Consider the following 125,721-nt stretch of genomic DNA (forward strand, 5'->3'; position numbering starts at 1 on the left):
ATTTTTACCAATGCTAGCAGTTCACTGGATTGTATTACAGTGATTCTTCAAGGACTACACAGCAATTCACAGGAAAAACATCAGTCCGACATTTCAACCAAAGCCTCTAATAGAAACCCCAACATTATACTAAGAAAAAGAAATCAGCAGAAGTCCCACCTGAACAAATAACCAAAATCCAAAGAACTACTGAATGGATAAAAGGCCTGTATCCATTTGCCAAGTGATGAAATATAATAAAAATGTGAAATTAAGTACTCAAAACTACTAAATAGTCAGAATTGTTGTAGACCGAGGCCATTTTTCAGTCTAAATACTGTATGGGTGGATATGTTTTTCTTTCATTTACTGGAAACAAAAGTCATGCTATGTCAGCATACAGACTGCTAAATAAATCAAGGAGGTTAAATACATGTTAAAATGTTAGAGAGAAAAAGGACATTCCTTAACATATTTAATCTTCCTGCAAAGTTGCTGGGAAAAAAGCAACTAGTTTACAGAAAAACAATTAAAGGAAATTAGAAGATCTGACGAAATCATGAACTCAAACAGTCAAACTGTAAAAAGACAATATGAAAAATAAAAGCAAACACTGAAATAAGAGGGAGAATTCAGAAAAAGAATGAAGAAAAAAATGGTAACTATCCTTGTATAAGTCTCCCTCAGTAAAGCATACAAAGATTAACAAAGATTATCATACAAAGAAAAATACTGAAAATATTAATTCTGCAGCTATCTCAATCAAGGGTGATTTTTAAGTCACCAGACAGTGACAGATGTGATAGATGCCACACTGTCTTATCAAGAACTCAAGAAGTCTTCTAGAAGAAATATACGTTACTTCTGAAAAACAAGTTGGGGCTACATTGTAAAACTAGAGAACTGCAAACTTGGCAAATGTAAAAGATTGTAAAAATAACTCTCAAAGCAGAATTTACTGGCATTAAATCTGATGTTAGGCTGCCCTCTTCAACAATGAATTTGAAGGATTCATGTCCTTTCTTGAATAAATGCTTCAGTATTTGTAAACCATCATGAAGTGAAACTACAGAAGTATGAAGTGATCTATCAATAATTAGTGTTCATTCAAGTGTAATGGTATCAGACGAACCCATTTCTGAGTGAATGCTCATCGCAGCCCATTCTTAGTGTGGATGTTCCTATTCAATGAGAAATACGCACAGCTGATGTGCAAGTCTGAACTATTTCAAAAGCAGTTTGACAAACTGCCATACTTGGTCCATAAGATTACCTTCTTTCTTTCCTCCCATACCTCAAAATATAAAAGATAAACAAAATGCTACCTCTGCTCACTTCCCCTGTAGATATTACAACGGTATTATAGTGGTAAAAATTTTTAAAGAACTCTGTCGCCTCCTGAGCTCTGTCCTTCATTAAAGGTGAAAGACTTTCCCAAAGCCTGGGCTTTGGAACTTTTTTCCCCACAGATCATACTCATTCAACTGGCTTGTGAAATGTGGTATTTTATTTTAAACTCGATTCTGTACCTTCTTACCCGGCTACAACTCATGAGTCAGAAATAAACAGCAGCTCAGAGACAGAGGATTAACTTCCTTGGAGCAATATTAGATTAAGTGGCAGCATATAATCAGACCAGAGGATAAGTAAAGAACTTCAATACACCCAGTAATACAGAAATGCCTAAAGCTCACAAAATATGTGCACATTTCACAAACAAATCTGGACAAGCTTGGTTGACACTGCTGTGTAGCTGTAGTGACTGTGCAGTATACCGAGCAACCTGCGTATCAGATGGCTCTCTTGTAGCCATACCCCTCTCCTCCCTAGAAAGCCAATTTATGCAAAATTGAAAAACCACAAAACTACTGAAAACTACAAAATTAGAATTGTAGCACTCAGATGCCGCATTGGTACAATTGATCTTGCATCACAAAGCCTGTGGGGACATAGTGTGTCTCAATGCAAAAAAAAAAAAAAAAAAAAAGAAAAAATTTGAAAGTCTGACTCCTGCAGAACTCTGACCTGTATTATTTTCAAACAGATCAAATTCTACGATATTTCAGGAAAGCATTACTCATTCAGCAATGTAGCAACTTTTTTGCTAAGATCTGGCAGGGCAAGGAAGGAATAAAACAAGTAACTCCCAAAAGGCAAGTGATTCTACTAGAAGACGTAAACAAAGGTAGACCATAGGTTTTTCTGTATATCTGAATCACTCTGGTTTTGAACAGCATGTGTAGCTTGAAGGTTTCCTTCTTTTGGCTTCAGACCTACACTATAATTTGATTAAGTCAGTTCTCTAAGGCTTTCCTGGTTTTCAGAAGAAACAAATTTGTACTCTGAAGTAGCATATCAACAAAATCATAATACATTACCCTAGCAATTGGAAGGGTATCAACATAATAATCCGAACTGTGACTTCAGTTATCACTGTAAAGTATTTAATCTTGTAAACTATCAAATGAATGTAGTAACTGATAGAAAAATTGAGGACAACATGGTAAGAAAATGCCTTCCCAGTACCCCTGTGTAAATTAGAGCAATTTGCTTTACATTTCACACTTCAGCCATGGAAACAGGAAATACAGCACATTTCCTTACGTAATAAGGAATTCCGAACCTTCAGACCACTGTCTGTCTCAGTGTAGGCCCCCAAAAGTAAATGGCCAGACCAAGAAACAGCCCTCTGCTTCACTTTAAAAGCATTCATAAATCTCTCCTTGCCTTGAAGATAGCACTTAGTGCTCCTAAAGCTCAGGCCATTACATCATTAGTTCTCTCTCGCCCTCCTTAACAAGTATTTCTGGAGCAATAGGTGGTAATTAAGAAGCACACACCCCAAAGCCTTTACCACGGGCAGAAGTGACAAATTCAGTTTTACCTTTTAACAGGCAAACAATAATGCAATAGACAAATATATAGTCAACCACAGCAGAAAAAGTAAATATCCGCTTCATTCCCTGAAAACTAACTTTAGTGAAAGTAGGCAGTAGAAACTTGGGTCAAAGCACTGCACTGCAAATAAGTCACAATTCACTTCAAAATCTTTTGTCTCTCTTACCCTTTATAATAATTCAGGGAAGGACTTGGCTTAATTAGCTAATTTCCCCTTTGTATGGTCTTTTTCCAATAGAAGTAATTTCAGATTTCCTTTGTCTGAGGTTCCAGTTTTATGGCCTTGGGATATTAAAGTAAATGCAGCCATTTTAGATAAGCCACTGTAGCCCTGTCCTGTCACCGTGTAATAATCATAACACTTAAATCATGGGCGAAAGTTTAGTGCAGTTTTACAAGATGCACCATGTTACACTGCAGTGAAAGGCTGTAAAAGACTGCTTACCAGAAATCAGTGTTCTTCAATAGATACAGTCTCCATATTTACAGCTGTGCCTTGCCATGCAAGGCTGAAATCATCTCTCCTTTGCAGACTCCAGAGCGGACACATTTGCCCCTTTCTTCTCCTGCTTTGTATACATTACCAGGACAAAATCATTCTACTGCTCCATTTCAAATCCAAAAAGTGTAGATTTATATTTTAAATTCTCCTTCCTCCTCCCCTCCCACCAAAAATAAAAAGCCTGGGTACAAGTGTAACTGTAGACTACACATCCCAAATAACATCTAACTTCTCTTCAAGTCAGATACTATAGTCCAGCAAACGCGCTTTCCCAATGCCTAATAAAATGTCACAGGCTTTGTATTTACCTGAAATTGCAGGGTCTCAGCACTTCTCCTGGCCTGAGCTAATTTTAGTTGTGATAACTACTACCTAGAAGTTAGGCGACAATTCCCTAGCCTGTTTTAGCTTCGTTCTATCGTTATCATATATGCAAAGGTCTGACAAACTTACATAGTCACTGCTTAACAAACAGTCTATATGTTAACTGGGGCCAGAGGAGGCTAACTATGAACTTCGACTAATGGATGAAAACAATAAAACTTTACCTGGGAACCAAGAGACCAACTAAGCAGACTGTTAGAAAATAGAAAAGTGCTGTAACCATGTTAGAAAAGGAAAACGTCACAGCAGTGACAGTACCCCACTGCAAACCAGTATCAGCAAAAAGACAGGGAGAACTTGCTTCACTTCCAAGGAAAAGCCATGCAGCCATGCCATGAGTTTCTGAGATCTCATCAGATAGCACAGAAGAGTAGAGGGGAAAAGAAGCGTGACTGAAAACCTCCCTTGCCATCTCACTATAAATTAAATGAGGTCTAATCAGATTTAACCAAGCTAGCGAGACCAACTAGCTCTGGAATCAGAGTCTTCATGACACACTGAAGTACACAACTCTCACCCATACCTTATCCAAGGTTTGAGCACACAGAAGTGGTGACACTTCACTGCTAAGGAGGTGACTTTTGAAACCCTTCCTAAATCAGAGAGGTTAGGAAAAATCACAATCATTTGCAAAGGCTTATACCAATAAGTGTGCAGTAAGAGCACATTTCTGCAGTTTTGTCTTCACATAACAAATTAAATAAAAATACATTAATACAATCAAGGGCTGCACTTGTGTTAATGAATAAGCAACTTGTTATATTTGCTTGTTGTGTCATATTCAGCTTTAAAAAGCACACATTCGAGGCCGAGGTGTAAAACATCGGTATCGTCATCATACTCAGTTTGATGTATGCAGCATTATGCCTACTTGGCACACATAATGAAGACATTCGGGAACCAGGCTCATTTGAGAAGCCACTTGCACACCACTTCCAACACCAATAACAAATGCTATGTAGGCTCAGAAAGAGTGCACATATTAAGTTCGCCAATTTGAGCATTTTAACTTACACATCTGTTCCCCTTAACAGTAGGGAACTGTGTTTTATCCCATTTTCCATATTAAAGTTTTCTGCTTCTATAAAACTTTCTCATAATTTTTACTAACTACATTAAGCCATTTAACTACACCTTTCACTAACCTTTGTGTGCTTTCAGATAACCAGTGTACTTCAGTTATTTTAGTGAATACATATCTCCATATCCTGGGGCTCTATTCACATTAATCTTATCTTTAACAGGTGAAGTCAAAGCCAAAAGTTCCAGTACAAGAACAAATTAGATGTTTAGGATTCTGTCTCTGGTGTAATTTCCAAGCTTTTTGTTTCACATCCTCTAGAATGTTTCAAGTCATAGGCCCACACAGTGTCTATTCCCTCTCCAGTAGTATGATCTGGGATCCAGCAAGGGAAAGGAAAACGACAGGCAATGACTCTGGCATTACATTCAAGTTCTTCTTCCAGCTTCTTCTCCAACTGTGGCATCTGTTGAGCAACAATAAAAAGTTTTCAGAAGCAGTAAAAAACAGAAGCATTTGCTTTAGAATCTAATTCAAGTGTTCAACAAAAGTCCAAGGTTTGAGGAATTTCTGGAAAAAAATTTAGGAAAGTATTCATGATATACATTTTGGCTTTGATGGATTGACAAAGAATATCTAAAATTACAAAATGGTTATTACACCCTGGTTGGCAAGGTCAAGAAAATCATAACTAAGTTCTAAAAATTCAATGAAAAACTGTAGATAATCCCTCAGATAAAAAACTCCACAAATTAAGAAAAGACTTTGCATTTTCCAATTCATGATTCTCTTCAGTGGGATTCTTCTCTGTAGAGAATGAAAGTTCAGCCCCCTGAATTTATGTGATTTATGACACCAAGTCGCATGAACTATTATGTGATACTCAAAGACCAACGCCTCTCCTAATTTCCAGTCTAACCCCAAGACAGATCCTTGGACACTCAAAACATCATACAGTCAACAACCCAAAGCAAACATTCTGCTGTCACTGTATGGTAAAGTATTGGTATGTTAAATACTATTGAAATTGAGCTTTGTTGGCTCCAGCCGGTTAAGATACCCATGTAAGTCCCTGCAGCAGTACTGTATGAAACAGCATATAGATTCAGAGAATCATAGAATGGTTTGGGTTGGAAGGGACTTTTAAAGTTCATCTAGTCCAACCCCCCTGCAGTGAGCAGGGACATCTTCAACTAGATCAGGTTGCTCAGAGTCCCATTCAACCCGATGTTGAGTGTTTCCAGGGATGGGGCATCTACCATCCTCTGGGCAACCTGTTCCAGTGTTTCACCACCCTCATCGTAAAAAATTTCTTCCTTATATCTAGTCTGAATCTACCCTCTTTGAGTTTAAAACCCCTTGTCCTATCACTACAGGCCCTACTAAAAAGTCTGTCCCCATCTTTCTTATAAGCCCCCTTTAAGCACTGAAAGGCCGCAATAAGGTCTCCTTGGAGCCTTCTCTTTTCCAGGCTGAACAACCCCAACTCTCTCAGCCTTTCCTCATAGGAGAGGTGCTCCAGCCCTCTGATCATTTTTGTGGCCCTCCTCTGGACCCGCTCCAACAGGTCTATGTCTTTCCTGTGCTGAGGCCTCCAGAGCTGGACAGTACTCCAGGTGGGGTCTCAGAACCACCTCCCTCAACCTGCTGGCCACGCTTCTTTTGATGCGGCCCAGGATATGGTTGGCTTTCTGGGCTGCAAGTGCACATTGTTGGCTGATGTACAGCTTTTCATCCACCAGTACCCCCAAGTCCTTCTCCACAGAGTTGCTCTCAGTCTCTTCATCCCCCAGCCTGTATTGAAACCAGGGGTTGCCCCGACTCAGGTGCAGGACCTTGCACTTGGCCTTGTTGAACCTCATGAGGTTCACATGGGCCCACTTCTCGAGCTCATCCAGGTCCCTCTGGATGGCATCCTGTCCCTCCAGCACGTTGACCACACCACACAGCTTGGTGTCATCTGCAAATGTGCTGACAGTGCACTTGATCCCACTATGTCATTGATGAAGATATTAAACAGTACTGGTCCTAATACAGACTCCTGAGGGACACACTTATCACTGATCTCCATCTGGACATTGAGCCATTGACACTACTCTCTGGATGCAACCATCCAGCCAATTCCTCATCCACCGAACAGTGCATCCGTCAAATCTATCTCTCCAATTTAGAGAGAAGGAAGTTGTGGGGGACCATGTCAAACACCACTATGCAACTCTCCTTGGTTGAAGCCCTACAGTTTACCTTTCCTCCATTCGCAAAAATTGAGCAGATATGAAAGTCAATGGAAATATCACTACTCTTCCAGAAAAGAGCAACACCATACCCAGTCAGATACGCTATCGCCAATAAGTACTTTGCAAATTCTGCTATGGATTAAGTGAGAAATTAACACATCTAGACTTCAAAGACATTTCCTTCCCATCCCAGATAGTGATTATGTTCTGAAAAAAAAAAAAAAAACAACTTGATAGATTTAGCCATTTTTGTCCTTTGGAAAAGTTTGATGTTATGCTTAAGCAGATCAGTGCACATCCATTTGGAATTCCTTTTATTCTTACATACTGCATCTACCTCAGGGAGTAATTATAACAGCAAGCTCCACAGGTTACTTCTATTACATGTAAAAATCTATTTACTTTGATATCATGACATAACATTTAGATGTCAAAAGGACAGTAATTATTTACGAATACAGCTCAATTTAAGTCACAAAGGACACAACATAAATAAAAAATTCACAAAACAAGAAAAAAACCACAACAGAACATTATAAGAAAACAAGAGTGACTGAAGAAAATGTATTTCCAAATGCTGCAGATAGCTTCCACTATCACATGCACGCAGGGTGTGCCTTTGATGTAACATCCTATTATAGCTACATTTAAGCTCACAATGGAATATTTTAGGAAAATTATAGTCATAGATCTAATACATCAAAGAGTTACCTCTGAATATTTTTAAGCATTCTATGCTCTGATTTCATCCATACAGCAAATGCTTTTAAACATTTTTTGCTACTGCACCTTAAATAAACTAGAAAAATAAGCCGACTTTGGTATTTCAAACTGAGCTGAGACATCAGAAAAGACTAAGTTGTTACAGAAATTACAAATATAGACATAGCCTAATTTTTAATGAGCAATTATGAAAATTAGTGACATCTCATGTCTATATTAGCTCAAATTAGAAAAATTCATTAATAGTTCAGCCAAAAAGAATTGTATCCTTGAACCAAACAGTCAAACTAGTTTTTAAACTAAATGTCTCAGTAGCATTAGGTGTTATAATCACACTGTATTTTATATCAAGCCAGGGTTGGGTTTCTTTGATATGTCTACATAGACATACAGTTTAGTAAACCTTTTGTACAGTATATAATCAGTTAAAATACACAGAAGCTGTGAACAGGAACACCTGGTAAGAATTCTGTCATCTCACCCTGAACAAGTAAAAGTCCCTCTGCAATGACTCACAGACAAACACACCTTCCCTCAGATGCTTGCAAGAACAGAGGTCTTAGTCTTCCCTGAAGATCAATAAATCCAAGTTCTGTAAGCTAATCTTGGATATGAAATAAAAGCACTGTGTGACAGCATCAAATCAGACCAGTATTATTAAAAAAGCTGAAGAGATCTATTGCCCTCAGTAAAAAAAGAGAAAATGCATTTGTCATGGTTTAACCCCAGCCAGCAACTAAGCACCACGCAGCCGCTTCCCCCTCCCTCCTCCCAGTGGGGTGGGGAGGAGGAGGGGGAAAAAAAAAAAGTAAAACTCGTGGGCTGAGATAAGAACTGTTTAATAACTAAAGTAAAATAAAATACACTACTAACTAAGAATAATAATATAATAATAGTAATGAAAAGGAATATAACAAAAAAAAGGAAATAACACCCAAGAAAAAACAAGCGATGCACAATGCAATTGCTCACCACCCGCTGACCAATGCCCAAGCAGCAATCCCCCCTCCCGGCCAACTTCCCCCGTTTATATACTGGGCATGACGTTCCATGGTATGGAATACCCCTCTGGCTAGTTCGGGTCAGCTGCCCCGGCTCTGCTCCCTCCCAGCTTCTTGCACACCTGCTTGCTGGCAGAGCACGGGGAACTGAAGAGTCCTTGGCTTAAGATAAGCGCTACTTAGCAACAACTAAACCATCAGCGTGGTATCAACATTATTCTCACACTAAATCCAAGACACAGCACTGTACCAGCTACTAGGAAGAAAATTAGCTCTATCCCAGCCAAAACGAGGACAGCATTAAAGTTTCTGAAAAATCAATTTAGTTATTCAGGAGGCTAAGCATTCACAATTTGCGAAGTAAATTTAAAGGGGATCATGAGCAAACTAATGCTCAAGAAACACAGCAGTTCATAGGTTTAGATCTGTTACATTTATGACAGTATTTTTATTGGAAGAATTTAGCCTAGTATTTACTGAATTTACTGAAGTTATTCTGAGCCCTATAGCTACTCTTTCTATCATAGCTGTTACTAATTTATCCCACTTTATACTATACATTGAAAGTTAAGCCAGTATTTCTACTAGGTTTACTCACATTTTCCCAGGGCATTTGTTCATTTCTAGTTTACTGAAATATCTTTCTTCACCTGCACTTTTCCCCTCAGTGCAACTGCAGAATTTCTGACTGCAAATTCAAATATTTATACTGCCCCCTCCCGGAACTCGAGCTAGAGAGCACATAACATCCAAACCTGGCAACATCTGTAGCACAAGTAACATCACAGTTCTCACTAATATGCCACCCACAAAAGGGGGGGGGAATAAAATGCATTTTCACTTCAGTTTCCAACATGAGTTACAATTTGAATCTGAAGTAGGTATTTAATTCCAATGCTGTTAAAGAAAAAGCAGAGAATATGGAAGCTTTATTATGCTTCTTGTTGCATCTTCCTGTTACTACTACAGAAATATTATCAGCGTATGTTGTATGGTATAGCATCACATAAAGCTCTTCACTCATTTCATCCCACATCTGCCTTAGCAGAGGAAGAAGCAATACAGAAGCATTTATAGGATATTTCTGTTTCACTCCTCCATATACATTCAACCTATACAGAAGATTCTAATAATAAATCAAAATATCAAGAATATTTAAAATATTTAAGATTTTTTTCTCTTTTTTAGGAAAAAGAGAAAAAGAAAGCTAGATCAAGCCAAAAGCCAAAGTGAATGTAAAGTCTGACTGAATTTATTAAATATATCACTAAAGCAGTCACTATGCAACTCAATTGCTACACCAATTTTGAAGAACGCATTTTCCCCAGGGACACGATGAGCATAGGCTACAAAGCCTTCTTAAACGCAAAGAATTCATGGACTTGTACTCTAGCAATTATACTTGAAGTATTTGTCTCCCTTCCTAAACCCTCACAGTCTAACATGGGCAAGGGATTATTTCAATATACCAGCTGCTGGCCTATTTGAGGTGATCCGGTTTTTGGAGAAGAACATGAGGAAGGTTCAATACTCTCCTCTAACAAGTTTCCCAAAAATCAGCTGGAGCCAATTTCCTACTCCATCCTCTCCCTGCAAACTCCTCGTTTTTTCAGTATGAAAAACTGAAATTTTCGAGAACCAATCTATCACCTTTTCCCCAAGCAACTTGAGCACAGCAGTTTTCATTTTGGTTCTGAAGTAATGAACAGAAAATACTTCTCAAAAAAACGTGTATTTTCAGAGCTCCAGTCTGCATACTGTCACAAGTTCTACCAGGTTTTATCGTGGACATTAATAAGCGACACTGAAATATCAAAATATTAGTATTAACTACCTTTGACATTCTGCAGGTTGGTTCATTTTGCAGATGAATGTACTAACACCGAATGCCTTGGTATTAAAATAATTAAACAATGCAAAAACAGTAAACTTACCATTTGAGGTACCCCAAAAACAACAACATTTGTATAATGGGAAAAAGAAACCTAAAACAAAATTTAAGAACAAGTCTTAATGAAAATTGCATTTATATTTGCAGAAGTTCTCACCATTCTTTTCCCCTAATCCCTCTAGCTGCACTCCTTTCAACAGGGATTTAGACCAAAAATAAGAAAGGAGATCCCATATCAACTTTTCATCACACAAATTTCCACATAAAGACAACTTTATATTGCTGGACACCAAAAAACTTCTACTGCCTGGCCAAGAATATGGCACCAATTCTAGTAGCACAGAAAGTATTAATTTAGAAAATGCCTACATGATTTTACTCATGGCTAACTTTTTCCACAACTCATGTATATGTTAAAATGACGTACATTTTAAGTTTGCCCCCACTTTTGTTAAGTGTTAGCTAGCTATAAAAACTTGCCAGGCATTCCAATGCCTGGGTTTTTCCAGTCAGTGCCATGAAGTTTTCCTATGCTCCTCTCTGAACAAAGATAAAAACAGTACATTCACACTTTTCCCCAAAATACCTGGTATCCACTTTACCCATTACAAAATGCCATTCTTAAAAAACAAAAACAACCAACCAAACAACCCAAAACACAACCAACAATGACAACAACAACAACAAAAAAACACAAAAAAGCAAAAACCAAACAAAAAAACCCCACAACTTTGACAGGAATAGCAGGGGAGAGGCCCACATAAATATGACCCAAAAAAGCACGCCTCATTAAAGAAGCAATTATGACTCAAATGATTGAAAATTGTGAAAAAAAAAAAAAAAGACTCATTCACATGTAAGTTACCTTAAAGCAACACTAAAAACCAGGTAATGCATTGCACAGCTAGAAAAGAACACGTCTAATGAAATGTCAGATGAGATTCTGATCTTGCACATTAGGTGAATAAGTGTCTTGTTACTGACTCCACAGAATCAGCTCTCAGTGAAGCCTGACATTACAGTACCCCACACCATTCATCAGGCACAAGCATGACATAGTATGCTCAAGGAGCCTGTACTGAACAAGGACAGCACTTCACCAAAGCACAAAACCATCAGAGCAGTGTATTGTGCTGTGAGTCTAGTTTCTGTGGGCTCAAATACTTTTCTCAAAGCCCAACACAGCACCTTGCATCAGTCAGAATGCCAGTCAGCATTCTGGTTCTTTCAAAAAGGTATTCCCAAATTATGTAAATCTCTCAAACATCCCAGATTCATTCTTACATACTTCACCACCTACCTTCCATAAGTCCGAAATATAAAATTTGGTGTTCTGATGTACCCCATCTCTCCAGGCACGGTATCTGGAGTACCAGACTAGCCAGGGATTTAATTCATAACCAACAGCTTCGAATCCCCTTTTTGCAGCTGCTATCACCTACAAGGAAGAAAATAAATCTTTACTTAGAAACAGAGAAAGTATATTCATCTAAAAAGGAGCACAGTTTTATTTACAATATAAATCAAAGCAATGTACTTTTGTAAGTCACTCAGGTTTTAATCCCCAACAGATTAGTAGTATAGTGAACCAAAAAAAAAAAAAAAAAAAAAAAATCAAACTACATTTTACTATTATGACTAGTGCCATTGAAATTAATATACTCAGACGAACAAAATGAACCACTTAAACATTCACAGGGCAAACCTGTAAGCTTGTAGTATGTCTATGCTTTACATAAAAGTTTAATTTAACATATTCATGACACTACCTTGGAATTAGAGAGTACCAAAATTGAACATGGAGAGAACAGTGAACTACACAAGCAGAAATGCTCAAAATTAGAGCACTTAACTTATTTGAAAAGCAGTGATGGGTAGGCACTTGAGAAACCCCTGAATCACAGCCAAAATGACCTACCAGTAGAAAGATTATCAAAGTAATCTGTTGACCTACATTTAAAAAAATGTAGGTCAAAAATTTAAATGTAGGTTAAAAAAATTGAAAAAAACCCTACACCTAAAGCTCACAGTATAGCTTTCATCCAACGCTAAGCTTCATGTGTCATTTTAAAAGGCAAAAGGTAATTCAGATAACAAATAGACTTTCAAAGACATTCCTCTAAATTAGACCCTAAGATTTAGAATTGTAATTCTAAACTGTATTACAATTATCTTCAAACAGGATCAAAGCCTACTGATTTTTAGACAAATAAAAAAAAATTAAGGAAAATAGAAAAAGGCATCAGTTTCTAGAGTGAATACTTAAGTCATAATTTAAAAGGTTACTGCCAAGTTTTAATCAGGAAAAGCCTGATGAACTATGAATTACAGAACAGGCAAGGTGAAATCAGGAAGAAGTACACATTTCTTAATAGAACTTCTCAAACAGCATTACCTGGACAGTATGTTTCACACTATTAAAACAATGCATCTTCCATCATGCACACAGCATTTGCAGATATACTAAAAGAATCTGACATTTTTACCATGCTTGGAAATAAAAATATGGTCACATTTATCCACCAATTACACCTAAGTCAGTGCTAAATATTTAAAAGCATCTGAACAGAAGCTCAACTTTTTTCAGGACAGATGCATTAAGGCAACACCAAGCATTCAATTTTAGGCACCTGGCTCTCCAAGTAGTCTTCAGTCTCCATTTAGGCACATATATATAAAAAATGAGGATTAAACATGCAGTACCTAGTCAAATTAAATGCCTCTGATGAGGGTCAACAGTCGGACTGCTGAGCAGAGAGGGCATCAGAAACTGCAGTTCTCTCATACCTATGTGCTTTTCTCTGTTTCCTACTCGAGTACAATTCCTTCTAAGCCACCTTCACAGATTTGGATTTCCAAATCAAATTTTTTAGCGTGGACAAATGGTTGACTCATTCACATGAAATATGGACAAAGGTAGCGTTCAAGAACTTACTTGTTTCCATCAAAAACCCACTTAATGCGCCATCCTGTTGCTAAAACTGACCTGAAGCAGACAGTTATGAAATGGTACACAAGACATCGCAACTACAAAAACCCCACACCATTCTCCACTATACCCTCACCACCACATTTCACAAATTGGGGTTCAGACAATGTCCTGGAAACACAGTATCACTTTGGCTTTGGTGATTCTCACCACGTCTCTTGGTAATTATTCTAGTTTCACCACATGGATTTTTAAGTGGGGTAGCCAGCACTGCACAAAGGTGCTAAAACTACAGTTCTAACAATACCAGGATTTTTATTTTTGTAATCCATCACTCATTCTCTTTTGTTCTTCTGTCACCTTCATACAATACGCATAGAGCTGCAGCTCCAAAAGCACAGTGCTATTTAATCTCACAGCCTCACGTGCTGCAGCTAGAAACCTATATGGAATCACAACTCTCTGACAATCACAATACCAATACATCGATTGCATCTTTTCACATGAATGCAGTGTAATTCCCTCCAGCCAACAGGGTGACGTTATCATTTTGTGTACTACCTTGTCAAGGTGCAGGTAAGACTGGAGCAAAAAATGTTAATTACTCACCTAAACTGAATGTAAACCTTTCTCAGCTTTGAGCCTTTCCATACCGCTCAAACAAAAACACTGGATGCCAAAGACAAGACAGACATAAATATAAGAAAACAGCAGCAGCCACAGCTAGAGCATCTAGCACTTTTTTGAGAGGTGGTATAAAAGGAAGGCAATCTCCATAACTTACAATACGGCCATCCCCGCTACCAATGTCAACTAGGGAGCCGTTTCTGTTTTCTAACATTTTCAGCACATTCTGGATCTGAGTGGAAGTTGCAGGAACGAAGGGCAGGCACACTTTCCTCAGAGCCGGGGTCACGAAGGGGGTAACCACAGCATAGAGTGCCACCAAGGTCCCACCAACACCAGCAGTGACCAACAGCCCCCAGCTCCTCCTTCTGGAGCCACCCTCACAATCCTCTTGCAGGCCTGCTGCATGGCTCTCGTTTGCCTTGGACATCACACCTAGAGATAGACATTGAAGAGTATTTTCTCTAACAGTTTTATGAAGTGCTCACTTAAGACAACGCAGTGTATTATATCAAAGAGATAGGACATCAGGAAAAAAACTTATATCCCTTTAGCCGATTCCTAAACCCTAGGGAAATGTAACTATTACCACTTTTGAGAAGCTGAAGCGCTAGGTTAATTTTTCAGGGCAGGAAAGCAGTTTCCATTCAAGCCCATAGCTCTTCCCACCCGGCCGGGCAGCAGCGCGCCCCGGAACAGCTCCAGGGCGGCGCAGGCAGAGGTCTCCCCGCCACGGACCGCCCGGGAGCCCGCACCCAGGGACATTTCCCTGAGCGGTTACTCTTCTTCCCGTCAGGAAGAACTCTTCTCCAGAGCACAACGCCCCGAGCTGCAAGGCCGCCTGTCAGCCACAGGCTCACCAACGCCCGCCCAGCCATCCCGCCACAGCCACCAGCGAGGCCTCCCCTCCCCGCCCGCCAACAGGCGGCCGTTCTCTGCCGGCTGTACTTGTAGAGGAGGGCAATACCACCTCGCTATGCGGGGGGGGGGGGGAGCCCGAAACCTTTCTGAAGGCGCTTCGGAGAGGAGCGGCGTGCACCCTTCCGCCGTGTGCCTGTCCTTACTCCTTCACGTCGCCCGGTGCAGCCCGCTGCTGCCGCCGCGCCTGGCGCCCGTATCCTGCCCCATATAGTATCCTCCCTTCCCGCCCCCCCCTCCGCCCCGCAGCTGGGGGACGGGGCCGTGAGCGCCGCGCAACTCCCACCGTGCCGGATGCTTCCAGAAAGGTCCGCTGGAGGCGCCATATAGGTCCCGCCCGCGAAATGTGTCGCGCGGCTGCCGGCTGCGCAGGCGCGGTGCCGGGCGCGGGCGAGCGTGCTGCGTCACGGCGCGGCAGGCGCGGCTGCATCCGGCTCGTGGTTGCCCGGTGCGTGGGAGCAGCGGCAGCTATGTCGGCCATGGGGACTCTGGCGTTTGACGAGTATGGGCGCCCCTTCCTCATCCTCAAGGACCAGGAGCGCAAGACGCGCCTCATGGGGCTCGAGGCGCTCAAGGTGAGCGGGGGGCCGCCGATCCGTCCGTGGGCCCTCGCCGGGCGGGGCGGGCCGCGCCGCGCCATGCTGCCGCTCGGGGCGGGGAGCGGGCGCCGTTAGGCCTCGGCGGGAGGCTGGGGCCTGTTGGGACGAGGCGGTCCTGCGCTTGTCTTCTGCCCCGTGTCAGGCGCAGGGCGCCTGAAGTCTGGTCTAGGCCCGCAGGTGTGGGAGGGAGGGAGGGAGGGAGAGAGAAGGCATCGCCCCCGGGGCTGGGAATCCGCCATCCGCGGCGTAGCGTCTGTGGGGTCTCCACGGCGTGAGTCCGCTCCTGAGTCGCGTGGCTTCGGGGTCGTCTCCCCTGTAGGTGCGGCGCGCCCCTCCCGGTGGCTCCTGGTGGCCGCGGGCAGGGAGGCTCCCCGCAGTCCCCTCCCTGAGACCCCCGCACCCCCCCGCCCCCGTCTGAAGCTCGGTCGTTGTTCCCGAGAAAGGCCGTGGGTCAGCGAGCCGGCAGCCTTGTGTGAATGTGTGTGATTTAAATACTGACGGAAGAGTGGACCAAAATTATACTGGCTTCTCCTTTTAGCGTTGCTTGCTTCTGTTGCTTCCTTGCTTTAAACCTCGGGGCTGTCATTTTAGCTATTCTGGTTTTGCATGCTTTAGCGGTGCAAGTGCAAGCTGTGCAAGAAAAGACACGGGAAATGTTTCTGACATAAAAACAATATGCATATATTGATTTTTTAGATTTTTTTTTTTAGTCATCATTGGCTGTTGTCAGTTAAATTACGATATTTGCGTTAGCTTTTTTTACCTGTGTTTTTCTTAGCTTAATATTATGATTTTGAGATGCATGATAATGATTTACCTTATTTCTGCTTTGTTTTATAGTCTCACATAATGGCAGCAAAGGCTGTAGCAAGTACTCTGAGAACATCGCTTGGGCCCAATGGTAATAATGAAATAATTTTAATGGTTCTTTCTCAGTAATTGTTTGGGGGGGCGGGTTCTAGATTTTCCTTCATGCTTTGAATATATTTTTTTAGGCTTGGATAAAATGATGGTGGACAAAGATGGTGAGGTGACTGTGACAAATGATGGTGCTACCATCCTGAATATGATGGATGTGGATCACCAGATAGCCAAACTTATGGTGGAGCTGTCTAAATCTCAAGATGATGAGATTGGGGATGGAACTACTGGAGTCGTTGGTAAGAAAAGATTTTAAATTTAACTTATCTTTTTCAGCTCTAAAATCAACCTTCTTCAGCTATTTTAAGAAATTTTGTGTGAAGTAACAGTAGCTTTTCTGTAGCACGTTTTTAGAGTATTTACTGCTTCAGTATTCTTGTCAGTTCTTGTATTAGAAATCTTCTAATCAGAAAGACGCTTTTGTGTCTTTTTGAAGTATGGTTACATTTTAAGTTAGTGTTGAGAGTCCTCTTTGTACTTTCAAAATTTTTCTGCGTAATTTTCTTCCATAATCTACCTGTCCAGCCTTGGTGCCCATGCTTCTTTTTGGTCTAACATAAAGCAGTTTTCTTTCCAAGCATAGCAAGTAGGGAGTTGTTTAGGGTTATTTTGTCATTTAAGAAACCTTGAACTGTTAAAATATTACAGAAAAAAATCAGAAGGCATACTTTCTAATCTTTCGATAACATATTAAAAATGATGCTTCAATCTGTGGAAGAGTAAACATTATTTTAAAATTTTGTTTTATAGTTCTGGCTGGAGCGTTATTGGAACAGGCTGAGCAATTACTAGATCGTGGTATTCACCCTATCAGAATAGCAGACGGTTATGAGCAGGCAGCCCGCATTGCTATTGAGCATCTAGACAAAATCAGTGACAGCTTTCCAGTTGATCCACAGAACATTGAACCTCTGATCCAGACAGCAAAGACAACGCTAGGCTCTAAAGTGTAAGTCACAAAAACTTCAGAAGAATTAAGTTTACCTTAAAAACACTTTGAGTTGAAAGGAGAAATCCTGGTGTCTTGATGGATTATTAAATTGTTTGTGTTATTGGAGTGGCGGCTGAAGGCTCTTTTATGTTTGATTTTGGCTAATTTCTAAATGGACTCATGTCTCAGGATAAGAAATTGTGAATCCTTTTTCTCTAAAGGGTCAATTCCATGAGGTTAAACAGCTGCAAAATCAGTTTCATTCTGACCTGTTAGTTCTAGATTTTGGCATCGTGGCAAATTCCAAGATTAATGCAAACCTTTTAAAAATAGTTACGTGGAATATTTCAAAGGTTTGTTTTGGTGGGCCTTGTTTTCCCCCTAAAAAAAATTTTTGTAGGATAGTTCCATAAGTGCATTTTTCATTGTGGGTTCTATGTGTAGTATATAAATTAAGATACTGTAAGGGCTTCCTTTACAGAGCTGTCTTAACAGTGGTTTCTGTGACTTGAATGTTTCTTAGTGGTTAATTGTCCTCACTTGTTTCAAACCTGTATCTTGAGACTATGTCCACAAAGACTACTTAGACAAACTGTATTGCGTGTTCTGTTTTCTGCTATATTTAGCATCTTTTATTTCTGTGAACAAACAAGCAGGACCCCCTCTTTTAATGTAGCATACTAAAGTTGTTAGCTATAGTGATACTTTTTTCTGTTTGAGATTGATAGAATCACTTTTTTCCTTCCGAATTGTGGAAATGTAATGCAACTTTATTGTATTGTTTTTAAACCTAGAGTTAACCGTTGTCACAGACAAATGGCAGAAATTGCTGTAAATGCTGTACTGACAGTAGCAGATATGGAACGTAAAGATGTTGATTTTGAGCTGATCAAAGTACAAGGCAAAGTGGGAGGTAGACTGGAAGACACACAGTTGGTTAAAGGAGTGATTGTGGATAAAGATTTCAGTCATCCACAGATGCCTAAAGTAAGTGATGTCCCTGTGTGTGTCTCTCATCTGTAATGGCTTAAATAAGATTGTCTAGCCCATTTCATATGCTGCCCTAGCATTTCTTAAGTATTTAAACAGTGTTGTGGTTTGGCTTGGTTTTTCACCCATATATCAACGGAGAAAGGGGAGAGGAGCATTGAATTCTTCATGCTGGAAGAGACCACGTTAGAATGTACAACAGTCTTGGGAAATTGAGAAATGATGGGGGGGGTGTGGGGGGGTGTTAGGGGAGGAATTACTGTACAACTAAGTGAGGAGAGGTGCAGAGTTCTATGTGGAAGCAGAAATAATCATCCATAGTGTGTAATATGCTTAAGATGCTTAATGCAACTCAGTATCAAGAAATGCTTCTTAAGCTTTATGAGTTGCCATGTTGTCCTGTTTGGAACACCCCAGAAGCTGTCCTTTTATTATATTTGGTGTAGGTAAGGTCTCCAAGTCTTTGTGCAGTGTACTTCAAGAAAGAGGGAGGCAATTGAAAAATATTTTAGAATAGTAGAAATTTTATAGTAGGTGACACTGTTGATTCTGTAAAAAGGAAGACTGGCGGAAAATGTCAGTCATGTAGTACATAAAAGGTGGCTATGAAGATGGGTGTGTAGTATTCTCAATGGTCACAGTGGATAGGGCAAATAATGGTTTCATTGAAGTGTTTTTTCTGTCTTTTTAAACATTAAACTATAAAAAGACATCACTGGTAAAGATTGTTAAGGGCTTAAACAGTGTCTTGAAGCTGTGGAATTTGTTCTAGGTGGGTTATAGAAACTTTTGATGGAATTATTTGGATATAGTTAGTTCACTTTAGAAATGGTCTTCAAGTTTCCTCCTATCCCTGTGTTTTTAAAGATATGTCTGTATGTTTTGCAAATATAAGAAAGAGGTGTTACTGAGGTCAAAACTCAACTTTTTTTTTTTTTTTTTAATTGTACAGGAGCTTAAAGATGCTAAAATTGCAATCCTTACTTGTCCGTTCGAACCACCTAAGCCTAAAACCAAGCATAAGCTTGATGTCACATCTGTGGAAGATTACAAGGCACTGCAGAAATACGAAAAGGAGAAGTTTGAAGAGATGGTGAAACAGGTAGTCTTTAAGATTATTTCTTTGTTTTCTACGTTTTTCATAGCCTTTACACAAAATAGCATAGTGCCTTGATTTGTTTCTGGAAATGAGCTAATAATCCTGATAGGAGGCAACATACAAGCAATTGTAAGGCTATGAATAAAAGTTAAGTTTATGTAAAAAAGAGATACCACCCTGGTTTGAAATTTACTTTGATCTCTATGTATGCCAGATGGTTCTTTTTCAGACTTGTGTTTTGAGAAAATTAGGAGAATTAAAGCCATGAAGAGATTGTTTTTCATTCCTGTGTTAGTTCTGAACAGTAAGATTGATGTTGTGTGTTGCTTTCAGATAAAAGACACTGGTGCAAACCTTGCGATTTGCCAGTGGGGTTTTGATGACGAGGCAAATCACTTGCTGCTCCAGAATGAGCTGCCTGCTGTTCGTTGGGTTGGTGGACCTGAAATAGAAGTAAGTAAAATCTTCTAAAATTGGGCTTTCTACGAGTTCTCAAACATTTGTTAAGTAATATGCTGTACCAATTAAAAGTTCAGGCTTTCTGGGTAGAACTGCATAATCATGTGTATGGATAGGTATTGGAGAAAAATCATTGGGGATCTGTGGGAAGAACCTACAATTAATGGGATTATGATTTATAATTGGAGTGTATGCATATTACTTGTTAAAAGTTTTACATGGCTAGGAATGTTTCTGCTCTAGTCTTGCTGTTTGCATAAACAAGGCATCGCCTGAAGTACTTTGAAGGGATGGGAAGATAACCTTTTGGAGTAGCCATTTGACAGATTCTCTTCCACTGGTTTTATGTTATGAAAAACATAATGGAAAAGTCTTCTCAAAATAATTGATGGTTGTTTAACTTCAGTTAATTGCCATTGCAACTGGAGGACGCATTGTTCCTCGCTTCTGTGAACTCACGGCAGAGAAACTGGGTTTTGCGGGTATTGTCCGAGAGATCTCCTTTGGAACAACGAAGGACAGAATGCTTGTCATTGAACAGTGTCAGAATTCCAGAGCTGTGACCATTTTCATTAGAGGAGGAAATAAAATGGTGAGATGCTTAGTTTGTTACGAATGTTTGATACATAAGTTGCAGAATGTGTAGTTTCTTTCAAAAGCATATTAACTCTTCTTGGTTTTGTCTAAATTTTCCTTTCAGTGTGGACAAATAGAAAGGGGGAGGGTTGTAGGCAGTCGTGACTATGTGTTAGAAGTCACTTGTTAGATTCACATCCTATGTTTTTGAATGAAAACTTTGTTTCCTCACTATTAGACCATATAGTCCATAAATATAGAAGTAATTTTACCTGTGGATGCTCTAATTTGTTTTGTCTCATGGGAGGGTCACTTTTATGAATAAAGACATACTGGCATTTTTTAAAAATTTGGTTTTATTATAGACCTAGGTATGTCACTTCTGATTTAGTCCAGTTAAAAAAAAATTTAAAAATTAAAAAACCCAAACCACCCCACCCCCCAAAATGAGACTATTTTAAATGCTTATATACTTAACCTGGTTCTTGATTGTACTGTTAGTGTTAAATTATATTTAGTATAGGTCAAGTCCTACTTTGAGTGAAAAACCTTAGGAAGAAAAGAACATAACCCCTAGTCTGAAGAGTTCTTTAAGAAAGAAAAAATACTGCTTTAAAGGTTAGCATAACTTGTTAGATCCTTCTACATCTGTTGAAGTTGGGAGTTGACACAAATTGCAGTCTGAAAATAATGTTGGCGTTTGAATTTAAGTGTTTTGTGTCTTGGAAATATGCAAGATTGAAAACCTTATCATGTAAGTTTTTGTTGTTTCAATTTATGGATTTAACAAATAACATTGAAAAGGTGTGTATTTTTTTTTTATTCCTTCGCTGCCACTGGATGTCTAACATTTCATATTTTGAAACAGTATAAATAGCAGCAGTAGAGCTGCATTAGAGCCATGAAAAGGTCTTACAGTTTATTTGCAGTTTCTATTTCTGTACTAGGAAATACATCTTCATAGCCTTCAGTTGTGTATATTGTAAAATACATGCTATTTTGTAATTCCAGATTATTGAAGAAGCAAAGCGATCTCTTCATGATGCACTGTGTGTAATCCGGAATCTTGTTCGTGATAATCGTATTGTATATGGTGGTGGTGCAGCTGAAATTTCTTGTGCCTTGGCAGTCAGTGAAGCAGCAGATAAGGTAAGAAAGGAACAGTTACAGCTTTCTTTAATTTATGAAGGGAAAATAAGGAGTAAGTCCATCTTAAGAGATTCCAAAAAAACTTCAAAGAGCTTCCAGAAAGTGCATATTATGGAATTTCCTGACATTCACTGATAACCAGGGTTAAAAGTTTTCCTTCCCCTCTCTGTAAAAAGTAGTTACCAGTACCTTTTTCCTTTTATGATAAGAGCAGTTTAAAATTGTTTTAATTTGCAAGTAGTTATCATCCAGAGGTATTTGTTCAGTTATTGAGATGCATATTCCCAAGAAAATCTGCATGTCATGTATACATTTTATAGCTGGTGTGAAAATCTGCTTTTGCTAACATTGGAGTTAATAGCTGTATGAATTTAAATTTCTTTTCCCCCAGTGCCCATCTTTGGAACAGTATGCTATGAGAGCTTTTGCAGATGCCCTGGAGGTCATTCCCATGGCACTTTCGGAGAACAGTGGTATGAATCCAATACAGACTATGACCGAAGTGCGGGCTAGGCAGGTGAAAGAAAATAATCCTGCCCTCGGCATTGATTGCTTGCAGAAAGGAACAAATGGTAAGAACTGCAGTGGGGAGAAGGAGGAGCATAACAGGGTTTTCTTTCTCAGAAGATCAAAACGCTTACTATTTTGCCTCTCAGCCCCTTTTTTTTTTTTTTTTTTTTTTTTAACCTGTGCATCACTTCAGTTATGAACTCTTGCCCCGTGCCATAATAAATGGGAATGCAGGTGGAGAGATACATGCGTGTCTACCGGGTAGAAAATGTATAATTGCTTGAAAAACCTTTATTTGGTGGCAGGATTAGTTGAAGATGTTGGCTGACCTTGTGGCACAGCGATAAAAGCTACTCACTATGAGGCAAGAGCAGGCTGTGTTTTAAATATTGTGGTTTTAGTGATCCAGTTTACAGTGCAGCCCTACAAACAGTTGTTTTGAGAAACAGCTTGTGAAGAAGTAAACAAAAGGTTGGAAATGTCTCTAGGTAGTGTTGTTCACACCAGTATGTATGCATACATAGACCTGTAACAAGCATGTGAAGACTAAGAAACCAATGTACGAAAACTTATTTTCATCTGGACATACACTTTCCACACTCTTATTCTGTTCCTTTTTTCAGGAAAGAAGGTGGTAAATTTTGGAACACAATGTAAGACATTGTGTTTATGTAAATTAATAACCCTTCTTTGCTTAGGTGTTTCTGCTTTACGGCATTTGAACTTTCACTTCTTTAGTGGTTGCTCAGCCCTTAGCATGCTTCTAATATTTGTGTATAGACAAAGTGAGAAAAGGTGAAAAGCTACTTTGGGAATTGGGGAAGACTTAATTGGGAAAAGAGTTTGGATCTTAATGTTCCAAGATCTTTGGTAAGAACCCAGACATAAATATCTAGTTTGTACAGACTGTCAACCATGGTGGCCAAGAGTAATAATTCTAAAACATTCTTTAAAATTACGTGGAAATTACTATCTCAGGTTAAGTGTTACATCTAGATTTGAGGAGAGTATCTAATTCTTCTGCTTCTTTTTGGCAGATATGAAGCAGCAGCATGTTATAGAAACCTTGATTGGTAAGAAACAGCAGATTTCTCTGGCGACTCAGGTTGTTAGAATGATTCTGAAGATTGATGATATCCGTAGGCCTGGAGAATCTGAAGAGTGAAGGTTGAAAAGCAAGAAACATTAAGGGGGCCACAGCAGTAGCGAAGACGGTAGTATTCTGATGCTTCATCTTCAGCTATTTATTTTGGACACTTTTTGTTTCAGATACTGTAATGGCTAATTGTTGGAAATAAAACACAGTTTAGCACTGGTGGTTTCAAGACTTGTTTCAGAAGTATCGTTGCATCTTCTCTTAGACAGATGTGAATATTCATTGAAAACACTTCTTGAATGTATAGGAAAAAAACATTGATAATGCAGTAATAAAATTCCATGGGTCTTTTTCCATTGCTCCTGCAGCTAACTTGGTTAGCTGCTTGTGAGCAAAGCCCCCAGATTTTCATTTTAAGAGGTCTGTCGCTCTTCAGTGAAGCAAGCGAAAAATTATTGTAGCCTCCAGTAATTCTCATGTGTTTAAAATATATCAAGTATGAAGTTTCAATCTGAAGATTTAAAGGACCTGTATTTCATGCTTCCAGTTGCTTCCATTTTTTCTCTTGTGGTATCCTTAAATGTGTTCCTGATTTATGTGCAAGGAGGAGTTTTTTCAGGGCTATACACATTCAGCCAAGTGGGTTTTTTTCCCCAAAACTTTTGTCTATACTACCACAATTGACTGCACTTACTTTGTAAGTCCCAAGTGTGATCTTAGAATGGTAGAGTAAAATTTACTAGTAAGGTGCCTTGCTTGTGAAATTATTAGCAAGATACAAGTGGTAGACCAGAACTAATGTGCAACTTTTTTGCAGATTTCAAAAGATAGGGAAGTATTGAAAATACCAACTCAACATTACTTGCGTTACATTTCATGTGCATAGTTTTAAAGTTTCAGAGCATAGTAGTACACAGGAAACTTTTTTACTGACCGCTGTTAGCTAGCAGGTCTTGTTCTAGTCATTATTTGCTGTGATTATACATCACTTGAGTCAAACAAAATCCTTCAGTGAGTGTTGGTAGAGGAAGAAGGGTAGAAATAACAAGTTTGACTTTCGTGGTGGGAGAGTTCCAGGACTGGTTATAATAAAGTATATTTCCAGAACTGTTTGAGGAAGAATCCTGCAAAGCTTTATTTTCATTGTTAGAAAATGAGTACTGGGTGTTTCATTGTTACTCTTTTGCCTTTTCCCAAATTAGTTTCATTTACATGCAGTTTAGTGGATGACAACAGTTAATCACTTTTACTGCTGCTGAAGTCTGGCATTCTGAATAGATTCATGGTTGTAATTGTGAATCTAAAATCCGATAAATACATTGGCTCACGAGAGCCATCTCTTACTTTGTTCAGTAACACAAAAAGAAAACGGGTGTGGCTAGAACTTGAAAGGGAGTAATTTAATTGTACTAACATAGCCCTTCCACCTCATACCGAAGTTGTACATGTGATAGGAAGTAAGAAAACAGTTACTCACATTTTACTAGTTTTTCCCTTCAACTCCTGTCCCCTGTTGTGGGCTAACTCCAGTAGGCAGCTCAGCAACACGCAGCTGCGTGCTCACACTCCCAGAGGGGACAGGGGAGAGAATCAGCAGAGTAAAAGTGAGAGAACTCGTGGGTTGAGATAAAGACAGTTTAATAGGTAAAGCAAAAGCCATGCATGCAAGGAAAATAAAACAAGGAATTCATTCACCACTTCCCATCGGCAGGCAGGTGCTCAGCCATCTCCAGGAAAGCAGGGCTCCATCACGCGTAGCCATTACTTGGGAAGACAAACGCCAAAACTCTGAACGTTTCCCCCCTCCTCCTTTCCCTCAGCCCTTTATTGCAGAGCGCGGTGTTACATGGCATGGGCTATCGCTTTGGTTAGTTCCAGTCATCTGCCTGGTCGTGCCCCCTCCCAACCTCTTGCACACCCCTAGCCTACTTGTTGGGGCGCGGGGACAGAGTGAGAAGCAGAGGCGGCCTTGATGCTGTGCAAGCACTGTTCAGCAATAGCTAAAACACTAGTTCGTTTTCAGCATTGTTTTGGTGACAAGTCTAAAGCACAGCACCATACCAGCTGCTATGAAGAAAATTAACTCCATCCCAGCAGAGCCAGTGTACCTGTCCTGTCCATATCGGTGAATCCCATTACCAAATTGTTTCAAAGCTTCACCTATCAACTCTTCTTCAGTTACATTTTCTTTTGGCATGGCTTGGAAACCGTGACTCCTTTAAAACGTGAGATGCCGAGAAGAAACGGGTAGTACTGCACGCTGCTTCTACTGCTCTGCTTTTGGATGTCCTGGCCAGGAGATGTGGAGGAGGCAGAGGAGGGAGGGCTCTGTGTGGGCAGCACTGCAGCTGGTGGGGAGGGGGGGGGAAGCTGTGATGGTGCTCCGCAGATGGTAGTGTGGGGTGGGTGGGTTCACAGCAGCTTGGAGCTTACAGTCAGTAACGTTGGACAGATCTTCAGCATGACGTGCTGGTAGTTTCTAAGGATGTGTGAGCTGAGACCTGGTCGGAATTAGGTGGTGGTGTGTTGGTTTGGGGTGGTTGGTTTTTTTCTTCCACAGGCAGGTTTTGACTGTAAACTGCTGCCCAATTCAGAAGCCTCTAGGAACACGGGACAATTTATTTTAAAAATTGTGAAATTGTGGTTTTGCTGATCTGACTTACGGAAATAAAGGTTTTATGCTCTGTATATAAATATTTTTTAATGTTCAGCTAGATCCTAGTATGGAAAGTCTGAAGCTTGGTGATGGAACTTTGACAAAAATTGTAAGCAAAGGAAGTTTTTTTTTTTAGAGGCTTGTACTTGTATGCTCTTCAACGTAACAAATGTATAGCATTAGCATTGTCAATAATTGTTGCATAGAGGCAACTGGAGGACAAACGACTTTCATCACAGCATGCAACATGCAGCTGAAAGTATTAAACCAAATTAATGGAACCAGCGCAGCTCAAACTGGTACACTTTCACAGCAGGAGTAATTGAATTTGTGCTTTGACAGAACAGTGGGAATACCAGTATTGTGATTTTGTGCTGTGGTCTGCCTCTGGTCAAATAAAACAGAGCAAATGTATCTGAATAATGATAAGGTTGTGGGAGACAAACACTGATATTCAAATTAATCATGGTGTGTTTGTAACCGTCAGGAAATAAAAGCCTTGCCTAGTCGTGTGTTTGGGGCTGAGGGCCACAGGGCCCACGGGCCCTTCAAGTACTACTCCGTTACTCTAGGGAAATGCGAGGTTCACCACTGGAGGGCAACACATGCGTATCACTGCCGTAGCAGACTGCATCCAGATTTTTTAAAAGCGAGCTGAAGCAGCCCGGCAGGTCTTTCCCAGCATCACTGACATGGCACACATATGTCATCAGCAAGACCTGAGTCTTTCCGAATTCCCCTCAAAGGGCTCAGTTACTTGAGCTAGTTTCATGACTGGCCCCGTGTGCCCTCTTAAATCCAAATTTTCACATCTTCCTAGGACCCTTACCCTGGCCCTGCCTTTGTCCCGCTACTTCTAGTTCCCCTCTTACCAGCCAGCTTTTTGCAGCCTCGTTTTTTAGTCTCTCCTGCTGTGTTCCTGGGCCTGGGCTCCTTTCCTTCTCCGATCTCTCACACCTCCATGCTGACACAACACTCGTCTTAGCAGGCGCACGAGGCGAGGCTGCCAGGAGCACAGCACGCAGATTCCTCTCCGTCCCTCCCGGATACACCCAGCCCGCAGCAGCTGTGGGGTGCCGTGCACCCAGGGCTGGTCTTCTGACTTTGGGTGCGCCGCAGTGATTCAGAGAAATCAGGTCTGAGTGGATTTTTTTCAGGAGTAGGGTTAAGCAGAGCTGTGAAACAACATTCTTGTTTCTCTACAAGCTGACAGGTTTTAATGAAAATGTATTTTTCCTATGCTTAGGAAAAAAAACCTGCTGTTTGATCATTTCTGACTGTGTTCTGCGTGGGGAAAGATGCATCATAACATGAGCAGTTCCTGTCCGAACGATCCGATAAGCTTACAGGCAACGACAGATAGGGTCTTAAGTGGAGCAAGTCAAGGAGCCTTGCTAACATGCAGGTCTGCTAGCTCTCTCTGTAACATCAAGACACCTGGATATTAGGATACCTAGACCCAGACCTATCTAAACTAAGCTGACTCGCTCCAGAGCCTGCCCAGGCTGTATGTCTTTATGCTAAGGCTGTACAGAAAAGAGGGCACTGTGGGAGCTGCTCTCCTCTGTGGCAGAATGGCATGACCGTCCCTTGCATTGTTAAAAATTACTGTTATATTGGCCGTGGGGATGGTTATTACACTGCCCCGGACTCTTACTGTCATCCAAGGAGGGATGATTCAGTTGTGAGGTTTGGGTCTGGGACACTAGCCTTGTGTGTCCTCCCTGCGTAGAAGTACCTCTCCATTTCACATCTTGGAGGGTTTCCCAGGAGCTCTCTGCCAGGGAACATTTCTCACCGTGTTAAAGAGCCAATTAAATGGACTGACAGTGTTTGCTTTGTAAACAGCTCATCTCCGTGATACAAGAGAGACAGTTTGCTGAACTCAGATGACTGAGGGGTAAAGCTTTAGTGCGTTCTCTGCAAGATGTGGACCCTGCTGTACCTGCCTGGTGTACATGCACTAGAATCCACATCCTTGTGAGATTCCTCCCTGAGCTATTTTGGACCAGTAATTGTGTTATGGTGAGGCTCCTGCCCCACAGTGCTGAACGGTAGCAGCATGGGCACTGAGAGAAACAGGTCTCTGCCAGCTCTCTGGTGTCTGGGTGCTCACTGAACATGGGACGCTGCTGTCAGGGCCCTGAGTGTGCTCCCCTTGCTCCCCCCCAGGGGTTTGGCTGCTTGTGCTCAAGGCCAGCTCTGGCATGGCACACCTGTGTCACCTTGAATCAGACTGCTGGGGAAAATGCTGGGGGTGAGAAAGAGCTGGGAGAAACCCTCCCGCTTTTGCTCCAGAGCTGCATTTAAGCTCAGGCCCATGCCCTTGCTCCTTGCCTGAGCTGTGTTTCTGCTATGCCTGTGCCTTGCTGATGCTGGTGCTGGTTTGACTTCCTGGCTTGTCCTTAGCCTTGCCTTGTCAAGTTGGACTTCCCTGGTGATCTTGACTCTTCACTGACCCTGGTCACCGTGGCTGGACCTGCTCTGCTTTTCTTGCTTGGGTACAGTGATGTCAAGGAGCTCTGAAGGAGAGCAGTGGCCAGAAGTTGTCTGGAAGGAGCACCTCAGAAGGCCATTGAAGGAGTCCTTACTCTTCGGGATGGGCAGTGGGATGACAGCTCTCCTGCAGTGTATGAGCAAGAAGGGCTGTGCAAGCAAAGGTGGAGTGAGCAAAGGAAAGGTGGGGAACCTCAAGGAAATCAGCACAATCTGATCACTTGCTTACAGTGAATGATGGGCACTTGGGACTTTAGTCAGGGAAAGAAGAATAAAATATTAGAATTAAGAAAACAGATGTGAGTGTGACTAATGTTACCAAGGATCGCTGAAGGCATCAGCTCTGTGGGATGGGATACTACCATAAGCCCTCTCTCCCTCTCAGAAAAGTTGAGCAGCTGAGTAACACAGCATTATAAATGCTTGATGTGGGTTCCAGCTCTTTTTCTGTTTGCTGTAGGGCCCATAATGGGATACAGTGTTTTCTGCCAGCAGGAAAAGATCATGGCTCCATCAGCTTCATCTTCAAAGTATCTCAATGCAGTGGCTAAAGAGAGAGCAGCAACGAGGAACTTCAAAATGCTAAGAGTGAACTAAGATGCTGGACTTGGTTACTCATCTGTACTGTGCTCATATCTCAGGGATTCCCATTCTACTTGGCTGGAGCTTCACTTCTTCTCTGCCCCTGTCAAAATCAAGGGAGATTTCTTTCTTCCTTCTCTGCACCAACTGGCTGTGCTGCCAAGGACTATATATTCCCTTCCCTGAACTCCAATGTGTAGTTTGATTCTCAAATCCATGGGTGTCGTGGTTTAATCCCAGCCGGCAGCTAAGCACCACGCAGCCGCTTGCTCACTCCCCCTCCACCCCTGGGATGGGGGAGAGAATCAGGAAAAAAAACTCGTGAGTTGAGATAAAGACAGTTTAATAGGAGAGAAAGGAATGAAAAACAATTATAATGATAATAATAATATGACAATAGTAATACTAAAAGAATTAAACTATACAAAGCAAGTGTTGCACAATGCAATTGCTCACCACTCGTTGACCGATGCCCAGTTAGTTCCCGAGCCGCGATCCGCCCCTCCCAGCTAGCTCCCCCAGTTTATATACTGGGCATGGTGTCATATGGTATGGAATAGCTCTTTGGCCAGTTTGGGTCAGCTGTCCTGGCGGTGTCCCCTCCCAGCTTCTTGTGCCCCTCCAGCCTTCTTGCTGGCTGGGCACGAGAAGCTGAAAAATCCTTGATTTAGTATAAACATTACTTAGCAACAACTAAAACCATCAGAGTGTTATCAACATTCTTTTCCTACTAAATCCAAAACACAGCACTATACCAGCTACTAGGAAGAAAATTAACTCTGTCCTGGCTGAAACCAGGACAATGGGGAAAAAAAACTATAAAGGACCACTAAATTTAAAGTTTCCCACTATCTGCAGGCTCCTCTTAAGTCAAAATCTGCTGAAAGCTGGAAAGTGTCTTTGAGGAATTATCACCATATACTTGCCCTGTTCTTATCTTTATTTTTTTAAGAGGCAGGATGTCGGATTATATTAGACCTTCGGTCTGATGTGGTACAGGCATTCTTCTTACCTAAGTACAACTACGTTGAGACAAGCTTTTCAAACTTTGTGTTGTAGATGAAACTAGCTGATTTAAAGAACAAGGAATAGCTGGCTAACACTGGTGAACTGGCAGATCATTTCTGATTCTCATAAGGCAATTGTCAAAATTATGTAGCTGCCTAAGACTTTTAAAGAGGCCTTTAAATGTACCTCTTTTCCTGGAACATAGTCCAAAGTTACAGGAAGAGTACATTCTTCCCATACCCTAATTTCTGGCAAAAAACAAATAAAATTGTTTTATATTTGGGTCAATATTGTCCCACTTCAATAAGCAAAAAAGGTTTAACTCATTAAAATTTACAGAGATGTCACTGAAACAGCATTGCTTTCCCACTTTAAATCTCTATTAGTTGGATATTAAATGAATGGATATTAAATGAACAATCTTGAAAAGATTTTCTTGAATTCACATTTAATTTGAAATGGTTTGGTTTTAAAAGAAAAATAAATATAACCCAAATATTTAAAAGTCTGGTTTGAATTTAAAGATTTTGTGATTTCTGATACGGTACAGTGCCTTTTTACACCATGTGAAGAAAACCATCTGTTTCTCTAAAACTCGTAAGTAACCAAGCTGATTCCTCAAAAACGTCGTTTATTTTTTCACTCCAGATCAGGAGGGAGTGGTTTCCCTGCTGGCACAAGCAGAGCCCATGTACACAGGGGACTATCCAGTGTCACCTCAGCTGCTCTGATCTCAGGGCATCAGGGCCTCAGACTATCTCGGTTTCGAGACGCTGCTTTGATTTATGTGCCTTATGGCACCTAGTTCTCAGAGTATCGTAAAAAACCTGTCCAACATTAAAATTGCTGAGTTCCCACTCTCTAACTGGACTGTCTCGTGGTGAACTTCTCTGCCAGCTGCTCATATTCATCACTCACTGACCGTTCCCATCACCCAGCTCGCAAGTGAAAAGCCCTCTGCAATCTCCTGACCTTTCTCCCACGCGTACACCACTGACTCCTCTGCTGCCTGCTGCAAGGTACGTGTCCCCATAACCCACTGGCAGGAGCTGATGGTCCTCACACTCAGCTGGGTTTTCCAGTGAACATAACGCTTCTCCAAGGACCCTTGAACCATCTCTTGATGTGCTCGCCCCAGGTGGTCGCCGGTCCTCCCTGCTCTCTGCTGCTGTTTAAATTTGAGTCTTGGTCTGAGCTGACGTTAGCTGGTTTCCTGTTTTTCACATCCAGCTACTGTGCTGGCTGGCATTTTGCAAGTGCCTTGACTAGACGGTTAGATATGAGGTCTTCTCATTAACACGTCTCTTGTAATTGGAAGAAGGCCAAAGGCTGGGAAAGGCAAGTTTCCAGCACTGCCTTTGATTTAAGGGCAGCACTAATAGTTAAGGTTAAGTGAGTGAGAGTGCTAGTAACTGGGAATGAGCTCAGAGGGACAGAAGGTGATGTGTGGAGAGCACTGGGGAAGCAAGAGTGACTGAAATGACTGAAAACCCACCTAGGAAAGATCCTTTGCTGAGTAACTTCGGCACAAGGTTGCAATGGCACATCCTCTTAATACTTGTTGCACGGCCTCGCTTTTCAGCTATGTTGACTCACTCCCTAAGAAAAGCTACTGCTACAAATCCCATGGGAGCTCCATTTCTGACTCCTCAGGATCTGGGTCAGGCTCTCTCTCTTGCTCCTTCATGCTGGGACCATGCGAGTGCCCAGGAGATGGACAGATCAGCACAGCCTTGTCTTCTCTTCCTTGACAGAGAAAGTTTGCAGCAGTTTCTTCTCTTTTGCTAATACAAAAAGTATGTACCCTCCAGCTCCTGCTTGTGTAGGAAGAGCAGACAACATAAGCAGAGATGTGCCTTTTTCAAAACTGAGCACTGAGTATTATTGCTTTTGAGTAGAAGTGCAGAAGCTAACAGGGCCAACAAAATTCAATGGATGTTTAGCAGTGATTTCATTTCTTGGCTGAAACTAAGCATGGGAGAAGATGAAACTCAGTTCTGGAGGGAGCAGTTTAGAGCTGGTGGAAAACAGGTCATGTTACTAAGTCCCAGGCAAACCTGGATTCCTGAGGCAGGGGTTAGTGGGTATGGGTGTTTGAATCCTTGGCGCGCTGCCAGCACTGGAAGCTTCAGCTACTGCAACGCAGCAGTGCGAGCATCCAAGGGACTGAGATGTGGTAATGAGAATCCCTGTAGTGAAACAGTCCCTTTAAGGTAATGCAAAAACCAGATCCCACTTTGCTTCAAGAAATTGCTCTGTGGATCAGGCAGAATGGCGACAGGACCTTTGCACACCAGTGGTAGTGCAGTGTGGGATTATAATCCTTACCTCCAAGCCTGAGCTGTAGGCTCCGCTCCAGGTCATTAAAGGAAGACAGGCTAGCTCCTATGAGGGTTTAAATAGTGCCACAGATGAGATAGCAGAGGTCTTGCTGAGCACACAGAGAGGGTAATTCAGCAGATCTGGTGTCCTGATAGTCCAAATCAGAGACCTGGTCCTGTTGACTTCTAGTCTATGTGCCAGGATTTCTGTGGAAGACAGGACCTGTGCAACCAGTAGCAGTGCACGCCCAGGCTGTGCTCCATCGTGGAGGAGGGATACAGAAAGGGTGTGCAGGAAATCATTTACACGTATCCCAGTTTATGTGCTGCCAGAGTTTACCAGCCCCTAATCCGGGCATGTTGAATTTATCTTGTGTACAATTTACTCACCGACAGAAAATGTGTACATTTATCCTCTCTGTGTACTAATATAACTGAATATCATGGCAAAGCTGCAGGCCTGAAAAAGTGGATTTGAGAAGGCTATAAAGCTCTTTCTCAGGAACTATTCATAGCTATTCCCTAAACAGCCTATCAACAGCACTACAAGGAAAGAAAATGTGGGGATGTGAAGATAATCCAATTAATTCCTCAGCTCTGAGGCTGTGAAGTCTGTCTCAAGACATGTATTGGCTGATTTTCTGTTCTTAAATGCTTCTTTTCAGCCCCAGGACACACGCAAGAAATTATCTTCTTTAGTGACTGCCCAGACATGACTGGTGTTTAGTGCTTGCCTGACAAGCTACACCGAAGGGTGACTTTTAGTCTTTTAATCTAAGAAATATGTGTCTACATAAGCTCTTCCCTTGTCTGCAGGCTGACAGGTAGTAGCCCTTGGTTCCTAATTGCGACAAAATGATCTGGCAATGAAATGGTGAGCAGATTTATCACTGAAGTAAATACATGTTTGAATCACAAAGACAATGAAGCTAAGGCTAATGAGGGAGATTTGCAAAGCAACAGCTTTGTGAATCAGCATGGAAATCTCTGCCAGCATCCCATGAGACCCTGGAATAAAGGGAAGAGCCAGAAAAGGGAGCTGAACACTATCCATCCTAAAGTGAGCCTGCCTTGCAAATGGTCTGGTTTTGCTCTTGGTAAGGAAAGGTTCCTCACCTCTAGCAAAGTTTCTCTTTCTTTTTCTTTACCATCATCGGATTAGGATTGCCTATGGGAAAATAGCAATTTCCCGATGCCATTGTCCTCAGACCTTAAGAACAAGCTGAAAGTTTAGAAGCAGGGATGTGAAATCCAACCTAATCCAACCTGAGCATTGGTCCTGACCTGCTACTCTCCCCTGCATAATTCTAACGCGTGGATGCTACCCAGCCATCCTCCGCTAGCAAGCTGAAAACAGTCCCAAGAACCACTGAAGAACAACAAAGTCTGTATCAGAGCTTGGCAAATGAGTCGCCGTGCCAAAACCTGGGAACACAGGAAACAGGACCTGCGTGCATACGGGCATAATTGCCCCTGCTTTCCCCAACATTAGGAATTTAGACCCTGTATAGATTGTGGTGAGGTATACGCTTAACATCATTGCTGATATAAGATCCAAACTGCATGACTATAGACTGGTCTATTTTAATCAAGACAGGAGAAATGAGTCATTAAGTAAGTGACCTGGAAAGGAACTACCAGAGCTGCTCAGAGGAAATTGTTTTGACTAACAGAGAGGTATTGGTTGTGGTGCCTTTCTTTCCTTGGGAATGCAACTCCAGCAACAGAAATGCCCCAAATATTTTGCTTCTGTGGAAATACTGTGTGGGGTTGTGCAGATAGATATCTTTGTTAGATTTCATGAATTATCAGCCAACCAGCCCAGCAAAAATGATTGCAACTACAGTACAATGCTAATGTCTTTGAATGAGACCAACCTAAACTTTCATGTCATTCTTTCTATAGTGATTTGGTCTGTGGCAAGAGACATGGAATTTAAGTTGCAAGTATGATTCAGGTTTGTCCTAGAGTTGTAACTGTTGTGTAGCTGGGTGGCAGGGCTCCATCTGTATCCACACCTAGCATACTTAAACCATTAATTCCCCTGGTGGTCCAGGAACTCCCTGACTATTCAGCTGTATATACGAGGCAATGGACTGACCTGAAACAGTGGGCCGACTTGAGACCAAGAGATTGACTGAACTCCTAGCCACCTTCACAATTAATTGTTCGACTAATTGCTGCAGGAGTCTCAGATGGGAATTTTGGGCCACCCTGGAGATCTCCCCAGGCAGCTCCTGCTGTGCCCAGACCAACTGATAATGTTTCAGTGTGTAGATTAACATTATGGATGGAGAATATGGCCATCCCAGATACTCCCAGGGGGGTTCTGATGTAGCATTGATCAAACTGTACATAAGTCCTACTTAGGGACTAAAGTAATTCTCTTCCAGAGCTGTGAGGCTCATTATAGCCCTCTATGAGAAGAGGCTAATGCCAGGTCTCTTATGGATGAGCTCTGAGGAGGGCTATAGTCTGCTGATGGACTGAGGTGGTGAAACACGGAAAGCCCTATTGAAATTCTTCACATGTTGGCTGAAATCACATAGTAGTGAGAGCAAAACAAGAAATATTGGTTCTAACCTCTGGAGGCAGTGGGGTGTTGGCACACACAATGGGAAAGCGATGGCGACCGCAATGCAGGCAGAGCTAGGAGTCCAGTGAATTGTAAACTGAAGACAAGGTGGAAGGAAGTCAAGGCTCTTGTTTCAAAGAATACAGTCCCAAGCTGAAGTTCAAGGGCTGGGAGCTAATGGTAAGAAGGGAAGGGGTGGAAAGGAAAATGAGAACTCAGGGTCAGGACTTCCAATTCTTTGCATAACTCTGGGAGAACAGTGACATGCCTACTGGTTGAGGAGACCTGAAGTCAGGATTACTGAATACTGTTCCCAGCCCCAGCCTTCTGGGTGACCTGAGTTACAGCTCAGGACTTTGCTCTGTGTCCAAATTTCTCATCAGTGAGGTTTCCACCCATTGAACCAAACTGATTCTTGGTGGTGGGTGGCCAGTTACCTTCCCCCCTTGAGGTCCCATCATTCCTTTGGACAGTGCCACCTGGCAGCCCCCACATACCACATGCCATAAACTCATCTCTCTCCCGCAGTGACGGAAGGAAAGGAAAGGACAGGGGCATCCTGTTACAGCCAGGTCTCTGCCAGCCCTATCCAATTCCTGACATGCCCTTGTGCAGCCAGGAACCAGTGGGAGGGTGGCAGGCTGCGCAGGGGCAGGGCAGAATCACTGCCTATTGTGGCTCCCACTTAATCCTCAGATTTCCATTATGGAGCAGTACAGCAGAGACCAACCAGTTCAGTAGTTCCTGGGGTAGCCCAGCAACAGTAAACTCAAACAGAGATTGGCAATGGCTACCTTCAAAGACATGCAGAGAGTCACCAGGAGGTCCAGCTACCCTCTGCCCTAACCTCCTCCAGCGCTGGGAATAGAAGCCGCCCAACCTGCCTGCTGAAGTCCACTCCTGCCCTGCTACCAGCAGTACCCAAACAGCAGCTGCTCTTTGTGCAAGTGTTTTCTTATGTTTCTAGCTGAGTGATAAACAGTCCTGGTGGGATAAAGGTGCTGCAATCTTCTCTGAAGTACTATGAGCAGTATGGGTATGAGGGAGGGGAACCTGAGGACACAAGTGCATGCTGCTTCTTGCTACAGCTCCCCAGATCAGTGGTGCAAGGAAATGAACTGATTCAAATGAGTCATGAGTGAAAGAGAGTAGCACCTCTCCCAGCTGAGTGAAAGGAGCCATTGAGTTCTACACTGAGCACCTTGTATTGCTTCTTGAAAGCGTAAAGTCTTCCAGGGTTTTTTATCAAGGGATACTTCTTTTGCAGCAGGATGACCCCCATGAAGGTGAAATAGTGGATGGGCAAGTAATACAGAAACAGGGCTGAAGGAGTGAGAAAGATGGAGCAAAGAGCAAGAAAGGGAGAGAAAAGAAACAGTACCACGCAAGGAAGATCCCTGAAAGCTCCTCAGGAGCTGAAGGAGGAAAGAAGTCCCTGGTAAGTGCCTTTCTTCAGCATGAGAGATGTTAGTCCACAGCAGCATGAGCACTGTAATGTTACCAAAGCCTCACACACATGGAGCAGCTCTCACCACCCAGCTAGGGTAATCTATACCCTTGAGCATAGCACAGCTATGACTGTCATGCCTCCATGATACATGTGTGGCTGTATGCAATAACGCTATGAGTCCTGGGCTAGGACAGTCTTGTGTCTGTCTGTGGTCAGATCCATCATATAAATCTGGTGTACACTGGAATTCCTGCGCTCAATCTGTATTGACCAGTCCAAAGGTATGGAGGTTTACCATCTGCTCATCTTGGTCAGTTGGAGGGGTTTGGGCATATAAGCACATCCACGCCCATGAGCCTCGGGGAATTGACCTGTAGGTGACACAGGGCTTAGCATATCATAAAGGTACAAGCAATTAAATGTGTTTTGATTCCTACCAAGAGGGCTGAGCAGCCAGAAGTTATCCAGTAGCTTCAGAGAGGGATGCAAGGTAAAGCAGAGAGGGGCTCTGCAGAAGGAATTGTTGGGAGTTAAGCCTGCCCAGGATGCCCCTGGGGAAGACGATTATGAGTTAGCTCTGCGTTTGGCAATCTCTGCAAGATTTACTGTCCTGAAGAGGAAGATGAAATAATTTCTCAAGGCAGAGTGTCAGCTGCAACAACTGTTAATGGCAGAACAAGGGGATGTGAAAGCTGTCACTTTTTCCTTATCTGGCTTTGCAGAGAGCAGATTCAGCAGATATCAGCCAACATCTGCACGTTGCTGTCCTTGTTCTGCTTCCATCTCCTACTCCGCCAGTGGAAGGGAAGATAACCAGCTGAACCAGGCGCAGAGCGGTGCTGGGGACAAGGACAGGGGACTCAAAGCTGCCTGTTCAAGTGGCTGTTTGCAGACATCTCAGCAGCCTGGTAACAGGACTGCTTTGCCTGAAGCCAGCTCTATATAGCTAGATGTCGGATACAAACTAAAAAACAGACTGTTTTATCACTTAAGATAAATTTTCTCCTAAGCACCTCACTTAAATACATCTGTTCGGTCATGGATTGTCTTTCTCACTATCCTCTAAGAAATCTGTCAGCAAAGCTCAGGTGGAAGCTGCACTCTGCCAGAGTTAGCATACAGAAGGTGGCTACCAGGGCCCAGAGAGGGAGCAGGAGCCCTGTGTGGTTCCACCCTGAGACACAGGAGCCAGCCAGAGACACGCGTCCTTGGTGGGGGGCAGCTTGTAAACAGCAAAGAAGGGTTAGAAGTGCAATTAGTCCGTGTGACAACTGTGACCACCTTCTGTCACCACCCTGCGCCAGGCCAAATCCCCCTTCCTCCCTCTCTTGCACAAAGCTGGGCCAAGGCACAGGGCTTATAAACATGCCCCGCTGCCTGTCAGCCCAGGGAAAAAAACCAAACACACCCACAGCAACAGGCAGGCCTGTATATGGGCAAGCCCAGACTATTGGCTGGCATGGCTGGCTGTCAGACCTTCGATGGATCGTAAGTAGGGAAGTCTAGGATACTGGAGAATCGTTATGGGATTTAGTAGTGGTCAGTTCTATTCTTGTGGTCAGCACTGACACAGATAGCCCAGCACAGCACAAGGAGAACTAAAATTATAGTATGGATAGCAAGGTACTGTTCAACCCAAGCTGCAGGATGTGGAAAACACCGAGGCAGTTCCTTTGATCTCTCTGTCTAAGGCATTTCCCTCTGATTCATGCGTCTCCACTCAGGGATGCAGGATAGAGGGAAAAAAAGGCTAATGGCTGAAACTCCATGAGACATTGCGTGTTGCCCAGTCAGGGACCAAGTGTCTTCTGATCCAGCCACTTTTAATCCTGCAGCTCTTTGTCCTTTGGCATGACAACGGGGCTTTATGACTTCTCATGGCTTCTCAGCTACAGGCAGCTCTGGAAGACATCAGCTGGGTTGCAGTTGTCGCCAACACACCCCTACATGAGTAAGAGTGAAAGGCAACAAATTCCCACCATCTTTATCCCCCAGCTATTGTCTCTTTCCATCCCTGTGCTCAGAAGGACAGTTGTTCAGAACAGGGTTATATTTTGTCTTTTTTATCAAAGCTCTGGCCTGCTTTGTCTTTGAAGTGAAAGTCAAAACTGAAGAACAAGCAGTGTGGCACTATGCAGTCTTGCATCTGCTCTGTCATATTCCCTGGCCTGAGATGTTTTCCCCCACTCATTTTTGGGATCTGGTGCTCAGTCCCTCTGCAGTCTCAAGACCTGACATCTGTGTGCAGAGTGGGAAGGGTCACACAGGATGGTCAGCATGCGGTCTTGTTCAGGAGACAAGGCTATGAGGGAACTCTGGGGAATATCAAGAATTACTCCTTCGCTACCCTTTCTAAGAAACTTCAGTCACAGTCCTAGTAATGATACTTAACAGGGTTTAAGTGGGAAGGGATGGAAGTAACATAGTGTCAGAATCGACAAGACAGAAGGAAGATTATATGCTGCAAGCTTCTAGAAATGACACCAGAAGCCTAACTGGAGAGGTCCTGGAGGCTGGACCTCTGCCCTGCCTTTGATCACTGGGTCAGCTAGTCCAATAGAGTGACTTTCATTAGCCTTCCTGTAGAAGGAGGAGATGACATTGACCCCACTATCCAACCTGGTCCTACCCTCCCTTTCATGTCCTGAGTCCAGCCAGAACCACAACACGGTCTATATGTTGGGGACATTGCTGACCTGTGGTTAGGCCAAATAATTTGCCTAAGTGCTCTCTTCAACAATCAACATTTTAATTCTGAGATGACTCATCTGTGGCACTGTTTGACCATTATCGTGACCTGGCGCAATCACTTTCATATCTGCCTGCATTTTCACATCTCTCTCTAGCAAACAGCTTCCACTTCCACTTCTTCCTACCAACACTTCCTAACTGGAAGGAGTGTTATGACCAAGGGATCTGTCCAGTTAACAGATCCAGGCTCAACCCATCACCCTGCCCCGGCAATACCAAAGTGCTGGCCCATGCCTTCCCTACACCCTGCAGGCTCCGGTCTGCATCACAGGCCCCAGGCTGCTGCTGAGGGTGACTATTCAGGAGCCATGTGGAGTGTACGGTGCAGAAGAGGGAGCAGAATCCATAGCGAGGTGCACAAGGGGATCCAGAAACACAGACCACACGTCCTACCAAAAGCCATGGGATCCATGCTCCCAGCCTGCGCATGCAGTGTGCTGCAGGCACCAGGGCACTAGGGCCTGCATTCATACTTCTTGGACCGCAGCTGCCGCAGCTAGAACTCACATAGTGCGGCGAGCTCTGTAATTACCCAATTTATCTCTTCGTTCCATCCTGGAGAGGAGTAAAGAAGTACCACATCTTTCCCTCCCCTTTGGAGCTACCTGATGCCTCTTTGGGGATGACACCAGATCCACCCCATACCTTGTGCCTACATTAGCTGAAATGTTGCCCTTTACGGCACCAGGCGCCTGGCCAGCCCTCCTGCAGCCAGCGGCTGCGCCTGAAAAGGGCCAGCATGTTTGCACGCAGCTCCGTTCCATTCAGCCTCTCCCAGCAGCTGCTGCGGGGGTGATGGGGACAAGCAGATCTTTTTTCAGACCCCCTGGGGATAGACTTCAACAGGTCTGTTTATTCATTGATTTAAGAAATCCAGTTGCAATTATGATTAAGCCACTGAGAAAAGGAGCCCAGGCTGGGGACTTGGCTCAGGGCAGGGCTTTTGCCACTGTGCTCACTGCTGTGCTTGCAACCCTGTCTGCACCACCATCATGCACATGATGCAGTTACAGTGCTGATTTCATCACTTAGCTACATACCACACAACTTTCTCACCACAGCAACCCCTTCTGCCAAAGTCTCAAGGCTCTGTGATAAAGGAGACAGAGAAACAATCCTGGTCAGCGCCACTACTCACTGCCAATAGCCTCTGTCACATTGTCTTTGTCAGGCAGCACTGAATCCCTGATCCTCAATGGCATGATTGGCTCCTGCAAAACAACAGCCTTGGTCCTGATGGAATTGGACAGTTTGATCTGTTTCCCTAAAGATGTCAGTGTTCCACCAGTTCAGGTTTGCTTTAATTTGGAATAAACCCTAAAATCTTGCTAATCCTTTCTTGTCAAGCCAGTTTTGCATGTTGTGCCCAGCTCTGCTGAGACCACTGCCTGCCATGCTGAGCAGTTCCAAAGCAGAGATGTTGGGAGCCCCACACATCTCTAGCTGCAACACAGTGTCCTCAAAATGAAAAATGTCACAGAATCACAGCATGGTTGATGCTGGACAGGACCTCTGGAGATTGCCTAGTCCAACCTCCTGCTCAAAACAGAGACAGCTAGAGCAGGTTGACCAGGACCTTGTCCAATCAGTTTTTGAATATCTCCAAAGACAGAGACACCACAACCAATGTTCCAATGTTTGGCCACCATCACCATAAAGCCATTTTTCTTATGTTTAAATGGAATTTCCTGCATTTCAATTTGTGCACATTGCCTCTTGTCCTGTTACCCAGTACCACTGCACAGACTCTGGCTGCGTCTTTTTTATACCCTCCCATTGGTTATTTATACACACCAATAAGAAGAGAAGAGAAGAGAAGAGAAGAGAAGAGAAGAGAAGAGAAGAGAAGAGAAGAGAAGAGAAGAGAAGAGAAGAGAAGAGAAGAGAGAAGAGAAGAGAAGAGAAGAGAAGAGAAGAGAAGAGAAGAGAAGAGAAGAGAAGAGAAGAGAAGAGAAGAGAAGAGAAGAGAAGAGAGAAGATTTCAGTTGGAAGGGACCTACAACGATCATCCAGTCCAACTGCCTGACCAATTCAGGGCTGACCAAGTTAAAGCATGTTAAGGGCATTGTCCAAAAGCCCCTTAAACACTGACAGGCTTGGGGCATCGACTGCCTCTCTAGGAAGCCTGTTCCAGTGTTTGTCCACCCTCTCGGTAAAGAAATGCTTCCTAATGTCAAGTCTGAACCTCCCCTGGCACAGCTTTGAACCATTCCCATGTATCCTGGCACTGGATCCCAGGGAGAAGAGATCAGCACCTCCCTCTCCCCTTCCCCTCCTCAGGAAGCTGTAGAGAGCAATGAGTTTGCCCCTCAGCCTCCTTTTCTCCAAACTAGGCAAGCCCAAAGTCCTTAGCCACTCCTCATAGGACATTCCTTCCAGCCCTTTCACGAGCTTTGTTGCCCTCCTCTGGATGCCTTCAAGGACCTTAACATCCTTCTTAAATTGTGGGGCCCAGAACTGCACACAGTACTCAAGGTGAGACAGCACCAACGCTGAATACAGCGGGATAATCACCTCTCTTGACTGGCTGGTTAGGCTGTGTTTGATGCACCCCAGGATGCAGTTTGCCCTCTTGGCTGCCAGGGCACCCTGCTGACTCATGTTGAGCTTGCTGTCAACCAGCACCCCCAGATCCCTTTCTGCAGGGCTGCTCTCCAGCCACTCCTCTCCCAATTTATACTTGTGCCCAGAAGTATAAAGAAGTGTAAGATCCACCCTGACCCTTCTCTCCTCCAGGCTGAACAGTCTCAGCTCTCTCAGCCTCTCCTTGTATGACGGTTTCTTTCAGTAGGCAAGAACCCTCACTACTGCAATGTTGTGACTTACTTTCGCTCCAGCCTCTCATGGTTGTTCTTGGACCTTTCTCAAACTAAAATAAGTCATTAGTAGTACGTATTTTCTTCCCAGTATTCTATACTGTAACCAAATCACCATTCAGTCTTCCTGTTTTAGACAGTTTAGCTCATTACTTTCTTTAAGACTTTCTCACAGCCTTAAACCACATCCCCACCATGGTTCTTTTCTGAGCTGCCTCCAGCTTTCCAGCTTGCCTGTAAATGTGGTGCCATCCCCAGGATTGCCCTGTGAGGCATCAAACACTGATCACTCACTCCTACTTCCTACAATCCTGTTTAGGCCAGCAGGAATCTTGTTAGCTGCCTTTGCTGGAGATTTGACCACCTTGAGCATCTGCTCCTCTTTAGCCACACAGGGAGTCCATTAGCCTATTTTGACAGAATAACATAATGAGAACTCACAGGATCTTGTGTATCCTCTATGACTTGCAAAGTTTTTTCAGGGGTCATTCTGTAAGGGTGGCTTTTATTCCTACATGTTCCTACCTGAATACATTTCTCCTGCCTGTAAGAAAATGTATTTTGTTCGAATACACCCAACTTACCAAGTTATCCAGATCTCTTTGAGTGGCCTGTTCCTCTTGCTGTTTATCACTCTATTCATGTTTGTGTCATCTGCAGGGTTTTACCTCCTGGATGGAAATGTTGACCAGTTTTCATTCAGCTATTGATCCCTGCAGAAACCAACCAAAATAACCAAAGAGCATTCCCAACTGACAATTACTTCTTCTGTCCATTGAAAGTTCTCAATTAACTTAATGTACGCTTTATTGACTTTGCATAGTACCTCTTCTTAATCAATACAGCATACTGTAATTTTCTTTATATCAATAGGTCATGCCTTACAAAAATTGTTTACCATAATGCTATGAATTTACTTTATCAAGCACAACTGTATTATCAAATAGAATGCTGAGTGTCACATTCCAAAAAGCCACGTTCCTGTTTTATAATTCTCTGTTGGCAAGCATCTGTATCAGTTTTTCCATTATTTTTCACTGGATAATTGTCAGCTACCTGGCCTATAGATCCATTGGTCTTAGGGCTTCTCCACTTTAAAGACAGGAACTGTGTTGGTACCTTAACACTCCTCTGCTATTCTTACAATAATCAAAGAGTAATTAAAGCCAAATCTCAGCGGGCCAGAGTTGAGCAGCATTTGTTACGTTTTTGGGTAATGAAAGATTCTAGGAGATGGAAGCGGACAGAAGAAAACTGTGTCTTGAACAGGGTGAGCACGATGCTGGTTGATAAGGTAGTTTGGGGAGTTGGAAGGAAGACACAAGGGATAAGCGATGTAGGGAGCAGGGAAAGTACAAAAGAGTAGTATGGAGGTGATTTTGCTGAGAGAGGAATGAGCGAAAGGCGTTTACCAGGTGATGGGTAGTAGAAAGGGTATGTTAGCGGGGAAGGTAAGTAATGGTAAAATGCCAGTGGGTGAGAAGAAGCTGGAAAAAGAGAGCTGGAGGTTGGGGAACTACAGAAGAGCGTGTGCAGGAAAGGATTTGAGGTGAAAGAAAAGCTGGGATGCTAGAAAGTATGGTGCTGGAACAGTGCATTTCTAGAAGTTACGAAGCCACTGAGAATGGAAACTGAGCTGGGGATGTCTCCAGCAATAGGATCAGGCTAAGAGCTGGATAGGATTACCAACAGCATAATCCTGGGGACTGGAAAGATGTAGCAAAGTAAGAAGAGCTTCTAACCACTAATTGTCTCCTTGCTACCTCTTTCCAGGATTAAAATGTGCACCTAGAAGTACATTGGGGGATTAGGAGAGGTGTGTTGCTGGGGAAGGCTTAAAGTGATAATAGGAAATGGGAGAAGGAAGGTCTTCTAGAGGGGTAACCAGGCATCTAAAAGAGCATGAAGGACATTCCCTTAGGACCTGAAGGCAGTACAAGGGAGGAGGTGTGCTTGGGCTGGCATTGGATAGTCTTGGAAATGGTTCCTTGGGACTGAAGGATTCAGGAGAATAGGAGAAGGGAAGAAGTGGTAGGGGAGGCTCATACAGAGAGGGGCTGGCTCTATGAGGAGGGAGCAGTCAGTCTGGAGGAGGATGAGGAATGAGAGGAAGGCAATGGTGTAGGACTGCTGGGAGGTAGCACTAGAGGAATTTTGCTGGGGTTATTCGTACAGATAAATTTATGCAACCTGTGGTTACACCTCCTCTGTTAGCCTTTCCCGTTGATGCCCAGGCCGACTACCCTCACAGTGCTACTGTATTCTCCACTGAATCATACATGTGGACATTCGTGGCAGTGAGCTCACCTTTCCACTTGCACCTAAGCCACTCAAGGAGGAAGAGGGGTGAATTGTGCTTCAGCAGGGCTGTTGGTGTTTGCAGAAGGCCATTTTCCTGAGTGACGGGAATTAGAGGGGGACACTTGTGCAAACTGATGCTGAGACTCCTGCTGCTAACAACCCTCCACGCAGAAAAGCCTGTCTGTCACCTGGTCCTGAACACAAGGAAATGGGAAGAAATGCATGGCAGTGGGCAGGTTACAACGTGCGATTCCCTGTGGCTTTCTCCAACACCCCACCTCTATGGCTCCCACCACCTTCTCAACGCCATCATCAGTCCCCAGCTACCATCTGCAGCCACATACTGGGGGTTCCCCTGCACTTCCACCCCACCAACCTGAAGCCACCTTTCAAGGGTGCTGGTGGAGGCCCAGGCAGCATGCAGGGGTGGCCCCTGCCTTGCGCAGGTTGTCCTGAGACAGTCACAGGCTCTGTCATGCCCCTGCTCTCCCACAGCAAGCGGGCCCCCACAGGCATTTTATTATGAGGGAAAAAGAGCCACATACAGAAACACAAAAGTATATATTTTGCTCTATTTCGAGACAAGGCAGGTGCTGCAGCCCCTAGAAAATGCCCTGGAGTCCCTGTGGCCAGGAAGTGAGTCGGTGCTTCACAAGTAGACAGTCATTTCCAAGAGAAAGGAGATGTTTTCAAGCCCGAGGAAGCACAAGGAGGTGGCACTCGGCAGCACTGAGCCATGGGGTGAGGACCATCAGCTGGGGAAGGAGCCTGGCTCCGTGGCAGCAGGGACAGTGCTGCAGAGAAGTTGCTCTCTGGGTCACCATGGCCTCTCACACCCAGGCCACCGTGGTGCCACAGACCCCGAAGCCCCTTGCAGGGTGAGACCTGCCTTCCCTCCCCCCATGCGGAGCGGGCTCTAGGGCTTCATGGCAGCCTCCTCACTGCGCCCGTCCTCCAGCCGCCAAGGGCAATCAACGTAGCGCAGGGCCCCGCTGACAGGGCCGCGCTTGGCAGGATCTAGGGCCAGGAGGCTCCGCAGCATGAGGGCAGCCTCGGCCGTCAGGCGTTTCCAGTGGTGGGGCAGGTCCTCCTCCAGGCCTGTCTCCTGCCACAGCATGAAGTCCTCAAAGAAAGGGTCATCTGGCAGGCTCTGCTCCCAGGGGAAGTAGCCAGTCAGCAGGCAGAACAGCAGCACGCCGAAGGCCCAGGCGTCCAAGCTGGTGTCAATGGGCACCCCCTGGGTATCAGCGGTGTTGCTCAGCTCGGGGGCGGTGTAGGGGATTACCCCGGCCACCAGCTTGAGCTTGGTACCCTTGGGCCGCGTAAGCCCGAAGTCAGTCAGCTTGATGCGCCGACACTCGGGATCGAAAAGCAGCACATTCTCAGGCTTGACGTCACGGTACACGAGCCCCCGGCTGTGGATGAACTCCAGCGCGCTGACGAGCTGCTTGGCACACTGCTTAGCGGCTGGCTCGGGGATCCCGTCCTGCATAGGGAGAGAGGCAGGTGGTATGGCACACGCAGGGCACCTTGGCAGCCCTGCCAGCTGGGCCCTCACCTGCGTGCTCCGCACTGGGGAAGACCTTTGCATTTCTGGTCTTGCAAGCCTGAAGCTGCTTCAACACTATAGACCCCAGAGAGACTCACAGCCCATTGCCTTTATCTCCCTCCCTCTGACCCAGCCAGCCTGCACAGGGGCCAAACGCTACAGTCCCAGTCCCCATGGCCTTGTAGCAGCACTCACCCGGGGTTTGATGATAGAGATGAGATCTTTGTGCAGTGCTGGTTCGTAGAGGAAGCCATAGTACTGGCTGGACTCGATGGCAATTCCAAACATGCCGATGATGGCAGGGTGGGTGGCGAGGGAGAGCGCCACGCAATACTCATACAGGAAGGTGTGCAGCTTGGTACTGGCTTTGGGTAGCAGCTTGAGAGCCATAGGAGTCCCTGGGGATGGGGAGAGTGGGTTAGACTCCCCTGAAAGTCACTCACACCAAGGTCAGACAGAGAGAGCGCTGAGAAGCCATGGGTCCTGACACTCACAGCCACAGGGAGGTCTCTGGCCTGAAGCTTTCTGTGGATATATCCTGTGGACACCAGATCTGGGAGCAGGCACTGATGCTGGTGTGAGTTTTGAGCCAGTCAGTGCATGCACAGGAGCACTGGGCAGAGCAAGGGAAATTCAGGCTACGTGGGCCTGTCAGCCTGACCTGGGGCTACTGGGGAAGAGTAGTGTCAGGGCCCTGTGGGCACTCATAGGCCTTAATGGCCTTGGCCAACCCCACCTAGGACCTCCACTCACACCCTCTGTCCATGGGCCTTAGGGCACCATTTAAGCTTGGGCTTGGGGCTTCACTGCCTGCCTGAGCTGTGTGGTGGGAGTGCTGGTTTCTAGCTATATCACATCCATGCTGATGCCTAGCCATGAACCCTATTGATCCTGACTTGTGGATTGACTTCCTGGCCTGACCTTGAACCTGCCTCATCACTATAACCTTGCCTGATGTTCTGGGCTGCCCTCTGGCATCACCTGCTCCCTTAGCTGGGTGCAATGGGATAGCCCCTGGCTGGGGAGGTCCCTGTCCTGCTGGTCTCCCTGGGGACCCCCCACCATGCCTGGTACCTGGCCCCAAAGAGCCACCAGCCCACCCAGCACCCTGGTGAGTGGAGAGGAGGCAAGGCACAGTAGTCCATAGGGCGCAGTCAGTTCCTTACCTCTCTGCCTGTGGGTCACTAGCATCACATGGCCATACTTGCCCCTGCCCAGCTCCCGAATAACCTCATAGTGCTCGGCCACCTCGGTGCGCACCAGGCTTTGAGCTGTGATCTGCAGGAGCTCATCTAGCACGGTTGGTGCCGCTGTCCCTGACGGTGCCGCAGCCGCAGCTGAGCTCTCGGCCATTGCTGAATGCTGCAGAAACACCACAGCCCACGTCAGGAACATCACAACATGCACAGAGATAACCAGATTGGACACGCCATGCAAACCATGCCATGGCAGGGGATATTTCTGCCACTTGGAGCCTGAGCACTCTCGCAGCTGTGCTAGAGTTGAGCTTGTGCTTTTATACAGTACACCTCTGGGCAAAGCCCCTCATCATATAAAAAGTCCCTGTATTGAAGGGAACATCCTTTCAGCCCTCTAATCCTTTCTGGCCTCCAGACAGATGCTTGACTCTCTCTAATTGTAGTCCCTGGGGCCTCTCATTTCAAAGACCTGGATCACCCTTCTGTGTCAGCTGTACTAAAGCTTGGCCTTCTAGGCCTCCTCTTATTCTAGTCCGCAAGGTGTTAGGCAACAAGCAAAACATTAACAGAGTCCCAGATTATCAAGTGTGACCCAGTCCTCTTGCTCTCCTTCGCCTACTGCAGCAAGACCGTGTCTCTCTACTCAGAAACCCACCCCTACTGCTTATTGAAGAAAGTCCTTGAGGTAGCAGCAGAGACAGACTTGCCCCTTAGGCAGAGGCACAGCTAGCCCGTGACAAAAAAGGGATTACTAGTCAGAGGCAGTGTGCTCCAAGCAAGTCAAAGGGAGCTCAGTACCTCACACGCCTGCTGACATTTATGACCCAAAGTCACTCATCTGTGCAGCCAAGAAACTTAGGCAGGAAGGAAGCTTGGACATCAATGGCATTTTGAGCTACAGCCAGTTGCTTCAGACCCATTTCAGAGAAATGCTTTTTCAGTCCCCCCAGCCAGCTACAAGGCAGCATTTTAAGGCACCTGTGGCAGCACTCTCCTCCTGACTACCTCCTTGTGCTCTGAACACAGGCACTCCGGGCCTGGGAGCCCCTCCTGGCTTTGGAGCAAGGTCACAGAACCAGAGTCACGGGATGGTTGAGGTCAGAAGGTACCTTTGAAGATCACCTAGTACAACCTTCTGCTCAGAGGAAGGTTAACCAAAGCAGGTTGCTCAGGACTGTGTCCAGTCCGGTTTTTAATATCTCCAAGGATGGAGACACCACAACTGCTCTGTGCAACTTGTTCCAGTGTTCGATCATCTTTATGGTAAAAAAGTTTTTTCTTATGCTTAAATAGAAATTCTGTGTTTCAGGCCCACTGCCTCTTGTCCTGTCACTCAATATCACTAAGAAGACTCTGGCTGTGTCTTTTTTACAGGTATTTATACACATGGATAAGATGATCCCCTCAAGCCTTCTCCTCTTGAGGCTAAACAAGTCCCAGCTCTCTTAGCCTCTCCTCATATGAGACCTGCTCCAATATCTTAATCATCTGCACACACTGGATTCGTTCCAGTACGTCCACATCTCTCTTCTGCTGAGGAGCCCAGAACTGGACCCACTACTCCAGATGTGGCCTCACCAGTGCTGAGTAGAGAGGAAGGATCACCTCCCCCAAACTGCTGGTAACACTTTGCCTAATGCAGCCCAGGATGCAACCCAAGAGCCTGAGGGTTGCAGCATTCTTGGATGTGTCTTAAACAGTGTGCAGTGAGACAGAGCTCCGGTGTAAAACCAGTGGTTCACCTCTGCACCTACAAACTCAGGATGTCTTCCCATGAAACATTCTGACTCACATGACGCTTTTTGGGGAGGGAATAGAACCTCACGTTGCTAAAAAGGAAGACGGCATCCTGGGAATATGAGTGGGAGCAGAAAGTATGAAGTCTTTTCCCTTAGTTTTTACATTGCTCTATCTGTGACCAGAGCTTATTACAGTTCCTTCAACTTCCAGCCCCCACTGCTGCTAAATCTGGTCATTCTTAAGAATCCAGTAATTTAGCAACAGAATTATATACATGTAGGAAAACTACAAAAAAGCTGGATTTGTACAGGAGACTAGGACTACTTGTGGGAGAGTTCCCCTTCTTTTCCCTTCCCTTCTTTCCTAGACTGCATTGCTAAATCTTATCCAATTCAGAAGTACCAAGTAATTGACACTACTTTTCTGCAAAGGCTTTGGCTTGATGTGAGAGCCAACAGCAGTCACAGTCAGAACAGTCCGTAGGGAGTTCAACAATGAACAAGTGTGTGCATGGGAGGGGATGAATGGAAGGCTGGGGAGAAACTCACAGGGAAAGACGATCTGGAAAGTATTTTAGAGATTTTGCTTTGATGTCCTCCTGTTTGCTGCCCAGCCAGCACAGCTTGCGAAATTCCACACAGCAAGGGCATCGCAGAACCTGCAAAAGGACCCACTCTGCCACTGACATTTCCAAACTGGTGTTGCCACATTTAGGTGTTAAAACAAATAGCTGAACAGGTCTTTTAAAGACTCCTAGCTAGGAATATAGAGAAAAAACTTAAAACGTAATAGACCTTTGAAAGATATAGACCTCCCCTTGCTATTAGATAGGCTAAAGCCACACTAAATAGAGAGTGGGACAACAGGAGAGATGTCTGCTTGTCTTGTGCAGAACACATTAGATTTATATTTGTGAAAAAACTATCAAAAGATCTCTTCTGTAAGACAGTGTTTCTCCTATATCAAATTCTGGTCATACACAAGTTCTTGTCAGCAAATGGTTCACGATCTTCTCAGATAACTTAATTTCTCAAACTTGAGTTAGATAAAATTTCTTCCCTTGTAGGCTGGCCACCTGTTAGTGCTATCTAACCCAAAGGTTAGAATGTTCTCACTGCATCCATTTAATGTGTTATTCAATAATGATATAATTTTCAAATATCTATTCATTAATCTGTTTTTACTTGTATCGAATTATTTATTATATGATTCATCTATTTTTTATATGATTCACTACTTTTTTCCTATTTACTGTGTGAAAACTTGCTTTTGTGAATGGGAGGATATGCTTCTCTATATTCTTGGTTCTCACTCCAGCTTTGGGAGTCAAAACATTTCAGTCCAATAAAAAAAAATCCAAAAAACTCTTGTGTCCTTCCACTCCACATTTCAAGTGAACTGCAATATAAGTGGCAAGGATCCTTACTTCCACGCATGGCCCCACTGGCATGGGAGGGCAGATTGTCTGGGTACAGAGTAGAGCATCAAAGTGAAATAGCCAGCTTGGAAAAATAGATCAGCCAGAGGGTATGGGTAGAGTGTCTTGAGGGACAGTGACAATCCTGTGGGTCTGATCAGGGCTCCATATGAAGGAAGCCCCAGCTGCAGTCACTCCAGAACAGTTTGCAGGCTTTGGCCCTTGCTGCCCTTGAGGAAACTGATTACAGGACACAGTCCATACTTCAGGAAATAGCCAAAGTTGTCAGGTCTTTCTCTGAGATATCACTGCCATTAGCTAGGAAGCTAAGTGAGGGCCAAATTTGGGTCACCACTGAGTAGAGTGTGCCTGGGTGCTCTGCACCTACCTCTGTTACCTTCTAGAGTGCCATTTGCCCTTTGCAGAGTGACAAGCACTGGGGAGGAGGCCACCAGGGCCCTGGCCAGGACGCACTCACCGTTTGGCTGTGCTGTATTAAGGGCAGCAGGCATGGTCCTTTTCAAAACTGTTCTTTCCTCCACTATCCTTCCTGTTCTTCATCCCTGCTAGAGGTCCTGTTTCCATGCTGTCGACATGTGAGAAACCCTAATTCCCCAAAAGAGTCTCTAATTACGGCAGCAAGAAATTCACATCCTTTCCACCATCAGGAGATACTTCCCAACTTCCTGAGGAGCTGAGGAGGAGCTAGCCTATGGAGATACAGTGTCTTAGTCTAGGTAATGTTATTCTGGTTCTTAAACCAAAATGATTAATATATTTGGTCCAGAAAAGCACTTCATACATGTCAAGAGCCAAAGACAGTATAATCTCTGTATAACAGAGATGGAACTATGATGACAGAATCACAGAAATGTTTAGGCTGGAAGGGACCTCTTGAAATCATCTAATCCAATTCCCCTGCTCAAGCAGCAGCAGCTGAAGCAGGTTATCTAGGAAGGTGTCCAGTCAGGTTTTTAATATCTCCACAGATGGAGACTCCAAAACCTCTCTGGGCAACCTATCACGCTGTTTGACCACCCTCACAGGGGGAAAAAAAAAAAAAAAAAAAAGGTGTTTTCTTGTGTTTAGATGGAATTCCTTGTGTTTTAATTTGTGCACATTGCCTCTTGTCCTGCCAATGAGCACTCCTGAGAAAAGTCTGGCTCCCTTTTTCCCTTTTCTTCATTCCGTCTCATCAGGTGTTTATATACACCAATATAGTGTCAGATCCCCTCTGAGACTTCTCTTTTCCAAGCTGAAGAGTTTCAGCTGTCTCAGCCTCTCTTCCTATCAAAGATGCTCCATTAAAAATGGCCTTGAGCATATGGCATGTAGGGTTCATTTTCTTGTCTGACCTTCTACAGAGCTTTAACCCAAACCAAATAACCAACAACATTTGGGGCACCTCTTACAAAAAGTCATGCAGGCTTGATCCAAAGACAAACATTAGTCAACTATAAAAGCCAGTGTTAACATTCTTGCTGTTACGTATTTATATGATATCCTAATCTGAATTTACCTAACCTGTTGCTGAAGTTTCTCAGCTAGAGAAAAGTTTTTTAGTGCCTGTTATACTTCTCCTGACTCTTGCAGGGTTTATATGCACTGTGGTCAGAGGTATGACCACAGCCTATGAGAACGTATTTTAAACTACTTAGATGATTGAGTAAAACTAGCAGGGTACAGCCTGAAACTCAGGCTATGTATTTAACCAACACTTTACTTAGGCTTCACAAACTGTCTGGCACACTGTGCTTCTGTAGTGCCCACATCAATTAGTTTAAAAACAGATAGGATGCTTCCAGAAATTGTAGTCACATTTTGAATTTTGAATAAACATCTCCATGCTCGCTGATCAAGACACCTCTCAGTCTTCTTATTGGTTCAATGCCTTCAAACAACCTTCTGTCCAATTCTCAAACCAAGGCCTTTTGTCCAGCTCTCAGTTCCGTTTTATGTTTCTTTTCTGATGCCTCACCATTTTGGGGGCGTTCGGAGCAGTTCTCAGCCCGGTATTGGTTCGTACAGCACCTGCCAGAAATGTCCCATTCACTGATCGTTCCCTGAAAGCTATCTGTACAAATTCATCCTGGCATTGGTTAAAATCAATAAGCCACACATTTTTAATGGATTTAAAAATAAGCCCAGTATAGTGGAAACTATCTTATTTTATTGGTGTCCTAACCCTACACAATTAATTTTGTTAAATCCTGACTCTGTTAAAATACTTTTATGTTTGTCAATGATCTAGAAGAAAGCACTGAAATCATCCAGAAGATGTTTGCAAATGACACAAAATGGGTTTGGGTAGATAATGCATTGCTTGATAAAACTAGTGCACACACATACACACATACAAAAGTGTTTCAAATGACCAAAGAAGTCAGGAGTTTAGTCTGACATTGAGTGACAGAAGAAAAAAGTCATATTAATCAGATGAATCTAAGTTCTTCATGCTGCTTTGTAGATAAAATGGCCACTGTGTAAACCCAGAAATGTAGATCTGGTATAGCCTCGCTTCCTTTGCAGGCCTTAATATGTAGGATGATACAGAATTGCACTAGAAATAATCTACAGTGATATAGATACACATCTTAATGATACAGATACAAGTCTAAGAGAATAATGGCACAAGGGTTACTAATGTTGCAGATTCCACTTTTGCATTCATTCTGCTGAAGGGAATGCCCAAAAAGCATCAGATGTAGGAAACATCAGCAGTAAGAGGCAAACTAGCATTTTCCAGGTGCTAAATTAAGAAAATAAGCTTCACTGTAAACAAAAAAATAGATACAGCCTTTCAGCTTTACATAGACTAAGATAGATTATAACAAAAGAAGAGATCTGTTCTGAGACGATGTGCCTCTTACAGTGAACTCTAGTTTCTGCAGAGGTTCCGACACACAGATGCCCTGAGACAGTCTGAAATTTAATCTCTGAAAATCAGCTGAGTTAGGAAAGCTGTATTTCTGAAGAGCTGGCCACCTGCTAATGACTTCTGCGCTAGAATTGAGAATATCATGCACCAGTGGATTTTGTATTTTTATTAGAAATGCATTCCTTCCATTTGCTCTGCTTTGCATTCTTCTTTATCTACTTTTTTATGATGGTTTTTTTTTGACTATTAAAAATATACTGATGTGAAAGCTTGGTTTCTCTAGGGTAGATTTCCTGAACTCTTCCGGAGGCCAGCCGATGGGTCAACAGAATTAGCTATTGGATGTTTTCTATCTTTTTAATGGTATCGGTGAGACCACAATTCAGCAAGCTAGCACTCACGTCCACAGTTTGACGGAAAAAGGACCAGAGAAGAACCATGAGAATGACAACAGGGCTGACAATTACAGGGGAAACTGCCGGGGGAGCAGTCTTTTTAGCTTATCAGATAGCGAAGAAGTGACTCTATCATCTGTATGTACCTTTGCGGGTACTAGAATTTCACTGCAGAGGGCTCTCCCGATTAAGTAAAAGCATTATAATAAAACCAATAGCTGAAGCTGAAATGAGGCAATTTCAGACCTCAGTTGCAGTGCAGATTTTGTGAAGAAGGATATTTGCTCCTAAAAATCTCATCAAACAGTATGGAAGAATATCCTTCCATCTCTGGAACTTTTCACTAAAGAATGGTGCTTTTTTTTTCCCCTAAAAGGTCCACTCTAGTGCAAACCACGTTTAATACAGGCAAGGGATCAGAGCAGATTATCACAGTGGTTGTTTCTGGCCTTATTGCTGATAGATTTATGAGCTTCTTTCTAAAACTGGTCAGCAGGCTAGTGCTTAATCTCACTGCGGAGAACCGCATGACTGTCCCCTTAGAACTGCGTATTGCTCTTCTTGGGCAGAAACACCTAGCAGCCTCCATGGAGAGAGCCCCGTAAGCCTCTCCCCAGCAAGCAGTATACCACAATCTCTGCACAGCAGCCTCCTCGGACAGAAATCGGCAGCAAGCTCGCTGGGACCAAGCCACATCACACCCTCCTCCCAACCAACCAGGCGGTACCGCGGCACCATCCCACCAGACACAACCGGACACAAAGCAACCTTTTGGGGCAGAGCCACCTAACAAGCTCACCATCAACCAGATGTGGGAAATGGGTGTACTCCACGTTGTGCCGGCACGCTATGCCGGAGTCTCCAAAACCGATTTGTGAGAGGTGGGTGCCCTTTTACGTGCCTGTCCGGTCTCCTTCATCCTGCCACGGCTGTAACATCTCTTCCCATGCTCCTTCCCCGTCTGTACTAAGCCTCTCACCTTCTCCAGCAGCGCAGCACTGACGGCCGGCCGTGGACTGCCTCGCTTCCCCCGCTGCAGCCTCTGGGCTGGGTTCAGCCTGCGCCGAGCAGCCGGAGGGGGCTGCCAGGCATTACGGGGCTAAGCGTGACGCTCCGCCCCTTCCCCATGTCTCTGGTCCTGGGGGCACACTGCCTCCCTGCTGAAGGTGACCTCTGGGAGGGAAGAAAAGAGGGAGAACAGGCGGGGGAAGAAGGGGGCTATCCATCTGCCCTGTTTATGGAGGGGGACGTGTTGCAGGGATCAGGGTGGGGTTGTTGTTTCTGCTCTAGCCATACCATCATAAGCCCCAGGGACCCTTCTGCAGACCCACCCTGTTCAGCCCTTCCCTCCAGCTTGGGCTCTCATTACAGCTGAGGGAGCAGAGCAGCTCCCCGGGCTGGTGCGCGGCCCTTGCTCTGGGGCCATGCCAAGTAAGACTACGTCCCTGATGGCAGGGCTCAGAACAACCGTGGGCTGCCAGCGCTTGCTCTTGGCTACCAAAAGGGCCAAAGACATGTCAGTCACAATTGCCTGTGTCAGTGAGCATCGGAGACCAGGCACAAACCATAACTGGTTCAAGGTCCCTTCATGGGGCCCAGTGGGTCAGGCTCCTCACACACACCAGTACTACAGAGCATTACGGGGAAGCTGAAATTATTAATGGTAACTACAATGACTTGCAGGCATTTCACCTATTCTCAGTACCTCCACCCAGACTATATTCCTGTGCCAAAGTCCTCTTTCTTCCACTTGAGCGTGGAGAGGAAAGCAGCTCCTGAGGACATGGACACCAGGCAGGTCCTAGATCTTGGCTCTGAAGCACTGTTTTTTTCTCTCAAGGAGATGGATCAATTTGTGTATCATCTGAAGCAGTGATGCACGCAGCTGTGACATAGGAGTGTCACAGCACTGGCCTCCCTCTTCCCTAGAGCTGGGGCCATGCAGGGGACCTGTACGGCTTAAGCTGCCCTGATGAGCCTCTGCGCTCCCTCTGGGGGCACAGTATGGTGAGGAAGGCTGAGAGAGGACAGAGGTGAAAGACAGTCTAACAAACAGAAGAGGGCAGAGCAGCCCCCATAACCATACTGCTCTGGGTCTTCAGCACAGGACAGAGCCTTCTTGCCTGCTCTCTGAAGGGAGGGTAATTACACCAAGGGCTTGTCACTCAGTGCTCTGCCCCACATAGGGGCAGTAAGTTGAGATGCACAGGACTGCCATCACAGACCTGTGAAGAGCCAGTCTGCTGCCGCTCAGAGATGGTGCAAATCAGAGGGCAAGAGGAGCAGCACAGTCAGTCTCCCAGCTGTCCCTGTGCTTCTGGATAAGAGGTGGGGAGTGAGGTTGTGGTGCTGATGACCTAAAGGTCTTGTGCCATTCAAGGCTGCCCCTTCACACTCATTCTCGAAGGATGCTCCAGTGATTGGGAAAGGCCTTCAATGTGCAAAGTCCCTACAGGCAGGAACATTACAGCTGGGGGCGGTGCGAGTGTGTAGGAGAAACCTATCCAATATCCAAGAATTCAGCACTGGAATAAATAGTGTAGTGTAACCACTGCTCCCCACGAACACGACCCCTGTATTATCTAGTCTTCTGGGGGACAGAATGGGTGAGACTGTTGCTTCTACTTGAGACACAAGTCAGAAGTCAAACTGAGAACTGTCCCTGGGGACTTGCTTGAAGTCACAGTTACAAGGCAATGCTGGCAAAGGAGCCCAGGTTCCCTGACTCCCCAGTCCGTCTCTCCTCCATTCCAATGACTAACTCAAATCTGCTTCCAGATCTAGGAACAAAATACCTTTTGTTGAAGTCTTCCTGACTTTCCAGCTAATTTTTTAAGAGACAGATTCCCTATGTTTTCCATTCCTACTAAGAGTGGGACCTGCTAAGTGGCCTGACTCAAAGAGACCTCTTTCACAGCCTTACTTGCAGCACACCAACAAGTAGCAATGTGGCTGAGGGCTTGCCCCCTACCTGCACTTCATCTGACACTACATCTGCAGGGCTTGTCATGCATTCCCACAACACAGGGAAAATGTCACACATCACATATGTGTGTGAGACTCCTTGCTCTCCGTTCCCTGAGGACTGGGCACAGAGTAGCTGATGGAGGTCCTAGGGCCTGCTGTCCTACTAATGAAGTCAGCATTTGTGCTTTTCAGGACCTCTGTAATTTAACACCTACACCTATCTCACCCATGCTGTAAACATTTTGTCCTGCTGGCAACCAGGATATTGGTCAAAGTCAACACTGGCAGAGCTGGAAATATGATGTAACCAAGATCGCCTTTGTCTTTCAGAAAGTTGGTCTCAGGCTGTGGACTTGAGGATACACTGTCTCCAGCCATGCAGAACAGTTTGCCTTCAGTGCCATAAGCAGACCCACAAAGAATCTTGCAATAAGTCAACATCGGTTGTGGATCTCTACACATCCTTCAGGCAAACTCTGTTGGCAACCATTGGAGGTGAATGGAAGAGGAAAAGTAGAAGAGGGGAGGAATTACAAGTGGGTATTAATGGCACTTCTGTTCAGATTGCCTAATATTGTCCACTGCAAAGATTCCTTTCAGATGCATGTTTATGCTTTGTGACACACACAAGCATTGAGGATGGCCTATGATATCTAACAACAAATACTTTATGAAAACACATCCTTTTCCTCCTCTGAATTATTGTTGGTTTAGCATGATAAATATCCTGTCCCTTGCATGCCTGGCTCAGAATAGGCAGCACACAGAAAAATAATGGAACGTGAACATTCCCAAGAGCCAGATGTGGCAGCCAGTGTCACAAAGTCATAGCAGTGACAACTGCATGACAAGCAGCTGGACTAAAGCAGCTGCAGTGAAGGGACCTAGTCAAGAAGGAATCTCCCACACCTCTTTAGTCCTTCCTTCTCTTCCCTTATCCCTCTTTCTAGGCATACACACAACAGCCCATTTCACTCCCATCAGAATAGTAGCAGTTCTTCAAGTACACACTGTATGCAACTCTAAAGGATCAGGGTTGAATTCCTATTAGTGAGTGCTCAAAAGTCAGATGATGCCAGATGAATGGTTGCAACTGGAACACTGCCCCTTCAAAGAGAAATCCACCAGGCTCCAGCAAGTACCCAAAAAGCCACTGACGGGACTGGCTGTTCCAACACACCGTTAGCAGGACACTCAGTTTCTCAAGTGTTGGCCTTAGTGTGAACTCTTTTTCACAATATCCCTGGCTAATGACTCTGGTGATTTCCACAGGAGGTAAGTTGGGTGAGGAGGTCTGTACTCCTGTTTCAGAGGTACTCAACCCCACATGGCTCTTTAGTTTCCATCCTGTACTATCAGAGGCACCAACAGCATCTAGGGTGATGGAAGGTTTGATGTCATTTGAACCCAAGAGAGCACTCGGTGGTATGGAGGCTTATCAGCAGGGGTATGTGTGAAAGAAAGCTGCTGAAATACAACCATCAAGCTCTTTTACCAGGTCCTAAAATGGCACTGCTCTTTTAATATTGTAGTCTATGGCAATACTCAGTTTGTCTATATATATTCAAATTGACCATAAGCATTTACCCAGAACATCACTGATGGCAGCTTCTCAGAGCAGTCACGATCCCTTCACTTCCAGCACTCAATTTTGCTCAGCCCTTTTCAGAACCAGCTTTGTGCCTGCTGCTGGGGTGGGAATAGCTCTTTGACTTTCCCCATTGCCTTCCTACTTCTTCTATTAATAATTCTGTGAGCTGCCAACAGTTTCCTCCCCTCCAGCCTCAGCAGGCAAGCAAGCAAGCCAATCTGCAGGGTGCCACAGGGTGAGGGCTGCCTCCTGGACAGCAAGCTGAGGCCCTGAGCTCTCCTCAGTGCAGGCAGGGTGCTCAGAGGAGTCCACCAGCTGTGCAGACCATTTGTGCTCTGAGGTCATTCAGAGCTACCCCATCGCTGAGGAATCTGCTGGCCGCCTTCCTGACAGTGCCGTACAATGTCCCACCTCGCCTGCCAGCTAACACAACAGGCTCTTGCTGAGCCCAGGCCCTGCTCCCCAGAGGTGCTTCCCAACCATGCTCCCCAGCTTTGGCAAAGCCCCTCACACCCAAAACCTCTGGTCACCCACTGACCACCATATCTGCTTCAAAACACCCTGCCCATTCCCACTTCAACCTACTCCCTTCACGTTGCTGTTGGGTGCGCTGGGTGCAGAGTGGTTGCAAGAGGCACTGCCAATCCATTGGGAACCCTGAGCACTGATCCCAATGCCTCAGAGCAATGTTGGGGTGGTGCCCTTCCACCCCAGCACAGGGACAGGGACTCACAATAGCTGTATTTTTAACCTTTTCCATTGTGATCTCTCCCATCCTGTCCTCCAGGGCTTAAAACAATATACAAAATCCAGTATCCAGGATGCAGGTCAGGGTCAGTCCCAGCGGTGGTAGCCAGACACAGTCCAGTGATTGCCAGGCAGGTCTGAGGTCAAGCCAGGAAGTCAGTCCACGTGCCAGGGTCCAGACAAACAGCGTCTATGGCCAGACACAGCCGTGAAAGAGATGGAGACAAACCACGATACAGCTCAGGTAGGAACTAAAAGCCCAGGGCTGAGCTGAAATGGGGCTCCTGGTCGCATGGGCAAAGGTTGCAGATGGAGGCCCAGGTGAGGCTGGTCAGGGCCATCAAAACCTCTCAGTGCCCTTGGGGCAAGGCAAGATGATGGCTCCTGCCTAGCTCTCAATTTTTCAGCAGCTTCATGTCTGCCTCTAGCAATGGGCTGGAAGGCAAAGGATGCTCCCACTCCCTGAGGAAGGCAGATCCCTCCTGTGCTGCCTCACTTCATTTCTACAGGTTTGTCTTCACAGGGCAGCAGGCCAGCACCCTGCAAAGCATCTTCCACTTACCAGCCCCTAGGGACCACTGCTGCTGGGACATTGTCCCCAGTGTCAGTGTCACATTTAACAACGCCAAGGCACTACATGGGCCTCTCCTGGGGCTCTCCACAAAATTGGGAGGGAGGGTGATGTCCCCCATGGGGTGTCAGCAGCAAGTGCCTGCTTTCTGACAGGTCTGGGTGGCCAGGGGGCTGGGAGCGCTTGTGGGTGCACATTTGGGGCACACAGGTCAGCTGGGCTCTGGCGCTGGCCAGGGGCATCGCAGCATCACGGTGCAAGGAGGCCGCTCTCGAGGCCAGTTTGTGCTTCCCAGCGCCCACCCCAGGGCTGCTTCAGCCTAGGTCATTCCTGGAAAAAAGTTTTGTCCGATCTTCTCTGAAAGACATCCAGTGACATGGGCTCCCAGCTGCCTGCAACACTGCCGCCTTTTCTAAAGAAAAGACGACAGAGGAAAGAAGCTGTAATAGCTACAATAAATAGGTATAATAAAACCTTGAGGGGAATAAATAAAATGAAAAGAAATTACTGCTCACTGTCTCTTCAAAAGACAAGACACAAGAACTAGAGGCAGGTCCAAAACAAACACAAGGCTTCCTCACGCAGCACACCTTCAGCCATGGACACCTTGCCTCAGGAGAGTCTGGGTAGTAAACGTTTCTGTGGTTTCGTATAATAGCTGGATGCAGACACTGCAGAGGAAAAGCACAATTAAAGATTCAACATCTGTCTCAGACTGCTGGAGGCTAGGAGAATATTTGGGGGATTTACTACATACTTCCTTGCTCTTGTATCTTCCATAAGGAATTTGCCACTGGATGGTCTCACAGCCAGGATATAGCATTAAACGGTGTTTTATTCTGATCTGGTTCAGCTGTTCTCATTCATTCCACTGATGAAATGCTATGGTGGCACGAGTATGCTGCAGCAACCCCTTGGGCAAAGCTAGCAAGGCGCTAGCAAGGCAATAAAGTCCACGGCCCCGCTCTGCAACCACTTCTCCCAAAACAGCCCCATACCTGCTATTTAAATAGCTGGCGAGTGATTGTCTGTCCTGGGCTAGCTTGTCACCTTTGCAGTCTCTCCCTGCCAGGGTGACAGCTTTCAGATGGGTCAAGGAGGTGAGATGGGAGGGAGCTTGCCTTGTGGGTGGAACAGAGACCTCACAGGACAGAGGGTTTCCAGAGAAGGAGTGGGTGCCAGCCCTAAGCAGTAGCATCCTGGATTATTTGTCCTTTCTCTTAAAGGGCCACCTGTGAAGTCCTCTGTCTGTGGGATGGTATCAGAGGAATGGGCAGCGAGCCAGCCTTTTACAAAAAAAATTCTTTGGTAACTGTGTTGGGTTTGTGTGGCGGGGTTTTGGTAGCGGGGGAGGGGCTACAGGGGTGGCTCCTGTGAGAAGCTGCTAGAAGCTTCCTTGGCTCCAAGTTGGACCTGCCTCTGGCCAAGGCTGGGCCCATCAGTGACGGTGGTAGCGCCTCTGTGACAGCGTATTGAAGAAGGGGAAAAAGACTGCTGAAAAACGGACAGTGGAGAGAGGAGTGGGATGTGAGAGGAACAACCATGCAGACACTAAGGTCTGTGAAGGTGGAGGAGAGGGAGGAGGTGTGCCGGAGCAGAGATTCCCCCGCAGCCCGTGGTGAGACGGCAGGCTGTCCCCCTGCAGCCCGTGGAGGTTAACGGTGGAGCAGAGATTCCCCACGCCAGAGCAGGTGGCTGGGCACAGAGAAGGCCGTGACTCTGTGGGAGAGCCCACACTGGAGCAGTTCGTGGAGGACTGCAGTGCATGGAAAGGACTCGCGTTGGAGAAGCTCGTGGAGGGCTGACCCCTGTGGGAGGGATCCCACGCTGGAGCAGGGGAAGAGTGTGAGGAGTCCTCCCCCCGAGGAGGAAGGAGCGGCAGAGACAGGGTGTGATGAACTGACTGCAACCCCCATTCCCCATCCCCCTGCACTGCTGGGGGGAGGAGGTAGAGGAATCAGGAGCAAAGCTGAGCCCGGGAAGAAAGGAGGGGTGGGGGGAAGGTGTGGTTTTAACATATGGTTCTATTTCTCATATCCTACTCTGATTTGAGTGGTAACAAATTAAATTGACTTATTTTTCCCCAAACTGAGTCTGTTTTGCCTGTGACCATAATTGGTGAGTGATCCCTCCCTGTCCTTGTCTTGACTCACGAGTCTTCTGTTGTATTTTCTCCTCCCCATCCCACCGGGGGTGAGGAGTGAGCAAGCAGCCGTGTGGTGCTTTGTTGCCAACTGGGCCTAAACCACGACAGTAACTGAGGGAAGCTCTCAGCTTTACGTTGCAGAATTTGGTGAAAGACAGATCTGCATTCACCTTATCCAACCACCTTCAAGATTTTATAAACCTCACTCATAACTTCTCTCAGCCTTCCTGTCTCCAAACTGAAGAGCTGCAGCCTTTTCCGTAGTTCCTCATAAAGCAACTATTCCATCCCTTTGATTGCTGTAGTTGCCCTTCCCTGTGTCTTCTCTAACTCCACCATGTTTTTCTAGAAATATAGAGACCAGAACAGCCCCCACTGCTCAAGATCAGGATGCATGGAGGTTTTATATAGTGCTAAAATGCCACCCTCTGTCTAACTCTAAATACTCATGCCAATGATGCCCAACATTTATTTTGGCTGCTGTTGCATAAGCCCATTTATAGGGTAATGACAAGTCCAGGATCTCCCTCCTGATCTGCAACTGCAGATCCGTGCTCTGAGTTCAGCATCATGTAGGAATGTGCTAGATTATTTTCCCTGAAATGTATTACCTTACATGTATCTATCTATGTTGAAGCTCATCTGACACTTTTCTGCCCAACCACTTAGTTTTGTGGGATCCTTCTGAAGTTCCTTGCCATCAGAATAGTATTTGACCACCCAAGGAAAGTCAGTAGCATCCTCAAACTTGGAGATTTCACAGGTCAGTCAATTCTCCAGGTCATCCATGAAGATGCTGAATAAAACCAGTCACAAGAGCAATCCCTGGGCTACCCTTTGAGGGGAACTTCATTGCTCTCTACAGCTTCCCAAGGAGGGGAAGTGGAGAGGGAGGTGCTGATCTCTTCTCCCTGGGATCCAGTGATAGGACATGTGGGAACAGTTCAAAGCTGCGCCAGGGGAGTTTTAGACTGGACGTTAGGGAGCATTTCTTTACCAAGAGGGTGGACAAACACTGGAACAGGCTTCCTAGAGATGCGTAAATGCCCCATGTCTGCCAGTGTTTAAGAGGCATTTGGACAATGCCCTTAACAACATGCTTTAACTTGGTCAGCCCTGAATTGGTCAGGCAGTTGGACTAGATGATTGTTGTAGGTCCTTTCCAACTGAAATAGTCTATCCTATCCTATCCTCACTCCTTATTCTGCTCCACCCTGAGAAGTGTCCCATGCGCCCTACCCTTTGCTTCTTGTCCTTTACTCAGCTTTCGTTCCATAAAAGGACCTTTCCTCCAACCCTGTAGCAACTTAGTTCCTTTAATAACTTTTGGTGAGGAACCTGTCAGTGGCTTTTTGGAAGTCCAAATGTATTATGCTTCCTGGATCCCCTCACCTGTGCTGACTGAGACCCTCAGAGAACCCAGCACGGCAATGACGCAGGATTTCCCTTTACAGAAGCCACACTGACTCTTTCTCAACAGACTGCTATTTACATACTCATCGGTCTTTCTTACTCTTTATTATAGACACCACTTTCTTACCAGGAATGGAAGTCAGACTCACCAGTCATCTTTTATAGTGGGGGGATTACACTGGCAAGCCACCAGTGCTCTGGCACAGAGACATTAATGACGGGTTATACAGCTTGGCCAGCAGTTTGCAGTTCCACATTTGAATTCCTTCAGGACTTTTATGCAAATGTCATGCAGTCCTAGTGACTTATTAACATTCAAAGTATCCGTCTGGTCTTGCTTCAAACTAAGCTGCCTCCTCTGACCAATCTACTGCAAATATGGCATCAGGAGTGGAAATTTCCCCACCAAACAAGGCACTCCTCTGCTGGAAGGTGGAAGAAGCAACTGCATCCCCAGGCTTCTCTCCCAGACAGACATAAAAGAAAGGAGCTTTAAAGCTTCCTGAACTCCCTGGGAGAAACATTTGAAGTCTGATGTCTTAGCAAATCTACCTCTCAAGCTGAATTCTCTTGTCTCTTTCCCAGAAGCATGGCTGCCAGTGTGGCTGTTGCTGCATCTGCAAGGTAATACTATTGAGGGGCAGAGGCAAGAAATCAAGACTGGTCTGGAAAAATACAGTACCTGGGAGCTGGACCCAAGTGACACTAGGGGGTGATATTAAACTAAGGAAAAGTGCAATAATTGTACAGATTCATTTAGCTGCTTTGAAATTCAGTTCCATAGAAGTGATCTGTTACATCTAAGACCTTCTAGCCTTCATTTTTCTGAACTGGTGACCTTCCAGAGTCTGAGCTTCAGCTTTCCTTGTCACTGTGGTCTAGTGCTCCTCTGGTATGAGATGACACTAAGTGAATACCAAGATACATGGATGGCTGAGGACCTGGGACAAAAATGAATAGGGGGCAGACATGCAAATATGCAGGCAGAATCAAAAGAGGCAGAAAAATCTCCTTAACCTGATGAGACATTATTGGATGGACATGCATGGCAGGGGTAGGGATTTCAACTACAACATCCCTGCTACCACAATTCTTCTCCACAGAAAAAGGAGGCAGGACAGTTGTGGCTGCCTTGAGCCAGACCCTGATCCCTGCTAGCCTGGGTTTACCTGCATGCTATCCTGCCCTGTAGGAGCTGTAGGACCTGTCTACTGCTGTGGTCTCTGGAGATTTTTCAGTTTGCGTAGCCCATCCAGGGAACTGCCCTCTGAGGGATGATCTGCAGGCATGACACAAGCTATAGGATGCCCAGCTGTGCTCCATCCCTAGGGGAGCTCAGATACAGTTTAAGTCTTCCAGAGAGGAGATTTCATCAGCCTCTGTGACCACACGAAAACAGGCTTCACTCATGGGAGGTTCAGGCTCCTCCCTCATCAGAGTGTCGGAGACAGCTGCTAGTGCGCAGACGTTAGTAGGGATTGTTGCAGAGATGAAAGGAACTGATCCTCCAGACTAACCCTGAGCTACCTCACCTTTATGCCCTGTCATAGCTGGCGGCTCCACCAGTTCTCAGCAACCTCACGTACATGGTAAAACATTCCCACACTTTGTGGAGAGGCTTTTCTCTTCTAATCCTCAGTTCTGAATCACAGAACCAGGCAGAAAGGATACGTCCAGGATAAACATGTCCATCCTATTGTGTCCTGAAACATTCGGGTTGTCTTGTTCATGTTACCATGCAATGGAAAGTTCTTCTGCAATGATTTTTCCTTACCAGGAGGCTCAGATATTAAGATTATTTTTTCAAAGAAGTCTGCAGTTTTGGCTCCTTGAGTTGGACAGCCCAAGCCTAAGCATCAAAGCTGCCAGCAAATCACAGCGCATACTAGAGGCAAAGACAGCAAACAGTGCTCACCATTTCTTAAATTCAGGCTTTGGTTGTTCCTAGCTGGACCCCAAAACTGTGCATGTAGTTAGAGATCTGAACACCAGAGATGTCATGTGAAGCAGTAACATATTACTATTTCTGACATACAGCAGTGCAAACAGAAAGCTGTGGAAGGACGTACTGAACAGGTTTGGAAAACTCCTGAGTAGGCTTGGCCAGTAGGAGTGGACATACCAAGATGCTAAACCAAAATGTATTATCCAACCCATGCAAAACAGGGAACAGAAAAAGAGTTTTTGGCCTTGAGTCACACCTTGTTCTTTTGTACCTCCATCAATCCATAGTAACTCCACCAACTACAACAGAATTTCTTCAATTTGCAGCGCATTTGGTCTCAAATTGCACTTATATTCCAAAGGAGATAAGTTCCAACAAAATTACGTGTAGTGTGAACAGAAACTAGACCTAGAATAATAAAAAAAAACCCCAAACAAACAAACCACAACCAAACAAACAAAAAACCCACAACCAACACAAAATAGTAAGAACTTGAATCCACAGTTCATTTTTTTAAAGGATTTTATTACCTGGACACTTCTAAAGACATTTTTTTAAAAATTGGGGGGAGTGGTTTGTCCACAGACTTTCTAAAACCGCAAATGCTGGTAATTTCTGGGGGAACCCAGAGTACCCAAAGTGACTATGTATCATTGCCCAACCATCTATTTTCCTGAGATAAGTGACATTGCTGCTCTTTCTTTACCATTGTGCACGTTTAGTTCAGTACCAGCTCACTTCTGCTGAAAAACTTCACAGCATGGCTGAGCTAGCAGAGATCACAGGCTTGCACTAGGGGAAGCTGGTCTTCCCATGTGGGCACATCTGTACAAGTTCACTTAAGTCATCGCTATCAGCATCAGTGTCTTGCTCAGATGAACTTCAAAGTGCTTTTCTCCACAGCCACTGACCCAGATTTGCGAACGTGGCCAGCTGTCAGTGATAAAACCAGGACATTAAGCAGATATTTTCCTCCATTAGGAAAGACACAGATCAAAGCCTCTGCCATATTGGCCATATAAACTCTTTAAAAACTATCCATCTCTTGGGGTCCCTGCACTATACTCTGCTATTCTTTCAGAGGAGGAAATGGCTAGGGTATCTGTGATGATCTGGCTGGAGCATGAATCAGGTGCCTCTGTGTAATGTTGCCCAGTGGCTCTCAGCCACAGCTTGGAAAGCTGAAAGCTCTCCAGCTAATGCATTATTTTCTTTCAGTGATCTCATGTTTAAAGCATCATTTCCTTATTCTTCGGCTCTCCCGCGGGGTCAGTAAATTCCACATCCAAAGAAGATTTTAATTCCTTGGTGAGTGACAAGCTGGAATGGCAATTTGAGCCCTAATCCCTCTCTTGAGTGGTGAATGGAGCATCTCGTCATTAGTACATCAGACAGATGCAATCAAAGATGTCATGGGAATAGCAAACACCAGCAATCTGAGCCAGCTGGAAAACGATAAGACTTGGGATGGTCCCCTCTCCACCCCATCAGCCTGCAGGGGTCTTTGCTGAGCCCTCCCCACCTCCCTCCTATTGGTATAGCATGAAACAGTACAGACACCTTTCTTTTCCTTTCTCTTCCAGCTCTTTTCTTTCCTTCAGACCCACCATTCCCCAATTTGCCTGGGGGGAAGAAGGAATTAATATTTAAAACTTGCTCCACTTTATTCATTCCTGTTTTATTTCCTTCTCCTCTGAATTGCTTTCCAGCTCCTTGTGTTTCTGCTGAAACATCCTGACATGTTCCTCTTCAATCCCCTTTGCATGTACCACTTGGCATCAGCCCAGCAGAATGGGAGGCAGTGAAATTAGGGCTCAGCAAGGGAAAGGAGTGGGTGAGATCCCCAAAAAATCCCAGATGCCCATCTTTCCCCAAGATACTTTTGTCTTACTGAGGGTTAACTTCCATCATTCCACCAACTTCGCTGTCTACTTCCTGCCATTATCCTGGGTTCAGCAGTTCCTGGGAATTTAAGTTTGCACTTTGGCGTAAGATCTACAAATCACCCAGCAACAGCCATGAAGCAACATGAGGCCACCTGTCTCTTACAGTGCCATTGCTCACAGTGTGATGGAGAAAGGCTTAGTGACAGCGAGGAGTGTTTATCTCCTCAAATCTCTAGGGCACCGGGAAATAGAAATGTCCCCTGCCTTGCCTCTCCAGTGCTGACCCACTGCCTCTCCTTTGAAGCAGATCTCCCTTTATCTCTCTCCACAGAGGGGCTTTACCTCCACTTAGTAGTGCCGGCTTTTTGCTCCTCTCCAACGGAGGCACCTCTCCTAATTTTATCTAGTGTTCAGCCAAGGCTCATTCTTGGCTCATTAAGTCAGGGAGACGGAGGGGAGGATGGGTTACCCATGACTTTCAGGAAGCATCATCACTGCTAGTGTCTTTCCCCACCTGGACACCCCACTTCTGCATGTCCTGCCTTACCATCTGCCTCCCACACCTTTCACTCTCCTATTTGTTTTTTCACCTGCCTGTCCTCACACACAGACAAGACTTATTCAACAGATCCTTGGCAAGCAAAAAAAAAATCTGCACAGGTAAGATGTACGTGGACTAGTGAAGGTGATCTTCAAGGGTCAGCCCCAGGTCTCTTTTCCTCTTGTTCACAGTGTCTCTTTTCCTTCTTGTTGAGGTCCTTGAACACTCTACTTTTCCCACAACTCTCTGATTTTCAGCAACTAGCACCACTCTCTGCTCTCTTCAGTGCCTGTCTCCCACACCTTTCCCTTTCACAGCCAACCATGTGCTCCCTCTTCATCCCACGTGGTAACTCTTCACTCTGCCTGTTCCAGTTTCATCAAAGACTCTTTCTGCCTCCTTCTTCCCTGCCCTGCCAGAAAGACCCTAAAGCTGTGCCACCTCTTCCTGTTCTGTGGTCTCTGCTGCTCTGCCTGTAGTCACTTGCCGTAGGTAGCCGCTTGCAGAGATCTAGTCTGCAAAAAGTGAGAAAAGTGCGAGAGTGAGATGTTATACAGACAGATAATTAGGGCTGGGTCTCAGCAGTATTTTGCAGAGGCAAAAAAGACAGGATTATGTGCACTCTAGCTGTGTTGCCAGCCACTGCAGTACAAGCCCAGTCCCACTTGGAAGGCCTTTGGCTATGAATAATGATTTCAAGCTGACAAAGCCTGCTAAGATGATTGTTTAAGCAAAACACCCTGCTGACAAGGCTACGCAGCTTTAGCCTGGCTCAGGCTGTGAGCAGAACAAGTTCATGGCTGCTTGCAACAGCCTTGACAAAGCCAAACACAACAGTGTTGCTCTCTGCCTTGGAGTTACATAGCAAAGCGACATCAGCAAAGCGTGGGCTGGAAATGAGCAGCAAGAAATAACATTGCTGCAGGACATTGTTACTTCTGTTTTTCTGGCTTAGAGTGATTTTAATGATGTGATTTTATAGTTGCATTAGCAAAGAAGGTTCCACCATTTTATTTATTTAATTTTTCTTCCACTATTTGTTATATTCCACTATAAAGAGAGAACATTTCTCTGGTTATCACATCTGAAAATACAGATGTGATATACATCCTGTATACATCAGCAATACACCTGAGCAGGAGGTGAGCTCTACTTTACCTTGCCCTGTGGAGCCAGAAGTTGATTTCCCCTGTAGTGGATAACAGACACAAGTGATCCTGCCCCTTTAATTTTGACCCAGGTTATCTCTGTGTCTCTCAGAAAGAAAAATCTGAGCAAAGTCGGAGTTAAACCAGCTGGGTGAGCAAAACAGGGAAAAGCTGGGACAATAACAAGCGTGCATTCTATTCAAACCATCTGACGGGTTGCACTGCTTACTTACCTTGCACTGCTAACCTACCCCGAGCTGCTAGCTGCTGCACACAGCTACTCACAGCGACAGTCCTACTGACAGGGAGAGTTTTCACAGCTTGCTGTTCTCCAAAGCAACATCACAGAGCACTAAAAAGTACAGTGTTTGCAAATGTATACAACATGCAAACTATCTCTTCCCCCTGCATCTCTTTCTCCTTGCAAACACCAGTGCCTAAAAATTACCTTCAGCTTTTTGCTCAAAGGAGTCAGAGGAAGCAATAATGTTTTGTCTTTACTGAAGGACATGGGGTTTTTACTTGTGGTTAGCCACCCATCTGAAGTATATCTTGGCAGCTTTCTTAATTTTCTAAGGATTCTGGAAAAAAAGAAATAACCTTAAAGAAATCTTCAACAATCTGTAAGCTCAACACCTGGAAGAAAAACTAAAGAACAGTTTAATAGTGGAGTTGGAATAATTTGCAATCCCCTTAACAAATAACATTATCATAGCTTTGCTGAAGTTCATGGCAGATTGCAAAATTTCCTCACCAGCTCTTAATATAGCAGTGGTGGGAAGGGAAGGAAAGGAAATGTATTGCCACAGGTGCCACCATCTGCTCCATGGTCTGAAAGGGGAACTTTGTTTTGGGGCTTTATTAGCCCATTCCACTCCCTGCTTTCTGAAGTTCAGCATTCTGTTATTTGCTGGACTTTGATATACTTCAGTGCCAAAGATGAGAAACAGGCAAATAAGTAAAATGTGCTGAGGGAGGTTTCTGAAGGCATAAAGAGAAGGTAGGCACCAAACTCCCATCACTCTTCCCATGGGAGCTCTGCAACAAAGTACTCTTTGTGGGTCCATCTTTATTTTTTCTTATCTTAAATGAAATTAAGCTAGATTAGATTGTTTTGTGTCCCTGTGACAAAACTACCTACCTGAGAAATGGTTCCCTTACTACACCTTTCTAGAGGCTAAGCGACCACTCTTTGCCTGCGGTGAAACACACTGAAGTGTCATTAGCTAAAGGTACGAATTCCAGTTTGATTAAAATCTGCGCTAGGTAGGCAACTAGTCCTAGTTGCATAGTCCTAAATAACAAGCTTAGTATGCCTGTGGATGTGGCCAAAATGAGTTAGAACAAGACCGTCAGATGGGCTGGATCTGAATCTACGGGTGTAGTCACTTCTACCACATCTTCCATCAATTCCCCAAGTTCCATTCAACTTCTGGTCAGTCCTCTGGCCTTGAAGCCTCACTAATCCAGCACAGCAATCATTCAGCCTCTTCCCTCAGGCCTGCTTTGAAGAAGGCAAAGACAAAAACCCCTCCAAGACCTAGCAGCAGAGTTCGTCGGAGCTACAGGTTGCAGCTGAGGAAGGAGAACTGCTCCTCACACTAGTACAGCTGGCGCTGTGCAGAGGGACATATTTTTAAAGCAAGTGCACAGTCTTTTATAATCTACCATAAAGCATAGATGCCATCCTGCCTGCAGGCCAGAAGGTATTAGATGTTTTTTATACTGACTGAGTGCACATTATTTTATGGGAATATTGGCACTGTTATGTAGTCGTGTGTGTGTGTGTGTGTGTGCGTGGGTGGGTGGGTGGTGGGGGAGTGCTTTTCTTTGTCCTTGCTGACTATGGCCTGTTCACTGAAAGCCCATTCCTGTTTGGAGTTTAGGAGCCAAAAAAGCTGAGAAAAATTACAAAGATAAAACAGTGACTATCATCTGGTTTAGACACTACAGTAAAAAAACAAAGCAAAACAAAAAATGCTCTAACTTGACAGAGAAGAATGCAGAAAATGGAGCAGAGTCAGAGAGTCATCTTGTTGATTAAAAATTGTTGCCATAAAGATTAAACTGAAAACCCATAAAAGAGCTCCCACTCAGTGTGTAAAACAAAGTAAGCAAATGAAGAAATAGAAGCTAAGTCTGTGTAATATTAAACCGATCAAAGATATCAGATGCTACCAAAATACTTGTGCCAGAGAGCTGAAAACAGGACCTGGAATTCAACTTCCAAGAAGGCAGAGGATCCAGTGGTTCAGATTCAAGCTGTGGTTTAGTATTCTCTTTTGTATAAAGGACCTCAATCTTCTTGTGAAGAGGAGATGATCAGCAGTGGACAGGATATGTGCTCTTGTTCTTCAGGATTCTGATCTCCACCATGTTCTGTTGTCCTATCTATCTCCAGTCCCTGAGGTTTTCCACCGGGAGACCTCTTTCACTTTAGTCCATACAACTTTCTTCACTCAGGCATCAAGGATTCCTTGCATGCAGGCCATGAGCCTTCCTCAGTATAACACTTTCTCAGTGACCAAAATCCCACTCAGTCTACAAAAGGTGATGTTAGAGCTCTTCTAGGTTCTCCCTTCCATTTCGTCCACGTACCGTGTGATTGCCCCCAATAGAGTCTCAGTTCCCCATATCCCCAGGGTTACCCTCAGCCCATTCCCTCTGCCCTCCTGTTCTCCTGCATCTCGGTTGTCCCCCACCTTTCCTTAGTCCACTTCCCTCCTGTATCCTCTGACAACCCCTATGCAAGTGGTTCAGGCTTTCTGTGTGCTGACCGGCCAGCCAGCAACCTAAATAATACAACATACCGATGAATCCACGCCACGCTATTTTGCTCAGTGCAGTGAGTCTGTCTCCTCTATGCTGTCCAGATTTTCTAGAAATGTAGAAGAACTAAATAGCACCGAGGACTTCACTGTTTTGTCAAATTCGCTTGGAATTGATTAAAGGGCTCTAAAGTTAATAGGAAGGAACTGACAAGACAGCACAACGCCCAGGGGAACAAAAGCATCTGCGTGAGGTCCCCTGATCAGGCCTTACATACGCCTACTATGTCTGCCCTGGTGTTTTTCTGCAGCTGATTTACTTTATATCAAGGCTGCTAGGTTCGGTAGAACCAAACGTTACAAACCTGAGTTTGTAATGTCTAGCCTATACGCCTATATGTCAGCGCTCTCTAAACACAAAGGATATTCTCAAATGCAAGTTTTGAGAATGTGTGTGTGGTTTTTTTAGTAAAGTTAATGTTAACACTGCCAAAATTCTGAGTTTTCCATCTTAGATGCCATATTTCTACAAAAACAAATACATAATGAAATGCAATACCTGTCCTACAGCAAGCCACTCTGAATTCTCCAAGGATAATGAATTTTGACAAAATACTCCTCAGTTTCACAGTCTTCCCCTGTTTCAGGAGAAATTTGGTAAAGCTTAGCCCAATTGCCTGAGACATCTGTTCATTCACATAAAAAACCAAGCTGGAATGTTTTGCCAGCCAAGATACTACCTTCCGAGAAACCAAGGCTCTTTTATTTAAAATCCATGTCAGACAATAGTTGCAGGGAGTTCAATTTCATCACCTCTGTCTGTTCTCATAGCAACCGTGATAAATTGGGCATGAATCCATAGCTGGGAACTGAATTCATACTTTACAGACTATCATCTGAACCACATACCCACGTTGCTTTCTTCCGGGAAGGTTTGTGCATTGTTATCCTCCCGTTACCCCAGAGCTGCACAGGCACACACATCAGATGTGTCTGTGCCAGTGAATGGAGGTGTCTGCAGTTCTCCCACATGAAACTGTTTCTCCTCTATATGCTGAGTCCAGAACCATGTCAGGACTGGCAGGAAGCACAGAAGTCACCGTCCAGCCCTTCGCTCCGTCTGTAGGTCACTGGGAAGCCGCACAGATCCAGCCCAAGGGCAGGATCAGGGAGGGCATCATGGAACTTCTCACCTCTGATGCAGTGGGACTATTTTCACCAGCATGACTCATGGCAACAATGCCCTGCAGACCTGAAGAGGCTTTCCCTGTGCTGGCTGGACCCACTAAGAACAGGCTCGTGTCTCCTGAAATCAAACAGCAAGGAGATGGGAACACAACATGTAGTGCCCAAACCAGAGAAGAGCACTAATCGCTGACCGAGGGCATAAGCCAAGGAGCAAGGGAAGCTTTTGCACTTTTACCTCAGAGGTCTGCATGAAATCTTTTTGAAAGACAGAAGAGTTTCTTTAACATCAACTCAGTGTGGTGCAGGGAGAACTATTTTCTCACGGGAGATACACACTGCATTGCAGGAGGAAGTGGAAGGAGTGACGTGAAGAAGGGGTTTGAGATGGAGGGATGGCTGAAGAACTGCTGGGGATGTGGGACCTGAGGTGGGACCCATCTGGTGGGAGACCCCAAAGCAGAAGCACTGTGGAGTTCAAAGACATGCGTGCAGCTGCAGCTCCATCATAGACCACTTAGGGCTAGCCTGGCACATGCCCCCAGCTAGGAGGGAGCCAGAGGGAAGGTGATTGCGTGAGGGAGCTGCCAGGCACGGCTGGCAGAGGCGACTGCAAAAAGAAAAATATTGTGGGACAATGGAAACAATTGAGGGGCTGCACCTTGAAGGGCAATATTCTGTGAAAGCTGAGAGCTCCCTGGGCACACGTGTATTTCACTGAGGTGAAACTGGGCCGTGTTCAGTACAATATTGTAGCCACATCTATTCCCTCAGCATCACAGAGGCAGGCAAGACCTCACCATATGATTACTGTGAATTACACTGAGAGGGACCAAAGGAGCTGAAACACTGTGATCCTCCCCTAGTCACTAGGGATAGGCTATGCCTTACCAATCCTGATACCCAGTTAAATCACAGTAGAGAGAAACCTGATGATACTGGAATGATTTGTGGAGGTGAGGAGGTAATATTGTCATCCAGGTTGGTTTAGATTCAACTCTGAATGAGGGGCGGAGGGTAGGGCAACTGCCTGAGACCATGAGAGATGACAGGATTTGCATCGAGCTGATTGTGAAATGATGCCATGCGCGTTCCTGAAAAAAAGGAAGGAGCAGCATCAGAAACTCAGCTGGTGCTGGGGCTTCTGATGAAAATATTGTAAGGGAGAAAGGAGTGGCAGACACCGGTGCTTAGTGAAAGAGACATTATTAAATGTCAGACGATTCTGACATGGAGGAAGGGCAGACAGCATAATAAGAGGCCATTTCAGCTGCATCCAGATGTCCGCAAGTGTTTCAGAATCAAACAGGAGGCTTACAAAGGGGGGGAACACAGGCATGTGTCTGAGGATGAGAGTAAAAGAACAACACACCCCGTAGAAAGGCTAAGGCAGCAGCATAGCTTACTGCTATCAAGTGACACAGAACTAGTAATAAAAGTAATTGTAAATGCATCAGAAATGAGAGAAGGGCAAAAGGAAAGCGCTGCCTATTAGCAGGAAGGACAACTAATACCAGGAAGTCTGGTAAAGACTGAAGTGTCCGCAGCCATTTGGTTCAATCTTCACAAAAGTTAATTTTAATCGTGTTCTGTAAGAAATTAATTTTATAGCGGAAACAGGAGTACAGATGTACGGAGGGGGAAGAAAAATTAAAACAGAAGAACTAGGTGTAAGCAGGTTTGAAATTCACCTTGGGGAGTTTAAGCACCTCTGTGAGCCATGAGCCATGATGTCTCTGCACAGACAGACGTGCGATGTCCCCTGGGAATGGAGGACAAACACAGAGGCCAGCCTTTCCGTGGAAGAAAGGAAGGCACTGGTAGTGCTTTTAGGCTATTGGTAATGCCTGAAAGATATGAAAACAGATTATCCAGAAGTCAGTTGATAGACACCGAGCAGATAATAAGATGCTAAAGGAAATAACAAGGTGGCAGCCAACAAGAAACTCCTGCCCTCCTGAGCTCTCCCCCTACTAGACCAGTCTGGAAATGGAAGGAAAAGAGGGATTGGAATTCTTCACTCGCATTTTCTTCCTATGCTCTGTGTATGTCTGATGGTAGTCTCCTATTCCTACTTTGTTCTTCTTTCTCTTCTGAGTTTTCCTGCTCTCCACAGTCTCTTTGTGTCCTACCCTCTTCCCACTTGTTCAGGTTCTTCTTCTCTGGTCCTGCATGTTCCTCTAGTCTCCTCACTTCAGTCATGGTTCCCAGCTCTTTGCAGCCCCCTTTCAGTCTGCATACATTTCTTCCTATTGTCCTTCCCCTTCCCTCTCTCTAGCTCTGTTTTCATGAATTCTGAATAGCATATTCTGTTTCCAAGAAAACGTCCCAGCCTTCCAAACCAGAACTATATTTACCTCAAAGCTGAAAATCTCAGAGCTGAAAATCTCACAGCTCAACTAGTCTAAACACGGCTTTTAGGAGAGCATTTCTCAAGCGTGGGCAGAGTTTCAATGATTTTTTTATCATATTGACATTAATGTGAAAAAGTGAAACTTTCAGATTCTAGAAAATATCCCACATGAGATTCTAATAATTTTAAGATACACAAGATCAAATTTAAAAATCTTTTTTAGCTTTATAGCTTTCAGCATTTGAAAAGCCATTTCTAAGCATCTACTTAGAAAATAAGTGCAAATAAGTAGTGTTATTGCAAAAGAGCTTTACAAAATATTTTGATGGGTTTAAGAACATTTTAATCAATATAGTCTGTATTATTTTCCAATTTCCTACAACAATTGATTTATTTTATGGGCATTTATTTATGCTAAAGATATTTATTCAGCCAGTTGATCATATCCTTTCTTCCTTCCTCAATATAAGGTTTATCTTGAGGATTGATATCTTCTCTTTTGCGATGTACAAACCCATGCGTCTGTCCAGGGTAAATTTTAACTTCATAATCAACTTTACAGTTTTGTTTAAGCTTCTGCTCCAGTAGGGTGACCTGTAACACAGAATGTTGCATGTTGGCCAAGTACGGAGTTAACATGTTATGTATTTACAGTCCTCAAATTGTCCTGTTTTTTTACTTTTCTGGGAGACAGACAGAGCGTGTCCTTGCCATTGTTTTCTCTTCTACTAATTTTATACCCAAATGCATTTCTGTTACTACACTTTCTTTATTTAACTAGGCTTGTTTCTCCAGTAAGATAACAGCATGCAACTGTATAAAACTGCAAAAAAGTATATGGGTTACTGTAATAATACCTGTAAAGGTAAAAACACCTATTGCTCAGTGTCATGAGAAGGTTGGCATGTAGTGATCACTGTACAAGTTAATGCTGATAGATCTCACAAAAAAAAAAGGGGGGGGGGCAAGATTTTGAATTAATTTGAAATTGAGGGAGGAGAGGCACAGATACAAAATCGGCAGTTCAAAGCTACTGGCATTTTTGGCAGGAAAATTAAAGCCAACACCACTCAATGAAAACGTGTCTTCCTATTTGATCCCCTTGGTAGATAATCATCTTTCTCCAGTCATTCTCCACCCAGGGTCGCCAGGAAGGCTGTTGACAGAGTACCAGAAAGAAGAAGCTCTGCAGGACAGTGGGGGAAGGAAAAGGATAGTCACAGGATTTTTAAATTCTCCTGCAACTAGTGATTCCACCGGTACAGGTGGGGACTTTCCACTGATTTTATGCACCATCAGTATGATTAAAGAGTGTCTCCTATCTTAAACTTGACAGAATTCTTCCTTTGGATTCTTACCCTTTTCCTCCTAGGAACTCTCATATAGAAATCATCCATATTTTGCAACAGAAACAGAAAACATTTTTTAGTGTCACTGTAAAACTTTTTGATTTGGGGATAAACAACATAAATTTGTGTAGAATTACTGTAAGAGTTAGGAAAGAGGAAGAAAAGTGCAAATTAGTTTTCTACTTTCTCTTAATTAAATATCAAATTACAAAACAAGCATGAAAAGCATTAAAAAGACAAATACCTCTAATGGGAAACTCACCTGCTCCAATGGGATGTAGTCATCCTTTTCAGCAAAAATGAAGAAGGTGGGATGAAGCAAACTGGATCTGTCCTCAAAGAACTTGATCACTCCTAGGGAAGAAGGAGAGGCATATACAATGAGTCATGCTGCTTGAAATGGTTAAATCACTACCAAAGCTATACAGTCAAAATAAAAGACATTCCGATCAGTTAGAGCTGATCAGTTTGCAATGGAATTAAACACGCTTTGCTTAAAAGTCCCTTTTGTTTTGAGAACTTCCTGTGATTTGGGATGTCATTAAAGATAGAAAGACCAGCTCTGTCTGAAAAAGTCAGGGAAGAATTGTTACATTTGCCCCATTCTTGTGGTTTTCTTTGGGCATCTGCTTCTGACCACTGCCAGAGACAGGGTCCTCTGAAAGATGGACACTTCAGAGCTGCTCGCCTCTAGCCTGGCATGGCCATTTACAAGATAATTGTAAATATTCATCTTTATACTGATATAAATTCATAACAAATTGATATTGTAATTTTGACTATTCAAATATATTTGAATTTAAGTAACAGTAAAACTAACTAGCTATTACCCTGGCCACTCTTTTCATCATTGAAATTATTACAACAGAAAAGTAAAAAATTAGCAAGTAGCATTGTTGAATTGACTCAGCTGATCAGCAAATCAGTGCAGCAAAATAGTCCCCATAAGCTTTCTGGAAAAATACCTTCAACTTCCTTTCACCTCAAATGAATATAAATTGCTCTGGGTTATATAGAAGTACAGAGGTTTATAGCAAAAATATTAAAGGTAGCATTAAGAATGGAAGTGTGAGAGTGCAAGGGTTAAAACAGGGAGTTAAAAAATCGTTCATATTGGTAAGAAGGGACCACTGCCAGCAGTAACATTGAGGAATAAGTTGTTCATGTCATGACCTGAAGGTCTGCAGCCTGTGCAGCCCCCAGCCCAGATGACTCATCAGCACAAGACCCTGCACTCTAACAGAAGGACAGCAAAAAGGTTGCAGTGTATCACTACTGCCATGTCTTTCCCTGTCAGCCCAACAGGGGAACAGAGTACAGACATGTGTCAAACAGGATTTCCAAACAATGAAAACCAGACGGTGGGCAGCAACCTGTCCTGACTTATGCAGACTGAGGTAAGCAAGAGACTGTGGCGAAGATCCACCTCATAGTAACTGGTGGCTCCTAAAAGATATAAAAGATGTGCCCAGAAACCATTTTGTCATCCCTAGTCAAGAGGAACCTGAACCACAGTGAGGCCTTGGCATTTGGTGTCCCTTGTACACTATGTTGCACAGAAGCGATCCTGGCCATGCCACTTGAATACATAGACCTTGCTGGTTATGATTAAGTGCAAAAATGTGAGCGTGCAAAATCATATTGTTTAAAGATTTTGTATAATAAAATAACTTCCTTCCATAAGATGTCGCACTGAATTTTGTTACAGTAATACTTCTACAGAATAAGTTCCTGTACCAGTCATGTCTGCTCAGAACATAATAGATATTTGAGACTTACCATAGAGGGACACCCCTGTCTTTAAATGAGGATTTTTCAGCATCAGATGTTGTACTGCTGCTCCACCCCAGCAAAACCCAATGACACCAATCTTCTTTGCACCACATTGTTCCCTTAGATACTTCAGGATGACATCAACTTCTCTGAGACATGTAAATGAAAGTGAATTAAGGCTTTAGCTCTATTCCCCTGACCTCCAAGGTGGCTGCTGCTCAGACTGCCTGGGCATCGGTGACTGTCTTTGCATCACTCCTGGTTTTTCTCTTTTCTTCACTTATCAAACTGTCTTTATCTCAACCCATGAGTTTTCTTGCTTTGTTCCTCCTATTCTCTCCCCTGTTCCTCTTGGGGGGAGTGAGTGAGTGGCAGTATAGGTGCTTGGCTGCTGGCTGGGGTCAACCCACAACACTAGTTCACTATTATTAATTTCTAAAATACAAGGGGAGAAGACAAAGGAGAAAATCAGTCTTCCTAGATCACTGTTACTAGAACCTAAGGTGATTTTATAAACAGCAGTCCAATTAATTTCACAAATGGCAATAGTTGTCTTATAGGCTAACACAAATAAAAGTTTAAGAGACACACAACATAGGTAAACTATCTCTCATCAGGGAGACAAATATTTTATGAAATTGTGGAAGTAAATTTGAAATTGTTGCTTCAAAATCAGCAGTAACATTATGTAATCAAGCTACATGTCAGATAAAAATGGGAAAAATATAACTAGAAGAATGGGAAAGTAGTATGCTTTGAACTAGCTGGGATCCGATGGGGAGCAGGACCAATGTTCCCTAGTTAAATAGTGTTTGGTGACTACGTTTGCATCCTATCTGAAATCCATGGAAGTTGTGCCTGCCTGCAGGAACTGAATCAAACTGAAATGGAATAAGTGAGCTGCATTTTCTAGCTTTTGCCCTTTTGCCACTTCTTTTCTTTTGAGTCATTCATCTCACTTCTACTCTCTGCACAGGTAAACAGTGGGTGCTTTTATTCTTGTTCAAAGTTCTACTTTTTTCCAAAAAGCACCCCTCACATAACCATGAGTTTAACCCACGAGCTGCATGAAATTTCTGCTTGTGGATATCCAGCTGTATTTGACCCATTAATAATTTAGGATCTAATCCTGTATCTTTACTGAGGCAAAAATTCCTACGAAAGAAGGATGTCCACTTGCTGGACAAGGAACAATGGTTGTACTTGTCTATTTTGCCAGCATTTCGGGTTTTCAGCCAGTCATCGAAAGACGCCCAGTCATTAGAAGGTTTCCAAGCTTCTTGTCCCACAAAAAAATCTGGGCAGATGGCTCTGCAAGAAAAATGAAAACATTTTATGTCCCTGAAATAATACTGAGAAAGGATTAAAGGGAAGTCCGTGTGTACTACACAACAAATTCACTTTGTTGAATACACGTAGAATTTAATCTACATCAAAGCACTACACAAGAAACCCTCATTATTTTTCTGTCTAATAAGGAGACTTAGCATAACTTCTAGATACATTTTGCCCTGTTAAAATTCATTAATTAATTTGACAAATTGTTAACTGCAATTGAAATTCCTTACTGGTTTCCTACCGAGTTTAAAAAAAAAACCTACAATTTACATGGTACATACATTTGGGCTACAAGGAATGCTAACCCAGTAATACAGGAAAGAGGATACCCAATACGCTTTTCACATATTTGAGAACTTGTTTCTTTCTTCGGCACAAGCTGGTACACTTTACGTTCACTAAATGAGTTTCAACTTCTCTGGAACTTTTACTGCAAGAGCGAAGTTGCACAGATGCTACGTCGGGAGGGAGGAAGCAGGCTGCTTCAGGCTCATGGAGGATGAAAGATGCAGAATAAGATTTTTCTCTGTTTCCCCTCTCTTCTTCCGTGCTTGCCTACTATCTCGTTACAGTAGGACTACTCAACTGTTAGACTTCTTACACTGTTTTAACAAACAGGAAACTCTTTAGCGAAACATATAAGGGAAGCCTATGAAATTATTTGTGTTTGTACGGTTTGTATAAAAAAAGGAAATAGTTGGTTCAACAAACTTTCTTATTAAAAAGACACTTTGAAAACAGTAGTATTTCTTACATGTATCCATTAGCCGCAAGCATATCAGCCATGTATCTGGTGTTTGGGAGTTGCCATCCAAATATATCATGAATCACAATCACAGCTTTGTCTGCGCTGGCAGGTGGTTTGCAAACATACGCCTTGATGTGCTCAACTTGTACTTCCTGCCCACGGCCTCCATAGTCAAACCTGTCTCCAATATCACATGGGCAGGGCCTCGACTCATTAGCCATGTGGGATACTAAAGAACAAAAAAAATTCAGTTGTGAATACCACAGCATACCATACTGAAAAAGATCAAAATACAGTGCTATCATAGACTGTTGAATTCTTGAATCGTTACAGTAATAGGGTGAACATGCTGATTACTGTTAGATCTAAAATGCAACATTAGTCAATAAGCCCATTGAGTTGTTTTTTATAAATAATAATCTTGTTAGAGTTACTTATGTTATGAACTCTTCAGCGGGGACCTGGTACACAACTAGGACTTCCATGCCTTACAGTAACTAATACAGTAAAAATAAAGTTATGACCAACCAGCCAGGTAACCATCACAAATTATTTAAATAGCAATGAAGCCAGTTCTTTCACTCTTCATTGTGTGTATGTCCTCGTCAGGAATTCATAACTTTCTTTAGTATAGACTGTAAAGGCTTAATACAGGACTTCTTAGCATTTTGAAGGAAAAAAAACCCACAGCTACTGTGTAGAAAGATATAATTACACTTAGATTAAATGTGATATTTTCCTCCAGAGACTTAAAATATTCTGTAGCTGACTTTTTCAGTGTCAAGAATTCCTTTTTCTAAACCAGCTTTTGCCTCAGATGTTGCAGACTTTTGAAGGAGGATACTTAAGGAAGGTGCCAAGAAAAATATACCAGCAAAAGCCAGAGTATAAAATCGTATCTGTTTAATATTAAATAAGGAATGCATTCAAACTCCAAGATAGGAAAAAAGAAAACTGAACATAAGGAAAAACTCCTTAAGTTGAGCCAAATGTTTTATCAAGAAGGTAACGTGAGGGCATGGTTAATTTTTTACAAACTGTTGCTTCAATGAAAATAAACAAGTAATTCACAAAGGTCAGAAAATGCCAGCAGAATCTAACACAGATTTATGTAGCTCCTTGGTCTCAAGTTAATGATTTTATGCCATCGACCTTAGGTTAACCAACTGGGTGAACTGACTTCATATTGCTGCAAAATGACCCGAATAACTTATTTGAAGATGCACAGAGCATGTCCAAATTATTAAAGAACATGGAGAGAATTTAGATAAAGCTTTACCTAAACTCTCTACAGATAAATTGTGTGTACTATCTAAGACAACTTTGCTAGTACAGAAACAAGGATGTTCAAACTTGACTATGCCCAATATACTTACAGACAGAAATGGGAAAAAGCAGGTTACTGAACAGTCCCTGAACTTAAATAGTTGTGGCACTAAAGGGACAGCTTTAGGAAAGCAAACAAACAAACAAACAACCCTACAGCCAGGAGATTTGCACAGATTTTCTGTGCAAAAGAATGCACAAGATGTTCTGGATTTGCAGACTTTAAAATTCAGAATATCCCAAGCAGTGTTAGCAGGGCTAGGGTTGCAGATCCTGTGAGATTTCATTTTCACAGATCAATTCAAGACAAGTTGTATCTTATTTGAAAGCTGTCTTAACTCCGGGCACACATTTATACTAATCCTCTACTTTTTTTTTTTAAATAAAACACACCCACCCATAGGTGGGTTTTTTTTTTTCACGTGTTGTAGTTTCACATATAGGACTTCTAATTTAAAACAAGTCTACTAGGAAAAAATTAGTTAATAGATGAGCATATAAGACAAAATACAGTTTAAATATATAATAGGAAAGAGTCGATAACTAATTTTCCATTCACAAACCATTTCCTTTTGATTAGACTAAAATCAGAAAATGTAACAAAAACAGCAACTGAATATTAAGAAACATGTATTTCAGAACTCCAGAAACACAAACGCAATGCCTTTACCAGTCCGTATATCCTTAAAGGCTTTAATTGCAAACATTTCACATTATCTTATCAAATGTAAAGCAACACATAAAACATGAAATATTTAAAGATGCAGATATAGCAGCTGAGGAAAAGAGCTCCAGACACAAGCCTGTGAGAGGTAGTGTTGGCTTATATGGTTTATAAGCCATATAGACTTGCAAGCTTTGTAGTGTAGTCAAAACGTTTCAGTGTTTCTACATTTGCCATAGTATGCATTACATGCAAACAGTATCTTTTTCCATTTCTAAGATGCTACTGAAACATTCGTTAAAAATTAATCCCCCTCTCTTACATGCATCAAAGCTATTCTTTTAGGAGGATCTGTAAATCCACAGCCTCGGTGTTCCACCATCTCCACCTGCAAGCACTTGAGCATTTATTTGAAGACCAGACAATAACTTTAGTTTTCAGAAACTTGAACCTACAACCAGAAAAATAAAAAGATATTGCTGTGCGGCTCTTTCAACAGACTGTCCTGAGTCCTCCTCCTGAGAGGTCTTCCTCACCTCAGGAGGGAAAATAAAAGGTTACTGAGCCATCATCTCAGACAATTAGGGAAGAAAGTAGCCCCCTGATAGCATTTAAATGAGCATGCACTCTTCAAAAAAGCACGTAGATAAAATGGAAGTCCCCCAAACATGCTGAGTCAGACCTCAGCATGCACTTGGTTTACATTTCTTGGCAGGAAAAGCCGTGGAAGTTTAAAAAAACCAAACAAACCCCATACATACCTGTAGCACAGCAAGTGTGTGAGATAGTAGAGGCAAGTTGCAAGAGCTCAGCGTGGATGGTTGCCGCCGAATGTGATCCCAAAAGAAAGTGCTACCTCATAAAATGAAAGGCGTGAGTGCGAGGATCAGGTTTCTTCAAATAAGAGTTACGTAAGTTACTGCCTTTATCTTTGCGTATCGCAGAGTCACAAAGTTAAAAGTTCACTCTTTTTAAAGCCGTTAACTTTATTGCTAGTGTAGGCAGGGTGTGCTACTGTGAGGAGTACTGCTATAGCCGAGTACCAAACCTTCTTTTTAACTTACATAAAATGGTATTAAGCATTGGAGGTCTTTTCAGCTTAGGAAACATGTTGACTTAGCTGAGCAATTCATTTAGACAAAACTTGTTTTTTTTTAAAAGGGTGTTCCTTTGTTTTTAAAGATTGGGGTAGTATCACTTTTAAACACTACGTTGGCGTTATTATTATTTCCTTAGACTATTCATCCATTGGTAAAAGACATCTCTAAAGTCATCAGCGGGGTGAGGTAGTGCAGTAGAGACGTCGTTTCAAAGCTCTGTACAAGACAAAGCTTACACAATATAGGAAAAATATTTTCTCTGAAAGAGTGAAAATAAATAATGTAAAAAGGTAACAGTTTTGTAGATTGCTGTACATATCATTATAATAAGTGTTCAAAATGCTGATACATTTTTATCCTATCACAGGACATTTTATAATTTTTTTTTCCTTTTGAATTAAAGTGACTGCCTGATCCTTGTATCCCTCCCATTCTCCTGATTTTCTTTTTATTGGATTATTAGGATTATTCTTTGAAGAGCTTTATCTAAGGATATTAGCAATCCAAAATTCACTGTTTCCTCAGAGGCACATCTAAAAAGTAGCACTAAATGCACGTTAGTCTACCACACTTTTGCCTTGGGAAAGTGACCAGCCTTACAATTTAGTCCTCATATATAAGCTGTTTTTCCATATTCTAAATAACTTTGTCAATGCTATTTATTTACAATTCCTAAAATAAAGTCAAACGAATGAAAAAAAGCCTACCAAAGAACTCCAGAGTGAAGTCATAAGGTTCAAAACCCAACCCTTTTGTTTTGGTTTGGTTTTTTGGCTCTTCCCACTTGTATACTACAAACAACAAATTACAGCACACAGGGAGCTTAGACATTCCATAGCAACTTCAAAGAACAGTAGTAAAATAAATGCGAGAAAAACTGGCAGTTTAAATCATTCCTAGAAAAGAGAAATGACAGCAACGCTTGCAGAACCTTCTCTCCACTGGAGTTGCTTAACCACATTTCCACTCCCTTAGTCACAGTAACGTGGCTCTGGAAATTTTTCTTTATACATAAGACTATTCCCCTTTACCTTAACATTAAACTTCAGAAATTAAACAGCTTTTAATTAGATTCCCTGGTGTTTCGTGTTCCTTGATAGGCAATCCATGCAGTTTTTTTACTTAGAAGTCAAAACTTAGTTCAACACATTCATGATCTCTGTACGTGCAGTTGGTTGCACTTTGTACTGCAAACACATACCTCTTTTGGATCTCGCATTTCCAGCTCTTACTCAGTGACTTACAGTTTCATCATGAAGATTTGGCTGTACTTGTAGTAACTCGTAGCTACTCTTTCACTTCAAACAAATGCTGCATCTCAGTTTCTTTTTTCTTTTTGCTTCGTCACGGTGTTAGTGTTACAGCACACATGCTGTTTCAGTATTTGTGAATGACTGCTGTTCTCTAAATATATGACCTGATCGTCCTCTTGCACATTAGCTAACCTTCTAATGCTAGCAGAACACCGCTGATGTGGAGTTATCCAGGTTTTACACTGGGGTAATTAAGGTACAATAAGCTTCCAGACCTCTACATTCTTCTCCTGGTAAAATGTGTTATGAGAGCGTCCTGGTTTCGGCTGGGATAGAGCTAATTTTCTTTTTAGTAGCTGGTACAGTGCTGTGTTTTGGATTTAGTGTGAGAATGATGTTGATAACACTCTGATGTTTTAGTTGTTGCTAAGGAGCGCTTATCTTCAGCCAAGGACTTTCCAGTTTCCCATGCTCTGCCAGCAAGCAGGTGTGCAAGAAGCTGGGAGGGAGCAGAGCCGGGACAGCTGACCTGAACTACCCAAAGGGGTATTCCATACCATGGAACGCCATGCCCAGTATATAAACAGGGGGGAGTTGGCCGGGAGGGGCAGATCGCTGCTCGGGCATTGGTCAGCGGATGGTGAGCAACTGCATTCTGCATCACTTGTCTTGTCTTGGGTGTTATTTCTCTCTCTTTTTTTGTTGTATGCCTTTTCGTTACTATTTTTTAATTATATTTTATTTTACTTTAGTTATTAAACCGTTCTTATCTCAACCCATGAGTTTTTTTTTTTCAATTCTCCTCCCCACCCCACTGGGAGGGGGGAGGAGTGAGCAAGCGGCCACGTGGTGCTTAGTTGCTGGCTGGAGTTAAACCACTACAGAGAGCTGTATCACCCAGGTAACAGCTGGATTAATATATTACATATAGATGGTATCATATGAAAAGCAACAGTTGATTGGCAGTGGCAAGCCAGAATTCTCTGAAGATCTCCCCATGGGAAAGATGGGATGCCATTAGCAGCATGTAAATGAGGAAAACATGGATGGGAAAAAGCAAAAAAAATTAAAATCCCATTGAGAGAGAGATGGTTAATTAATAATGTTAACTATTTTTACATGAGACACACCACAACGTGCATTTCTCTGATAGTATACTTAATTTGAGAGATTGTCATTAGCAAAATTAAGACTTTCCTAAATCACATTTTCTCCCCGTTAAATCACATAGCAGTCTTTATCAGTAGCACTGAGAAGGTAAAAAGGGAGATAGATACATTCTTTTTTTTTTTTTTCCTTACAACTTTAGAAGTACCAGCACCCAGTGAAGATACTAGGCAGCTGGTTTCAATCTAACAACCACCAGCCTTTCTCCCCATGAGGCATAATTAAACTGTGGAAGTCACTGTCACAGGGCGCACTAGAGGTCAGCATTTCAAGCAGGTTCAAAGAAGGACCAGTAAATCCACCGAGGCTAGGTCCACCGGTGGCCGTTCAACACGCTGCTCCAGCGGCAACATCCAGCTCAGGAATCCCCTGAACGGCTGGCTGCCAGGATGCGGAGCGAGAGGGGAAATTCCCTACGCAGCCACTGCTGGCCGCTGACGGAGGCTGGGTGCTGAGGCAGATGCAATCTTGAGCTGATGCAACGCAGAGATTTTTGTCGTATCATCGATGGAAAAATTACGTAACAAGATACATTACGCAAAACCACGTAACATTTCTTCTCTAAGCAGCAACCATGGTTGTAAGCCACACATTAAAATGCCCCAGCTGCAGATTGCATTGTACTTTTGAATTCCTGAACTGACCAGGAAATCATCTATAGAGTTTCACAGAACCGAAGGTAACCTGAGAAAGTAGTACCCCATCTGAACAACCCTAGCCACAAATTTTGAAGCAAGATATGCCCACTTACATCACCTGTTAAATACACATCTGCCACCAGGGTACCAGTCAAAAAAGCCTAGCCTCTCAAAAGGAGCTTCACCAAACAATGTATTTGTGTCCCTAAATTTTGGACTTGTGATTTATGTAGAACTTAGATGAACAGTGGCTATAATACACAAATAGATTAATTTACCATTAGTCTAACATTTCAAGCATTAAGATAAATCTCAAGGAACTGGAGAATACTTCACAGCATATTAAAACATGACACTGCTAGGTGAAATCTGAGACTCCTTCAAAAGAACATAATATGAAAGTAACCATTAGAATCTACCGACAAAAACATCTAAAATATTGTTTGCTTATTTCTTTAATTTCTATTTCAACAAAATCTCCCCCCAATTTTCTAAAATGTGTTATCGAAAATCTCCATTGCATTACATAATTGCATTACAAATTAAGTTGCTTGCTCTCCTATTAAATGTATTTATTCAGCCAGTTGATCATATCCTTTCTTCCTTCCTCAATATAAGGCTTATCTTGAGGATTGATATCTTCTCTTCTGCGATGTACAAAACCATGAGTTTGTCCAGGATAAATTTTAACTTCATAATCGACTTTACAATTTTTCTTTAGCTTCTGCTCCAGCAGGGTGACCTGTAATATAGAGCATAGTAGTAGCTATATTAATATAGTCATATTCTGTGCTGCCACTCCTCATCTTATTCATAATTCAACTCCCTAATTTATCACTCAGGCTAGACACTAATAACCAAGCTCCACATGAGCAAAACAAAAAGTAAAATTATATAAAGAAAAAACAGCTTTGCAGTAAGCGTCTAGAAAATTTGTTAGAATGTAAAGGCAGGTGCAACAATCTGCAAAGACATGCATATAAGTATTTCCTATATGTGAAATACATGACAATGCTAAATACATTACAACTGAACAAAAAGCTTCTAACAGGCACCTATGGATGCAATTTGGTGTATCCTACACCGTTTATGGGTTCTTAGAACCAATAGAAAATGGCATCATACAGCAAAGGATAGCTCCCTGAGTAGAGTACTCCAAAACAGCAATGGGATTTTGATAAAACTTTGTTACCTAGGTTACTAGCCATACTTTTACGAAAGAAAGAGACTTAAGGGGGGGGGGGGGATCTTGTTTTCATTCTTTGCCTAGGTTACATTAGCCCTTCTATGTGTTAGCTCCATTTCTCTGCTTATTTTTTGACCTTCAAGCACTATTATGAGGGTGAGTTTTGACTCCCAATTCACGATGGAAATTCAAACATGCAGAAATGAAAGAAGATGGAGGCTACTAGCATACTTGATGAAGGGGAATGAAGTCATCTTTTTCAGCAAAAATGAAAAATGTAGGGTTCAGGAGATTGGATACATCATCAGAATCCTTGATTAGTCCTAGAAAACATTAAAGAAACAAAAAAACTTTTCAATTGATTTTTAAGGTGAAATCCAGATGCAAATACAGCACTCTGCTTCTGCAGTGAAAAGTTTTCATGTCTCATGCAATATGTAGCCATACACACTAGCTTTACTTTCAAGCTACTGTAACCATGGCTCCTAGAAGAATACCTTCCTAGATCAGAACTCTGTTTCAGCCAGTTTCTTAAGATGCAGACTGAATATCTGAATTAATAAGACTTGAAAGATGCCTTCTGTGCATACAAGCTTGAGTTCTTTTGAACTGACTGGGAAAGTCAATGCTTTAGTAAGTAGTCCAAAATTTCCATTCTGAGAACATTAGCAAAGGGCAGCTTAGCTATCCCAGCTTCTTGAGCAGAGCATAAAAGGAAAGCTGGTGTTAAAATAACCACAATCTAACTTTACAGAGTAGCTAGAGCAAAAATAACACACTCTGCTCCCGGGTGAAGTTCTAGCTCTGCAGCATGCAGAGCAGTAGTAAACAGGAAAAGGGAGCTAAATTGGGAAGGCGACCGAAGGACAACATGTATGTCTGTCCAGACCTGAAATAAAAACATGGCTGCTACGACCCATTCTGAAACTAGGAACAAATATCCTCACCACCATCTTCTTTGTATAATATCCTTCCTACTCTGCTGAAAATATCTCTCTTCATCAGCTGCCAGCCTGATTTGAAGAAATAATGCTAGATCAACTACTTAAGCTACACAATATACATATGCATGTGTACCTGCTTGTATTACATCCTTGTATTTACCTACCATAGAGAGATACACCAGCCTTTAATTCCGGGTATGTCATCATCAGGTGACGTACAGCAATACCACCCCAGCAAAAACCAACGACCCCTAATTTCTTTGCACCACACTGTCCCTTTAGATATTTCAGGACACCATCAGCTTCTCTGCAACATATAAGCAAATGCAAATTAAGCACCCATAGTAAAACCAGTATTTGAAGATATGAACAGAAAATATGGAGATGCATATAAGTGTCCTCATATCATGCTGCTACTATATTTTCTTTCACATACTTTAAATAAGTCATTATTTCAGACAAATAATAGGGATTGCTAATCTGAAATCATCAGAAAGAGAAAGAAAAAAGAACTGAACGGAATTAAATAAAAATGCAACATGAATAACACATCAAAGGAAACCTAAGGGGATGGAAAGTAGATGATTGATTAAACACCTGCCTAAGAGTTAAAAAAGCTTAAAATTCTCTGAGAAGCTGGATGAATTTTTGCTTTGTAAATGTAGATAGAAAAAGTAATAAAAACCTCTCTAGAGAATACTATTCATAGAAAAAGTAATAAAAACCTCTCTAGAGAATACTATTCATTAGACAGTCAAAACACTGACAGTAACTCTAAGTTAGCATCTGAGATACTTCCTGCAGGAAAGTCAATGTAACAAACATGGTAGATGTTTTCAGAATTTACAATGTAGCTTGAAACACACCTTGCCCAGATGCTGTATTCTGAAAACACCCATTTACCCCTGAAGCAGGTGTCACCATGCAGAGGCAGTAAAGAGAAAGTATTGGTGGGAGAGAGGTAGCAGTTAAGTCTTTTATATCACGTCAAGACTGCATTTTCAGCCCCAGTTCCTTGCCCCCTGGGGCATGCAAGCTATATACGCCGTTGATACATCAGCCTTGCAAATACCACATTATCCGCCAACACACAAACACACACAGAAGCAAATTAAGTGCCAAAAAATTCTTTCTTCACTGGAGCTGACACTTGAAATATGTGAATAGCCTGTAAGAAATGTCAGGCAGAGCCCAACCCTTCCTTCCCATTGCAGCAGAGAGGGGACAGATTCCAAACGAAAAAGTTTCCACGACAAATGACCCCTCCAAGACAGGAGCTCTCTGGAAATGATTCAGTTATGTCTCCCATAACCTTCTCACCAAATACCTAAGCCCAGCAACCTCCAACGTAGCTACTGCCAACAGCCCCAGAAAGATATTTGCTCTCCCAGGAAGTTAGTTAGTTTGGTCTCTAATTAGTCTGACCCCTTCTCAGTATTGTCTTGCCAACAGCTTCCTTCTGTGTTATTAAGGCAGCACAGCACCTCTGCTAGTGACAGGTCTTTGCTGATAAATGCTCGGGCAGTGTTGCACATGGGAGGAGAAGACATGATACTCCTCTTGGCTCCCAGCACCCTGTCCCCTGGAGAGTCGCCAGCCCTCACTGCGCCCTGACAACAGATGATCCAGCCATCAGCTACCCGGGGCCAGTTACACCATGCTGCGCAAGTACCACAGCACAAACAAAAACTCATTTCTTCTTTCCGTACAACATCTTAAAGTATCAGTCTGTTACACTCACTGAGACTCAAGATGAGAATTATGCTTTCTCACTGCTTGTGTCACTGGTCATTTTTAAACCATGCTTTCTGAGGCAGAGGAAGCAAATTGCAGTCTATGTTATCAACATCAGATGACAAAACTCTTCACTAAGCCACTACTGAGAGAGTTGTCCTTGAACTCTGTTCAAGGCAAAATAAAAGGTCACTGATTCCATCCACTTCTAAGGAGTCATTAAAAAAGGCCACCTTCACTGGTAGATTAGCTGCATCCAATCTCAAACAACAAAAAAAAGAGGGGGCGGGGGGGGGGGAAGCAATATCTGACAGCAGCAGGCAATGTAATATCCAGTTCCCTGACATCTTACTTGTTTATTTTCCTGGCATCTCGAGTTTTCAGCCAATCACCTAACTTGGACCAGTCATCAGAAGGCTTCCAAGCTTCTCTTCCTGCAAAAAAGTCTGGGCAGATGGCTCTGCACACACAGACACACACAAAAACATCAAAATTGAATGAACTAATCAAACATTGAGGTTTTTTGACCCTTCATAGCATGGAAAGTTTCTACCCAGGCATAATTTTGGTTTGATTTTTTTTTCCTGAGAAAGTAATGTTTTTAAATATCATTGTTAACTATTCTACAGAAATGCCTATGAGCTTTAGAAAACATTTATAGATATCTATATAGGCTTTTTTCAATGACTAAACCACATAATACAATTTGTGATACAAATCTGGAAAATATGAATATTTTTATCCCTAGTATTTTACCTGTTTTGAGTACATAATTTGAAACTATACATAGTAAAACAACAAATTATCTTGTAAAAGATAGGACTAGGTCCTGATGACAACAATTTTAGATTTTTGCATACAACATAATACCATTTAACATAAATCCATCATTAATGGGTTCCATTTAAACAAAGACAATTACATAAAATAGTTATTTACTACAAAGCACATCATGAGGCTTACTTATGAGCTAGAAAAAAAAGCAAACACCTGATGGACTGAGGTCACCAAAGAACAAGTGAAGGGAGAACATGTGGGAAGAAAGGGAGGAGTGTTTTACCGCAGACATCATTTGGTGACTGGAAAAAGGGAAGTACAGCAAGAGTCCACTCAGTACTAAAGAGTTCCAGCATCACGGGGGTGCCCAAACCCTGGCTCAGGATGACCTCAGCTGAAACGTGTTGTGTGACCAGCAGCAGAGTTCTGATGGTGCAGTCACAAGTGGGTAATACGGTCTCCTCATGTAGAAGGAAACAAGCAGGGACTCTGGAGGCTGCCATCACTAGGTCACCCCTAGATGCTGCTTTGTGTTCTCTCAAGCCCAGCCCACAGGGAAGCAATGGGATCCCTGGGAAACTGCGATCATCTTTCACTTATTAAATGCCTTTGGCTCTCTCCCTCCTCAGACATACAGTATGTATCTCAATGATCATGGTGAAATGACTGGATCAGTTTGGCCTAAAGCAGACCAAAGAATGTTGCAAGCATTTTTTTTTTTTTTTTTTACTGTGTTTGATTATTTCTGTGAAAAAACAGTGATATCCACAGCATACTTGTGTTTGGAAAGGTATGGGCAAAATTGCACAGCCTTTGGATAAGTACCTGTCAGAAAGGCTATGTATTGCTTTGAAAGTGAACCTTCCCAAGCCCACATAGAACAGGTTCTTCCCCACTCAAACTAGCCTGATAAGACACTACAAGCCATCAGTCTTAATGTGGTCTCTGAAATACAGCTCTCATAGCTCCTCATCCCATACTGCACCAAGAAAAAATCCAGCCATTTTCCTCTCAATAAACATTGGTGCACCAGTTCAGCAGCATCTTGAAGCAATCAGGGAAGACACACATGGCCTCTCTTCATTTAGACACTGCTGCCTGAAAACTCTCAGCTCTCCTCCTGCCTAGAGCAATGGAAACACCAGCCTTCCTCCCTTGACCAGTGTGGTATTAGCAGTACAGGTGGAGGGAAAGAAGGTATTACAAAAAGAAGTACGACATGGCATGAATCACAGGGAAAAATTACAGGAAGTAAGGTAGTGTGGAGAAATACCAATTCATCAGACACTGGGTACTTTTGACTGAGTGGACTCTTACTGTAGTAAGGAAGCACATTGTCATACTAGCGATTTGCCAGTATCCTGCAGAGCACGAAAGGTGTACATCCAGTCTCATGTTGAGAATGATTGCATTTGGTCACAAGACAAACATACTTCCAATCACGGAGCCGAATAGGGGATGTCAAGTCCTTGGGAAAGACAGTAGCAAGGAGCAAACTATAGACCAATTAATTGTTCCAGTGTATCAGAAAACTCTAATCCTCACAAAGGTAGTATCTTTATCTCACACAGACACAGAGCTCCTTTCAGCTCCACAGACAGATCTCAGTCACATGCCAACTGTCTGCTGACATATGACTTCCCTCATGCTCCATAGGCTGAGAGCATTAAAGGAACCGTCTCTCAAAACTAGACCACTACAGAATTAGGTGGAGGTTTGCTTTTTGGAACTGCAGGCCAGTCCCAACCCTATATGAAAGTTTGTAATGTGTACTGCAAATGAGGTACCTTGCAGCATATCCATTTATTGCAAGATGTTGCTGCATTTTGGAATGTAACTGCTCTAGGGCACCGAAAATGAGTGTGAAAGATTTGCAGGGAGCAGGGGATTGTATTTAATACCCCATGTGTGCATATGAATCATTCATATGCACATATTCAATGTGCATATTCAATATCATATTCAAAATATATGGCATTCATTCATATTTCTGCTGACGACAATTTTTTAAAATCCCATCATATAATTTAGCTTGAATGACTGTTTATTTTAAAAAGACTTCTAAAAACAGAATACACACTTCTGTTTCAGAACATGCTATTTTTTAAAGTCATCTCACATGGCTGGGAAAATTAACAATCACTTTTTACTGCATTGTGTTTTCAGTATTCTACGTATTCTATGTGTGCACTCACTTCTGTAAACAGCAAAGTATGAAGGAGGCATGCTGTACTCTGCAACATTTCACAACAATGTTCCTTTGTGGTTTTGTATTATGGAAATATATCACTCAAACTGCCCCAGTAATAGTTTCCTCTCATCTATGGGAATAACAGTTCTAACATAAGGCTAGAAATCATAAAGAGTGGGATTTCTTGGATAAGAAAAGATTTCTTACATGTATCCATTAGCCGCAAGCATATCAGCCATGTATCTGGTGTTTGGGAGTTGCCATCCAAATATATCATGAATCACAATCACAGCTTTGTCTGTTCTGGCAGGTGGTTTGCAAACATACGCCTTGATGTGCTCAACTTGTACTTCCTGCCCACAACCCTCATAGTCAAATCTGTCTCCAATATCACATGGGCAGGGCCTCGATTCATTAGCCATCTAGGAATCTGCAGGAAAGCAAAAAGGACAAACAGTAATATAATTTATTTGCAGTAACAACTGTGATTATGGGTCATAATCTTCATGCAGTCCCCACAGCCCCCTCCAGACACCTAGTAATACCCACTTGACACTGCAAGGTTAGAAGTGAAAGCTCCAGGTGTTTATTGTAAACAGGCTTTTGACACCAGCCCTCTCTGGTTTCCATAAATATTCATGAATTCCAGGTCAGTCAGCATAACCCAGCAGCGCGGTAAGGCCAGAAGAAGGGCTTACGTCAGCCCACCATTCCTAGCTTTGTGCCTGGAGCAATCCAGCATGTGATAACTACATTTCCATGTGATGTCCCCACACACTGTGCTTCATTAACCATTCCTCTCATGTGGTCTTACAGCTCCTCCTTGCAGGCTGGCACCTGGTAGCCTCTTGCTGTTGCTCCTGTGAGACCCCACTGTCAGCATGCTGCTTTTCTGACTTTTTCCCTTCAAGTTTTCATTGTGCCCCTTTCCCTTCCTCCATGGGGAATCCGAGGCTGCTGCTGCTGCCTACGTGCACTTTGCTGGTCCCTTGTATCCCCTGCTGCATACAGCCCTTTCCCAGGGAACCCATCATTAACTGGCGTCTCTAAAAGTTCTAATAAATCAACTCGAAGAAGGTAAATCAGCAGAGGGTTTTCTCTGAGAGTTACACACTATGTAATCTGAACTAAGAGTGGTCAGAGGAATACAGAGACATACACCAGTGTTTTGCATATAACATAACCTCATACATCACAGATACGTTAACTTCTCTAGAGGTATGCATTTTAAAGGACAAACTGGAAACTACTCCATTTCTCCTCAAGTGAAGAAAGGTTTCCAAAGAGTTTATGACCTAAGAGGTCTTCTCAGAAGAATCCCTCAAGCTCAGTTTAATTTCTTGTTCCTTTCAACTGGAGATAGGCCACTGTAGCATCTTTTTAAACCCAGCCAACTTTTGGGCCCCCTGCTCTTCCCCCTCCACCAAGCAGTAAGTGGTCATACACAGAGCCTTTTTTCTACCCTAGCCTGAGAAGCTGTTTAACCTAGCTCTGCTGCCACTCTTAACCGATCAAAAAGGCACTGTTTGCTTATTAACAAGAGCTAGTCTCTCTTCCCATGTAAATGCATGCACTGGAACGCTATTCCTTGATCTGGCTGGTCCCCTTACTAAAGTGAAATGCAGCATGCTGGCAATAAAAAGCAAATGCACTCTTCAATGCTTAACTATTTTTTGTTAGGAATATATCTTAACCATTTATCCTCTTCCAGATTTTCTAACTAGTTCAAAGAGATGTCAAATAAGACCTTTAATACACTTCTGATACTCCCTCCCCTCTTCAATTTCTCTGCTACCAATGTGTGTAACATGGTAAATGGTATTAAAAACAAAACAAGAAAACACAGTGAACAATAAAACAAATTACTCCAAATCCTGCCTCCTTACACCAGTTTTGCTCTTTTCACAGGACAACGTGCTTTGGGGTGATACTGTCCCCTTTAAGGATGTCTCTCAACAGTGCCTTTTTTGAACAAAGCTCATCTCCTGACTTTCTGCAATCAATCACCACATAATCTCCAAAAGATGCAGCTGGAGTTTAACCTGCCAGTTAGAGTGACTGCAGCTTTGCCAGCATTACAATGAGGCAAAAGTACCTTTTCCAAATCTCAGGCAAAGCAAAGGCATGAGACTTCAAACACACTCTGTATAACTGACCAGACTTAGAACAACTCTCCTACCATCGTGCTTGCTGGCTGTTTTCCTTCACAAGCAGTTCATCTGAGCAGTAAGCTGACAAAAATTGATTTCTATTTAAGTAAAAGACTTGTTTCTTTTAAAATAAATCTGGTTAAAAATACATGTTAAAACACAAGCTGTGTTTAAACAAAAATAACAGTATTGCCAAGTTTTAATAAACAAAAACAACTTGCTGCATCAATAAGTTTTTTTAAAAAACGTAATGACTCGAAGAATGTTTACAGATTATTCACGGAAAGGGGTAAATCATCTTGTACTGCTGCGGCTATCCCTACAAACATGCCAAAATTCACAGCATAGCCTTTCTTTGAACAGAGTAAATGCTTGGTAAAAAATACTAATTAAACTGACGTGGATGCAGATTTTCAAAAGTACGTAAGAATAGTTCACGGAAGGGATTAATAGAGATGTTGAGCAGAACATGAGCAAAACACTTTTTTCTCCCCACACCCCATAGAATTTATCTGGTACATCTAAAACAGATTTAAATTAAAATTGCAGGAACCTAGGACTTTAAAAGTTGCTCATTAATTGAATTCTAATTTTCACCTATATGTAATTCAATCACCACAAATTTAATGAGCAGAAGGTTGTTAGTTTAGGAATGTGATTGTATTTGCAGTTTAGATCAGCTCTTTGCATTTGTGAAACTTCAAATAAAATAGTTCAAATTTGTTGCAGCTCAGACACATGAAGACTTTTAACATATCAACTACTTGGGTTTGATCTCCACCGAAGAAATCAGCTGCATTGCCATCTCGTTTGACTTTTCTTTCAAAGCTTTATGAAGTGTGAACTTCATCATGACTTTAAAATGCTGCATGCCTTGCCTTTTTTCAAAAAAATTACTTTCTATACTTTACAGTCTCACAGTTTTAGACACTTCATCACATTTTATCAAGCCCACACATGACGTATTTACAGCCCAGATCTGGCATTTCCATTGCCTTGATTTACGCTTCCCAGTTTCAAGATTTAGGCTATCACATAAGCCCCCTCTATAAAATAAAACCAAATAGCAAAACAATTTTGCTAAGACCCAGTTTAGGCAGAGAGTCCGATCTGTGAACTTCTAATACTGCAGCCATAGCACAACAGCATCTGTGCTGTTCTCTCACCCACAGTGGTGAGCCTGGGGCTACAGCATCAACACAGAAATAGGTAACAAGACTCAAAACAGCTCTAGTTTGAAACACTTCTGTGCCTTCTCCTTCATCCCTCCATTTATTCTTCCCATTGCTCAGAAACACCTCATCAGCCCTTTTCCTGCTTCCTCTATGGCATATCATCAAGGTGGCAACTCCCTGTTCCCTCTTCCAGTGAGCTCTGATCCTCAAGTGATAGGAGTGCCAGACACGAAACTGGAAAAAATGGTCTCCACAATAGTCCATGCTATAGCAGAGGCTTCTCCTACCTTTAATGAGCACTGACGATGCTTGGATGGCAGAAGTTCAGATTTACTAGCTGCTATTCTTTGAATGCTACTTCTTCAGTGAAATATATTTGGGTTGCCTAAGGTGTATCCCCTCTCAAATGAGCTTTAGTTTGCTGAGTCATTTTAATGTGGATTTTGCACTATTTGGCCAATCAAGTTTAAATAACAGAGAATTGCAAGGAGATTAACTCAGCATTTTGGAACTAATACTGTTTGTCACGGTTAAAATTCACTTAAGTAGCTCAGTATACCTCTATTTATATTTGTTCATATGAGAAAAAAGATCTTACTCATGATGACCAAGCATAAACAGAATACCCTCAGGGTACAATTTAAATCATGCTTCTCCCAACTCACTGGCTTATCAAGTTTTAATGATATCCCAAGGCAATCTGATTTTGCCATGTACAGGAGATAAACCGATAAACATTCAGTAATGCAAAATAAAATGCAGGGTGTGACGATGTTGTATCACAACCAGGGCTCCCTCTGAATAACTACAGAGTCCTAAGGAGGAGGTGATATTCCACCTTTTATCATAATCCAGCAGGCTGCGGTGCCTTGCTGCACGCAGAGACAACGTTCAGCAGCTTTGCTTGCTACAGCTTCCCGCTTACTAGGATGCCAGGTTTCCTCTGACAGTGGAGTACCTTTACTACAGGATTTGACAGGGACCATTCAGAGTGTTGATGATTGTAATTAAAGCCAAACCCCCTAAGTCTTCTTCATGACAATCAAGGAGAGGGGCCCCATCTTGTGGACATTTCCTGGACCAAGTATGGCTGTGAAGCTGTTGACCACAGGGTTAACAGTGCTGAAAAGGAATGCACTGCACAGTAATGCAGTGCTGAAAAGCTAGCTATGATAGCGATCTGCATCAGATCTCACCTAAACTAGAGTTATGTCTGGGCTGAGCAGCTAGGGGTTATGCACAGAAAACACCTCCTTTCTTTCTCTCGAGGCAAACCATCCTCCCCTTTCCGCAGGTGTGAAGAATCCTGCCTCAATACGGCTTATTAAAGACCTGGAGGGAAGTTTACACACTGCCTGCAAACTCCTTACCTGCACTCTGAGGAGGGCAGATGAGGTACGCACTGCCTGCAAACCCCTTACCTGCACACTGAGGAGGGGGGATGAAGTCACGGCATCCACCACCACCAAGGCTGACCAACCAAGCCTGGGAGCAACTTATCGGGGCCCCAGTAGCCATGGCACCCTTGGCCATGTGCTGTGAACGGCAGGAGAGCCTGGATCCCCAGCACAGCTGGAGACACCCTGCACCAGCCCTGACAACCCAGGCTCAGTGGATTTGGAGAAGAGTACAGGCAGCCTTTCACACCTCTTCTATAAAAGCTGCTTACACAACCTGCTGCCGAGTCCCACACATGCTGTCCCACAGCTACAACACCCAGATCGTTAGCTTCATTTAAGAAGGCTCCCCACTGAATGCTTATTTTTGAGAAGCTGTGTAGGATTTGGGAAAACAAACAGGAGAAAGCTGCTGCGCATGCAATGTGTGTTTCTAGCCCACTTCACGCAGGTTTTTAACACCAACAATGCAACTGGCATTTTTCAGTTCAGGACAAGCTACAGCAGACACTGCTTTCCCAGCTCCCTCAAATCTATATTTTCCTGATTAGCAAAAGCTTCATCATGCTCACCCCTCATCTCCTACAAATATGACGTTATGTATGGCGCCGCCTTCACAAACCCACAATACTTGGAGGATTTTTCCGAGGTCATGAAGGCACACAGGGACAAGAGTGGTGCTAAAGGCCTGGAGCTCTCCTTGGGGTACGTGGGAATGCTGCTGGATCAGGACCTGAACGCTTGACTACACAAGATACAGCTAGTGACCTGGTATGGCCATTTGGGAACATGGGCTAACACAAACTTGGTTTATCACGCAAGAAAGCTCCAGGTTGGCACGGGGATTTTGGGGGGTCAGACAAGGTTTGGGGTTGAAGGTGCCTCTACAAGTCACCTCGTCCAACCTCCTGCCGTGGGCCAGGGCAGCTTCTAAGCCAGACCACGCCGCTCAAGGCTTCACCCTAAGGGGTTTTGAAACTCTCCAGAGAGGGAGATTCCACCACTTCTCAGGGCAGGTTGCTCCAGCGCTTGGTTGTGAAACATCCTCCCCTCCTCAGAGCCCTGCGCTTCCCCTAACGCCTGCTACCTCCTCGCCTTCCCCTGACCCCTCCTGACAGGGCCCCCTCCGCCGCCCCCGCGCCCCGCGGAGGGCGAAGACGGCAGCAGCAGCAGCCCGGGGTCCCCTCAGCCCCCCGGCCCGGCCACCCCGAGTCCCCGGCCTCGCCTCGCCTTGCTCCCCGGCCTGCAGCCGCAGACCCCCGCCCGCCCCGCTCCCGCCCTTTCTCGTCAAGAAGGGCCCAAGCCGCCCCCCGCCGCGGTAAGCGCGGGGCGATGCCGCCGCCGCCGGCGGCTCCCCTGCCCCTGAGGGCGCAGCCGTTACCCGTCGCGCCCGCGGCGTGTGTCCGCCCGGGGCCAGGGATGCGGCGGGCGGCGCCGGCTGCCGGGATCCGGGGCGGGGAGGGCTCCGAGCAGCAGCCGGTGCCCGCCCGCAGGGGCCTCTCCCTTGCTAGGCGAAAAGCGGCCTCACGCTCCCGGGCACGGCAGGCCCTCCCGCGCGGAGCTGGTGGAGCGGTGCCGGCGGGGAGGGTTACGGGTGGCTCTGGGAGGCCTGGTCTCGGCTCCCAGAGCTTGGTGAGCTAACGGCTGCCGGCAGGGAGCGGCGTGGCCGGCGGGGGCGGGGGGCGGCTGCCCCGGCCTCCTGGGGGAGAGGCGAGGCCTGCAGGTGAAAAAGGTGGGGGGGGGGGATTGGTAGCTCTTCTCCAGGTCCCCCCAGTACCGCCTGAAAGCTGGTCTAGAGTCGCAAAGCACATCCAGGGAGGTACTTAAAAAAAAACCCAAAAACCACACACACACACGTTTTTCTTTTATCCTTCTGTCTCGGTGTAGTAGGAAATTTATTTCGGCAGGTCGGTGCACGGAGCAGGATGCTTGGTTGCAGAGCACAGGGCCGCTGTTGCCAGCTTTGCAGAAGTGCCGCAGCCTGGCAAGAAGGTCGGCCACTGGAGATACTCGTGTGCTCACAACAGGACATCTCTCTTGGCTGTAACACAATGCTTATATTTTCCATTTCAAGTTTCATTCTCTCTAACTATTGAACATCCTCCATCATCATGTCTATAGCCATACCTTCACTGATATGGCTGCCCAAAAGGTGAAAACACACACACTGACTGGCCACACAGATACTGACTGGCGGACCAGAGAACTGAGCAACGTGGAGTTTGTACAGTGCCTCTAACTTCATGACTTCTCTCCTCACAGCATTGTTTAACATAGTCTGTTGAGGTGTGCAGGCAACCAGCATACTGTGACCGTATAGTTACACTGATAGGATAGCAATCTGTGAAACTGCCAAACATTCCTGATACCAAAGGGAAAGTAATATCCATGCAGATAGCTAGCCTTGATTTATGGCTACATTAACAAGGCAACAGGGTGAGAAACTGACAGATGCTGTACAAAATAAAAAGGGACATGGGTCCCTTAGAGGATCTTTGAGTAAACACAAGTTGCCAAGTCATTACTGAGGCAATGAAATAAAAAAATACCCCACCCCCCCCCAAAAAAAGGGCAGCAGGTCAACAACACTGGAGCCAGTGTGGTAAGAGTAAATAGGAATGTTTATTGTTGTTTATACGTTGTGTACTTGGGAGGAGATAAGGGTGATAAAGGGGAAGGACTTGCGAGAGGAACAAGGGATATAATGTAAAGTAAACAATATAATCAGGACTCAGTGGGGTACCTGTTTGTCAGCCCTGTGCCTGGTCACCACAGTTTGGACCAGGACAATAAACCCACTGTTTCCAAAGTGTTCGTGCCTGGGTTACTTCCGCAGCCAGGAGGGACTGGTTATGTTTTTCCATGATGCTGATGAAGGAATACTAGAAGCACCCTTCTTAACATTGCCAAGGGAATACCTGGAGGTTGCCACCTTAGCAACATCATTCCTTCCTAACTCCTTGACATAGCCAAGTGTTTGTTTCACGCATGGGAAATTCTGCTCAGTACAGCAGTGTATCTATCTGAGACAAATGCTTTGTAGTTAATAAAAAAAAAGTCTGTATGCAAAACCAGGGTATTTCCATGTTAACACCTATGATCACCAATCATCATACCATAATAAAGCCTGAAACTACTCGGGTAAAGTCACGATGAAGTCATGCTCACTAGCAAAAACAAATGGATAAACAGTATTATTATTATTGATGTCATAATACAGAATAATGAAGCAAATACAACGCAAGATAAATTCAAGCAACTTTTTAATGCCTAATTATCCCTTAGTCCAACTTTGATTTCACAATCTTGTGTAAATCTTATAAAAAAATAATTAAGAACTATAAATTAAAATGTTCCTATTTTTGTTTACGACAATTTTCAAAACCAGATAGTTTTCCCGTGACTGTTTTCTTCTCTCAAATTAAATCAAACACTGATCTTGAAGCCTAGTGTTACTTTATGCTTTTGTCAAATAAACATTTTGATCCAATCAATCATATCCTTTCTAGCTTCTTCAATATAAGGTTTATCATCAGGTTTCATATCTTCTGGCTTCAATTGTGCAAACCCATGAACTTGTCCAGGATAAACTTTAATTTTATATGCAACTTTACAGTACTGTTTCAACTTCTCCTCCAATAAGGTGATCTGTAAAAGAAAACATTTTTCCATTATGTTGTGGTTTGGTTTTTTTAAGTTTGCCAAACTTGCCATTTCTCATATCTCTACATCTTTGTCTTTTCTCCACTGTCACACTTGAAGCAGGTTCTCAACAGATGAGAAAACCCCTCTTTGGAATATAAGACTGAAACATTTTTTAGAAGTATGGGTCAGTCTAAGAACCTCAACACTTACTGCAAACATGGTTTGGTAAATCTCATCGCTGTAAAGGAACAGCTGCATTTCTATTCAGAGACTTAGGCTCATAACCTAATTTTAAGCTCTGATCTTGAGAGAACATATTCCCTATAACCTCGGTGACTCTCAGTCCGAAATATTTTGATAGGCTTATGTCCTGGTTTCGGCTGGGACAGAGTTAACTCTCTTCTTAGTAGCTGGTACAGTGCTGTGTTTTGGATTTAGTGTGAGAATAATGTTGATAACACTCTGATGTTTATCACGGCTGCGTGGTGCTTAGTTGCTGACTGGGGTTAAACCACGACAGCTTAGTAACAGAGTTTAAGAAAACACAGGGTCTTTTTTAGTTTACTGTATAACAAAAAGACACTGCTGCTGCACAATCTTTTGATGATAAGTACACACATGCTTACACAAAGATTACTGATCATACGATTATGTACGTATGTACATGTGTAGACATATTTTTATGGTCATTTCCATCAAAAAGTCAGAAAATAGGAGAACGAACACTTATTTTGCCCCTGCAAACTCAATTCTACCCATTGTGCAGATTAGAGACATGTCCTGGTTTTGGCTGGGACAGAGTTAACTTTCTTTTTAGTAGCTGGTACAGTGCTGTGTTTTGGATTTAGTGTGAGAATGATGTTGATAACACGTTGATGTTTTAGTTGTTGCTAAGTAGCACTTATCTTAAGCCAAGGACTCTTCAGTTTCCCATGCTCTGCCAGCAAGCAGGTGTGCAAGAAGCTGGGAGGGAGCAGAGCCGGGGCAGCTGACCTGAACTAGCCAAAGGGGTATTCCATACCATGGAACGTCATGCCCAGTATATGAACAGGGGGGAGTTGGCCGTGAGGTGCGGATCGCAGCTCTGGCATCGGTCAGTGGGTGGTGAGCAATTGCATTGTGCATCACTGGTTTTTTCCTTCCCCCCCCTTCCTTTTTTTGTTATATTCCTTTTCATTACTATTATTATTATTATATTTCATTATTACTATTGTTAGTATTATATTTTACTTTAGTTATTAAACTGTTCTTATCTCAACCCACGAGTTTTACTTTTTTTTCCTTTGCTTTCCTCCTCCTCACCCCACTGGGAGGGGGAGGGGGAAACGGCTGCGTGGTGCCTAGTTGCTGACTGGGGTTAAACCATGACAAGACAGTATTGTAATTTATTTCATTTTCATGGGGTTTTTTTTCCCACAGAGCCTGTTATTGCTCAGTGCAGAAAACAATGTATTTGAGGATTTTTTTTTTTTTTTAATGCAGGAATTTTTCTTACACAATCTGCACAGGTAGCTCAGACAGAAAGCTTCAGGAGAAAAAGGCATAGTTTCAATGTGTAACACATGATGGCAAAAATGTATTTATGAAAATTGTGCCCCTGGGAAAAAGACACTTTCACCATAAAAAGGGGACAGGGAGTGAAGGATTTGTTTTCTTGTGCAGAGGAGACACATATTTGAGGTACAGATCAACATACTGAATAACATAATCAGAAGTAAATATTGATTGGCTTCTGCATTCCCAGAGCGCACTGCCAGTTCCCCAGTTAGACCCTACTCCTACACAACAAACTATGCTAGAGGTGGTGTGTTATCCTTGTCACTGCAGAGAAAGAATTTATGCACAGAAGAGGGCACCAGTTTCCTACCCATATATTTATCCAGCCTCTCAGAGGCGCTTACAATAGGGGTTATATCAGAATGGAGATGGCAGCCAGGAGTCAAAACAGAGTCCACAAGTTGTCATCATCTTAGTTAAAATTCACACCCGCTCCTCTGACACAGTTCATTTCGGCTTCTTGTACCAAAATCAATTAGTCATTGGTGCACATCATCAGAAAGTTCAGTTGCTAAGCTGAAATTACTTTTTTCCATTCAATGTCCAAATTCAGGGGTTTAACTACCTGTTCTCTCATCCATAGCAGTAGTATCCAAACTTTTGAGATGTTTGGCTCATACCAGTTGGATCTCCCTGCCCAGTTTCACACTCTGCTTGTCCAGCCACTCAGAGACCGATGACTGGTTTTTACTGCATTTCTCACCTCAAAAAAAGAAGCTTTGAATAACCTAAGCAAGATATGGGGGAAGTTGAAATATAAGCAAAACAATCCAGCCTGTCTGTTTTTTCGTATCTGAAAATGGTTTCTAACAATCTGGGATTTCTCTGCGGGATAAAAGAACTATGGGAAAAGAAAAAGCATTTCCAGTACAACAGCTTACCTGATCATAAGAAATAGTGTGGTCTTTCTCACCAAAAATGAAAAATGTGGGATTTAATAAATTGTATCTTTCTTCAGAGTCCCTAATTATTCCTATAATGTTTTTGAGAAACAGTCTGTTAGTGAGGTTAACATTCTTGCAAGATAAATGGCAAATTAAAAGACAAAATTTCTATTTAGGTTTACTCGTTATGTACATTTTTTAGATCAGGACAGTTTCTATTTGGATGGAGAAAAAAGCATTTGGAAAATATATTTCCCCATTCTCCAAGCACTAAAAAAAAATATTAGAAAATTACTGTGCAAAAGGAAGCAATTTTTTTCTGGTTTACAGCATCCTTAAGTTTTTATACCAATATAGCATATTGCTGAAATAACCATGATTAAAATCTGCAACTCACCTTTGAGTTGAGCATTTACAGAAATTGTTACAAAGCAATAACTAGAGTTAGAAACTATGCATAGTCATGTGAGCCCGTGTAAGTTTTCATGTGTTCTACACTACCATAGAGGGACACCCCAGCGGTTAATTGAGGATTTTTCAGCATCAAGTGATGTACTGCCATTCCACCCCAGGAAAACCCAACGATACCAATCTTCTTTGCACCGCATTGTTCCTTTAGATACTTCAAGACAACATCAGCTTCCCTAAGACATATAAACAAAAGTAAACTAAGGAATCTATTGCAGAATCAATACTTGACAATTTAAGAAGTAAATTAAGAGAGATACATGATTTTTTCTGCATCTGCACCCCCAATCATTTAAAACAGAGAATACTTAAAAAACACATTTCAGGCCAGAGCAGTGGCTTCTATTCTTAAATGGGAGTTAACATCTCTGGTCCTAGTTTGGGGAAGTACAGATGTAGATACTTAAATACTTACCTGAATTGTGACCTGCTCCTTTGCTTTCAAAAGAAGAAAATTTTTAACTGAATCACTTTGTCTAGGACAGGACAACTAAAGACAAGACATATCTGCAAGCAGAACAACATCTTGCATTATGGATTGTAGGAATAGATAAGCTTCACTGTGCTATCTCTACAGAGTCCACCTCTTTAGATAAAGATTTATCCTGACTATGTCATTCCTGTCGCATGAGTTAATATTAAAATATCCTACCAAGCCCACATGCAATAATACTATACTAAAGTAGCAATTATTCAAAATTAAACTGTCAGTAACTATAATGTTTAAAAAAACAGGTATTGCATGAGGTATAATGCAAAAAATACGCAAATTGGTTTTAATGTAGGCCAGAGCAAGTAATTTTTTTTTTTTTAATTGCTAACTTCTTAGGTCTCAATAATTTTATCTTTTTTATTATCTACAGAGTTTTAAAGGAATTTTAAATGCAAACTGCATATGCTAATAACTATATTTTCAAATATGCACATTAGTATGGTCATCACAGGTTTGGTTAGGCTGACAAAAAAGCAGTACAAGAGCGACACGATCAGGAGATCATGTCCTAGGCCTGTAGCATGTGCACTGTGAATGGATGAGCTCTCTCAGATTTGATTTGTTTGGAAGGGTACTAAGTCACGGGTGTGTGGCATTCTTAGTGCTCTGAAAGAGCAACAGATCTGACCCTGAGGGCAGCTACAAGTGAACCCTCAAAAGACAGCACAGGCATGTCCTTGAGGTCTTAATTGTTTAAGACAACGCCCACATATCTGCTCACTCTTTGGAGTATGATTTTTTACAAGTGTTAGTCATTTGTCTTTTCAGAAAATTCGGTCACAGCTTCTGCAACTATATGGTCAAAAGCTTTGCTGAGAGATGTTAAAGTTAGGCTGTGACCACTGGGACCTCTTGAAAGGGTCAGAAGAATACTTGTGGCTTACGAGATGATAGCTGAGTAATAGGGTGTCACTGCCTCACTATCATCTTCTGAAGTTTTAGGCTGTGCTGATAGATGCTGAAGAAACAGTAATGCCTCCCATAATTCAGAGAAGCCTTGTTACAGGCAGTGCTAGGCTCTACAGCTAGTGGGCCCTCTATTTCACATTGAGAAAAACAGTATAGCTGATCAGATGTATCTTACGTTTTCGGCCGTCTTGCAAATTTTGACCTAGTGCTGCTGAGGAGAATATCATCTGCACCTATCATTATCTACAAGGCAGAAAGCAAGATGGGCAAGTGACAACTGGCAGATAACATAAGCAGTTGTGGAAGAGTTTTCCTCCTTATCTTAAGGAACTGGAGGCAGAATAGCACTTGTGGCTGAGTATTTCTGGGTATTTCGTAGCCTGTGAAACACTGGCTATGAGCCTGTGTGGCCAGTATGACATAGTTAGAAAAGGGCCCAGGAAAACAGGATGGGGACAATAAGGAGAGTGATGGACGGAGCAGATGATCCTTTCCAAATCCCAGCCAAGGCAGTGCCCAGAACCACAGAAGAACCTCCCAGAATAAGCAATTGTGTGCGTGCAGCCAGCTTGCCCTGCTGTGAGGTGCCACTTTTAGCATTTCATACAAATTCCCCTTGTTTGCTGGATGCTCTTTAAAGTTCAAGGACAAATATGCATCTTACTTGTCTACTTTCATAGGATCATGATCTTTCATCCAGTCAGCAAAGTCAGCCCAGTGATCAGTAGTTTTCCAGGGGTCTGTCCCCTTGAAGAAGTCTGGGCAGATGGTTCTGTGTGAGACATGGAATCAAGTCAACTTTCACATCCAGGTGGGGAGAACCTGTAGATGTCTAAATGTCTCCTAATGTCTCTTCTACTCCAGAGTACACATCTACATGGTTACTACCTGAATCATACTCTATTCATCCTGTCCTGGCAATCAGCAGAGCTAAAAGTATATGTCTTTCTATGGAAAAAACCCCACAAATAAACTCTCATTATTTCCTTAGACATACTTAATACAAAAGTAAAGGGATTAAGCAACCCTCCTGATTCTATATAAACACATATATATCTCTTTGCTAGTAAAAGCTAAAGCAACTATTCAAAAGGTTTCATTCTGAAAAGCTTATACAACTTAAAGATAGATACCAACGTTTATCCTTTAATCACCCACGCTGCCACAGAAGCACAAACACTGGCACTTCGTGACTCTCCTTGTGGCTTTGTGCTCAGGTAGCCATTTTTGATGGGTCAATTTTAGTAGCTTTGGTGGCCTCACAGGAACATTTTGTCCCTTTGCGTTTTTATTCACTCAGACTGAAATGGTATGGTTGCCCTATGTGTATGGGAAGCATCATATGCCATGCTTAGCTTTGGGCCTGGTGATCTATCAGTGCATTTAAGAGGAAGATAGGAAAAACAGTTGCTTACATGTATCCATAACCTGCAATCAAATCGACTATGTATCTAATGTCTGGGAACAGCCATCCAAATATATCATGAATCACAATCACAGCTTTGTCTGTGAAAAAAGATGGTCTACAAACATATGCGTTGATGTGCTCAATTTGTACTTCATGTCCAAGGCATCCATAATGAGATCTTCCTCCTGTATCATATAGAAAAGGATCAGCCATTTGGAAACCTAAAAAAAGAAAAAAAAAAAAAGAGAGCAAGAAAGTCAACATAATTTGTTAACACAAATTATTAAGGGCAAATAAAGGCAAATATCATCTGCAGAAAGTAGTTCAATAACTTCTGTAAATAACTTTGTCATCCTTGTCTGAAAGGAGAAAGTAGAAAAAAGCAAAAGCAATATTCCAGTGCAGAATGGCTCTTAGTCCATTATGTGTTATTAAGCTGAGAATGAAGAGAAATACCAAAAGCAAAGTTATAAAATTACAAACAACCTGCACATGTAGGTCCTGACTCTCACGTCACATTTGTTTTGCTCCCATGCCACTCTGTCAGCACGGGTATGAAGCAGTACAGCTTCAGATGTCACTCTCTCCCCAGGCATGGGGCCATCACACGTGTCTTCATGGGGAATCCCATGCTAGTTTCTCTGAATTATGTGATGGGTGAGGACCACAGCACTCAACTGCTACAGAAAAGTACAGTGTTCAGTGCTTCTCTCAGTGCTGGTGCCTGCTAACTAATCTGTGATTTCAGTAGCAGCACAATAGCATATCGGGCACAGTTGGTGAGGGACTGCAGTATGGATTTGTAAATTAGATTCCAATGCCTTGGGCCCATATGCCCTTGGAAGGGATTGCAAGAAAACAAGCAGATATGCAAATCTCATTCAAAATATGTACGAGTATTTGGTTTTGTCCCTTCACCAAAAATAGCAATTACAGACAATGTAGCTGTGCTAGGGAGATTAAAGTCAAAAGTTGTCCTGACTTCCTGTGTCAGGAGCTTGGAATGGACTCTGTGCAAAAAGTAGAATGTGATCCTGTAATTAAAAGTAGTGTTATAATGCATCTATACAAAGAATCCACTTAAGTCTGCAGGGGCAGTGTTAATTGTAGCATTTCCTTGTCATCTGCTGACTTTGAAACTGTCCTTGGGGATGCAGTACACACACCCGCATATACATTATGACTGTTTCTGCTTCATCATTTCTACATCAGCCTATTACTGCTGTTTGAGTTGTAACATGTACTTCAGAAAACTGTCTAGTCATCACAGAAGAGCAGCAAATTCTGGTAAAAATGTATACCTTCCTCAGGTGTCCATTAACCACAGCAGCGGAGAACTAGGTTTCACTGAGTAATGGGAAATTTCACCTGGGCAATATGGAGACATTTGGAACCATGGTGCAGGCAGACTGAAGAACAGAGAGTCGATGCCGCAGAGACTCACCGCTTGCTTGGGCCTACACACTTCCCAGCTTGCGTGATTAACACAGGCTCAATAACAGCATCCACATTTTATATGCATTTAGACTGCCTTATACCCAAGATAATCAGCCTTCCCAATGCATAGTGCAGAGACACTGTTCTTCCTCATGCCAGCCCTGGGGCTGCTGTCACCAGATCTGGCAGGGCCAGCACTGAGTTTGAGCAAATACGCTTGATTACCACCTTAACCCCTGGCTGATGGAGTGTGGTGTAGAGATACAGGAACTGGATGAATGTGGCTTTACTGCTAGAATCAAGCTGCTTCAGAAATAGCCATGAGGTGGATGATCTCACATCATGAGTAATCCCCTGTGCTGATAACTGAGAGCTGATTACCTTTGTTAATTGTTCTCCCACCTTTCTCAACATCTGAATGTCAGGGTTGGTGCTAGGAAGCATAAAGTAGCCTGATCTTCAGGACTAAAACCTCCGCTGTTTTGGCATCATATGAAACTGGAAGTTGTAACATACATGGGAGAGTATCTCCTAGTTTAAGCCCCCCATAATAGGCCTGAAAATGCTTGAGAGATGTCTGTTCATGCAAAAGTGCTTCCTACCTCTTTTTTTTTAACCTAAGATGAATGATCTTGTTGAAGTGCAAGAGACTGCCTGGAGAATTCACAGGCACTCCCAAAGATAGCTAACACCACTGGCTTCTGAGATGGCAGCCAAAATCTTACTCCACTAAGGTCTTTTGTTCAGAAGGGCACAACCTATGGTGTCCCCTCCAAGGAACTAGTGTTAGGAGGCATTAAGCTTTGCAATAGTTGTGAAACAGCCTACTCCCTATCTGTTGGTTGCTTCCCAGATATAATTTCTTTAGCCTGTCTTGACTGATGCCTAGCCACCTGGCTCTCCTCCAGGCACCAGGCTGCGGAGAACGTTAGTAAATAGTCAGCCACGCCTGAACTGCATAGAAGTCTTTGATGGGATCCTGTTCAGTCAGAAGCTTTATTTGTTCCCGCCCGGTTTGTCCCACGCAATGTGGTGTGGCGAAGCAACAAGCCAGGATATTTCCTACCCGTCCTGTCTCACCTCATTCCCTCTTCCCACCAATTTCAGCCATTACACTTTTCCTTTTCCTGCTTTCCCCACGGCACGGTTCCAAGCAGGCAGCATCTCGCCTTTACGCCCCGCTCCTCATCGCTGAGCTCCAGCACAGAGGAGATGCGGGGCCTGGTGGGAAGCTAGGAACAGGGGAAAAACTGAGTGCTGCTAACAGGGAAAAAAGACTGATATCCATGAGTCTGCCGTCATCCTTCTGCTCATTAAGAGAAGGCCTTCTTATAGCTTCTCCTTCTCACCAGTGGTCCTGCTCTTCCTTGGGTCTCTTGATACCATTCAGCTTTCATGCAAGTAACATAAAAACTGAGGAGAGTTATTTACTATTATCACAAGGCAAAGGTGGGCTCCCTTGGGTGGTAGGACAGACTCGAACTAGTACATTTTTAGGGAGCAAAAAATCACATGGTTAAATCCTGCTAAGTCTTAGTTTTCAAAAGGAAAAAACAAATTCCTACTTGGAAGGTGAGGCTAAAAAACTTTAAAAAACAATCAGGTAAAATAGGGGCAAAGATAGTCCTAAGGATAATCCCCACTTCTCAGAAAGTGAGTATGAGCACGTGATCTCAAAGTGCTGTGCTGTTTGGCAGGACCTTGAACTAGTGATGCTAAGATGTAACATCTCTGCCCTTTTCCTGGGTCCAGTGATAACATTTTAAACTCTAGCAGTAATTTATTTCAGTGGTAAGTGCTCCAATGGACCAAACAAGGAAAAGAATGGGAATTCATTACCATGAGGGCAAAAGAAATTATTACGGTCCTTCAACGTGATCTTGCTACTGATGGACATAAAACGGTTATCAGTGTCCTCAGAACTATTGCTGTGCCACAGCTTGCAGCAAGGACTCAAAATGAAATCCAGTCTTTCCCAAAGTTGACACCCTTTATCTTCACCTTATCCACTCCCTAATACTTGTCTTTGTGCATTTTTTTACTCAAACCAAAATAAAAGTCTCTCTTTAAAGTAGTCGGTTTTGCTGAGTGTTTCGTGCCTTTTCAAAGAGCTGTACCTAATTGCTTAGCAATTTCAGATTTCTCCCTTTTAGCACAGTTAAAAGTAGTTAGCCTTTCTCTGCTGCCAACTCAGTCTTTGTGGACCAGTTTGCCATCACATACCTGGAGTACAGGATCCCGTTTTAGCCCAGCTCGCTTCTTCTGCTCAGTGAGATACCAGCTAGATTTCTCTAAACACAAAAAGAAGAAAACCAGTTCTGCTGACAGTTTTGCTCCTGCCGCTGCCCATCCGGTTTCCAAGTGCTCTTCGACTCAGACTCAACTCCAGACTTTGGGATTGGGAGGTGAGGAGGAGAGGCTTAGCACAGGAGTCATCCCGACCAGAAGGGGTGGGGACAGATCATGCAGAAAGGCAGGGTGCAGCAGGCTCCACATCAGTTGCCTTTTACTCTACTTTTTTTTAATTTATTACTTAAGGAGTTTAGAAAGTAAGATGCACACAAACACTATACTGCACTTACTTTTTTTCATCTCTCTAAATTTGTGTAATTCCTAACAAAATAGTATAGAGAAGTTGAAACAAGGCTGCTGAGTCTTATTATCGGCACACCTCAGTTTTCTGGGAAAATTTCCCTTCCAGACCTGTACACTACAAAGCAAATGATGTGTGTGATGCAGCCATTTAAGACACTGCAGAATCTTTAGACCTCAGCATTTATAGCTGCGACATTTAGCATCAGTGGTGCATTTGCTGATGCATTGTTAAGTTCAGAGATGCATTTTCTTATAGTATATTCACGCACTTTTATTGTCCATAATAAATGTCTAATGGAATTTGTGGCAAATTAAGATGAATCTGTCTTGGCAAACTTGCAGCATAAAAAAATTATGGAAGTCTCCCTAGCACACAGATTAAACATATTACAGCCACACCCACAAGTATTCCCAACAAGTCCAAAAGTGTTCCAGGTTATTTTTGATTGGACTTGCTTTCAACAAGTTAGAAACATTTGAGTCTGAGCTGGTTGTTATTGTTGGTGGCTCATTGAAATTTTCCATTCGTATTTCCATAATGGCCTTGTATGCAAGGAACATTAGCTTAGCCCTCAGGCTGATGTCTACTATAGCTTTAATTTTCTCTGTGTGTGCACGTGGTTTGTGTGCGTGTGCATGTTGGGGGGGAGGAATGAGAGAGATAAAAGAGCTTGAAGAAAATTACAATGTCATTTCAAGTCAAAGATCAATAAAGAAATTTTGATCCTAAGTGTATATAACAAACAAGTCCCACAGTCACTCTGTAGATCCTCAGCAGTACTCTGTGTGGTAGTGACCACTGTGTGATCTGAGGACTATGTAAAACAGGTGAAGGTTGGATTCAGTTCACCAAACTTCAGACATTTACAATGAGGATGTCTACATGTCAGCAAGGTGTCTACACTCCCACAGTTGTCATCAAGATTTAGGGTATGATTCACACTCTATGGGTGTCCTCTTTAGGATGAAATGGATAGTCCCCTAGATGCCACTAACTGTGCTGATCACAGAGTTTAATGGCAGCCTACCCACCCAGTGCAGGTGTAGATTGCCGTGCCGAGTGCATCATCACTCAGGATAGATGAGTCCCACCTCTGTGTGCTGTGGGAGCTACATGCAACTCAAAATTAAGGTTTGTCATGACCAGACAGAGGGTGTTTGTCCTGTCATACCTGTCAGTAGCTTTGCACAGCAGGATTTTATAAGAAACCATTAAAAAGATTGCTTGTGTTGCAAGGGAGGGAGTGTGGAGACTTCACTGAAAAGATCCGGTTTATACTTTGATATTAATGGCATCTTGAGCTTGTCTAACCCCACCTGGGTGGGCATGCTGTACTCAGATCCACAAGACTGAAGTACTGTCTTCCTACCCCCCAGAACCTGGGTCCGTCCAAGCTGCGGTCCCCTGCGGAACAGATTGGGCCAGCAGAAGCAGACATCTGATCCCACATGCATCTCATGACTGTAAATCCTGTCTTTGTGCCCAGCATCTCTAATTGGGGGTGGTTAGGGTGAAAGGAGAGCAAAGGACTCACTCTGCTGTAATGCAAGGCTTTGCCTGCACATTGTGATTATGTTTGGCCTGCAAACCCCAAATCATTTAGATCTCCCATACTTGAAGAGACTGTCTCTTTCCCCGTAAGATATAATCACCTCTGTAGTGGACTCAGGATTATGGAGTTCATTGCACCCAAGAATTTCCTAAAGTCTCAAGCAACTCATACATTTATTTTTTTAAGCCTGCTGTGAACATGTCTATTTTTAGGGTTTTTTTTAAAAAAAAAAAAGGGAAGAAGACAGACGAGGGTTAGAACGAGCACAACAGGTTCACTTGTTCAAACACACAGTGGTCAAACTTCTCCTTCACCTGAAACACACAGCTGGTTTTTGTTTGGTTTTATTTTTTTTTCCTGAAGGTTTGCACCAATACTCCTCCAATTGCTCCTCCTGGTTTTATAGAAATGGGCGTGGAATAAAACCCCAAAGTAAATCCTCATGGCTGTTGGCTGCATTTTTAGCTGTATGTTAACGTAAGAAACAAGATCCTAGGACATGCAAGCCTGCTGTCCCGAGGCAAAACAGAAAGGTATTCTCTCCCAGACAACTACTGATAGATAAAAACCCAGAAAGGCAAGTACTCTGCTGGCATCTATTGCAGAAGTGAAAGAGTCCAGTGGAGAGACCAATGGACAGGCTTAAACATGTCCCATTTACCATCACCTGGTACAGTATTCGGAGTGCTGCTGGTAGCAACAGACTTGTCAGAAAGTTGAAATCGTTACAAATGTTATATTTATGTTGTGAAAAACCTGTTCAAAGTGCCTGTGATGAGTGATGCTCTGCTTGCAGCCTAGAAGCTGCAGACGAGGCAAGAGGGATGGCGAGGCTCCCCTCTCCTCTTGCGCACGTCCTGCTGGCAATAGCAGCCTTGTTAAGGGGTTACCACCGCTGAGGATACCTTGTGAGGAACCGATGGAGAGGCTCTCGGGAAGGGTTAGCGGAGAGGCATGGTGGGATGGGGTCAGAACAGCTCAGCTCTGCAAGGCCAGCTGTAATGCCAGTGAGGGCTCTGTATCCAGCACCTGCCCTGAGAGCAAGAGGCATCCTTTGGGACTTGGCTGGCTGCAGGAGGGGAGCATAGCTAGTCCCTCTCACACAACTTCACTGAAAAGAGAGGGCCTAATTGGTGGGCTTGTAATTTGGAGCTGGGTTTGTGGCTTTTGTTTCAGTATGTTACTCCAATTCCTTTCCCTTTGTCCAGTAAAAGGCTGTGTACCTAAACTTATCTACTAAGTTATCACTTGGGAGTGAAGAAATCTGTTAACAAATCAGTTAACAAATCCGATTTCATTTTCCAGGTTTCTGGCTTCAGTCTCTAGTCAGTGTTTGAATAAGACCCTTGGAAATCGAGCCAGCTCCTGTTATTGCCTATCAAGGCCTGTCAGGAGGTTTACATGTACAGATCCTTCCACTGTCATCAGTGGAAAACTAGTCTCACACTTTGATTTTGTTCTTTACCATTTACCTAGCGTTGTACTCTGGAGTTCATGGCTGCCTTTGCCTGGAGCATGAAAAGAAATCTCCAGGAATTCTCTGATTTGGTTAGTAGCGAGCCATATCCCCGCTCTTTCCCATGCTTTCCTGTGTGTCTAAGAAGAAAGGCTCCGAAGTCTCTCCTGTGTGGGAGTGACCTTATCTGCTTCATCTGGTGTGGCACTGGCAGGCACGGCCGTGTTCCCTGCACCGAGCAGAGCACCCGCTGTTCCTCACAGGGCACCAGGATCCAGGCCAGGGCGACTGCTGCTTTTTTGCTATTGATCTTTGCATCTCTTGCCATGCTCCCACTCCCCTGTGCTTTTATTTGCTGCTAAAAAATAATAGATTGAATCTGCCATCATCTCTCCCCTTTGGCCATCTCCCCCTTGCATCTGCCCCCTTTCCTGGCTTTCCACTCCCTCTCTGCTCTCCCATCTTTCTGTCCTTTTCATTCCATCTCTGAAAGTTATTTGAAGCTGCCAGTGTCAACTGGTTTCTGGTTGACCCTTTTAATGTCCCTCTGAGCGTCCTGTTTTTCTTTTGGGTAGGCTAGGGTCAGTTCTCAGAGCGTACAGCTCCTTTTCTCCCTAAAATCAAAAGTATGTCTCTGACCACAGGGACAGAAGGATGATCTGCAAAAAAATGTTTTCAATAGGTGTGTTGCTAATTTGTTTGTTGGCATGTAGAACTGGTTGACCCAACAGCTTCTGGGTTTCTTATGCCTGGTTTGGATTAATTTTTACCTAAAATAAATTGTGAATGCTTAGTCTCAAATTTCCTATTTTTGCTGAAAGAGCTTGTGGGATTTCAGAGGGTGTGTTTTGTGAACTTTATAGAAAAAGGGTGGAGTATAACTTTAATTAAGTCAAAGCAATAACAGGAAAACTATTTTAATATTGCGGATGACATGCAAAGAGGCATATTAAAATTACCTAACACTGTCCAGGTGTTTCTAGGTTATTCAGTAGCTCATCACTTTATTAAAAAATACTTTTATTGGAATTTCAGTACAAGGCACATGATTCCAAATATTACAAATAATAATGAATATTAATATCAAGATATAGGGAAAATAGTAAATTTTGGAGCAATGTCTCAAAAATAGGTACCCAAGATCAGAGGCAGCATCATTGTTGCACTGAACACTATAAATAGAGACATGAGCAAGACGATAGACTTAAGATTACATAGATAATTGCATGGATTAAGGGCTTATTTCCTTACCTAAAAACCTGAACATCTATTCTTTGCATGACTTAAGTATGTCTATTATTTTTTCTTCCCAAATATTTTGTCATCTTCTCTAAAACTACAAAAATTTGGAATTCAAAAATGACTAAAAAGTACTTTTCCTTTCAGTTATCCACCATTCAGACTATTACCTTCAAGGATGAATTCATTCCACATATTTAGTCATTGAAAGCTGAACTTTGTATGCAGAATTTTCCTCATAAAATGTTGATTTAAAAATACATATATTTGGTCTGTTTTGTGCCAGGGCACAAGTCCTTTTTTCTTTTTCTTTTTTTTTTTTTTCTTTTCTTGGTATGAGTTGTCTCCTTAAACAAAACTAATCTAATGCTCATTTTATATTTCAGGAACTTTCTGGGATTAATCAGCTGGAAGGGGGTCATTTTGTTTGCTTGGAATTGAGGCTGTGTTTGCACTAAGATATAAACACAATTTCATTCTTCAGTACAAATAAGTTGCCTTGGACAAAAAGCTGCACGTTGTGCCAGTAGAATTTACTCCATTTTTCAGAAGAGGCAACTTTCATGAGCAGAAATCTGGCTTCTTCTCTGTAAACTCCCAGTGTGCACTTGAACAGTTTGATTTGGCTGAGATTTTCCAAGAGATCCTTTTTAAAGCCAAGAGGACCCCAAAATTTCCACTTACATATGACCGCCCGTATGCTATACATCTTCTAGATGAACATTTAGGGGTTTTTTCCTAACTGGGAAAAGGGAAAATGTTTGCTACTGTCACTGATCAGTCAACAATTCTGGCAAAAATTACTCTACTAAATCAGTGTTTTAAACTCCAAAATTTTAAACAGAGTGCCAGGAAAAAAACCCTTCTTCCCATGTTTGCTTGACTTTAAAAGTCCTGTTTTGCAAACATGTCTACGCATTACTAATCTTGCACTGGATCCAGGCAGCTTTGGACTGTATCCCACAAAGCAATACAGACGCCCAAGTGCAACATCACAGCAGCAAGTTTAAGGAAAGTAAATATAAGGGCTTCTAATTATATTACAAGCTAATTACCATACATTAAACAATTCAGAGCAATCAAGGTACTTTATTAAATACATTCGCAGAGAGCACCTGTTCTTAGCCTTTTTCTAAAGCAAAATAATGAACTTTGGCCTAGCAGAAAGAAATTACATTTCAGTGTAATCCTGCAAATTGTTGAGTCTGTGCTGGGAGTGAGTGTACCTACCCTACAGTCTGTGCCAGTTTAACAAAATCAGTTTCTAAGAGTCCCTGAGCATATGCTGGAGTAAACATGTAATGGAGGATCTCAGGAGAAAGGGTCCAGGCAGGAAAGCAGCCAGCCGACCGTGTGTCTCCTGCCCAGTGCTGCCCAGGGCAGGCACAGGCAGGCACACGGGCAACGTGCCTTACGTGTGGAAGGGAACGCTTGGGCCAGGGAGGCCAACCAGACTGCAGTCACTGCCCACCCTATCTGGTTCAGAGAGGACATCTGCTACGTGTGCCAGCAAACGTCGTGGTGTGGAAGAGGTTGCCTCCCCCTGCCCACCCGGACATCTGCCTCTGCCCACCTGGACAGTTAAAACTTTTGCAAGGGCTATTTGTGCCGAAGCAGCTGTGCCAACAAAGAGTGAAATCCCAAGCTCGCTCTTCCACAGCCCGTTTGTGAACCAGAGAGTTTCAAACTGGAGGTTTCAGCAAGGAGAAAGCATGAGCTTAAGCAGGAAGCTTCAAGGGCTTGTCAGATTTGCTCTTAAGGGCTGATATTAGCACCTCCTGTCCCGACAATTTCCAGCATACTGCTTCCTTCGGGTCTGAAACAAATGGACCTCAGTTCCCTGACAGACCCACAACGAGATCTCAGAGAGCTGACAAGTTATGAGCCATGAGGCAAAAAGCTTAGGGCCACCTTATTCAATCCTTCACAAGGTTCCTCTCTAAGGTGCTTTGATTTTGCCTTTTTTTCCCAGGAAGCTATAGAGATGATGGCCTGTCTGTACTTGACACAGCAGCTACCATAAGGCAGGCCCCCTCCAGAGCCCTGTCTTGAGCTGCAGCTCAGACCTCAGGCCAAGCTCGTCTATTCATGACAGCCTGTTCTCCTGGCTCAGGAGGAAGAACCAACCCAAGCCTGAAATCCTTCTCCAGCAAGCTGGAATCAAATCCCCAGTCACCTGCCTCTCTTCAAAGAGACCAACAGTCTGCACCACAACTTACTAGCTTCCCTAGATCTACCGGCTTGCTTGTAGGTTTGCTTGGGGAGCCGAGATGATACATTTTTTTGAGTGAAATCACCACTTGCTTCTACCAAGCCAGACCCCAGTGGGTTTCCTTTCTTCCTTGTGCAAACCTTGTAAGCCCAGATACAAACAACGAATGAGTTCTCCAGGGTGTGGATCATCTTCTGGCTTGTTATCTGGATAAAGAGGGGGAGGGGAAAAAGGGAAATTAGCCATCTTCTCTCCAGAAGGAATTCATAGTGTGTCTCTACCGTCACGTACTCTTTCTCATGAGAAAGTGATAGATAGACATTAATGGGATAGCATTTGTCTGAATGTCCATACAAAAAAATAAAACTTGGATATAAAGGAGATAGGAATAACGCTGTGGGAGGAAGTCTTGGATAGGCTGGTCCTGAAAGAAGGACCCAGGACTTTCTATCCAAGACATATGCCCTCAGTGTGGCCTTGAAGATTTAGCATAAATACGCAAGGTCAGAGATCCACATTCAAGCTACTGCTCCACCATGCTCATTTGTGCGGAGAGTGCCATACCCACATGGCTACTTCTTACCCTCTGTCTTCTCTGGGAGATCCTGGCTTTGTACAGTCACTTACGTTTTCACGTGAGCAGGAACCAGAAGCCTGATTCCTCTCATTCCAGTCAGATACCAATATACTATTAGCTATTCCAACAATCCCTCTCAGGTTTTAAGCAGAAATCGGTTCCTGCTGCTGATCTCTTCCCCTGAAATTTCTTCAAAAGTGGCACCAAAACTGAATTTTGGTCACGTGGATTTCTCTGACGATACCTATTTATCCTAAAAAAAATCACAGCCAGCTCATTTCAGTTCCTTAGAGTTAAAACCCATGGTTTAGCTGAGCACAACCATTTCTGTATATTATGCAACAATCATGGTAAGTTCTTTCCTGTGAGAAAAGACATAAATGCCAGTATTTTCAAACTTAAAGCTCTGAGAGCTAAATGAATTCCCAGGGACAACTACATACTATGTGAGCTGAGAGCAAACAGTAAGCATGGCATGACTCAGAAGAACAGCAATGAAACTGCACATTCCTCAGTGAGCTTGTGAATTATGCAAATAGAAGGTCAGAAATTAAACAACAGACTCCTGCCTTGGCATTTGTAATTAAGGCTCTTCATTACCACGCAAGATGCTTTTATAATACAGGTTTGTTAAAAGGCCTGTTTTATGTTTTCTGCTTTGATGGGATGAAAAGGTTTTGCGAAGTTTGGGAAACAAGTGGTTTCCCTAAATGCAAACTAGATTCTGCATGTTTCACCTGGGTACAGTTCAGAGTAATTTTTGATGTATTTATGTTCATCTTTCAGGCAGCTGAACTACTGGCAGTCATGTTGCTTACTCCTGGAAATCTCCCAGAGAATCTGCAGACTTCAAAGGCTGTTAGGAATTCTTCATATTCTTTAGATATGGTATCTTTTTGAGGAACTCTTCTTTCTGTGATGTCCCAACAGCAGCTGAAAGCCAATTATAACCTCCTTGTCACACTTGTAACCTTCTTTTCTCTTATACTAAATGGCTCTCCATTTATTTTAAATGCAAATTTTACAAAGAAGAAAATATATTTTTTCTGATTTTTTTTCTGAAAACAAGAAATATATGGTTTTTTCCAGCTTGTTGTCTCCAGATTTAAAAAAAAAAAAAAGAACACGACTGAGATGCTGAAGAAGAAGCCAAGCTTAAGCCAAGCTCCGAAGAGCCAAGCCAGTACAGGTCCCAGTCCTACAATGCACACCACTTTCCCAAGGCCCCACTCACTTTATTCCCTGGGCTCCAGGAGGGACTTTGATTTGTCCATGGAGCACAACACTAAATACGTATGGCAATTTTGTAAGTACAATGGATTTAGGATGGACATCTAGGTGAGTGAAAATTTGTATCTTTCAGCTTCCAACTTTCATTAAAATATGGTCATATTAAATAACTGAAAATGAGTAGGCAAAGAATCTTATTGAGTGTCTGTGATTATATGTGATACTAAAGAGCAGGACATTAGTAAATACCTTAAAGAAATTGATAGAGATCAATATAGCAACTGGAATATAGCAGGTAAGGAAAGTGTGATGGAAAAATAGATGGAAAAGTCACTGAAGTGTAATTACATTTTAGTAAATGGTTTGTTGCTCTGCATATTATAAATATGGGTTTTCAAAAACAGAAAGAGGTCTTTAATGTCTTTCTTCTCATGTATCTTTCAGTGACAATCTAAATTCAACACTTTTTTGGTCATGATAGCTGATCTGGAATTGATCCTACATCCAAAATCTACAAACCAATCTGAAATATACTGCAGGTCCAAGAAGATTTCAGATATAATCATGAAAGATATATTAATATAAATACATCAATATATTTAACATAAGCATACATTTTCAAAACCCAGTTTTGGACTGCAGTGAGAAAATCTAAAGCAGAAAACCAAGCGCAAGCTCTCTTTGCTGTACAGATTTCCAATTCACCTACATTCACAGATCCCCATTGCTCAGACAAACTAGATAGCTCTGGGTCCCCTCTCTCTTGACCTACTTGGACTTCCTCCTGTCATTGCAAGATAGAGGCTGCTGGTGAGAACACATCAATTCACACACGCATGCTGCTCAGTAGGACTGTGCTGTCATGCTGCCAGACTAGATCCAGTCCTTTAGGGCCAGGCTCACACAACAGGCTCCTTGAGTGAGACCATTTGGTGTGTCAGTGCTGGAGCGCTCCCACACCCCATCCCTGCCCCCTGCCTCCTTCTTGGCAGGGAGCTAAAGCCTCTCTCTTTCCTCTTGACTTTGGACTGCCTGATACTGCCAACAGGACATTTTAGCAGGTAGCATTTCAGACAGAATTTCCTAGATTTGAACCAAAAATTCACTGAATGTCACTGGGGTGACAGTGACCCCTACCTGGGCCCTCATCAATAAGGCAAGGTTAGAAACTCCCAGCACGTTCTTCCCACATCACCCTGAGCAGAAGAACAAGGGCCAGTCCCTGGGGCAGGAGCTGGGATGGCTCCCCACTGGGGCTCAAGGACTGTAGCACTTTCTGTAGCCGACCGGAGGCAGAGACCATCAGCCGCTGGCACATTGCCCAGGCGCTAAGTCCCCAGACCTTTCTCCCCACAGCTGAGCACGGGCAATGACTGACCCAACTCAAGGGGTTCTGGCCGTCGTGGGATGGGATCCGGGAGTTATTCTAGTGAAGATACAGCAAGATATGGCAGTCTGAGGCAGGACAGCAGACTGGCAGCCCCTGGTGATTCACTCGTTCAGCTGCCACCAGTGCTGGCAAGGTGCAGGGCAGCTGTGCAGGATGCTGCTTCAGATGTTGAAGGCTTCAGACACCTGGAAATGCCCTGGGGCCCCTCAGATAATAGGCTTAATCAGGTGGCAGCATTCGAGGCAATAGGTTTCCCAACACTGGCAGCTGCTCATTTCATGGCGCATAAAAATGCCAGAGGGCCCCAGCTGGGTGCATACCACCATGGTCCCTGCCTGGCTGGCCCACCGCAGGCCCCAGAGATGCTCCATCTCATCTGCCACCCTGTTCTCACTGGGGCTGGAGCAGAGGTGCCCTCTTGTGGCACCCATGGAGCTCTGTCACCGCGCTGGATCTGCCCACGCTCCTGCTCCTGGTCTCCAGGTCTCTGTTGCCATGAGGCTCTTTCACTGCATGTTCCATAATCTTCCTGTGGATTGAGATTAGGCTGACTGACCTGTAGTTCCCTGGATTCTCCTTCTTCGCCTTGAAGATGGCTGTGACGCTTGCCTTTTTCCCGTTTTCAAGGACCTCCCCCTATTACCAGTTCTTGACTTCTATTCTCTCTCCTCACCCCTCTCCTCTCAGTCACCGGTACATGCACCCCTCCCGACTCACCACGCTCATCTTGGCCATGCTATTCACCATAATCCTTTCCACCATGCTTTGCATCTGTACAGCTCCTGGCTGTTCTTCCCGCACGCCTGCACGGTAGGACCCCAGTACAGAGGAGAAGCTCTATTTGCCCAGCTTCAGCCTACCCCCATCGGGAGTGAGACTGAGGGAGGAAAAGAGAGTTGTCCATGAGCCTTTGCTTTCCTTGAAGCTACTGTGAGGTTCAGGCCTCACGGAGAACTTCCTGACCTTTACTGTATAATATTCTCCCCTGCCCTTCCATAGAAGCAGGATCAGGAACTGGCTCAGGGAGACCAGAAGTGTGCAAGGAAAGCAGAGATAATGCATCCCCTCAAGAGGCTATAAATAATTTGAAGACCCCTGCTTTCCTTCCTGATAGAAGATCAGTGAGAGAAGAGGAGAAAGAAGGAAGTGAACCAAACCTGAGGATCCAGGAAAAAACAAAAGAGAAGGAGAACCCCATTTGCCACCCTGAATATAAAAGTCCTGACTAGAAAATTTGGTACGGCTTTCTGACAGCAATTTGTGTTCTCAGGGCTCAGCTGATAATGAATCAGAAAATACAGGCTCTCAGAAGACTCTTCCTTCTAAAGTAGGGATAAACTAGACACTGATTTCTAAAGTAGGGACTTTCCCAGATGTTCTCCTTTTAAAAGGACAGATTCCAAACAGGCTTGTTCTCAGGAGCTGAACAGGGACACTGAGCTGAGCGGCTCAGATATTCTTCAGACCCTCTGAGGTCAAGGCCATGAGAAAGAAATACCATGCACTGCCATTTCTGTGTGTATCATCATCCTTGTAGGATGACTCTTTCTTTAGCACCTTTAACCAGGCTGAGGCCCTGGCAGAGGCCCATCTGACATCATGACTGCATTAAAAAATGAGTGTAACAAAATGTTTAATTGGTCCACAAAGAAGAGTCAAGAAAATGTAGATTTTGAGTAGTAAACGTGTTTGATTTTCCATGTCAGTCACCCAACTGAAAATCTACTTCACTGAGCCAAGCATTTTGCTCTCCTCTCTAGACATCAAGAGCATTAAGTGGTTTCTTCACTGTATTTGCTGACCCTACATTGAAGGCAGTACACACAGCAAATACATTACTGCCATAGGGAAACAAGCAAAAGCTGTGTTTTATGCCCAAATTCTCAGTGTGCAAGCTACAGTGAAGTGAAAGTTACCACAGAAATCAGACAACCTCATAAAACAGGGGTCATCGACTCTGATCAACCTATAATAACTCTGACCTTTAGACCATAGCTCACTTTTCCCCGGCCATCCTTTTTCCTGTTGCTGCAAATGTTTGAGAAAAAGTAATGACAAGTCATTAGAAATCTAAGTCCTTCTGTATTTTCTTCCTTGTCAGTGCAGGAGAAGCAGAGGCAGTAACATAGGTGTCGTTACAGAAACTATCTGTAGTGACTATGTGGATCATTCTCCACAATAGACACACTCTCTTTTTGGCAATGCTCACAGTTTTAAATGAAGTAGAACTGAACCATGCCCTGAGGAGTTCAATTTAATTTGGTTGGCAGTCATAACCTCCAATAACATCTGGAAGGTCAAGAAAAAGGTTTCTGGCAAAATAAGATTGCTCCTGCTAAATACTGAGGATAATCCCCAACTGCTGTCATCTGTAAGGACATTTTCACAGATTTTTAAAGACATGAGAACCAGCGTGTCCTCAGGACTTACAAGCAGTCACTTGACAATGGTAATGTGTTTCACACCACACCCTCTATTACCAAGGAGAACAAGGAGAAGTATGCAAAAAAAAAAAAAAAATCATTCTAATATAATGACACAAATATCTAACTATCTAAAATTTCACTTGAAGTTGATGGAAGTGTTTTAGGTAAAGAACCATATGCCTCAAATGATACTACAGTTATTAGGAATGGGATATTCCGGAAGACAAATATAGCCCTTTTTTTTTGTTGTTTTGAACCCAGGAGTCCTTCACCAAGCAACAGTAGCCACAGAGCTCTGAATCTCAAGTAGATTAATAACAGCCATCGGCTCCACTCTCAGCGTGACAGCAGGTTCCCAACCAAGTTGATAGGGCCTATGTTTTAAACAGAAAATCCACTGAAACTAATACACGTGAAAAGATCCCTGCTGCATTTAAGCAACGTAATTTGGTGATGTGCATTCTGCAGATCTTGAGAAGAGTCGTGAATTTCTGCAAATACGTCTTTAATGCATGGAAACGGGTATGTGTCAATCATCCAAGTATTACCTAGCTTCTTGAAATCCAGACATATATAAACAGCCTTGATTTTGTTCTCAGTCAAACCTATTAAACAGTGATTTCTCCTGTAATATAATTTTAGACTAGATTTTTTACACTCTAGCAAAACCTCACGTTTCACTGAAAATGCTATCAGGCGTAGTTTCTCTCTTGGTTGAAATGTTAATAATCCATCGAACAAACCCCAGTGCATAGCCAAGCATCTCCTCAGAAATATTTTCTAAAATAAGCAGATCTGGAGCCTATATCATGGCTGTGTCTGATGGTGCTGAGCCATTATGTCCATCCCCAAATTTATGTTCAGTGCAGTACTGCTACGCATTTTATAGCATACAGCAGGTGTGCAAAACATGAATCACAAGTCACATTTTCATTCAGGAAGTTTGATTCCTCAGGTAGCTACTAAACATAGCCCAGGTTCAGCAAGAAGCAAACACCAGCTGAAAGGAGAAACATCGGTCAATACCGAGGCTTCAGAGTCAGTATTTAGCATCAATGCAACAGCCTGGGCCATCCTCCTGGTGCAGCAGCAAACATTACTGCATACGCAGTACATCTGAGACTACTTCTCTCCGCCTCTGTGCCAGGAATCCGCTGGCACACCAGCTACCTGCTGGTTAGGGGCCGCTTTATGAGGTGTGGTGGCAAAACGGCCAGTCACCGGGAAGCACGTCCTCTAAAGGCCCTGCACCGCAGGGGGAAGATCCAGGGTGGCAGTGGCTTTCACCGTGTGTTTTTGTAGTCCGCAGACCTTTGTGCTTTCTGATTGTGCCAGGCTGATTTCCTGCAAGCCATACTTTGTGCTATATACCAGAGTGCCTGCTCTAAGTTTTTCTCCTGTCACGGAAGCTCTAGACCTCTCTAGCAGTGGTGCATCAGTTGTTTAGGAACCAGATACATGTTCACCCCAAATACTGCCTGATTTTTTAAACTAAACTGACATACATTTGGTTTTCCTTAAGATAATCCATTTCTGTAACTTGCTGTTCGTAACCAGCTGAACCATTTTTTTGGTGAGAGTCAGGCAGATAGCTGAGGAAAAGAACTAGGGCAGCACCAAAAAAAGCCAAACAACTGGTTAAGAAAATAAATGCGAAAGAAAAACTGAAAAGCATTAGCTTTTGCTGTTTGGCTTTTTCAATGCTCCGAACTTTCAAAATAACTCTAAAAACATAAGGGAATCATTTTTATGAATTCTTTTTAAAACGGGAGGAAAGATGGAAATGTCATAGTACAAATGCTGGATAGTTTCAATTTTGCAATATTTATTTTGTATTCTCTTAAGAGAACTTTTGAAAAAAAGACAATATATTTTCTAAGCATTTAAATATTACAAAACCAAAAGGTTTTACCAAAATAAAACCATGTTCAAAAGAATCTTGTCTTTTTTATGCTCCTCCCACCCACTCTAAATTGCCCTTCCTTTTGCCATAACCTTCCGTGATTTGGGGTTACATCTATTACTGTCTTCGGTTTCCACCTGTAAAATTTCCATATTTCCTCTGTTATCCAGATAATAACTTATTTGGAGCAGAGATTTTTTTCCCAGTATGTTTGTTCAGTGCCTGTTGGCACTAATTCTTGACCTTGATGACAGTCAGCAGCTAATAACAATCTCCTAACATCCTCCTCTGTACCAAAAATTAAAAACTACTTAGGCCGTGGGTATTTCTCAGGTGAAGAACACCTGACATTACCAAATAGATGAGGATTAATAATGTGTTCAACAAAAACACCAAGAAGGCTGAGAGAGGTTTAATTTAACTTACAATAAAATACTCAATTTTTTTCTTTTCTGTTTAAATTATAATGGCCTGCCTTCAACTCATGTTTACCGGTAAGGTATTGTGTAGCCCATACTGAAACACTGAGCAAGAACAAAATTTCGGGATTAATTCTCTCTAAATGCTGAGAAGATGGTATACATGTAATGTTTG

General features: G+C 43.4%; 6 protein-coding genes across 8 annotated transcripts; 1 reads left to right on the forward strand and 5 right to left on the reverse strand.

Annotated features, from left to right (window-relative positions):
* Window positions 1-1,988: 1,988 nt before the first annotated feature.
* ATPSCKMT (ATP synthase c subunit lysine N-methyltransferase) lies at window positions 1,989-15,245 on the reverse strand. Of its 2 annotated transcripts, none has more exons than XM_050891375.1 (5): window positions 15,196-15,245; window positions 14,350-14,627; window positions 11,937-12,074; window positions 10,680-10,730; window positions 1,989-5,250 (listed from the first exon to the last, which is right to left on the reverse strand). In XM_050891375.1, exons 2-5 carry the CDS (start codon window positions 14,620-14,622, stop codon window positions 5,053-5,055), a joined length of 660 nt encoding a protein of 219 aa, XP_050747332.1. In that variant the 5' UTR covers window positions 14,623-14,627; window positions 15,196-15,245; the 3' UTR covers window positions 1,989-5,052. The 2 variants fall into 2 exon arrangements, with proteins under 2 accessions (XP_050747332.1, XP_050747333.1); XM_050891376.1 differs by lacking the exon at window positions 15,196-15,245 and adding an exon at window positions 14,782-14,891.
* Window positions 15,246-15,551: 306 nt separating this feature from the next.
* On the forward strand, window positions 15,552-23,669 carry CCT5 (chaperonin containing TCP1 subunit 5). Of its 2 annotated transcripts, XM_050892265.1 has the most exons (11): window positions 15,552-15,685; window positions 16,550-16,610; window positions 16,705-16,869; window positions 17,381-17,579; window positions 18,356-18,548; window positions 19,504-19,653; window positions 19,984-20,103; window positions 20,516-20,701; window positions 21,697-21,834; window positions 22,226-22,406; window positions 23,382-23,669. In XM_050892265.1, the coding sequence occupies exons 1-11, from the start codon at window positions 15,581-15,583 to the stop codon at window positions 23,507-23,509; spliced, it is 1,626 nt and encodes a 541-aa protein (XP_050748222.1). In that variant the 5' UTR covers window positions 15,552-15,580; the 3' UTR covers window positions 23,510-23,669. The 2 variants fall into 2 exon arrangements, with proteins under 2 accessions (XP_050748222.1, XP_050748223.1); XM_050892266.1 differs by lacking the exon at window positions 16,705-16,869.
* A 21,643-nt stretch (window positions 23,670-45,312) lies between these two features.
* Window positions 45,313-74,684, reverse strand: LOC127012651 (serine/threonine-protein kinase SBK2-like). The gene is given in 7 exon segments (XM_050890883.1): window positions 45,313-45,882; window positions 46,141-46,343; window positions 47,112-47,336; window positions 54,560-54,653; window positions 54,655-54,792; window positions 72,491-72,603; window positions 74,558-74,684. Coding segments are annotated over 7 exon segments (1,470 nt in total).
* Window positions 74,685-75,195: 511 nt separating this feature from the next.
* CMBL (carboxymethylenebutenolidase homolog) lies at window positions 75,196-84,401 on the reverse strand. Its single transcript, XM_050891667.1, has 6 exons — window positions 84,335-84,401; window positions 80,050-80,272; window positions 79,161-79,268; window positions 77,964-78,106; window positions 76,447-76,538; window positions 75,196-75,429 (listed from the first exon to the last, which is right to left on the reverse strand). Exons 2-6 carry the CDS (start codon window positions 80,262-80,264, stop codon window positions 75,250-75,252), a joined length of 738 nt encoding a protein of 245 aa, XP_050747624.1. The 5' UTR covers window positions 80,265-80,272; window positions 84,335-84,401; the 3' UTR covers window positions 75,196-75,249.
* A 2,144-nt stretch (window positions 84,402-86,545) lies between these two features.
* On the reverse strand, window positions 86,546-99,265 carry LOC127013074 (carboxymethylenebutenolidase homolog). The gene is made up of 6 exons (XM_050891666.1): window positions 99,127-99,265; window positions 93,231-93,453; window positions 90,408-90,515; window positions 88,486-88,628; window positions 87,609-87,700; window positions 86,546-86,933 (listed from the first exon to the last, which is right to left on the reverse strand). Exons 2-6 carry the CDS (start codon window positions 93,443-93,445, stop codon window positions 86,754-86,756), a joined length of 738 nt encoding a protein of 245 aa, XP_050747623.1. The 5' UTR covers window positions 93,446-93,453; window positions 99,127-99,265; the 3' UTR covers window positions 86,546-86,753.
* Window positions 99,266-101,213: 1,948 nt separating this feature from the next.
* On the reverse strand, window positions 101,214-107,322 carry LOC127013669 (carboxymethylenebutenolidase homolog). The gene is made up of 5 exons (XM_050892647.1): window positions 107,117-107,322; window positions 106,366-106,473; window positions 104,333-104,475; window positions 103,829-103,920; window positions 101,214-101,393 (listed from the first exon to the last, which is right to left on the reverse strand). The coding sequence occupies exons 1-5, from the start codon at window positions 107,320-107,322 to the stop codon at window positions 101,214-101,216; spliced, it is 729 nt and encodes a 242-aa protein (XP_050748604.1).
* Between the last annotated feature and the right edge of the window lie 18,399 nt (window positions 107,323-125,721).

This window comes from Gymnogyps californianus, chromosome 2, assembly GCF_018139145.2.
Source record: "Gymnogyps californianus isolate 813 chromosome 2, ASM1813914v2, whole genome shotgun sequence".
Taxonomy (NCBI): domain Eukaryota; kingdom Metazoa; phylum Chordata; class Aves; order Accipitriformes; family Cathartidae; genus Gymnogyps; species Gymnogyps californianus.

Bases quoted from the DNA above. Each gene is read 5' to 3' on its own strand.
- CCT5 (XM_050892265.1), top strand. From the start codon at position 15,581: ATGTCGGCCATGGGGACTCTGGCGTTTGACGAGTATGGGCGCCCCTTC. The intron at 16,870-17,380 runs GTAAGAAAAGAT...TTTGTTTTATAG, and splicing joins TGGAACTACTGGAGTCGTTG to TTCTGGCTGGAGCGTTATTG. The intron at 20,104-20,515 runs GTAAGTAAAATC...GTTTAACTTCAG, and splicing joins TTGGTGGACCTGAAATAGAA to TTAATTGCCATTGCAACTGG.
- LOC127013669 (XM_050892647.1), bottom strand. From the start codon at position 107,322: ATGGCTGATCCTTTTCTATATGATACAGGAGGAAGATCTCATTATGGA. The intron at 103,921-104,332 runs GTAGTGTAGAAC...AAAACATTATAG, and splicing joins CGCTGGGGTGTCCCTCTATG to GAATAATTAGGGACTCTGAA. The intron at 101,394-103,828 runs GTAAGCTGTTGT...TTTCTTTTACAG, and splicing joins ACACTATTTCTTATGATCAG to ATCACCTTATTGGAGGAGAA.
- ATPSCKMT (XM_050891375.1), bottom strand. From the start codon at position 14,622: ATGTCCAAGGCAAACGAGAGCCATGCAGCAGGCCTGCAAGAGGATTGT. The intron at 12,075-14,349 runs GTAAGTTATGGA...TCTTCCTTGTAG, and splicing joins GTAGCGGGGATGGCCGTATT to GTGATAGCAGCTGCAAAAAG. The intron at 10,731-11,936 runs GTAGGTGGTGAA...ATTTTGTTTTAG, and splicing joins ATATTTCGGACTTATGGAAG to GTTTCTTTTTCCCATTATAC.
- CMBL (XM_050891667.1), bottom strand. From the start codon at position 80,264: ATGGCTAATGAGTCGAGGCCCTGCCCATGTGATATTGGAGACAGGTTT. The intron at 79,269-80,049 runs GTAAGAAATACT...TTTTTCTTGCAG, and splicing joins CTTGCGGCTAATGGATACAT to AGCCATCTGCCCAGATTTTT. The intron at 76,539-77,963 runs GTAAGTCTCAAA...CTTCTTCCCTAG, and splicing joins GACAGGGGTGTCCCTCTATG to GAGTGATCAAGTTCTTTGAG.
- LOC127013074 (XM_050891666.1), bottom strand. From the start codon at position 93,445: ATGGCTAATGAATCGAGGCCCTGCCCATGTGATATTGGAGACAGATTT. The intron at 90,516-93,230 runs GTAAGAAATCTT...CTGTGTGTGCAG, and splicing joins CTTGCGGCTAATGGATACAT to AGCCATCTGCCCAGACTTTT. The intron at 88,629-90,407 runs GTAAGATGTCAG...TATATGTTGCAG, and splicing joins GATGCCAGGAAAATAAACAA to AGAAGCTGATGGTGTCCTGA.